General features: G+C 38.5%; 1 protein-coding gene across 1 annotated transcript; it reads right to left on the bottom strand.

The window, feature by feature from the left end:
• Positions 1 to 74,688: 74,688 nt before the first annotated feature.
• VRK1 (VRK serine/threonine kinase 1) lies at positions 74,689 to 112,426 on the bottom strand. Its single transcript, XM_049828548.1, is given in 15 exon segments — positions 74,689 to 76,028; positions 87,290 to 87,383; positions 92,140 to 92,318; positions 93,499 to 93,557; positions 94,609 to 94,729; positions 96,122 to 96,254; positions 97,251 to 97,343; positions 97,484 to 97,592; positions 99,020 to 99,107; positions 99,502 to 99,571; positions 103,961 to 104,016; positions 105,486 to 105,647; positions 112,306 to 112,330; positions 112,332 to 112,388; positions 112,391 to 112,426. Coding segments are annotated over 15 exon segments (1,365 nt in total). The 3' UTR covers positions 74,689 to 75,945.
• Positions 112,427 to 122,803: the final 10,377 nt, after the last annotated feature.

Raw genomic sequence — 122,803 nt, 5'->3', positions numbered from 1 at the left:
TATTAACTTCTACTTAATCTTTATTACTGATGTGAATTTAACATATGTATGGCTTCGTCTCGCTCCTGTTGTTTTCTCTCTAAAGTAACGTCTAGGCAATATACAAGTGGCGGACATTAATTTTCACTTTGATATTCTGTCATACCAAAGCTCATACTTTCATATGAAAACTTAAAGATGTGCTGTCTTAATACCATGGCACAATTAGACTGCATTAAAAAAAAACAAAACAAAACAAACACGCACTAGCTCTCTCCAGCCCCCAGCAAAGAAAAGAGCAAAACCCTGCTGAACAGACTTCAAAGTATTATAACTTTTCACTGTTATCTCCAGTTATATCCTCTCCATTATAGGAGCTGTTCCAAGGCCTGACAAGAACTGGTAAATTCTAGTTAATGTCAATAATGCAATTGTGAAGAAGTCAAGCAGGCAGTTAAAATTTCTAATCCATTTGGATTATTCCCAAATTTGTGAAACTAGTAATTGAATATGGCCATTGTTACCTGTGTCCTGATTTTCAAAAGATATTTGAATAAAAGATGTGATTTATTTTTCAAAGATGCTTACTCCCTCACTCCTTTTCTTCCCACATGTAACACAGGGAGAATTAACATCACCAGCTGCAATAGTGTTTACAAGAGTATTCACAAACATATTGAACATGAACCGTTACTAATAAAACAGACTGGGTTAGAAGCAATTCCATTGAAAATGTTGTTTTATTTCCTTCCCTCTCCCCCAGAGGAAAAAAAAATAATTTGTTGATTAGTTTTTTGCAAAACCTTTTTCACAATTTCTGTCCATGCTTACTAATTGTTATTGTAAAAAGAGAAGTAATAAATTAGTCTTCCTAAATCCAGACTTGGTGACTTCCTAATTTGCCTGTCTAACTGCTGCTCCCATCAGCAGGAGAGCATTTGGATTTAATACAAACTTGTGTGGGAGGGATATCCCCTACAGTCATTTAACATATATACCTGTTCCAAGGAGTTGTAGAACTACCTTAAGTCTCTCAAATCCCATGCTCTCTCTACAATGGATGATAGCTGATATCTAGAACTAATCACTGGAAGAGGTTTCTCAGAATCTTTTTCCACATTTCATACACCATTTTGCTCAAATAAATATTTGCAGTACTGTTCAGAATTTGTTTTTTCCAATCAAGGAAAATAATCTGTATCTCTGTATTGAAACCTCTCATCAGCTCCCCAGGCCCAAAATTATACCCACCTTCAAAGTATTTAAGACAGTTCTACCATATCTGTATATGGGAATACACACATAATTTTTCCAGCTTTTCTGTGTCTAGCACTGTAGTGAGGTTCAAGAACCTCAGGTTAGGAGAACAGCAGCACCATAAAGAGCTTCCATGCCCTGCAACAACTTTCAAGATTTCCAGATTATTCCCACTGCAGTTGCAGAAGTGCAAAAATTGTCTGAAGTCACATCACAACTGTGATGATAATACTAATGAACACTGAAAAAAAAGAATCTCACTGACCTATCCCAGAGAAATCCCTACTTCAACAAATTTCACCATAGTTTTTATAGGACCGATACATAAAGGATCACGTCACAGGAAGCAAAAGAAATATACAACAGATCTGCCAGTCTCATCCTCAAGGAGAACAGTCCTCCCTGACTCCAAGTCTCACAATTTGTTTGACCCTTAGTATGACCATACAGCCTAGTCGACCCCTGAAGCCTTCCCAGTACCATTAGTAGTACTGGTGTAACATATCGAGCACGTCATGGTCAGCTTTGCTACCCTCCAGTGACTCGGGGAAAGGTGGATAAAAACTTCAAAAGGTGATAGAGAGCTCTGCTTCTCCTTTGCAAACAAACAGTAGAAGAGCTTCTGCACCCCCAAAGAGCAGGCCAAAAAGCCAGAGTTTCTTGTTAGATGTACAGGAAAGGAAAATGTACACGTGTAACATTCTCCAAGGACAGTGTTTTCTGGGAGCTCTCTGGAGAATACAGCCTAGAAGCTGAGCAACACAACTGTATTGCAAGGGCAGGCTTTGCAGGACAGCTTTACCAGACAGTAGCTTTGCTTTGTTTACTGTTACATTACTTTGCTTATCCTTTTTCTTTTGCCAGTTTTTTTAACAATTGCAAAACCCCATCAGTTTTACTAGCTGGCTGTCTCTCAGTTTTCAGTAAATCACTGCTGGGAAGATAATGTACCAGCTGTGCAGGGAGAGGAACACAGGGATCTCTCCCATATCCCATAAGCAGAGGGACACTCGGCACACTTAACAGCACCAACAAATACTCCAGCTTGCTTTGACTCACTCTTTCCAAGAAAATGCATCCCTGGCCTCCCATCTTAGCCTTCTCCACAGCATGCACAAGTTTTCTACCGCACAAAAGTCAGCATAGCATTTCCTCTGTTGCCATGGGACCAAAGTGTCTAGAACCAAACTTATCTCCTAGGTTTGGACAAGTGTGGTTGTACCAGGGCAGGGTGATAAACTCAGCAAGCCAGTTTCTGACACTGTCTCAGGAATTCAGACATGGGAGAAAAAAAGACCTATTGTCACTAAGGGAAGGGAACTCTCACCACACATGGCCCTCGTGGTGCCCCAGGCTCTGCCTCAGGACTCCCAACTGAAAAATCCCTCCAGTAACAAAATTAAGTCCCTTGTAGGGTTTCAGCCTAGTTTTTCACAGTCAATGGCTATGTCCTTAAGTTAAATCTACATGCAATATAAAAATTACTAAGTGGGGAGGGAGAGATGGACACTAACGCTACACCAAACTGCATTTCTCTGATGGTAGTAAATTTCCATGGAAGGTGGACACTTTGTGGTTAGCTGCCCACACTCCTTGATATCAAACTGGAAGCTACTTCCAAACACACCAGTCTACTCAATGCCAAATACATGTCCCACACCTCCTGAGACATTTCTCTAGGGAGCTGTGGCCAGAGGATCACAAGATCTGGTTCTTCCCCCATCCCTGTCTTCCCTCCATCTCTAAAAACAGAAGCGTGATTTTACCTTGCTGTAGCCTTTGGAGTTTTATTCCTTATGTCCAAGCCCAGGGAATATTACAGGACTTGTGGAATTACAGCAACAGAAACCTGGATAAATGCTCAGTCGTGCTGAGCCTTGCGGTAACCAGCAACCACATTAACACATTGCTTGCTCCAACATGTCCAAGCTCCCCACAAGGTTTCTACACTGGACAACTAGTGGTGAGAGGAGAAATAGTCAAAAAGCTAATGGGAATATAGATAGATAGAGACAGATAAATAATTAAGGGATAGCATTGTGAAGAAATTAAGGCCTAAGTAAGGAGGCAGAGCCCCTTCTTATACGGTCCTCAGAAACAGAGTGGAAGCTGAATATATCCCGGTTTTAAAGTTTCCATATAAGTATTTCTAAATAACCATGCCAGGACTTTTGAAAACTCTTTTTCACCACTGTATACACAGAAAAACTGCACTCGTTTTCCAAACTGGAGGGGAACATCACCTCTCTTTTTCCATACCTAGAGGTTACATGCCCCTACAGGAAGGCTCTCAGGTGTTAACTCAGATACAGAGTTTACTTGGAACAAGAAAATAAAAAACAAACAAACAGCCTCCCCCTCCCCACACATATCTCTAGATGTCCATTCCCAGTGAGAGGCAGGGCCTTTGTCAGGAGTTTCTGTCTGTTTTAAGCATAATTCTACGCAGTCATTACTTTTTTAAATATAACTGGGACTTTTCAATTTATTACTCTGGTACCCAAAGAACTGAATTCACCTGGAGGAAAGAGAATGGGAGACCCCACAATCACTTCAAGCCCTAAAACAAATCTGATGGCTGCTTAAGAATTCAACCATCGTTTGAATAAAACCAGCCTGCTTTCTGTTCAGCATATGCCAAATGGTTTATTGTCATTTCCAGTAGGATTTTTTTCTTTTTTTTTTTGCTAGTTCACAACTGCCTTCTATTGTCAATGCTGTGAATAGCCTACAACGATTTAAAGTAGTGGGCTCCTATCAGCATTGTTCTCCTGTTCAGAGGCACAGAGAACAAGAATACATCTATGTTTTCCATACAGTGTAGAAAAATGTAATTCTCTGTTTAGTGTCATATCAACAACTCCTGTCCCAATTCACTGCCATGGGCAATGAATGACAGACTGAGCTGTCCATCCTGACAATGTGACCAAGATATCTGTGGTTGAGACTGCTATATCATTTTTCCCCTCCCCAAAAAATGTTGCCAGAGAAATCTCCTATTTTTATTCCTTTATTTGTTTCTTTATCTACATACAAAGTACAGATAAAAATGAAATTGAGTTCATTAAACAAGCTGCAAATAATGTCTTGATAGCACAGGAAATGTTACATTCCCTCACATTGCAGCATGTGCTCTCAATGGAGTATGGATTTCTTTATAATACTAATAAAAAATAGCTGTAGTCCCCTTCTTTCAACAAAGACTTCCCCCCACCCCAGCAATTCGGTAAAATATATCTTATTTTCTAGTATAAAAAGAAGCCTTTTCCTCCTTTATAGGTAGCAGGCACATCACAGTTAACAATATGTAGCTGAAGGGCGATTAACTCCAGGTACCATAGGCCTGGAACTGGCAATAAAGAGGTAGCTTGGAGCTGTGCACTAAAACCAGCATTTATTCAAGGGAAGGGGAAAAATGAAACAGAACTTTGACAATGTTAGAAAAGAGAAAGAAGAAATAGGTTGAGGCTGCTATAGCACAGCAATGATTTACATGCCGTTAAGGTACAGTGGCTGTGTTCAGGACAATATTTAAATAAAAGCAGCGTTAGCCTTGGCAGCCTGTGTATTAACACACTGAATTTATGTTGCCTCCAAGGTAAAGAGCATTCTCTTATTGTAACGCATACAGGAATTATAATGTGTCGAGAGTATTTTTGGTGGTATATTCTACATTAAGCATAGCTTACTGGATTTGTTTCAGTTTATTTTTATTTTGCCATCATTTTTTGAGTGTTTTCATTTGTTTGTAAGTTGAAGATGACGATGATAATTTTTTCTTTCTATTGCTTCAGACTTAAAACCTCTCCAGCGGAAGAAAAAAGTAACTTTACACATGTGACAAAGGAAAGTGGAGGTTTTGGCTTAACAGACAATTGGAGTTGATGGAATAGGGGTATTCAGGCTACAGACTTGTGGTACAAGAGCTTCCCTACCATGCAATGGTTAACTTTATATGAGCTGTGGCCTTGTGCTGTGGAGAACAGAGACAACGGTGATGTCTCTGAACAGGCCTTTTGACACTCTGCCAGCATCAGTGTCATCTCCGTCTTGATCCTCCTTTGCTTCTTACATGGCCCTCAAAAAACTATGTGAGCTGCCAGGTAATGTTGGTCATAGGGGGATCTTCGCAGCTGGCTGTTTTGTGACAAATGACACAGAATCAACAATAGTACATGACCTTTATGGATTCTGGCTGTCTCTTAGAAGTATGTGAAATATTCAGAATGAAATACAAAACCTACTTGAAATTCAAGTTGCTCCTCAGACAATTACTATGGAACCAAAAGACCTAACTGCCCTGTATTGGTAAGATATTTATATTTCTACTACCCCCATAAAGTTCTCTGCCTTGTGCATCATTATAGAAAATAACAAGAAGTCAGAGCTTTTTTAAGTACAAGGCCTGTCCTGGATGACTGTCTGAAGTACAGATGAATGACAGTGAAAAAAGTAATCCCACTGGTAGCAATATGATCTGGAGGCATAGCCTTGGAGCTGAGGTGTGAAACCCTTCAGACTCAGCCAAAATAAACCACTGCTACGGGGCGGGGGGGACGACAGGGGAAGCACATAGAATTCAGGCATTAGTTTAGAAAAGCAACTGCAGCATTTGCTACAAACTTCTGAACAAAGCACACTGAATCAACAATATAAGTAAATCATAACATCTTCTCCTGACTCCCAGAGCAAAAACGCTAATCATGTTAGGTCCCTCTGAACATCTGTCATCCTCTACAGTGTATGGAAAAGGGTGAGTTTTAGATCAACAGACTCAAATTCTGTCAGATCAAGTATAAGGAAGTCAGTGTCATACTTCAAGGGCCTCTTCTTTAATGTGTCATGTCCCTTTCCAATTTAATTGAGGGTAGGTTTCCCTGCCCAAATTCCTTATACTATCATTTAGCATCACACTCTAAGGATAAAGTTCTGGGCATTAAAAGGCTGTTGTAGAGAAATTAACAATCCTGCTGGGTTTAAGGCTTCTCCATGCACTTTAATACATCTGGTAGGATAACAGAGAAGATAATGATAGGACTGAAGTTCCATATTTGGCAATTATAATGCAACAAGACTGTACCCTCTCTTATATAACTTGATAATATGCCACTACAGAAAGTGGAAATTATGGGCCTGGGGCAGATGGATTTTTTTATTTAAAGTCATAATCAGCAGCATGAAAAAGAAAAATTAAAAACTGCAATGGATAGCTGCCTCTGCAAGAGCAGAACAAATGCCATCTGCATCTCTGATGGCTGGGAAGTAACATGGACTGCAGTCCAGCAGTTCCATGCATTCCCTCACCTCCCTTTCTTCCAGCAATTAAGAAGATATCAAAGACTATACCCTTGCCTTCATTGCCAAGAAAATGTGATTTTATCACAAGACAATTAACTTCAGCAAAACTCCATGGAGGCATGGGACAAGTTTCTTATTTAATACACTATGCAGGCAAGATCAACACCATAGCCAGCATCTGTGGTTCCTCTTTCAATAAAAACTTTATTGCTTTGCTTCCAAAAGGATTTTGCAGAAGGAATAATAAATGCATAGGTATTATTTTTTCTAAAATACCTTGCTCTCTTTGGCTTTAAAAACATAACCTATGTTTATATTGGCCTGTAAGCTCCAGTACAGGCCTGAGAGCACTTTGGATGCTGTTGTCTCCTCATCACAGCACTGAAATACCAGCAGCTCCTGCAATCATTTAAACATTTACTCCCTCACAATAAGGGCTTTCATCCCAAATCAGGTTCAGGCCATCTCATAGAGGCTCCTAGGTGCTTGGAGAAGGTGTAAAACCTTACAGTAGAACGGCAATCTTTTACAACTATGAAACCCACTGACCTCTGAGGTAAAAACTGACATTGTTTAATTCCTCTCTAAGTGTATTTTCTTTCTCTGCAAAAGATGGATTTTTGTTGCCGTATGCAGAATGCTGAAAACTTGCCATACCTTATCATGTGCTACCCACTGGCCTGTTTTTCTTTTTCTAGAAAGGAAATCGGTCCTCCACAACTACTTAGACATTTTTCCTCCACCAATTCCACAAGGTTAAAAAAAACCAAAACAACAAAACACACAAACAAAAAACCCCACTGGTAAATCTCTTTAAGAGTTCCTCACACCATCAGAAAGAGTACTTTTAAAAAAGAACAGAGTACAGATTGAAAGTATACAAGATATAGTTCTGGTCTTGGTGGACAGATTTTTAAAAAGTTGGTAATTTAAAAGGCTCCAGAAAAGAAGCCCCAAAGCATGGAAAGCCTGTGTTACCGCCAGAGCTGAAAGATGAGGGCATGAATTTAGCAAGGAGAAGGATAATAGAGAGCTTCAGTCAGATTATAGGCATGCATATAGGGAAGAGACCTCTGATTTAGGGTGCTTCCACTGTCAGAAGACAAAAAAGGTATCAGATCCCAGGCAGAATGTGTAGCGACATTGGTAAATGCAAAGCAGAAATAACATACAAATTTTGAAAGCAATTAAATATTTAAGTGTCTTTCCTTGGGGCAGGTTTTCTCAGCACCTATAATCCTTAAATCGAGATTAACCAGGCAGTTTTGCTAAAAGATATTCTTTGGCTCAGGAATCACCCAAGAAAGTTCTTCAACAAGTGCTATGTGCGACCAGTGCTAATGTAGGATGTTAGACTAAGTTGTCATAACAGTCCCTCTTAGACTTACATTCTTTAAAAATTTGGAATTATCACAGCAACCATCCTCCTCCCTCCACCCAATAGCTATGAAACAATTTCTGCGGGAGAACAACATAACATACAGTTCTGAGAGTTACCAAAAACTATTGCCAGGTCACAAAAAATGATGAAAAGGTGTGAGGTCTGGAAGAATTTGTGTAGATAAAGCGACCTCTAGAGTGAAACACAAGAGTTAAGAAAAGTATTTTCAGACAAACTGATGCAAAAGCATATGAAGTTAGTACACAAACACAAAGTCCATGCTGATTATAATATGATCTGATTTAAAATATTCCTTTAGGCAAAGTTTTAATAATACTTAAAAAGGCCTGACAGCTCCCTGTCATGGTATGTCCATGTTATTAAGTTCTAAAGCAACTGTCTTGCTCATAAAACAATCCAAACTGGAAAACACATGGTGGACAAAGCCAAGGACAACAGCAGAAATCAGTGCTGAGCCTTGGCTTGGTTATGCGTTCAGATGTGCCTCCTAAGAACCTGCATTAGCTTTGATGAGTCACATCTTCATCCAATTTATCTTCATCCTGCTGAAACATGAAGAAATAAATACCAGGCAAATGGAAGCTAGGCAAGGAGGAGGTAACACTGACAAGAGCATCACTAGGACAAATTTCTTGAGTCACTCCCAGAGCTGAACACCAGAGCTGCAGTAAGTGAGAGACAAGATGACGATCTGTGAAAACCTTCTGTCGCTATGTCAAGTGAATGCCGTGGGATCACTTCATGCCTGCATTCCAGCCAGTGTTCAGGGTTTTCTCCACCCTTCTGGGAGGCAAATTCTGGGTTCTGTGATTAAGTTGCCATCCTCCCCACCCATACATTATTTACATCCCCTCATCTGATCTTAGCCTGCTACTGTTCCTGTATTATTTCTTTTCCAGGAACCTCATTGGACTCATGGATTGATGTTTTTGCAGTCTACAATTCAGTTCTCCATTCTTCTGTTGATTCTGTTGTTTCACACGCTTCCCATCTCATTACTATACTTCCCATTCTTCTGTTTTTTCTCCTTGCACTTGAGCTCTGTATTGTACATACAACTGATTTTGCTTTCATCATTTTTTCTTAGGATCATTATGATATTTGCTAAATATTTTTACTTTTCCAGTTTGCTGTTTTCAAAAATCTTACATTATGCAGTCTTGTATTTTCGCCGGCACACAGGCCAAGCTTCTTCAGATTTTACTAAATTTGGCCCAGCCACTTAGAACAAAAACCTGACCTTGCTCCTGTTATCTGGGCTAGTTGCTGGTTCACCTGCATGTCAGAGCTTACATAATTCATTTCATTAGTAGACCATCAATCTGGTTCTTTTCTAAAGTTTCTGTCACATCTGTTCCGATGGGTTGGTGTAATGCTTGAGACCCTGCAATATGCTTAGCCTTATAATTTTCCTTGAAAGTACATCCTGCTCACAAATACTTAGTATTTGCACCTGCTTTTGGTCACAAAGTGTTTTATAAAAAACAAATCCTAAAAACATCCATGAACCTTAAGCATTATCCCATTTTGAAATGCATCACATATTGCAGAAGCACACTGAAAGACCTCAAGACAATTTGAATTAGTCTGCTCAGCCCTCCATGCTGCTATGTCCAGATTACATAGGACATGTTTAAACTCAATCTGTTGTACAGCCTGATATAGCACCAGGGAATCCCCTAACCTGCCCCCAAAAAGGTGAAAAATCATTTCAGGCTTCAGAGTGAATGGAGCATGTAATTTTCCCCTCATTTTCCCACTAAAGTTTTGTCTTCTGTCTTGAAAATTCAAGCAAGTTTCAAGCCCCATTGTACTGGCTGCTCCATAGAGATATGGCATGTGATTCCCTCATGTGATTCAAGGACAACTGGAAGGCAGTAGAAGTCCAGGCCTTTTTGAAACCCTATATTAAATGAACAAGACAACTTCTGGGTGCTTTGCTGACTGCAGAGCATAACCCCTCACTGCAGTACAACATCTCAAGCTCTGGGATGCTTTCTCACACTTCTTTATTCTCTCCTTCCCAGTTCCCAGGGCAGTACAGAGCAAGATGTTGGGTGCTGTTGAGAACTAAGGGGGAAAGGGGGAGTCCAGGGCTGTACAGTATTTATACTGCCAATGACTGCCAGTAGTAATGAGAGAGAAGAGAGCTGAGATGATAAGAGCTTAGCCAAAATTTCTGCACATAGAATAGGTAAACACATAGAATAGGTAAACTACTTACTTTTAAAGGTCAACAACAACAAAAAAAATGACATGCACAGGGTAAAACTAGGAAGATGGATATAAGTCTTCAATAACAAGTGGACTGGCATGACCCTGGCAACGTCAAGCTCCCTACAGTAGCTCTTTCTCTAACATCTTGGATATCACTTATTTTAACAACACAGTTGCTGATGAGAGTAAAGCTAATGTAGCATGAAGAGAAGGATGGAATAGAAGGCATCTTATTTGTCAATACATCGTCACTGTCACCCAGCTTTGGTAATGAGGTGCAATATGAGCGGCAGCCTGATTTTCAAAAACACCATGCACCAGCATGCCTCTTTGCTTTCATCTGGAAGTGTGGGAGATCAGAACTATTAGAAAAAAGTTGTTGTTTGTTGCTTTTTTTCTCCCCTAACTTGTACGTTTGTGATCAATAACTTTATCCATTTGAGATGAGCTTTAGAATCTATTAGAATAAAAGATTTATGTAGTAATGTATCCAATTTTCATGATTCTACCTTCATATTTATATTGTTGGGTGCTTTTCTTATAGTGCAGATCTTCCCAATACCTCTGCTTTCTTTTTTTCAGAAAGTATAAACTCTCCAATTGTAAAAAAGAGTTTGAAAATAGAGCCTTCCCATAAAGCTTAAACAAGAGAAGACAAACAGTACAATATTTTGCTTCCTGTCTTGAGAGAAAAGGGATTTGATTCATGATTTTTGAAAATCTGAGGTCAGGAACAATTTGCAGATTGTTTTACTAAACCATAAAGTAATAATAATAATCAAAATCTTAGACAAAAGTTATTCTGTTGCTGCTACTGAAGAGAGATTTACCTCCATTTCCCAGGGATTACCAATTTAATAGTCTTTAATAACCTGCAATTGTCAGACAAACATGTTTTATTCCTTCACTTCAACAACAGCCCAAAAGTGCCAAAAATATTTGCATTTATCTTCAATCAGTGAAGTAGATGGCAAGACCAGAAGGAGCTTTATCTAACAATAGCTCTGGTGCCTTACAATTGTCTTAAATATTTCAACAAAGAGATACATCAGTGTTTTTCCCTGGCTAGCAATGAGTTGCCAAAGGTCAATAACTTCAGCTTTAAAACCAGACTGATCTCTAAAGCTTTTCTTGCAGTTGAGAGATTAAGGCAGACTCTTATAAACATATTTATGAAATAAGAGCAATGGACTTCAGCCTGGCAGTTCGGAATGTAACACCATTCTGTATCTATATTATTTTGGGGATTAGAAACCATTAATTTCTAAAATTGTGCTGTGGAGCATAAGTGGCAACAGCTGCAGCTATCTGTTTGCTGTCTTTCCACATGGGCTATTTTCTGTGCAAGATATGCATGAAGAACACAAATAAATGGGGTGCTACCTCTTTAGACAGGGCCTGGCAAATTTAAAATAAAAAACTAAAAGCATAAACCATGTTTGCCTTAAAATGATGAACTTTGGTGTTAATAAAAATGGCATCTTAAGGCAAGTCCTTACATTACACACTTCCTGTTTCTGTAATCCATTCTTCTTGCATGCACAAACTAATAAAATGCCTCTTCTTATTATGTCACTACTGTATATGAAACATTTCATGCATAAAATATTAATCCCAGACACAGGTCTTTGAGAGAATGATTGTACTGGCTAAAGGAAGACAGAGAGGTTTCTGAATATAGATCCCGTAATGCTTTCCAATCCCAAAGCAAAACTGCAACTATATTCAAGCTCATGGCTTTTCAGTGGCAGTAAAAAGCAAATCTTTGGACAGTTTAATGATGTGGACAAGCTGACTGAATCAGAATAAGACACACCATGTGTCCCATTCATATTTGGCCTATAAAGAAAAAAACCGAAACCTCCAGAACTCTGTTACTTGGGTTTTCTTTGTCCTTTACTTTTCACAAAACTTAGCTTTGTACAGAGCTTATTTCAAAGTGAATCTGGGAAAAGTAAAAGTTTTGATTCCTGTCCACAAGGTGGGGGTGGGGGGTGGGGGATAAGAGAGAGAAGAAAAGAGAGGGAAAAGAAAAAAATCAACCTGAATGAACTTAGCCTTTAAGCCTTCATAAGATTTTTAGTGTTGCGAATTGTCACTGCTTATTTCACAACTTCAGAATACCACACTGTTAGTAAACCACTCACTCAAATATGTTAAAAAAAAATTAAATACAGGTATTTTAATTAGGAGAATCAGGCCTATATGCTCTTCCATTCCTTCTTGATAGTATTACGGACTGTATGGGAACTGTGCTCCATGCCACGGCCCTGCTGCCCCTTGCGTACAGATCAGGAACTTGGCTGGAGCATGCTACTTTTCTCCCATGGTCCACATTTCTTTGACAACTGAAGCCACAATGCGGGGGAGGGAAAGGTACAGTTTTTTCTTGCCATCATACTGAGTCAGAACATGGCTGAGGTTTTACAGTAGTAGGACAATTCCAGCTCCTTCAATTTAGTCCTAACCTCAGATCTACTGTTTGAGAAAGAGACTCATGAAAGTCTTCTGCCCTCCACAGTAAGGCCATCCTCAAGAGTTAATTACATAGGGCTTCGTCCAGACCACTTCTAAATGTCTTCCTTACTGGAATCTCATTTTCTTTTCTCACAGGAGTATTTTACAGTTTAAGAGGCCTGAAAACTCATATAAAGAAAGCTTTTCAAAGAAGTCCATCTGCTGCCAGTAGGAGAGCTCACCTGAGTAAAGGGTTATAGCACTAAGCATAATAGAGTTCAGCACCAGAAAATGTTTTTCAATAGGTATAACTTTGCGAGCCTGTAATCATTCCTGATAATCCCTCTGTGGTGTGTTGACCCTGGCTGGATGCCAGGTGCCCACCAAAGCCCCTCTGTCACTCCCCCTCTCAGCTGGACAGGGGAAAGAAAAATATAATGAAAGGCTCATGGGTCCAGATAAGGACAAGGAGAGATCAATCACCAATTAGCGTTACAGGCAAAACAGACTAGACTTGAGGAAATTGGTTTAATTTATTACCAATCAAATCAGAGTAGGGTAATGAGAAATAAAACCAAATCTTAAAACACCTTCCCCCCACGGTATTCACCATGGTCTGCAGGGGAATCTCTGCTCCGGTGCCAGGAGCACCTCCTCCCCTTCCTTCTTCACTGACCTGGGGGTCTGTGGAGTTGTTTCTCTCGCATTTTCTCACTCCTGTCTCCCAGCTGCAGCTTCTGTTGCACAGTTTTTCCCCTGTCTTAACTCTGTTCTCCCAGAGGTGCTACCACTGTCACTGACAGGTTCAGCCTTGGCCAGCGGTGGGTCCGTCTTAGAGCCGGCTGGTATTGGCTCTGTTGGACACAGGGGAAGCTTCCAGCAGCTTCTCACAGAAGCCACCCCTGTAACCCCCCGCTACCAAAACTTTACCACGTAAACCCTATACACCCTCTTTGGAGTATGCCAGGCAATTTTTCTCATTTCTCATTGCCTATAGTCTCCAAATACTTCTGGATATTTATTTTACTCTTTCTTCTTTATAAGTGATTCTCTCCATCTTCCCTTTTCCATCTCTATTATTCTCTACTTATTGACCTCAGAGGTGATACACTACCGTCCCAGGATGGTTTGTGGTGTAGTAGTTGTGGTCTCACCTCTGGACTGTGAAGTGGTGCTTTGCACACACAGGCCCCAAAAGACCACATAATAAATAGAAATTAAAGGCTGCTCTGCAATACAAATAAACTTACATTGAGAAGAGGCATATGCTGTTGGAACAAAAACGACCACTTGTGCATGTGATTTCTTTGGTATTGGGTGGGAACAATGTCCAATTATAGGCTTTTCTTACAAAATAAATTAGAACTTCAATGACGGTATCAACTAATTATCTCCTAGGAAAAGGGCTTTAATTTGATGTTAATAGGGCTAAAGGAATATTTAGCTCCACCATTTATGTATGAAATAGTGCTATAAGCCCTTCAGTATCAAAATGCTAAAAAGTGCTTAAATAGTAGTCATGGTCCCATACAGTAACCTTGCTACCTTTTCCCACTTGGAATGATGTACGGAAAATTGCCAAAGCTGCACCACAGGATTAATTACAGATTCATCATGGAATTCTAAAACCACAATACTTAGGCAGCTAAGCAAGAGCGGCTCTCTAATAGATTTAATCAACTGCTGGGTAAACCCTCAAACAAGCAGATGTGACGTAAAAAGAGAGATCAATGAATTTGAGTAGGTTACAATGCCATTCACCAGGCTTTTTACTTGAGGAAAAAAGAAGGGAGAAAAAAATATTTAAAAAAACACTGACCCATTACATGCATTCTTCAACAATATTCTGAATAAAGTGTTCAAATAGAATTTAAAAAAATAATAATCAAAAGTGAAGAACTCATGCTTACTTTATATTAAAGACTGAAAATAAGTAGTTTCTTAACCTACTAAAGGTGATCTTCCTTGCCAGAAGGACTCCTACCAGGAAATGTAAGGGTAGCTTATCTGAAGGTTTTCTAGCTGTTAGATGCTATAAATGTCATTCCCTACTGTTGACACCAGGCTGCCATTTAGCTCTCAGTACACAGAACAGGGAGTGCTCTTTCCTAAATTTGTTTAAATGTCTAAGGCTATTACCTTGGTCTCTCACATAGTACATTATTTTATAGCAAACACAAACAAGTGAACTAGCACAGCCAAACTCTCTTAAAACCAATTAAAAGTAAACAGCACCTGAACAAACTCACTATCAATTAGCAAGTTGTTGGTTGCTTTCATAATCACATCACAGAAGGGGTATCCACAGAAATTCAATCACTCCAAAAATCAGTAGTATCCCAAAGGCTAGACAGACATAGACAAAGCAGTTCTGGAGCAGCACAAGAAGGTTAATTTTCTCTCCCTCTCAACACCCTCTCCTCTCCCTCAAGAAAGGGAGATAGAACCAGGCCATTTTCCCCTCTAACATGCTAAAGCTTTCAAATAGCTCCCAGGCATTTTAGAAGCAGTTGTACAGTGTTTGCTTGCCACTTTTAATTAAACATGGTACAACAGTCTGATGTCACTAGGATCTAGTAACAGTAAGAGTTTAAGGGAGCGTTCAAACTCCAAATAAAGAACTATTCAAGGGGATCCACATTTTTCTGGATAAACACTGAGGCAGTTTATAAAGACAAGAACAGGGAGAACAACATAAAGCACTGCCTTCCCCGTCTTTACACTCTCCGAATATTTGGTGAATCCAGATAATTTACTGCATATGGCCAAAATGACTGACTTACGGGACTCTGTAAAATCACTGCTAGCTTTGTGCATCTCCTTAGAGACAGTAGGTATCTCAGAAGCAAAACTATTAGAAGTATTTGAGCCTCTAGTAGATTCAGGCACCATTGCATTTAACCAAGTTCTTTTCTCCATATGCTTTGGCTAAATAGAAGTTTTTTCTGGTTGGCCACTCTTCCATTTTAACATTTTGTTTTCAACTGCTTCCACACACAAAGGCCTGAGGAGAACAAAAGTTGAAAAAAACACCTTTTTCCTGGGCCTTTGAAAAGGAGGCAAAGTGAGCAGCTTCAAGGTGTCAATAGAGATCAGAGCAGAAGTGGCTAAGAGAGGGAAAGAAAGAAAGACATTCAAAGGCTGATTGGGAAACTAGAATGGAAGGAAAGATATAGTAGAAAGGGAATGGAAAGGCTTGATAACTAGAAAGAAGCAGTCAGGGAAAAGGGTTCTCAAAAGGCTGTGTTTTTTAAACCAAGGATGCAATTAATACCATCCATGAGAGATCTGAACTCCAGTTTCGTATAAACACTTTTTAAAACACGGTAAGGTACTCACTAAACTTAAATATGGTTACTTAACAGAGTTGTTACTTTAACTAGTTATTTATCAAGTCTATCCGTAATGTCATTGCTTTGACTCACAAGGTGTTTCAGGATTAACTGGATTGTAACATTATGAAGACCAAGCAGTATCTGGAAGATCTCTAGATCTTCTTGCTCAGCCCCAAATAGGAGTCCTTATCAGCTCCTTCCTCTTCCAAATAGTGGGTTCAATGATTTAAAGAAATCGGAGGCCAAAAATTATTTTGAATTTTGCAAATGCACAAGGAGTAGAAAATATTTACAAGAAAAATGATGATAAAATAAAGCCTAGAAATTTTATAAAAAAAAAAAAAAAAGAGAAAGAAATATTGCACTCAGGTTTACTCAGAAGGCATGGGATTATCACAACAAAGTCACGTCTCTCCATGTACACAGTTTGTTTACTTTTTGTATATGAGGGAAGGGGGAATCAATCTCACTTTTATTGATTGGGCCTGCTTCTAATCAGGTTCCCTGGCTGTTTTTCACACATGAAGATCCAATGATGTCTGAGTAACAAACAATGCGGAGAAATGCTGCTTCTTTAAAATTATGATTCCCCCAGACTTTTTTTTCAGTGTCGTGGAAGCTTTTCTATTGCTTCCAGGCTTTATACATCACTGATTTACAAAACCTTGGTTTTGATATTAGATTGACTTGACAGTGTCTCACATAATGAGTAAAATTTAAAAAGCAGCAATACTCTTAACATGCAGACCCAAGCTTGACTGTAAGTTGGAAAGAGAGAGGTGCCTCCCTTCCACATAACTGTGGCCTCTCTGGGTGTTTAACATGTGGTTCTATTCAGAAAAGCCAGTAAGTGCAAACTACTTACTGCATGTGGTTACTGCTATTTCTGCTTCACAGAGGTAATAATCCAGCATCTTCTGCATCAGTTTCTTGGTGACACAGCACTTGTACAGAGGCAACTAAAGCCTACAGAACTTTTAGACCTGCTAAGGACCAGAAAATAACTTAGCTTGGGTCTCAGATGCAGGGTGACAGGTCTGAAGTGCTCTGGGCACTTGACAAGTCATTTAATTTAGGAAAGTGAGTCTGTCTGATGAAAGCCTTTCAGAAGCAATAGAAAGCCAGAATCCAAGAACACATTTACGAAGTGTTTAATCAGACTCTTTGGGGGTTTTTTTAAAGACTTTTGGGGCTCAGCCCACAGCCTTTCTCAGATAAAAGTCTCATTTCCTAGAAAATTGCTTCCCATTTCACAGACATTCAAGAATTATGTCTCAGTTCTTTCACTAATACTTCCTAATCCTAAATTTTAAACTACTAATTATTATAATATTTCCTCAAATTCATATTTGCTTAAATACTAAGAAATTACAATAATAGATATGTTATGTAAACCCCGAGAAAGAGAAATCTGTGTATGATAGGTCTAAAGAGATTCAGTGCAGAAAGAAAGAAAGGAAGAAAAAAGAAAAATTAGGAAGTAGAAAGACATAACATTTTTCCAAAGGTATTCATGGGCAATAGAAATTAACATAGGTGTGGTGCAACTCAGCAAGAAACTATTTACTCCATTGCATAAAATACAGCTGCTCTAGGAGTGCAGACCCATCCTGTTCTGCCTCCATGAAAAAGACAACCTCCCTAAGGTCTTCGCTGCTTCTAAACACAACCAGGACAATCTCAAAAAGACAAGAGGAGCAGTAACACACTTTACAACTGACTGCATGGATAACACTATCAGAACTCTGACTGCAGCTGGTATATTCTGACAGTCCCTATAAACAAGTATGCAATTTTTGAATAACCCAAATGTTATCTGAAAATTATTACATTTTTTTACTAATGCGTAGATATTTTTCCAAGGCAGAACCAGAAAACTAAAATTCAGCTCCCTACCTTGATAAGATTTTTCTCCGGTGCTTTGCCCACATGCCTTTCCAATCAATCCATGCACCAATTCTGAATTAGGCGAGAAGCTGAAAAAAAAGTTAGAACTTTTTTTTATCCTTCTACAAAGCCCCTACAGCAAGTATGCACAGCCCTGAGCAATTGCATGACAGAAAATGAAGCTCAGCTGTGAACCCAATATATGGAGCTGACTGGGCTGTCACATACCCAAACTGGAATTCTAGTAGGAACCAGAGCAGATGTAGTTTAATGGTGAAATAATTGAAAAATATAAAAATGAAACACTTTACCAATTGTAAAAGTAATGTTTCTGAAAGTTTTATTTCCCCAAAGCTTTTATATTTTGGTTTTTATCCTGATGTGTCTTTCATGAGATCAAAAGTTAATTTTTGATCAGTTTTGATTTCTAGATACCTTCCTATGCTGAACTGCATTCAACAAAATTAAGCTCATATACAGAATAGTTTGTGTGAAAATGTCTTGTTTCCATCAGCTGCATCAAAATGTTTGCCCCAACTTTTACTTTGAGTTTGTATTACTTCTTTTTTGGATAACTCTGTAGCTTTCTTTTCCCCAAAGATAACACATCTCCTGTGAAATTATAGTATCCCAAAGGAGATAATTTAGTTACCTGCAATTCTGCTTTTTTTTGAGATTTTGTTAATGAGCTCCTCTTTTTCACTCACAGCTCCTCCAAACTACAATCAAAGTGTTTAAGTAGGTAGTCATGATGTTTAGATTCCAGAACTGATTTGGTGGGGGGGCGGGAGGGGGGGAGGTGTAGTGGTTCTGTTCAGCTGCCTTTCTTTTAGTATTAATTGTAGATAATCTACTGTGAAAAATTTATCAGTTTCACCCTGTGGCATTTCCCTGTAGTCCAAGGATAAATCTTTCTAACTCTGGCAAATGTCAGGAATGTTCCTGTGATACAGGTGATCCTACAATAATAAAAATCAACAGCTAAAAGCAGACTTTATTGTAGATATTCATTATGATACTTACAGCCTGTTATAAATTTTCATCTCATTCTTATTTAACAAAGGCTGTATATTACTATCCTCTCTATCACTGTGACCAAAACCAGAAGACCATCTTGAGTTATGATATGCTATATACATAATCATTTTTACAGTAAAGCTAAATGCAGAAGTTATCACATTGAAATCATATCTAAAACAGTGAAATGGGTGCTAATCTTTTTATATCATGACACGGATTTGTACCACAGCAAAGACAAAAGAAAGTTAAAGTCTTTAATCATACTTAGATCATTAAATATCAGAATACAACAATTAACTAAATGTTTCAAAAAATACGTCAGCAGTCTGCAACACACTTCACCTTTGCCAGAATCAGAGCCATCATCTTGACACCGTCCTGATAGCCACCAGTGGCACTGTCTCTTCAGTTTCCCAGGTTACTCACAATGATTCTGTTGAAGTCAAGCACAGCCAGTTTTCCAAAGCCTAAAGTTTGCCTCTTGTCTGGAACATGCTGAACAAAGCTTCAGCACACATGGACATTACGGGGTCACACAGCATACATAGTGCCAGGCTAAGGAATACAGAAAATGAACACTTCTCACCTTCCCAGTATCTTAGTGAATTTATATTTTTTTTTCTGGTACTCTTTTTGCTTGGCAGAGAGATCACTCATTTTTAGTTTCCTGAAAAATACATTAAAATAGCTGCACTAACATGTTTCTTTGGGTTTCCTGCCCCCCACAAACAAACAACAAAAGATCCAAAGCTTTCCTTTTGAAAGAGAGAGCGCCATTCCCAAACATGTTCCTCAGGACAGTCACCAATCATGTCAAGCATTGTCCTGAAATCCAAGCAGGAATTACTTGTTATTTTGTTTCCCATTTTACATTCCTTAGAAAACACTGCCTTCATCTCTGCATGAAGGAAACTCTTATTTACAATTGCGGCTCTGTTGATTTCTCTCATGACAATGTCAAGCAGTTTATATATGAGAGCAGTAGCTGAGCCCACTCCTTTGTCACCAACACGCACTTTTTTCAATAACACAGACTATAGAAACAAAGCTTTGCATGGAAAAGCTTTCTTTGATTTTTGTCATCTTTGAGTTTGTGCTTAACCATCATCACATTTTTAGATGTGTCACTGGATACTTCTGAAGTAAGGAAATCAACTGCGTTCTCCCAGTTGTTGTGTGTGCAATGTGTTGACTCCAGTCTGGAAAACCCCCCTGCCAGAACAACTCCAAAGGGAGTATGCAAATCCTTTTTAGTAACACTATTCACCATAAAATATCAAAACACTATCTGAATGCATCTGGGAGATGAACAATAATTTCGTTCTGGTCAGGCTAATCTCTACCCCTTAGTATGAAATCACAGCTACATGAGTGAGATGAGAAATAGAGTATGCAATGAGCAAAACACACTTGAACGAGAACTTTCAGAAGTGTCTATATTCTGCCATTAAAATCATCTTTAACAGATACACAGATTACAGGGAAATTTGTATTTTTTTCATAACATTATTTATCAGAAGGACGCAATTTATATCAATGCTAATTTTAGAAGCATAGGTTTTACACTTCTTATTTCACAGCAAAAAAAGGGCACAAGGACACTGACTTCAGAAATCCTGCCAGTTCCGGGATTCCATCAAAAAAATAGAGAAACTAATGATTGCTTAAAGGAGCTACTTTTTTTCATGGTGGTCAAATATTTCAGGAAGAGTTTCTTTAGAATCAGAGTATAATTAAAATTGCAAATATATTTGAGGATGTCAAATAACTTGCCAATTAAGACAAATGGATATTGCACAAACCACACTGGATCTTGTGAGAATTCAGTCACAAGATTTCCTTCACAGCACATAGAGCTTAAGCATGCTTCCAGGTTTGGTTTATCATTTTCCCAGAGCTTTGAGTTTGATGTCACCAGCACAGCATCCTGAAATGCTGTGTGATTTACCAGTCACTTCAACACTACAAATCCCCACCAAAGATATGCTTTCTTACCAGTTATACCTTTGTCCCACCCAAAAAAAAATATTAACCCTAAGAGCACTCGGAACCTCTTTGCTGTATTGTCATTGCACAACTTGCCTTCGTGGAAGCTGTAGGCACATCTCTTGCATAGTGACAACACATTAGAACTTCCCTCCTCCCACAACAGACTCGTTATGGATAAAGCAATTAGACCACCATTGGTCCGTTCTGAGCATTAAGCAGAAAGCCCCTCCTGTTGATTCTCTCGATATTCCAAGTACATATGGACACAAAGTACAGATTCACTCCCTTACCAGCGCATACGCTCTGCCGTCTTAGGAAACAGCGTCCTGTGGTTGGAAAAGGCCAGGTTCAGTTCCCAGGATGGCCACCCACTCCCTGCATGACCTTAAGGAAGCCACTTGTTCTAAAAGTGGCTAATGACTCTGAAGTGTCAAACCTGGCATTTCTTCGGTGTAGTTTTCAGAAACCATTCATTTCATTCAGAAATACAGGTAAGGTCTCTAGCATCTGGGCAGGAGAATGGGGGGCAGCTGCTACAGAAGAGGAAAGGTAGAAAGTCCAGGGTGCCTCAAGCCAGGCCCTCCAAAACCAGCAGCTGCTTTGAGGCCTTGAATCTCTTTGTCATTCTCCTCAATCTATAAAATGGAGACAAGAACATTTCCCTCCTGCCCAGGGACTGTGTGGATAAATACATTCCTGTTTGTGAGGTACTTAGATAAGATAGCTAAGGGAGCTATGTAAGTTGATAGATTCCTTGATCTTAAGGAACTGTACTCTTGAAAGAAGCAGCTTGACTGAGTTATGTATGTCCATATTATTCACACTATGAAACTGCGAAAAGATAAAAAACATTCTAATGATATTTGAGAGCAGGAACTCCCCTTCCCCCCCATACTTTGAGGACTCTGTCCCTTTGGACATGGTATGCCTTTCAGTGAGGAGGATTCCCTATTGTTTTCTTTCCTATTCTTTATAATGTAAATGTAACCTCATTTATTTATTTATTTTGTCTCCGAGGCCTCTTTTCATCTGGCAAGATGGCGGGGGACGGGGGTGGAGGGAAGAGGAGCTGAAGGAGGGGAGCTATTTAATAATGTCCTATTAATCGCAGTGCACTATCAGCAGGCTTTAACCCTGCTCCAATTCTTTGATTGCTTTTTAGGGATTAGAGCAAACTTCATTGTCATCCATTGCATTGCAAATGGGTAAATTTGAGTGATATGTACACAAAATATAGATAGGCAGATAGTGCATCAATATATGTGCAGAATATATACATGCATTTATATAGCTTGTACACACACACACACACACACATATAAAAATAAGCTACATCTCCCTGTATGCCATACGAGAAAAAATCAAATCAAGGCACGGAGAAACTGAAAAAAAACGTACATGTATCATTCACCTGATTTCAATTGTGACTCCCTTTGAACCTCGGCCAAATCATTTTGTACATTAAAAATTGGTCAGGGATGATAAGATTCCATTTTCATGGTTGGTAATGCAGAACCGGTGAAAGAATACAATTACAGACCCCTGAGTAAACTCTGCGAATGTCAACTTGATGTAAATGATCAAGTGTCGACAAAGGGCTGGCGGGAGGGGGGGCAGGCAGAGTTGGAGGGGAAAGAGAGAAGGAGAGGGAGAGACAGAAAAAGAGGCTTCAACTTCTTCAGCAGCCTCTCACACAGTGACATGCCAGCACTTTCCCAGTCCCGGCCCTTTGGGACCCGACCTTTCTGAGCCAACACGGTGCCCCGAGTCTCTCACGGCTGCCACCGCCATTGCCCTGGGCTGGGACCTCCGCGCCGTGCCGGGGTCTCGACGCAAGTGACCTGCCCCCGCCTCCAGCAGGGCCAACAAAAGCAAGCAGCCAGCACAAAGAATTCCTGCAAAACAATAGCGCGCCTCCACATAAATCCTGCAAGAGCCCAACACCCAGGGCTTGCACTGAGGGACTGTCAGACCCCGACCCCTGCACAGAGCGGCTGCGCGACTGCAGGTGCGAGAGCCCCCGGTCTCGCGGCCGAGCCCTCCTGGCTGCCTTCCCGCGACGGCCCCACCGACGTTGCCCGGGCCCCTTCTTGCTCCTCTCCGCCTTCCCTGGGAGCACCAAGTTGATGCCATAGCAACTTCGTCTCTTTTTATATCGAGCTGACATAGGAATCTGAGGACGGATGCTGTGACAAAGCGGATGCACAGAGGCTCGGGGAGCGAAAAGGAGGCAGAGGTGCTCATCCCTCACTAGGGAGATCAACGGTTTAAAAGTTCCCAGAGCGCGATCTGTATATTCCTTACTCCTCATGATTACCCAAGGAAGCGGATAAATACATTCTCTCACAGGCCGGTCAACCGAGGCACAGAGCGGTGAAGGGACTTTTCTGTGTTCCCAAAACGAGCCCTGAGCCGAGGACTGAGTGCTGGGCACCAGTCTCCTCCAGCTTCCTGCTGACCACTAGCCCACGCTTGCCTCTTGGTGATAAGGAGAGAGTTCATGTCCAGGTCATGGCCAAATCTCATCTAGTCCCACACTGCAGTGAGGAGAACAAGACTGCAGTGAACTTCTGAGAGGGGAACACATATCCAAAAGCCTTTTGCTACTTGTGAGCTGGAAACAGGAGTGATATTTCCATTTATTTTAGAATTATCACCTGAGCTGATTAAAGCAGTTACCAACTTCAGTTGTTCTTTACGCGTTGTTTTTGTTTCGCATTTCCAATGTTTTTTTCTGTGTGCACCACATAAATTATTGAAACATTATTTTATTTATCCATCCCCCTGTGACAGAAATAGGTTCTCCGAAAGCAAATCTTGCCCTAATCAGTTTTGTTTGTCTTGGTTTCTCTCCTCAATATTGCCACTGCTTTTGGGTTAGTGAACAAGTAACACTAGTTTGCTCTTGTGGAGAACAAAAAGCACTGCGGGCTGATAAAGACAGGGCGCTAAATTAAAGGTTATTCCAAAATACATCATTGGTGGCTAGGAAAAAATAGGCTTGTAAAACTTTTAGCAAGCTGGGTGGGAAAAGAAGATAACATGCTGAAGTTAGACAGGATGGGGATTGTCTAGACCCCAGCAGCCTTGCTTCCTATTGAGCCCTAACCTCAGCACGAAACTTGCTTGCTTCACAACTACCTCCAGAATTGGCCATCAAGAATATGAGACAGTGAAATAAGCAAGCCCCAGGGTGCCAATATATGGGCTTAGGTTTATATCTTATATAAAAATGGCATAATAGTATTGTCCGTTCCTAGCCTGTACTCAATTCTTTTTATACACTAATACATCAGTAAAACCTGATCACCCTACCAAAGCACTGTTACAGGAGCACACACTTAAAATGTTGCCTTTTTTTTCCCTCCTTTTGAGTACTGTGCATGCCATCCTAATTATAAGCAAAATAAAATAAAGCAGTGGTATGCACATGATATCCTACTAAAAGCAAATAGCATAATCAAGTTTGATGTAAACGTGACGCAACTTGCTTAGTTGGTAAGGGGTCTAAACTCTAGCTAACTACCTGTACTTCAAAATTAGCTTTGCTCAAAATATCTCGAGCAGTATTATTAAAGAGCCAAGTGACATTCAGAATGTTAGCAGGACTGTTCTGGTTTTGAAGCACAGTTTCAAATAAAATGAATTTTAAACAGTTCAAAACATTGCAATTTCTCACCTGCACATATGGCTTACGACAAATTTGAATACTGAGTGTTATCTGAATCTTAAACTCTGAACCAGTGTACACAAATACAGTTAGGGGGGTTGGGCACTGCAGTCAAATCTATTTGCTTCTCAGGCTAAAATTATTTGAACAGTTATTATTTTTCTCCCTTTCCCTCCCTTGATTCCACATTCATGGTTCCCCTAAATGACACAAAATTATATATTGAATTTTTCCTCCCATGTCACAAAAAGATAAACTGGACTGAACCCATTAACCAGGAAAGTTAAGTCAATACACATCATCCTTTTGACAAACTTTACTGCGTGTTGCCAGTCTTCGCAGATCATTACAGAAATTTAAATATAGTTTGTCTTTACAGAACATAAGAAAATGAAAGCATTTTTTCTGTGTCCTATTTGTATAATAAGAAAGATCTCAGTTTACATGGATTAAATCTACATGGCATTCTTATAAAATACAGCACAATCTCTTTCAGCAAATGCAGAAATGACCGTTTTTATCTAACGTTCTCGAAGCATTCTAGATTTGACATAAAAAAGCCGCAGCTCTAATATTAGATTTAAATAGTGCAAATTACAGCACATGTTAAATAACTATTCCCTTGTGTATTTATAGCTTTAGGTTCTGAACTTGCTGTCTTGCATATTTTTCACACAGTCATTTTAAAAAGTTTTCAGTCCCTTCACTGATATTTTATTATTAATAATGATTAACATATAGTTATTGTTGTCACACTGAAGATGATTTACAAATATTGTTTTGTTAATAGATGTGGTGGAAGGTTTTATTCTGTTAAAACACTCTTACGGCAAATATTTTGTCAACTAAATGGTTTCTTTTGGTAATTCAAATCCAGATTTTTCCTTTTTTTAGGTTTTTCAAAATATACATGCTTCATTTGGAAAGCAAAAAAATAAATTAAAAGTATTTGCACCAAAATGAGGAAAGATATCATCCCAGTCCGATTTGCCAATTACACCTTACCACACATATGTAAGTAGTTGAAATCCTTTTTATTTGAATAATTCTGAGACACGGTTTTTTAAGGAATATTAATATTTAGTGGAGATGAATGGTACACCTAGCAACATAAACACACAGCAGCAAAAAGTAGTAGTCAGCATTTCCAAAGCTAAGCCTGGGAAACTTATCCAAGTCCACTTAAAAAAGGGTAGCCTACCTTACACAAGTTATAATCTGTTGTTTGCAAGGTGGATGCAGCTCCAGACCCAACAGTTGGCCACCACTGATGTAGGCAGCAGAGGACAGCAGAGGGAAAGCCCACTGCAAGTGTTGTGTCCAAGCCCCGGCTGGCTGGGCTCAGCATTCTTCTCCAGTTGACCTTCAGATATCACTTTACAGACTTGGTAGTGATTTTTCAGAGATAGTTTTGTTTGTCCTTTACATATTCTAAACCACATAGATAAAAAGGCACTTTTTTAAAAAAAGAACCCTCAAGGTTTCACAGTTAAGGCTATTTCTGTGTTTTGAGCAAACCGATTGATCTAACTACTGAAGGCCTAGAGAATCATCTCCTAGGAGAGTCTGCATATCCATTTGCTGGCATATAGTATCTGATGGTCACGGCCAAAAAGGGAATAAGGAGTCCTGGAATCAACCTGAAGTGCTTGCACCATCTACCATGTGTATTTGGACACAAAATTTCACTGACCTTTGCCCATGTTTACCTATTACTACAGAAGGAGGGAAATTATGTGTGTACTTACCCTGCAGGGGAGCTGTGCCCCTACTATAGCTGGAAGAATAGCAAGTAAAACCAGTGAGCAATAGTTGCATACACAAGAGAAAGTAACATGCAGTTCCTCCAGCTTGAAGCTTTAAAGATATGGCAATACCTGGGGAATAACGTACAAAGTTTTTGTTTCTGTGGCCAAAGACTGTCTGAAATGTCACTTGCTTGTGGCTATTCTGACTTTAAGAAGGGTATAATAAATTTGAGATTTTTTCTACAGCAACGAAAAATCTTGGGTTTCCCCTCATCCACATTTGAGAAGGAGCTTTTAAAATCTAAATTAAGTAATTAATTAGTATGTGTAAAATAGTTTAAAAATTATCCTAAAGAAGTAGTATTGTTATAGTTATAGAAGTACATTTATGCATCAAGCTTTCAGTAGTTTATTTCCATATCCTACAGTACTAAACACATGATCTTCCACTTTTCATATTTTAGGGACAAGTTTCCCTAGCTGGTTGTAGTAGGGGAGCAATTTTTATATGCACACCTCTGCAGGTGAACACAGGAGCAATGTAATGAAGGCTGAACATATGGGTTACACATCCTGCTGATCTTTCTTATTAACAATTCTGGAGTCAGAGTCAGTTTTAAGGGGGAAATAATTTGAAATCTTTTTATATATGAATGGGCTACAGATATATTTTTTTTCCAGGCAAAATATTCACCACTACTAGTAAAACCTAGTAGATGAGTAGCAGATGAGCTGCGTGAAAGGATACACAGAGGCTCTTCCTTACTGCCCACAAGCCAGCAGCCCTCAAGCCCCAGGGTTTGTCTTCACTCTAGTAGGAACCCCTCAAAAGTAGTGCACTTTTGAAGTGCAATACAAAGTCTTGAAGGAGGAAACACTAGCAGAACAATCTCTGTCACCTCTCAAATAAAGGGAATATATAAAGGGAATATAACGTATTTAACTTCTTACAAAAAGGCTGGCTTATTTGGAACACCTACAGTGAGCCACACAGTGAAGCATTTGTAATAGTCAAACACAGAGGCTTAAGGTGTTGGGAAAGGAAATGGTCCATGAAAGAGTGGTCTACAAAGCTAAATCCCTAAACTAGGCTCACCTCACAGCCAATTTTGAAAACAGCTTTCAGGTCAGGAAATAATAGGGAATGAGTTCAAGTGAATGTCAAACCTGCTAACCCTTCTCCACAAGAGGAGGAGAAGTAATTCATGAAATCAGCAAAGGATTAAGGCAATTCGGGTACCTCTACACAGCTAAAGAAAAGCAGGTCAGGGTGTGCCCTTGGGCACCGGATCCCTGATAGTCCACACTGCCTGATGTTTATCTCACCTCCGGGTTTTGTTTTAGAACCCCAGCTCACTTTCCAGGAAGCAACCATGGCCAGACTCTGAGGATAATCCCCTACCCGGACCACTCCTAAAGGGTGGTATGTGTAAGACTATCCCAAGTTTGGCATTGCCAATCCTACAAGTCCTCCAGAACCATTCCAGCAAGCTTCACGCATCAAAAGCCTCTTCGTACTGTTTAGTCCTACCATTCTTGCTCCTCCACAAGCACACGGAGACCTCTTCTTGCTAGTTCACTGCTCTCTTCTGAAGAAACTCAAGTGAAAATAAATTATAACTCCTTCTCCAGACCAGAATGTCCCAGGCCTTTCCAAGTCTCCCTCAGCGGAAAGCCCTGGGTTAACCTCTACTGCAGCTGTTGAAACAACCAAGCACCCCAATTACCAGTGGAAGTTCATTACTTCTACCCTGCGAAACAGGACAGATACGCAGCCCCATCAGAAAGTTTCTACACTCCAGCTGAAGAAGGTGAACAAGGCTGGCTTTAAATTGCTCTCTTATCTTAAATGGCCATTGCTTCTGAGGCTACGTCTTCCCTCAAGAATTAAATTTTTTACAGTTTTAATTATTTTTCTTGAGTGATCCGTGCTTATCCAGTAGCATTGCCATACTGCAGTGTTACACCCACATGGATATATGCACTAGTTCTATAAACATGTGCTATGGCTACTGTTTCCCTAGGAAATCTGTACAAGTATTAAAAGGGAAAGCGCATTTCCCAAATAGGATCTGCACCTTCAAGTATGCTTGATTTTTGGTTCAAAGCAGCCTTCAGGTGTCAGTGCAAAACCAGTCTTTTCTGTATAGCTCATTGGCAAAAGATGAGCAAAGATATGGTTAGAAGGAACTCTGGTGGTGATTTGTTAGTGATTTTGATTAAATATAGTGTAGTCACATGGTTGCTGTTGCATTTTTATCCGTGGATAATTATGGAGTCTGCTCATTTTATGAGATGTATTTTTAAGAGTTTATCAGTGGCTTGGGATGAGTGCTCTTTTGTTTAGTGATGTATAAATTTGAATAATAATAAATAACAAAGTGAGGGAGAACGAGGGAAGGGAAGAGACTGAAGGCTGGGAAGATGCCTCGCTATGTATCTCTGCTGCATTTGATCACAGCATAGATGATACAGCAGTGGGCATTATAGAAAGCCCTAATATAATTCAGACTAGATAAATATTAATTGCCATGTACTAACTGTGCACTTTATTGGGATATATTGATGTTTTCAGTCAAAGGCTCATGTTATTAGCGTACACGTAATGATCAGTCGCTTCCCTTTACACAGTTCTGTTTTGTCGAGCAGACGCCAGAAAACAAGACTGTGACAGTGGACTGTGATGCTGCATTACAGCAACGTAAGGGTTCACTTCAGCTCTCCCCAGCGCTGCACCATGTTCGCCTCACACTGTGGGGCACCACCGTGCCCTTCCATGGGGCAGCCCAAGCTGCAGACACCCTCCAGACTGACACTTCCCAGCCAAAGAGCATGGGGGGACTCGTCATTGCGGATGTACCGTATCATCCCAGCAACATCACAGCAGCTAAACGTTAGGCAGCCTGTCCTTGCTGCACTAATTGTGGTGCTGAGGAACTTTATGACTTTTTTGGATTACTGGTAGCATGACCTAGGCACTCACAGGGTTTTGCACTCGCCTTCGCAAAAAGGCAGTCCTTCCTCTCCTGCATATTAAAAAAAAGTATTCATAAAAAATTTGTTCCTATTCAGAATCAAACAAACAACTGCATTCACCACAAAGGTAAATTAGGGGGGAAATTTGAGGTTAACCATCATTGTTAAAGTAACATTGACTTGACCGTGTAAGTAACATTGACTTGGACAATTTTGATGTATTAAAAAACTTCTTAATCATACACAAATTCAAAGCAAAGAAGGTAAGCAAAAATGAAAAAAGTCTAAGTGGATTAGTTAACATTTAAGAAACCACAAAGAACCTCCCCCCTTCTGTCAAAATGTCATTAAACCAAGACATTCCTGTGGAAAGCCTGATATTGACAAAGCTGCATTTTCCACTAGTAAAATATCATGTAGGGAGATTTTCTCGTAATTAATAAAAAAGCAGTAACAAGTTGTTCTCTTTTAGGTTACCGTGGTACATTTGAGATAAGTTTTATTCCTTTTATGCCAGTATGAGGCAAAGCGTTTTGCGACTGTGCTGTAGTGTCACTCAGCACAATTAAATTGTGCAGTAATGAGTGCATATGTCAGTCATTTCTTTGGGTTTCTATTATGGACTTGTGCTGTGGGTCCCTGTTTTGCACCAGAGGACTGCAAGCTGTGTGTCAGTGCCGTTGCCTGCGTTTCACTGTGGCTGTTTGGCTGTAGGTGCTCGTGTCTGGTTTGGGGTGGGCGTACAGCTGTGGCGAGCGGCGCCAGCACCGCACCGTCTGTGCCGCTGAGTACAGCCTGCTCCTACTTTTATGTATAAACATGCAACATGCCACCACGCTTTGTGGCTGTGCTGAACGGCTTTAATATATGTTATGACAATGCTGTATTGTGCTCAGTATTATTGCTGCTTGCTCCGTACTGTAGGCATGAATTTAGCTGCGTGATTATGCTATAATATCACTGCGCTCCACGTTGCCCAGTTGTGCCAGGCTTACGCTGTGTGCTGTGTATTATAATAATGTTGACAGCGCTGAATGGCAGTGTTCGGCACTTTGCAGTTCTGCTGTATTCGTGTAAGGTGGTGTCGGGGCTTTGTGTGGTGCGTTGCCAGGCTGGGTGAGGGTAGCTTGGAGGGCTCCTCGCTCGCCTTATGGGGATGTGCAGAATTAATGTTATGTAATCTGCACTTTGCGGTTCGTTTGTATTAGCGCTGTGTGCTCTCTGCTGCTTGATTGTGGGGTATTAATGTCAAAATCCTCCATGATCTACTGCCATGTGGTTGTGGTGTAGCCTCCGATAAAATCATGCCTTGGTTTCTTAATAATGCAGAATTTTAAGAGACAACAAAATGTATAGGAATTGTTCTATATTAAAAATGCAGCATAATTGTATAATTACAGTATTTGCATCATGCTAAACAGATTGGCTGGGTTATTTCAGATTCTTTGAAGTCGGGATGGCATCAGGCCTACGGTATTTCTAAACTGTTTTGCCCGTCTGCAGTTGTATAATGAAACACCACAAATTTTACCCAGCAATACTTGTGCTTTCTAAGTGCTGCATTATGAGCATAAAATTACCAAATGTACTGAACACACTTACCAACACTGAACTAAAATCCCTTAACTCTCACCCACAAATTAAGTCTCCACAGATCCTTTTTTACAATGCTGAAGTAATAAATACGTATATATTTATTTCTACAACCATTTTAAGAAATTAGAAGGAAACCCACACAGTAGTTTAGCAGTTAATTTACAACAGTACAGCCTCTCGAGTAAGTATGTAAAACAAACACACATCATTTATTTCCCTCATTTGAAATCCCTGCTTCCCGACACACAGACAGACAGACTCATACACACAGATCACTACAGCCCAAATTGGACATCAGAGAAGAAACTAGGACTTCTTTGCTATCATCCGTGATTGCCCTGAGGGTTGAGGAGTGGCCAATTTACAGCATGAATATAGTCTGGGGATACATGAATCATGAATCATGTTTGATGTATGGAAAGGCACAGTCATTCTGAAAGGCTGCAAATGCAGTCATCTGCTTTTTAAGTGAAAAAAAAAATGCTTGCAAAACAACAACAACAACAAAAATGGAGAGATGAAATACCTGGGAAATATTATTTAAAAGACACCGTCTTTGCCTTTTTTTTTTTTTTTAATTGGGTTGGAAGGGGTTACTTCATTATGCAGCAAATTAGAAAATTCATAATTTATCATTGCACCCAGTCGAAATGCCACCCAACTGAGTCGCACCCCTGTGAAAACCATCACATAGTAACAAACTGTCAAAGCCTGCTGCAGCCGACGGGCAAAATTAATATGCAAATGTATGCAAGAAATTAAAAAGCAGAATTACCCAGGCAAATGAGGTAGCTATACTTGAATTGTTAGAATTATGAATAATTACTGCGAATTTTCTGCTCCTAATATAACTTGTTTTTTGATAAACAAAGACTTAATTATCGAGATGCGCTGGAGAATTTCCGTGGCGCTCATTAATCTTGCAAAAAAAACAAGTCCCTGGTGCCCAAACCGTAATGAAGAGCGCGTGCCCTGAATCTTCAGAAAGATCAGAGGCACCAGGGTGCCAGGGCTGGAGAAAAAAAATGACAGTGCCAATGTCCCCTCCTGTACCCTGGAGTGTCATAACGTCTTCCACTAACTATCAAAGGGACTTATTTATGCCAGCAGCTGAGCTATAAGTCCAATTTACGATGCCTTAAGCAGTGGTGAAATGATCTGTTGATGTGCTATGGAAATGCCATCTTGCAGTAGCTCGATTTGGTCCCAGTGATACCAACACGATGAGGACCCTCCGCTCCTCTGCTAATGGATGCAGCATGACAGACCATAATACACAAGAGGGACAATCTTTTAGGACCAGTCTCAATGGTCCTCCATTAATCTTGGTTCTGCAGCGCTGTGGTGTCCATGGGAACAAGGGCATTATCATAAGCACTGGTTTTAAATGTTCCCATTAGGGATTGCAATACAGAGGAGAGATGCATGGGGTGAGAGGGTTAGGGGAGACAGTCCACTATTAGTTTACATTTTTTTTATGACCTGGATTCGAACCATAATGGGTGGCTCAGAGAATTTTCTCTTCCTAAATAACATAAAGAAAACAACAAAGGAGGAAGCAGCTAAGTGTACAGCGCGGCGCGGTGCTGCATGTTCGTCTTCTCTGTTTTTACAGCTAGAAAATCAGCTTGGCCCTGGTGGGCTGAGATAATTTACCATGAGAAAGCAAAGGGAAAATAACCCCAGGTACTCTCAGCACAGACCAAATCGAACCCGCTGTGAGCTTATTATTACTTAAAAACTGGCATCTAAGTGGAAATGACTGACTCTCTGTCATTATCCCTATTACCACCATGATAAACCCAAGCAGATGATAAGGCAAAATTACAAAACATCAGTTCTGGAGCTCGGAGGCTACTTCAGAAGCTCAAGGCAGACTGCATTTTCAAATGTTTCCTTCTCTGCATTCAAGTCCCCAAATTTCCTGATGCCTTGACAGAACCATTTCACTGCATAGGCAAATTGTCACCTTTTAAACCAGGGCATCTGACATTTTTATAGAAGGGTCTACCACTCAGTCACTCTCACTCTTAATCCTCCAATTTCTCTACACACCCAGAGCGGCTACAGTACCATAACGTTTGAAATTTCACTCTCACAGCCTGCATTACACTCAGAAAGGGGAAGGATGGGTGACAACTGCCTCAAAACTGACAGAAAGGACACCCCTCCTGACTACTGGGCTTTATTTTTTTTCATCAGTGGGAGGAGGACCTTGCCTGGGGAGGAATGGTACTTCAGAGTGAGAAGAGGGGAGCGAATGGAGAGTACAAAAAAGGCGCTTCCAAGGTCTTCCACCCTCCTCTCACCCCTCACATTACCGTGGCCAAAAGAAGTGCATTTTCCCCATATATCCCTTCTGTCTCCTTCCCCAACCTCTCCCTGCAGAGGTGACGGGTACATCGGCATGGAGTGCTGCGGACACTTTTCCAGCAGCTTCTCCCTGGTGCAACAGAGCTGTAGGGGACCCAGAAAGCAAAGCATTGCCTACATCTGAGCACGTTACATGTGGCTTAGCAGGCTGATAATTCACTTCACTGGCTGTCTGGAAAAAAAGGGGTTATTATAAAAGGAGCAGTAATAGTGTCTGACACGCTTGCCTACCTCCATGCTGCTCAGTGAGCAGGACGGCTGCTAAAGTTCTTACCGATATAAACTTTCCTTTTCCTCCTAGGGATGGGGGAGTTTAATTTTCCAGTCCTGCTATTGCCAAGGCAAGTTTCATACAAAACGTTCACCAGTTACATGCAGTGGTGTCACAGCCCTCTTTAGTGACTGTTACCACCCCAGGCTGAGTCATGCACCTACTGGGGCAGCTCCACAGATCCCACAACCCGATGGTATGGTGCTACCAAAGCAGCTGCCATCTCCCTCTATTTCAGAGTGTGGGATAGGCAGGATCATGTACTTGTTGCCACTAAAACCTGTTTCTCAGCTAATGGCCACAGTGTCAGTCTAAACATTTTATAGCGACGAAACCTCAGGAGGGATGATCCTGTATGGAATGAGCTTGTGAAAAAGCCTCCAAGAAAAACAATTTCCTTCAAGACAGGTTTCTTGTTTTACAAGAACACTTCAGTACAAATCACTGAGTCTTTCCTCCGCCTCCTTCATGTGCATGCATTTAATCATTGATAACAGAATAAAAAGATGAGGTTTGAAATTAAATTTCTTTTTTATCTTAGCAAAGAGTTGGGAAAACCCACACAAAAAATGCTGAGCTTGTTGGGAGAACCAATATACCTCTCCAAGAATTTAGGAAACAGCTTCAGGAAAGAAAAATAATTTGCACATAGTGAAGCACTTGTGACAATGTGAAAATCTCCCTTACTGCACAGGTTCATTCAGCAGCTGCATGAGAATGGAGCTGGAGCGTGGAGAATGGGTTGGCCAACAGCTACTATGACAAGCAACACAACAAACCCCAGTTCAGACTCCACCTAGGTCTAATAATACTTTGCATTTGCCATTGTTTATTACTTTTAGCCAAATTTTGCACAACAGAAAATGACATGAGGAAAGACTTCAGTAATTCACTCAAAGTCACTGTCACAACAACTTTTTGGCCCTTTAATTAGAGGCTCAAGCCTCAGGCTGACTCTGTCCCAGGCATCAGTCCAAAAAAGGGGAAGAGATCCGAGTGTGCAAGATGGAAATAATTATTATCTGTGGCCAAAGACTGCGTGGTTTAGATTTTTCACAACCGGTCTTTGCTCTTATTAAACTGGAATCAGGATATAAGCATACCCTCTGCAAAGGCCTGGGACACCAGTTGCAAGAGAACTCCCCTCCTCTTTCCCGTAATTATCACATCTAGGCAACACACCCAGAAAAAGATCTACATATATATGTATATGTGTGTGTATTCATAGAAACGTATGTCGTGGTTTAACCCCAGCCAGCAACTAAGCACCACGTAGCCACTCACTCACTTTCTCCCCCACCCAGTGGCGTGGGGGAGAGAATCAGAAGGAAAAAAGGTAAAACTTGTGGTTTGAGATAAGAACAGTTTAATAGAACAGAAAGGAAGAAACTAATAATGATAATAACAATAATAAAATGACAATACTAGTAAAAGGGTTCGAATATACAAAACAAGTGATGCACAATGCAATTGCTCACCACTCACCGACCGATGCCCAGTTAGTTCCCGAGCAGCGATCCTGTCAGGCCAACTCCCCCCAGTTTATACACTAGACATGACATCCCATGGTATGGAATACCCCTTTGGCCAGTTTGGGTCAGCTGCCCTGGCTGTGTCCCCTCCCAACTTCTTGTGCCCCTCCAGCCTTCTTGCTGGCTGGGCATGAGAAGCTGAAAAATCCTTGACTTAGAGTAAACACCACTTAGCAACAACTGAAAACATCAGTGTGTTATCAACATTCTTCTCATACTGAACCCTAAACATAACACTATACCAGCTACCAGAAAGAAAATTAACTCTATCCCAGCCAAACCAGGACAACATATATAAAAGTATGTATGTATGTTCCTGACAGAAATGGGTGCATAAGGGAGGGTGGACATGGAAGATAGAAGAGGGCTTCTCAAAATGCTTGTGTCACATTTGCAAGCTGTTGCAACAGCACCTGGCTGACAAATCAGACAAATTACTTTCCAGTAGAAAAGACTTGGATCATGAGAAGGTAAGCAAAGACTTCAGGTCCATATGAACTTGTTACCATACAACTCCAAGCCTGTCTCAAAGAAACATAAGTGTTTTCAATCCAGGTCAGTGTGCTACCATGGCAGAGCAGCACACACACCATGTGCACCTTTCTAACACAACAGTTGTTCAGCTTGCTACAGAAATCCCAAAGGAGACTAACAATTTACTGTATTTAAATAACAAATAGTTTGGGGGTAGAAGAGCTGGGCTTCTAGTTGTCAGCTTGAGGGTCTTTACAGTGTTGAAAAGGGGGAGAAAAAAAAAAAGACTTAGATTATTCCTAGTGACCCACATACCGCAAAACATCTGCTGACAACATGGTTGGCTTACTGCCCAAGTTCAACTATGAGCTGTCTCCAGCTGATCATCTTTGCCCTCACCATAATCCGGAGAGTCCACAGCAAGCAAAAGCGATAGTCAGGGATGCAGAAAGCAATTTGACCAGTTGAATAAGCACAAACTTGCATAAACATGCACACACATAACTCTAACATAAACCTGACCTTAAAAAAACAGGTGCTACCATCAAATATAAACCTTCAGATTAAGATTCTTCGGGTTAGAACTAAGAACTCACTTGTGTTTAGCATGATCCTTTGTGTTTGCAAAACTTGGGTTGTTTAAAATTTTAGGTCTTAGAGATATGCATGTACAATATGATTAGACAAAGCACTAGAAACAAATAAAAAGCCCCAAGAAATACCTTTTGTACTGTCAAGTTCCACCATTGTATTAAGTACAGTATTATTCTGTTTGTAGAGACAGAAACAATATTTCTAGAAGCACTTGTGTTCTGTCCTTCTTTTTACATCTGAAATGGTGTTACCCTGTCATGCAAACACATTGATGTAACTTGACTGCCAACCTCCCCTTTCTTTGTTTGTGCTTATTACTTTTTTGTTATTATTTTTATTCAAATCAGTAATTACTCCCAACTTCCAAGTTTCTTGTGCTTTCTTTGTTCCTGCATTTAGGTACTCATTCTCCTTTTTAAATGCATCTGACTGCTTAGAACAGAGCCATAATCATACCTGATATTGTTTAAATTAATAGTCACTCATTTGTGATCGTAAGGTTTTTTTGCACCTTGTATTACAGATGTAAGAAACCTTGCCATGCAATTCAAAAAGCCATACAGCAGTCTCTCATTTTAGTGTTACCAACAGAGAGTACTTGTTATTCTGTTGTACTTTTTATTAGTATCAGTATGATTATTGTTTCTGCTCAGTAAAGGCCAAAGGATACTGTGATTCAAGGGGAGGAGAGGGTGCTCAGCCGCCTCTCATTAGAGTCTCTTCTGGCCCAGCAGAAAGCCTTGAAGATTCCCCTGAAATTCCTGAACAGACAGTGCCTGTACTTGGGTGAGGGCTTGTTACACACAAACTGTTTGGATGATTTAAAATACAACTATACAGAAATGTAACAGAAAAATGTAACAGCAAGCGACAGAAAACATGATCCCTTAGGTGCCATAGCTGGAGGCTTAGTGACAGATGATGTTGCAAAATGGCTTCAAGATGGGATATTTACAAAATTGCTTTATGAGAATTTTACACTGCTAATCACAAGGCTCTAATAATAAGTCTTCCTTTATTAATTGAAATCTAAGTACTAGTTCGCATTTTCAGACACTGTCTTTGTTAAAGCATGTTAGAAACTTCTAATATTCCTTTTCCAATTCCAACCCTGACTTCATATCTGACAGTTTCAAGATTGCTTTAGCCCTTCTGAATATACTAGACACAGCACTCCTCATTTGATTAATTCTACTAATTTTTAGTCATTATTACTTTTTAACATATATTGGTATTGCAGATTAAATATTATTTATAGCTTTAATTTGTGTCCTGTTTGGATTCTACAATCACAGGGCTAACTTGGCTATCATTATTATCGTATAGTTTTATACAGATCCTAACATTAAAATCCATTCTTGTCTTTAAATGTTTTATTGTACTTGTCTTTCTTGTTTTGTGTTGCACAGTCCATGATTAATTCTGTTAGCCAAGTGCATATGGCCTGCTTGGCTATCATCCATTATCTTCATCATTGTTGCCTCAAAATGAGCACTTTATTATTACCTTTTTCATCTTTCCAATTACCAGATGTGCTTTTGCATTCCCATACTTTCCCTACTAGACTGCGATCTACATTTAGAGTATAAGTCCCAGCTCATTACTGATTGAAGATTAAGTGAATTTTCCCTAGCTAAATACAGAAAATCTGAGGGTCAGATCCAGTGTTATTTAAGTAGGTTACTTTTGAAAAACAAAATCAAGAATGGCTTTTTCTTCCCCTAGAAAGAAAGTTTCATATATTGTAAAAAAATTGGTAGTTTGGTAGAGGAACAGATTTAGATAAAAGGAAAATTCCCCCTGCAAATCCTGTAACTTCATTTGATTCAAGTATTTTTCTGAAGTGTCAGAAGTCTTATCAAAGCTGAGGTTTGCCCTTACCTGCCTATCCTACAACTGTGATTTCCTGGAATAGTACACACACACACACACCCACACACACCCCCCAAAAAAAACCCAAAACCAAAAGAAACAAAAACTTAAAAGGTTGTCAAAAAAGTTGTGTTAAATGTCTACAAAGGGCTGGCAGCATCATCCCTCACTGTGAAAAGCCTTTTGCATGGTTTCCATCCTAATTTTTCAGGTTCAGGCAACATAGTCTGGTTCAGTGTGCAAGCACCTGAACACTTCTCTGACTGCATTCAAACTCCTAACCATGCAATGTTCAGTTAGCCACAAGGTTAGCTGAGCTAAATGTGGCATACAGTAAAAAACCTTGACAAAGTAAGGAAAATATCTTTTTTTTTTTCTTCATTTCATTCATATAATTTAAAGAAAAATACCTACCTATCCACCTAACACCTCAGTCCACTGTAGTATTATTTTTCTAACTGTCTTCAATACAGATAGGCTACTAATTTTTTTGTTGATATTTTTATAGTCCCATTATTGAACATTAAAAAAAAATCACTGGAGAAACATTTCATATAATGCCACAAACCCCTCTTATGACATAGATATTTATAAATGCCCATCAATTCTTTCCATATAAGGTTCTTTGATTAAAAAAAAGAAGTAAAATAAAGGAATCTCTCTCTCTCTCTCAAACATTTGTACTGTAAATCTGTTTCTGGTCAAGAACCTACTCATTGCCCCACAAAGCAATGATGGAACCAGACCTGTGCATAACCTGGGGATACATAAGGGAAATGTTGTATGATAAGTAAGGGAGGAAGCTGGCAGACAAAAACACGCTAGCTTCTGTTTTCTGACCTAAGTATGCTGCTGTGGGCATTTTATAAAAATCTGTTAATAAACTCTGTGAAGGAGGAAGAAAACATTACAACAGGAAAAATTCCCATGAAGAGGTGGGAGAATGTAGGCTGAAATGTTCAAAGTGACTAGGGTGACAGGTTTCAAACCTCCCCCAATACTCTTATTTTCAAGAGACAGGCATCTATTTCCTGAAGCTTAGGTGCCTCAATGATGGTAAGCAGAGAACCAAAAACAGAGTCCTCCAGAGTTCACCTTTGAAAGTTGTATAGTCCAGGAGAGGTCAGAGGAACTGCTGAAGTGCTGCCACTTACAAGAAAACTCAGAAGGCTTTTTAGTGTCCTGGCACTTAGCCCAAGCTTTTAAAAGTATTTTGGGGGACTTAATTGTTCAAGTAACACTTTATAATTAGCCCTTCTTATGCTGACCACAGCCTCTGAAAACCAGATTCTTTAAATTGTCCCTTTTCGAATATCTTAGAATTGAGGCTCCCTTCTTCCCCTAAAGAAAAAGGTTTGCTCCTCAGGCAAATTCTTGTCCTTGATCTCTCTACATCTGATGTTTATACCTTTATGCCTCTCTATAGCCTCTTACTCCAGGCGTAGTGACATTTACTTCAACAGAGCTCTGCCCAAGCATTGCGCCATAGTGACATATCCAGACTCGGTTCTTCTGTGCCTGCAGAAGTAAAAGATGTCCCATATGTATCAAGATGACAGGGCAATGTGTTGAGAACTTTTACATATGAAGAGTCTTAAGATACCAGATCAAAAGAGATTGCAGAAGTGATAAATGTCATTTATACACTGGCAGATTAATATCATGGCAATGTCTGGATTTTCATCTAAACATCACCGGGAGAAGTTTGACAAGTCTGGGATAGCATGGCATGGCTATTTCTCTCATTTGGGCTGATATTTGCTTGATCTGCTCATATCTTAATAAGTTTGCTCTGAGCAGAAGAGCAACTCTGCATCTTCCCTCCTGGCAAAAGATACACAAAATACCTTTTTATCTCAATGAACAGTTTGCATTCTTCTGCAGGAATTCAGAAACTTGCTATTGCTTAAATATCCTCTCTATCTTTTGGTAATGTGGTTGTATTAGCAATGGCAGATTGCCTTTGGTACTCCTTTGTTCTGAAGTTTTAGTAACAAAGTGTCTGGATGCAAAACTTTGTCATATTATATATTGAAGGTTTTGTAGCAGCAAAAAGCGGTGTGTGTCTATGAGCATTTATAATGGAGAAAAGCTAAGTGATAAAGTGCACCTTTAACAAAATGACAGTAATTCAGTCTCAGACAGTGAATGCTATTATACCCTCTTTTAAAGACTAAAATCAGTCAATTGAAATGACAATTATGATAATCCTCATGTAATGAAGATTATTTTGAAACAAAAATCATTTTTGGTGTGTGTGCTGGTGAATGTGTGTGTATTTACTGTACCTAAGTACAAACTCGATGTTCTGCTCGGCTGGAAATTCTATGCAAATATACCAGTATTTTCTAACCATTTTGCTGGATTCAGTTGATATTTAGTGTAAACTAGTTTCTTTAACAAAAACAAAACAAAACAAAACAAAAACTCCCTAAAAACAAGCTTTATATATGTTGTGGTGAGATAGTCTGAGTGTACAGCTTGGAGAAATGGGCAGCCTTATAAAAGTGGTTAGCTTGATTAGTCTTAGCATATGACATGATAATTCCTCCCCAAAGCACCCAGTGCATTTACCCTGTGTTTTATCTTAAATTTCTAAAGGAAGCTCCCGTGAGCTTCCAACAAACCACATGGGTAGTTAATAGTGAGCAATAGTTCCAGCAAATGTTATCCTAACTAGGAGTCAGTCTATGACAGGTGGCCTGTCACAGTTATCTGAGTTGAAAGAGAATGTACTGATTGTCTGAATTTAGTTCTTATGTCGGCTAAGATTTTCAAAGAAGTCTAAGAGAGCTAGGCACGTAATCCTACAAAACTACAACCACAGTTATAATTTTTCTTGGGTTCCTTTGAAAAACTCATTCTGTTTTAACAAATCAAGGTACTCACAAACATTGTAAAGCAGAAGTAAAATGTCACAAAAGCCACAACAAAGACATGCACATACAGGGAGCTCAAATGAAGATAAGGAGAAGATTTGCTGGGGCAAAGGCAGTGATAAAGCAGGTAATAAGTACAAGAAGACCGTAGGCAACTTGCCTCTATGGTCTGACATGAATGTTACATAGAGCTCCTGTCCTATGAAACAGTTCTGATCGAAAATACAGTAAATATTAGTATTAAGATTACAAAACACATTGGAGAGCTATAGGGACACTTTAGTCAAACAAGGAAGATGCTTGTTAGCAAAATGTAGCTACGCATTTTGTTTATTATTGGCTGCCTCAGTTGTTCTGAGTTTCATAATAATACTCCTTACCCACCTCTGCAAAATTCTCTTTAGGAAAATTGATATGTAAATATTGCTAAATGTTTTTTGTTCAAGATTTTGCAGCTTCCATTGCTCAGTTGATTTCAAAGTAGAGAACTAATAATGAACCTCGCAGAAAATCCCCAAGACATTCCCTTAGGCCAGGTGGAAGTTTACCTGTAGTGTTTAGCAGTCATATAGGATGCATTCCTTCTTTGTTGAGGGATGGTAATTAGGATCAGGTGAATTTGTATTTTGCTTGCAGAGCTTTATTAATGTGAACTACCCTAAAAGTGGTAGTTCACATTAATAGAGCTGGTTATTTCTGGTTAATAAGGATGGTTATTTCTTCTTAGACCTGACCTAGTTCTAATCATTTGCCATTCAAAAGATGCAGAACTTAGATCTTTGCAGGAAGTTGTTACAATTCACTGTGAACAGTGGCCTAAAAGGGTTGCCGTATGCAGTGAAATACATTGGCACAGTAGGGAAATGTGATCTTTTCTAAGGCTATTATTCTAATCATTTCATCTAGTCCCTTGTCCAAATATAATATGCACTGGCACAAAGTTAATTTAATTTTTTGTAATCCCTGCAACAGTACAAAAACCCATGACAAAGCAGGGTGTCGAACATGTGCTTTTAGGAAGTCCTTCATTGCCTGTTAATTGTACAATGCAATTGTGTCAAAGTGGTCTAGATGACATTGCTCTGCTGACTGTTTTGTGGTGATGTTTAATAGCTGGAAGGCCAAATGCAGTAGCTGGCATTCACTTTCAATATGCCTTAGTTACTGAGTATGGTTTCACACGTACACATTTCAGTCATGAATAGCTGATTGTACCCTTCCGCACACTCTTGTTTCTTGGGTTTTTAAACTGTCTTGGCCCTGATCCTGTCAGCAAAATTCACCCTGGCTCTGCATGAGTGCATAATGCAGTAGTGAGGGCTTCAGCTGAAAAGCTTGCCAGGGTGCCTTCTCAGGCTTGTATCCACTGCAGCACAATGGCTCCAGGACTAGCTAATGAAATTGTTGGGCAGATTTTATAAGTGGTGCCTGAATCTTACAGGCCAAACTCTGCCCTGGTCTTGCATCAGCAATCACACAAGAGAATCCAGCTGGCTGTCCTTCTCCTCCTCCTCCCTCTACTGTTCGGGAAGAAAAAGAACAAAGCGTTAGTCTTTTTGCCACTCCAGAAAGCAGCACCGTTCCTGAAGGTCTGACATAAGACATCCACAGGAGCAGACTGAATCACTTCTTCTTTTTTTTTTTTTTTTTTGCATCCTTAGCTGGTGAGTAATACTAATGCTGAGAGCCCCAGAGACATACACGTGCTCAGCACTTGCTTCAGTGGGAGTCGGGCACTAAAAGTCAGCAGCAATCCAGGCCCATGCACTCACCCAGCACTCTGTCTTCAAGGCTTCTTGCAAACGTTAATTAATCCTCACAACTTTCCTGAGAGGTCTCCCTACCCCTGTTGTCCTGAAGGGAAAACTAAGGGAGATAATTAGAGCCTTGTTATGAAGTAACATCTGATGACCTGGAGCCCAATCTCCTATCTGGGTCAATAGGTAGATTATGTCCTTGGACTGACTAATCGTAGGCACCTAACTGTATTAACACACAAAAGCAGCAATTCATGCCGTGGCAAAGAAATGACCACCCCCAGCAGTCCTTCCCTGTTGGAAAATTACATCACCTCAGGGCTCTGATTCATGATCCCTGTCAAGTTAACAGTGGCAACTAAAGAAACTTCTGCCTCTACTCCTGTCAGCTAAATCTGAACACCCCTACTCAGGAATGAGACAGTAAATATTCTCCCTCATTAAGGATAAAATATAGCATTGTGCATTATCTTGGAAAAACCCTGTAAGCCCAGGACTGAAAGTGGATATCTTACCTTCAGCATGTGCAAGAAGATGGAACAAGTCACTGCCCATTTCTGCCTCAGTTTCTCGCTTTATATTTGCTGTCAATAAAGTACAAATTTCCCCTAATTCATATGCTTTGTCTTCTTCAATATTATGAAGAAATTGTTAGGACAGGACTCTAATGTGCAACTAGCTGCTCAACTCCACCTTGAAGTGGTGGACTGAATGTTAGCTGATCACACAGAGCAGCTTTGAAATTCCAGCCTTGAAGTCAGTAAATTTTGGGGGGAAAAAAGAAAGCACCACTGTCATGCTTAAGACCTACTACTGCTAGAGCTGGTCTAAATTATTTCAACTGAGATAAGTGGATTGTAATTTAGGGATTCTGTCAGAGTTTATTTCTTTGCTGATATTTTTGACTAAAAAAATCTATTTTTTCAATGGAAAAGCTGTAATGTTTCCATGACAAATATAGGCAAATTTAAATCTTGAGCAAAAGAGAATGCTCTGAAATTGAATTCCACAGAAATGTATATTTTGATTTTTTTTTTAATCATTGTGTTGTGTGTAGAAAGATTGCAATTGCCTGAAGGACTAAAATTCACCAAATGGTTCTTATCAATAACTAAATGCATTCTCCTATAGGGAATATTTGTTCCATTATTATACATTTAATGTTGGAAAAAATCTTTCAGCCTCAAGTGTTTAGGATTTGGGGTTTTTAATTATTACTGCTGTCTCAGAGGTTCATGTGTGTTTTACTGACTTTAAAACAATGTTTAGGGACACTCCAAAGGAAAAAAAAAACAAACAAAAAACCCCAAACCTCAGATATTACTACCTGTCTTACATGCTGAAATGCAAAGAAATTGCATTTCATCAGAAATACTTGCTTTCCCTCCCTCTATTACAGGCAGTCCTCAGTATAAAAATTCTATTTGAAAATTTAGACAAGCACTACATTCTGTAGTCCTGAGATTTAACAGAGTAACATGATGAATTTCAGAAGCATCAGCATAAACATGAGTGCAGATTGCCCGGGTTTGTACGCAGATACATCCATCCTTCAAACTTTTTTTTTAACCTACCTTGTGGCTAATGACCTCAGGTGGGAATATGAGAGTATTGCATTTAAAAAGCAGGAAACTTACAGGCAGAAGCCAAATGTAGGTTTTCTGCTGTTCTATATGCTCTGAAGAGACAGACCAAAATCAGAAACTTAATCAGAACACCTTCAATTTATTTTTGCTAAAGTTGGACTCAGCAAAACAACAATTGCTTTTTGATTTTCCATCACAGAAGTCTGACAAAAGCAAAATACAGGGTTGGACACTGACTTCTAAAACACTGTAGAGACAGAGCATTCTGTGATTGATCTGTGCTCTTTAAGAGAGGTCTTTACTTCGTTGTTCTGCTTGACACCACAGACTTGAAGGAGACAACTAGAAAGGGATCCACACTCGCTGGTCTAGCAGCATCTCTCATTCCAGGGGCCAGCAATCACACCAACCTCAGGGGGCTCCAGAGCCTCTAAAGAATACCAGGTCCTGCCAGCACGCTCAAAGTCAAGGTCTGCTAATGGCCAGCTTCACCTGCTTTTCTTCTGCTAAACTTTGCCAACCCAAGAAACTGTGGTTTTCAGGTTGCTCCTGAGACCAGATGGCTTTTAGGCGTTGGGAATAACTCCCTGATTGAGCATCACCATTAAAGACGGTAAATTGATATTGTATTAAAAATAGTAATAAAAGCCACTTACATAATTTTGCATTTTCATACACTTAAAGAATGTCAATTTATTGAAAAAAATAACAGTCCACTTACATCCAGCACACTGAGCCAATAATAATGATGTATTTTACAATGTATGAACTTTGCCATGTGCTGTAGATGTATCAAAAAATCAATACAACTAAATCGACAAGTTTGTCAATGATTGAAATTAATTTCCTTTTTTCTGGTACTTCACTAAACTGAATTCCATAGTGTCATATGAATTAACGTCCCACTCGGATGGTTTGTGTAGCTGGAAAACAGCTAGGTTATCTCTGAGCACATTCAGGGAAAGGATTGTATTATAAGCAGATTAAGACAGCGGAAGGTATTCATATGTAGCCACAAATTATTTACTTACTAATTTAACCGCAAAGACTCTTTGAAGTTATCAAATTTCCAAAAAGACACTAGTCATGCTGGATTCTTGGCTGGACTATTAGGACCCAGTGTTCTCGGAAAATGTGTATCTACAGCATTCCAGAAAATCTGGGTCTATCTGATGCAGAATTGCAGTATTTGACCAGAAGCAGGCCATAAGACCCAGTAACTCATTTAGAAAGCAACTACCACACTGACTATACTGGGTAGTTGTGTCTCATGGAACTCAGAGAATCCAAAAAAACAGGAACAAAGCTTAAACAGGGGTCACAGAGGAAAGGCCTTTGTAGTTTCTGAATATAAACTTGTGGTGATGCTCAATTTAACATTAAAGAGACGTAAGATGAAGTTTAGAGGGCTGGACTGCAAGTGTTATGAAATCCTTCCTCTTACAAAGCTGAAAGGGATCAGGACTTGCAGCTATGATATGCAGCTATCTTTTCTTTCTAGTCTTGTTTTGGGGGAGTTGGTGAGTTTAATTTGAAAGACCCCTTGGTTTTGGTTTGTTTTCCTATTTACATTCCAGTCAACAAGGAGTATGTTTTTTTCAGAGTAAATATTTTGTTATTTGCAATTATGTTTCTGCAGCTGAAATCAAGCAGCTGGATCAGAGAGATCCTCTGGGACGGGTGCTAAGGACCATGTTTTTCACCTTGGTCTTTTGGGCCATGCCTTTAATTGGAACTTAGTGTCCCATTAACGATTGTGCCTTCTGGGATTTATATGACCATTTCAGAATTGCAGTTTCTGCCTAATGGACTGCTGAACAACAAAGAGTCCTTGTAGTCATATCCCAGAGGCCACCCTATTAAATATACAGCAGTTCTCAATTAACCTGATGTTTAAAAACCACAATAGCTCTAAAGGCTATCTGCTTAGGAAAGTCCCTGGTCTAAACTGATACCATTTAATTGTCCCCTAATGCAATTCTGTCCATATGCAAAGACCAGCTTGCATGTGACACTAATAGTTGACTTCATGCTCTGCTGTGACCAGGCTAACAGATTTCTGTACCCATAAGTATCAGTTTCAAGGCATTAGGATACTGAAATTAACGTTGATTGTATCTCAGAGTTCACGGTATCTGCAATTTTAAAGAGTAAGCATGAGTTCTTATGAAGTTTAAGCCACTGCAGGAAGAATATGTCACAGCTCTTTCCGTGAGATCAGAAGTGTGGATATAAAAAAAGAAGATGATAAATTCACTAATCTCAGCAGCAGTGTGGAAAGATGGTGCTGACATGTTTCCGTGCTCAGGAATTCCACCACCTTCCTGAAACACCTGTGACAAGCCAAATCTTAAAAAAGAAGACCAATTATTTAACCACAAAGGTACACAGACAACTACACTATGAAGTTAACTTGTCAAGGTAAAATTAGGTTTTAAATAAGGAAACTTATGCAAGCTGTTATTATTTTTACACACTCAAAAAAGAGATTTCCTGACCTTCCTAATACATTTGCTTCAGCCTTAGTTTCAAAAAGGTTTAGTGACATAGCTACAAAGAAGTGTATTTAGCTGCTGATTCTCTGGATTTACTCAAGTGAGTAGGGAGAAAATACGTAAGGTCTGCACAGAACCAATGAAAATGGCTCAGTTACAGATATATATTAGCATGTGTCTAGCAGAGCAAATTAAAAGCTTTCCCTTGTTGCTTACCTGAACTTCTGAGTTTTAGGCTCCTAGTATGCTGCTAGAATGCCTTCCTTGCTGGCTGATTCTCCAGGCTGTCCCATTTCAATTGGAAAAACGTATCAGTGGGAAGGAAAGTCTGGTTCCCTGCAAAAAGCAGTACAGAGCAATGTTTGCAAAGTTATGGGAGGGGAAAAAAACCACACACCCCCTCCAAAGACATGAAAGCAAACAACACGGTGTCCATGCTTCACCCACAACACCATCATTTCTCTTTCTACCCACTGCTGAAACACTTCCTCTGAGCTTTCAAAGATCTAAGCAAAATTTTAAAAACTGTGAAAGTTTTAGTAAAAATGAAAAAAACAAACAAACAAGAACAAAAAAAAAACAACCACGACCCTGAAAATTATCCTGCAGGAACACAATTCGTTTTCAGAGAGGAGGTTTTTAGCAAAAGAGAAACAACAACTACCAAGTACTCTGTCAAGGGAGAGACAGGCCTTGTGGCCAGTACACTGTAATAAGTCTCTGGAGAACCCAGTTTAGAGCCGTAGATTTCTTGTGTGAGCCCAATGCCAGAAACACCAGCTGCTAGAAATACAGGAGGATGAGAATTTTTAATTTCCTTAAAAATATAAATTTAGCTTTTGTTAGTAAAGTATAAGTTTGAAGATTTATGCTAAGGGAAGCAGATACTGGGGGGTGAGAGGGAGCAGAAACGACATAAATTCTAAGCTGTGATCTGGTACATTTCTATGAATAGATTAACTCTGAAATCCACTCCCCTAAGTAATTCTTTCCAGCCAATGGCTTTGGAGCTCTGATTCATCATCCCAAAGTTTTTACAAATTATAAGGCTAATGTGAGGTCCTTTCCCATAAATAAGGTCCAGCTGAGCACAGAGAGGTATAATTTGTTCTAGAGAAGAAAAGGCCTAGGCTGGCCATAAAGGCTGGGAAGTTACTCACCATGGCTGGAAAGTGCCTCTTAATTAGAAGGGGAGTCCAGGTAGAGCTCATCAGACAAATTTCCTAGGATATCTCCAGGATCTCAAGAATGCTTTGATCCTGGTCCTAAATTGTTCTTTGAGTCCCTCTCCAAAAAAACTGGGATCACTAATATTCAGAAGTTAAGAAAGAGGGGAGGGCATACGAGTTCACTGGTGTGGTCTCCCCAGGGGACATCAGGGAACTGGGGGAGAGCGTTTCTGCTCTGCTTTCAGCCCATTTCCTTCCATTGTCTTCTTTTCCTCTTTTGCTCCTTCAACTCATCTAACATTTTTTTTATCTGTTTACAGCTTTCTGATCCAATTTATCAACCTGGCAAGGAGATATCTACCTTATCTTGCTGAAAAGTTTTTATTTTTCTGATGTTTTACTTATTCATATATTTACTTATTGGATACTCCTTCCCATATAATCAGGTGAACAGCAGAGGCATATAGCCAGGAGCCAGGGGAAGGGATCTCCAAGGATCAGCTATGGTAAACTGTTAGTCTAGCCCACGATGACACACAAAACTATGCCTAACAGCTCACTCCTATTGAAAGGAGATGGGCTTGCTCCCTCTCTTGGGCCAGTGGCTCTGGTGTCAGTAGGAGTCAATTATAATTCAGCAGAGAAATATCTACTTCCCCCCCTGCCTCCCCCTCCACCCCCAAGTCTTGTTTCTGTAGGTAAGTGAATTAAATTGACTGACTGAAGCACCCAACAGGAGCCAGACCCAGCACAAGGTAAACAACAGATGTGCAGAGCTGGGTCTGGCTAGGAGTTAGGGTATAGGAGAGTTAAGCTCCACTCCTTGACAGTGATGATCTGGTACATTAGCTCAGACAGTCCTGGAAAAATGCCTTGGGACACAGAAAACTGAAAAGACTCAAAGTTAATTCCAGAAAAAATTCTGATGAAGTTATAGCTCACCATTACCAAAAGAAGGAGGTCCCGCTAAGCCAACTAACTTGCTGAATCAACAGGAAACAAACCACAGGAAAAAAAAAAAGTTTTTAACTGGCTTAAAGAGATGACTTAGCCCAACAAAGCTTTCAATTATTGCTAAGCTAGTCCACAGGACAGGACCAGAGAACGCAGCTCAGCATGAAAAGAACAGGGGAGAAAAAAAGGCAAAAGTTGTTGGCCATGGTTTACAACTTCACCTGGTGCTTTGCATGTTCACTCACCTCTTATCTAAACGCCTGCAGCCATTTCAGTGCATTTCCATTAACTTCTCTGTGAGGTGAGGTTACTCATGTCTTGCAGATGGGGAATCGAAACAAAGAGTGCTCAAATAATTGACATTAAGTCCCAGAAAAAATAGGGGTCTGCCTGAAATCTGAACCCAAGATTTACCAAATTCTCCAGTGTTAACAAAGAAAGACAAGTTGCTCCTCGTTCTGAAGACCCCAATGAAGGCAATGAATGAAGGAGACAAATGATAAAACTTACTTCAAAAATCCACCCTTACCACACTCCTCACAGAAGCCTTGATTGTTCAATGTGTACTGTCTTCCCTCATAATGTTTGTATTATTAAACAAAATTTGTATTGTTAAAGATCTTAAATAAGAAACATCAGTAGGAACATTGAGAAAGCAGCAAATGCACTTAAAGCAGAAAACTACCTTTATCATTATAATAATAGCATGGAAGAGCTTTAAAAAAAAAAACACAAAAAAACCCACCCAAGTGTACAAATTATCCGACATTCATTACATGACATCCTGACAGCTATGTTAGTCCTGTTAAAAATATCCAGGAGGACGGCACATTGCAGATGGTACTTCATAATGCGTTCACTTAAAAGCAGTCATTCTCTACCTCAGAGGGAGCGCAGCTTGATGAAGGCCATAGGACACTTGGTTCAGCCAGTAAAAGCTGCTTGATGAGGGCGTCTTTAGTTAGTTAGTTAGCAACTTATTCATTCATTCATTTTATGCAGGAAAATTTGATGAAACTTGAAGGAAAAATCATAGCCTTGCACCTTCTTTGTGCAATCCAGAATCTAGTTCAAATAATGTCTGCTTCTCTGAGAATTACAAGTGTGAAAAATGGGTTAAAATGCCCTAGACTTTCACCTCTGGAAACATGAGCTCAAAACTGACTTCCTATAGGTTACCAGTGAAATGATTGACTATTTCTCAGTGCCACAAAAGCCAATAAATTATTGGGCAACCTGATAGGATTGATTGTCAAAAGATGCCCAGGAGTGGAATACCCTGCCCGGGATGAGGTGTCTAAGCAGAACCCTACAAGTGACCTTCAGGAACAGTCCATCTTGCAGCCCACACTGCTGTTATCCCCATTCAGCTTTGCAACAGAAAAAAACACGTTTGCCTAGAATATCATAGAGAGGAATATTTTAATAAATACCAAGTAGAGAAATATAATTTTCTTAGCAAACAAGATGTCAACTCGACAGTACAAGTGTCATATTTACATTCATCTTATTAAGATTTATACCACTGAATGTTGGGCTTTAAGAATTACACTATAAACAGAATATAATTTTCATGTAAAAGGGATGGTATATTTTTAAATCAAGCTTGTAGAAACTCACTCATCAGTGGTTTATGAAACTTGAGTACACTGATGCTTCAGTACTCAATTAATGTCAGGCAATATGGATTTCAATCTGGCTTGAAATATATTTAAACAAATGAAGTAGATACAAATGTTGGCTCTTTGGCCAGCCAGAGCTAAAAATCCATTTTCTACCCCATTTATAATAAGAAGTAATCTGAATGTAATTTATCTAAAGCACAATATGTTTCCCTAATTTTTACATGTAACCATTACTTATAGTTTAAGTAATAGTTATATCCATGGATCTTAGTGCACTTAATTGAAAATGCATGGTATTAAAATGTAAGATTCCATCCTTCAAAAATAAAAGCACTATCCCAAGGAATAATTGGAGTAGGGGAGTGGGGGCTGGGAAAAGGCATAGGAAGGGAACCTTAACAAAAATTCTTAAATGCAAACATTTCTTCCCATTTATGTTATATTAGGATTGTGTTTGAATGAAATTAGTCTCTCTCAGCCCCATATTTCAGTTCAGATTACAAAATTCTCTCATCTGATTGTCACATTTTGCCGTGAAGTCAAATCCTTCTGCAGCAGAGTGACATGTCAAGGGTGACAGTGACAAATTGTCACTAAGTAAGGAATAACACATGACAGGGCGTTCGGCCATAATGAGATATATGCATGCCTCGAGAGCGTTTGCAGGCACGAGGCTGAAGGGCGATTGCTCCCAGCACTCATAATGTTGCTAGGTCTCATTAAGACTTTACATGCACTGGAATAGATTCCTAGTGATTAAAAGAAAAAAAAAAAAAAAAAAAGATTTATGAATGAGTAAATCATGGCAGCAATTTTTATTTTTATTCGTGCTTACCTAGAAGTTTGTATGGCTTATAAGGCTGGGGCAAAAAAGAAGAAAGGGTCTTTTATCCCTCTTTTAAATTTTTTATGCTACTGTCCATCACGGCAACATACAAGTTCCATCCCCTCTGAATGAATAGCATCAGTGAAATCTTTGGCCTAATGGACTTGATGGTGTTCCCTGACATGTATTCATTTGTAGCCATAAACTTTACATGGGCAAGGTGTTACCCCTCAAATATATAATGATTTTATTAATGTCTCTTCTTGTTGATGTGGGTTTAGAGGTAATACAGGGGCACGTCAAAGTTCACAGAAAGGTTTTTAACTTATCCTTTGTGATTTGATTTCTAATGACTTTTTAAACTTAGTACCTCTTAATTAATTATAAGCATAACCGCTAAATCCTGACAAGACTATCATAACATAGGGACTTTTATGAAGAAGGTCAGGCCTGTGGTTAAAGGGACATAGGAAGTCATATATTCAGCTCAGCCAGTGTCTTTCACCACCAGGGAAGAAAGATGAGAAGATGTTGTTACAGAGTTTATTGCAGTCCTCACACTATAGATCCAATTGACTCAAGATTCAGGGCAAGATATAGGACAACTGTTTGTGCAGAAAAAAACTTGAAGTCAGGTAAAAAGAAGTGGGTAGAACTTATGGTCCCCCCACTAGCAGAGCAGGTTGACTGACCTTTCCATGCCTCAGTCTCCTAGATTAGGAAAGGCTGCCGTTAAATTTAGTTTCTCCACCATCTGTAGAGCACACAGAGCTTTTGGGGCTAAGAATAGTCCCAATTCAGACTGCAAGGCTTCTTAGTATTAATTTCAATGTAAGAGAAATTTGCCACCATAAGCAATAGCAAGCAGCCAGTGACGTTCTCTCATTTAAGAGAAAAAAACTTAATTTATGTCTAAAAGTGAAAGCCAAAGTCTCATCCCATTCTCCCCTACAAAGCATGTACTGTCTTATTCTGCTTTAAAAAATGAAGAGGTACCAGCAATATTGTGGTTGCTCATCAGGTGTCCCAATATTTAAGAAACTGCAGGGATATTCCCAGGAGATTTTACCATTGAAGAAACCTAGTTGGTGATAGTATGTTATATCTTTTGTCCAACCCATGGAGCATTAGGAGTATCTTCTCCTAAACAGAACTCCCTCACCTCTCTGAAAGAGGGAAAGAACTATCATGACATACAGTAAAATGGAAGAAAGGATGGTTGCTTTGGAAGACAGAGGAAAAGAAAGACAGCCCCAAAGTCCAGAAGCTGAGACCGTGTCCCTGCTTGGATGACTGACATGAGAGCAACCGCTTGTTAAAACAAACCTTAGCGGAAAATCATTTTATTAGTCCCAGTAATACTTAGTATTTCTATAGCATCTATCATTTAAGAGCTTCACAGAGCCATCACAGAAAAAAATCTTTCCAAATTGCTACCAGGTATGTGTCTTCATAAACTACAGGGAAGTTATGGACTCAGTTCAATCCGTGACAGAGCAGAAATAGGGAAAACAGATCTCCCAGGTATAAGGAACTCTTCTAGCATGATATTCTTCTAGATACCCTGACCTTATTTCCGAAATCTCAATCACAGTGATGCATAAAACGAGCACTGATCTTGAAAGCCTTTCCGTTTGGATTTGAAATAAAAAAGAATCAGTGGGTGCCACCACATTGCTAGGAATGGGGCAAATCAGGGACACTTTCCATTATAGAAAATAGAGCCTATCAGATTGGCCTGAGGCTTTGGATTCAAACCCTTACTCATGTAAATGACTCCCGCTGAGGTATTTTTCTTCCTGCCAAGGAGAGCAGTTTGTGCCCTTACCTCTGATCCAGCATGTCCCCAGCCATACATCCCAGCTTCTAAACAGCAGTGCCAATCACCAGCCTCAGCTTTCCCATTCAAACAATAAAGTCACAGGCCTCTTGGATCAGGGAACAACCCCTATGGCTGGAGCTGACAACCTTGGATTCGCAGCTCTCCCAGCAATAAATGAGTTATGCAAGTACATAAATTTCAATTACTCACTGCTTTGGAAAGGGATTTCTGGATTGTATTATCTGCAGTTATATCCTTGGCAGTGGGGCCGCCCAGGCATTTTTCAAACAAGAGCGACACCTGGGTTGTGGCATTCACTCGAATGGGCTGGTTTACGCTTGCAACCCTTAACTGTCCCACAGAAATATGTTTCACAGATGGGATGGTCATTGAAACAAACTGGGAAGTGAACACAATGATGGCAGTTTTATGCATTGGCAACTTGTCTGTTTCAATTTTAGACTTTCTTGATAGCTGTGTTGGCCCTTGACAGCCATGGCCCCCGGATATCACAGAACAGGATTTTTTTATTTTTTAGATAGTAGCATTTATAATCACTATATCATAGCCTTCTACAAAGCAATGCGGTTGCTGCTGCTGTTTATGGAGAAAAATTATGACAACAAGCCTAATTGTCAATTCACACCCATGAGCTCTAATCTGCTTTAGTATATTGTCGTTGTTTGCATTAAGCCTGTCCTGGTGCAAACATACAAGGGGCAGTCTATGTTGAGTGAAATAGAGTATGGAGACATCCCCCAAAGACACATAGAGACTCCTAAGCTTTAGGGTGTCCTACCTTCCTGACCTGACCATCTCGCACCCTGAGGAGACAATCCCTTCCTGTGGGTCATGGGGAGCATATCAGCCTCTACGAATTGTCCAGGTCTCTTCAGAAGTCACATGAACAGTCAAGAGAAACCCTGTAAGCAGAACTGGATATAGGGAGCATGCCCAAATTTGTTTATATGCAGATCTGGGGTCAGGTCAGCTTGGGCTCAAAAATGAAGGCAAGTTCAGGATCTCCCCAGAACTTTCCAGCTTCAAGAGTGTAGGACCTGGTGGATCCCCAAAGAGAAACATTAACACTGGGTGTGGGAGTCCAAGTGCTTGTGGGGATTCAGTCTGCTCACTGTCTATCTCAAAAACCAATACTAATTAAAGCCTCAGGGAGTTAATTGGACTCAAATAAATGAAGCTACAGTAGCCAGAGAATTTTGAAACTGAGGAGGCTGTGGATCCTTTCATAAAGGAATGAGCAGAGAGGAAAGTGTGAGGAAAAAAGGAAAGTGTGCGGAAAAAAGCAAACTGAAAGGACCACAGGAATGTGCATGGAGGACCTCAAAGTGTGTATAGATTAGCATATTTTGAATACATTTGGATACCAAAATATACTGAACAAATGTGGTTTGGTTTTGATTACTGAACATTCCTTTATGTTGCCAAGTATAATGGAAGCTTTCTTCCTGTTCAAGTAGGGAATACAGAAATGGGTCTTAGTTAAGGTAAGCATTATAAACAATTAAACAAAAAGAAGGTGGAAAAGACCAACATTCTGAAATGACAATATTTTGCTTTTGCTGAGTGACTTTAAAATATGGCTTGGAAAGTAGATCCTAGCGTCCTTCCAACTGATGTCATAGTTTTCCATGTTTACAGTCTATGGTAATTGTATAAAGCTTATACTGAGGTGAGAAAAAGCTCACAGAAATGCTCAACAGTTCCTAAAGCCTTCTCTCCACGGAATATTTCTTCAAGTGATACTGCTGCATTCACTCTATCCCCACTCTCAGACATGGATACAGCTATCTGGGAGGGGTGGGTAAGGAAAAGGCCAGTCTGCATAGCTGACATTTCCAGGAGACTTACCAGTCTTGAAACTGAAGGCTGAAGTTAAAAAATCTGTGTTGTACAAGGGAGGAGATTGGTCAAATACAATGCAGTGCATTGTGGATCTCTAAAGAAGAAGCAGGCATGCAGGGCCATGTTACACCTTGTCCATCACCTGTGCAGTACCTGTCTGCCTGCCAGATCTCACCCGTCACTCTGCCTAGTGGTTGCTAGCTCAGCACTGTGAAGCAGGCAGCAAGGGGAGAAAGGAGCATAGCGAAGGACACAGCAGACTAGACAGTGCCGCATTTGAGCCACGAAGTTCAGCAATACTCATGGAGCTATGGCATTCCTTGTGAAAAGAGGAAGCTCGAAGCCTTTTTACAACAGTGGTTTCAGGCAGACCAAGTCTAGGGGACAGGAAAAATGGTACAAAGTGACGTTCCCACCACCTCTAGCCAAGCTTAAAAATCTGTTCAAATGGGAAATGAGTCCTGAGCCTTTAGACAGAAACCTCTTTGAGCTGAGAGTAAACCAGAAACAGTTCTAGGGTTGTCTCTTTTTTTAGTTTGGATGTGTTACTAACACGGTATAACGCTACAGTCAGCTACACATCATCCCAACTGTAAAAATTAAAAAGAGCTGTTGAATGTCAAGTGATGAACCACTAAGTGTCACAACTTCAAAAGTCCTGTTTTTCTGGCAATATTTACTTATTCACATGACACATTAACATATGTAATAAGTACTTAAAAGAACAAATGTCATATGGAGAAAAGAAGTCAATGTGTACCCATAATACAGTGAACAGTATTAGGAAAACCTGAGATTGTTTTAATTTCTTGACTCATATACCTGAAACATAATCCCTACGCTGCAATAGCACTTTTTTCTTCTGTGACTGTACAGCACCTCACACTGTCAGGGTTCATGACTACTGCTCTTCTTTTCTGCCTCAAAACACCTAATAGAGATAGGTTTTCTTTTCACTGAATTTCTTCTAAAGGAGTTTATGGAGAAAAAAAAAAAAGATAGAGCTATAAAGAAGAGCTGTTCTCTAGGAAGTTATTTTGAGCATCTTTAGCTCTAACTTTGCCAGCAAAGGCTCATCCCACCAGTCCTTAACTCATATAAGCAGTGCACATTATTAAGCCATGAGGCTGCCACAGGACTGTTGTGTAAGATTATGAATAGATCTTGAAAGTTCATTTTGTCTCAGCTTTTCAACTGGCATACACTTAACTGCTTTGCTTGCTTCCAAATTATGTCTAATGTCCATTGCATGTGTCATATGGCAAACATCAGCCAGTTCTGCAAAAGCTGTTTCTAAACATGTTTGGTTAGATTTTTTTAAGGCAAGTTCATTTCCTCTGCCAAATTTAAAGAATAGACAGCCTGACATGTATGCAGCATTTCAGCTTCACGGTCAATGGTCTTCATTCATTATTTGGGTGTGAAAATAAAGTGTAAGAAATGAAATGCTGCTACAGCCTTCCCTACATCTGATACTAGTAATCGGTTCCTCCAATGAGAGTATTATGGGTTTGGTATATATGCAAAGAAAATAGAAACACAAAGGTGAATGATGAAAATGTATGAGCCAGTTACAAAAAAAAAAAAAAATTATATTTTAGGCCAGTACATCTTAGACCTAAACTCTTTTCTTCTCCAAAGGAATAAAGATTGTATTGATATTCAGCTACTAAGTTAGAACACATACATGTTGCCATTTTAAACTTCTAAAGAGTGTGGAGATCTGTAGCTAAATAAATCTCCCAATTTTTAAACTAGCAGAACAGTAGCAAAGATGCTGACTATGTGCTATTCATTATATAAACTAATACATTTGACAACTGAACTGAGACTCTCACTGTTACCTTCAAACTTGAACTTCGACTTGACCTAATCCCTTATCAAATGATAACAGTTTACCATCTGTCCTTGGTCAGCCCAATGGAAGACTTCAAAGGATAGATTTAATAGCATATAATTTGGCCTTGACATACAGACTGTATCTGTTCTTACTTAAAGAACAATAAAACCCTGTATTTCATGTCTTTTTTTTTTTTTTTTTCTTTTTTTAACAGATGGAGGGCTGGTGTCTTATTCCATTCTGTCACCCCATCTGGACGCCTTAAATGTGATACTAAGGGAAGCATGGGGTGAGCCCACCAAAAGCTCAGTTCAAGTTGAGATACAATGAGAAAGGAAATAAAATACACTGATACCTATCTTGTGTCATGGCAAATTAAAGGCATTTAAGGCTGCCATAGGGGAATGTGGAGAAGAAATCAGCACTGACTTCTGAAATAATGATGGCAGAACATAACAATGCAGCATTGGAGTGCACTGCAAGCTCTCAAAGAAGTACAGATGCTTCATCAGTGACACCTAATTGAAAATAAACATTTTTGTCAGTCAGTTTACTTGGCACTTTGCAAAGCAGCAATCCACAAGTCTAAACATCACAGGAATCACTTTCTGCTTACTGTTCCTCCTGAGATGTCACCTGGCTGAGTTTACCACAGGAAAACCTCCTTTGGGGAATTCAGAGTATGTGTTTTACTCTCACTGCAAAATTAACTATTTTGCTCTTTTCTGAATGAGCTCTTCATTATAATCAGGAGTTCAAAAGTTTTTTTTGTGAAACACCCCAATGCTTTAATACAGTGATGGCATTTTTTAAACTCAGAGTAGTAGATGCAGTTAACATTTTTTAAGGGATTAAGGACTACTAAAATAATTTAGTCTGAGCTACTATCTGTTTAACATAAGGCAAAGGACTGAACCCAGTAATTCCTAAAGGAGAGTATGTTTTCCTTACTCTGAACATGTAGTAGAGTAGTAGTATGATTATAAAAAATATAGTACCAGTTCATGCTGACTCCTTTGTCTGCAAATGCTCTGCAGAGACAGCTAAAGATGAGGTCTTCTCTTTTCACATTTCTGAAGTAACCAGCATATTCAGCTGTGCTATAAAATAATAAATAGAAAATGGGTTTATTTTTAGTGGTCCTTCAGATTTTACTCTGGTTCATTTACATATGTGAACTTCAAAGTTCTCTTGAATTGCAGAACAGTGAAGAAACCTTATCAATAGTGGGGTGCTTTCATGTTAAGGTGATGCCCCTGATGCTATAAGCAAGAGCTTCAGTCCCCAGTCTTTTAACCTAATACTTTCAACCTAGTGAGTCCTGACGTTAAGAAACTTGAGGGAAGAAATGAAGGATGGCAGGATAATGCAAAGGCAAATGATTAACGAATATTAGGAACTTATCCCTATGCCTTCCTGGTGTCTGTATCCCTCTGTAGATATGAAAAAAAAGCAATGTAATTCCCTTCCCTCCTAGAAAAGGATGTTGGATCAGTCACCATGCACAAAAATGCATCATAACGTTGTCATATCAATCAAAGCTTTGACAGACAATGCCAAGTTCAGTGACCAAAGTTTTGTAAAAGTATGAACAGGTTTCTGCTCAATGAATCTCTCCATAGAGCCCTCTAATCATATCTGAGAATATTATTTACCAGATGAACCAAAATAAAAGAAGAAAAGGAAAAAAATCAAATTGATTCAGACCAAATATATCTTTGCATTTTCTGTGACAAAGATAAACCCCCTGCATTTTATTTGGATTGAAACAAATAATTTTGGTAACTTCCTTTTTTTTTAAAAAAAAAAAAAAAAAAGGCAGAGAAAATGCAAGTCTAAACTGTTACAAAACTGCTGATACCAGCTTTCCCCGTTTTCACCTCTGACTTTTATTCACAAATTGCAGTGCTTAGGTAGATCAGTTGGAATGGAACAACCCTGTTTTCAGTCTCTCAGGACAGCACCCCAGCCCTGAAGCAATAAAGCTATTTGAGGTATGAATCTCTCCTATTGACACTGTTCCACTTTGGGAAATAAGCATTTCCTAGATCAAAGACTGAAACTTGAGTGGATATCTTAAACTCAAGAATGCATAATTACTTTATATAAAATATAGCTAGCTTGAAAGCTCCAATGTAATCTCAGCTTCAAGATGCACTCTGGCTGGGGAGTTATGTACTCTTCTGACACATGGGAAGGGCTCTGTTTAAATCCCTGTCATCGGTTCCTCTGTGAGAGACCGCAGGACAGTACTTCCATGGAGAGCAGCTCCAAGGAGCCAATTTTTCAGGAAATAATAAATGAACATGCATCTGTGTATGTGCTGCAACTTCTGTGCAGTCAAGAACTGGGAAAGGAGCACTGGAACATGAAAACATCTGTCCTGTACCCGTACCTTGGGTACTCGGCATGAGGCAGGCCAGGTAGCACCTAAATGCCCAAATCCCCAATCCCTGCCTGAACCATGAGGGAACGGCACCTGCCAGCATTACAAAGTGGAAATCCTCAGAATGTGTTTGTTCATTGGTAAGTGGTGTTTCTATGTCATTTCCTGTAATGCACATTTCTCCCATTCACTAGTATGCTTTTACTGGTGTTCTTATGGAGGTAACCAAAGGAGCCTGTCTGCTTTAAGCTAAAACCTGCAATGATGCTGGGATCAGCACCAAACTGAGGAGAAAGGAAGCATTTTAAAGCCCTTTACCAAAGGTCTCAGTAGGTTTCAAAGACCCAGTCTGCAGCTCTTCCAAAGGAGTCAGGCTGGGGAATCTGTTTGAAGGCTCCAATAAGGTAGCGAACCTGTTTTCTTAACGATCTGTCCTTTCTCATCTGCAGAGGGAAAGCAAGTCAAGTGTGTCCTACTTTTACTTTAGTAAAATGGATGTGCAGTACACACTTCATTACAACCACCACGGGGATTAAAAGTAACTTGAGCAAATGGCCCCAACTCCTTGCAATTATCTTTTGAAGACACTTGAAGACAAAAGGGAAAATAAAAACCAAACTAGTTCAAGAACAGCAGTTTGCCAAAGGACCAGTGAGCAGCTACCACAGGCCATGGGCTCAGCGGTTCCCCTCACGAGCCTGGCCCTCCCACAGAGCATTCCGAGCCGATGGCAGGGGTGGTGGGCCCCATGAGACAGGGAGTGTGCAGAGGTCCTCAGAGAAGAAGGACCCCTTCGAAGGGTGTGTGCAGGACAATGCTGAAGGGTGTCTGGCTTTGTGTCTGAGCGATGCTGCCCTCCTATGGCATATCACTCAGCCCACTCACTTCTGCACTGACACCCCGCTGTCTCAAATGCTTCAACAGGCCCCTAAACCCACCAAAAAGGCAAAAGGACGGGGTACATGACGATCAATCGGTTACTCTTTCTGGCTCAGGGCCCGTGAAACGTATTCTCAGACAACTGATCCAGCTGGCAGGGCCCAATATTCTGTCCAGGCCCTTGTACTGGGCCACAACCCTTCCCAGCCTGCTGGTCCTGTTTTTCCCTCTGAAGTCTCTGGGCTGTGTAGCTCGTTCCCCTGTTAACTGTTTCAGAGGTAATGCAACAGAGAAGCAAGAAGCTGGGAAGTTTAACTGAGAGCACAAATATTCTTTTAAAAACAAACCTTCAAATCATAACAAGTACAGGTCTGTAAGAAGCTCCTGACTACAGTTGTGTGCTCCCTTACTGCACGGTCCAGGGGGGCTACGACCCAGCCTGAGTCCTCAGGCCAACCCAGTACTGAGTCTTCTTTCTTCTGACAGAAGAGCAAGACCTCTCTTGCTTAAAGATTATTTTTCTTTTGAAAACAGTTTCTAGCTCCTTTCTTACCTACTTACTAGCAAAGATCCTCCTCTTTGTTGCCATGAAGTGGCTGCAAGCGGCTGTGTAGTTGTCTTTGCAGACCCTGCTCATGGCACGTCTCTACAGCTTTATGTGGACTCCATTCAGTACAACCACTCAGCCCTGATGGCCCCCTTTGGGGTCTTCTCAGCTTACTCAAACATCTTTCCACTACACCTCAAGTCTCTACTCTGGTCGGTTAAAGCCTGTTGTTTATTGGTGGGACCTGGCTTTAAGTCTTGAATATGTGTGAAGCTTTATTAAATAAACACACCACTTGTCTGAAAAGCGGCACGGAAGACTGAAAGGACAGCAAGTAGTTCAACAACAACAGAGGCACCCACATCTGAAATGACTTTATGTGGACAAAGGCCCACAACTACAATTCTGTGAATGCTCTTTGTGGAGAAGGAGGCTTGAACTGGGTACACCTCATGGGTTTACAAGCAGCTGCAGAATGTAATTGTATAAGGGAAAAGAAATTATCAGTTGAAGAGATTTAGCATAGCAGGAGAAAATGGCAATCCATAGATTGTTCAGATCCAGTTGGTGCCATGGATGATAATTGCATATTTTATGCACTTAGTGAAGTGGGTTCCATAATGCGCTCAGATACATGGAGCCACTTCTAGCTAACAGGGAATACTCTTCTACCTCTCCCTCAGATCCCCCAAATACCTGTGAAATCACTTCTCCAGCACAGAAATAGGTCTGCCCTAAGCCACGCCAGCCTGCTTTCCAAATTCACTGTGCTCAGAGCTCTGCAGTTGTGAGGCAAACACATAGCTTTTATGTAATAAAAAAGTAACTGACTTGGTGTTTACCATGTGCCTTTTCAGATGCTTCTTGCATCTGGATTATTTCCAGTGTACATATATAGTTTATATATGTTTATAACTTTATAAAGTTTTAAAAGCTTTGGCAGCCTCTCAGCCAGAGCTGTGATGTAGGTCTAGTGTGTGTTTATGGGGCCTGAGCTGAGTATCAAAATACTGGGAAGTTTCAAGCACCTTTATGGACTTGCATGTGGAGCTAAGTAGAAGCTGTAACCCAAGTGAAGAGGATTTCTTCTGTGTGTAAAAACCAAAGTTTTCCTACAACAACAAATTCATGACTGAGCCTCACTGTAATCACTTAAATCGCCAGATCCCAGGCAGTACACTCCCCCCAGGGACCTGCAGAGCCCCACAGCTCTCCGAATGGACACACAGGTTGTCATCTCCCAGTACCACCCCAGGCCTCACAACCCCCTGGCCCCTCTGCAGCCCACACTGCTTTGCAGACGGCGACAAGCCTGCGCTACAGGCCTGGCCCACCCTCCAGCCTCCAGCATGCCTCATGTTCCATGGCCACAGCCTTTCTTTTCCAGGCGAGAGGGCCCTTTGCATGACTTAACCCTGGCCTTGCTGTGCCTGAATCACGGCAGACCCCGCTGGGGAGTGGGAGAAGGGAGCATCAGCAAGTGCCCATCTAGTCTTGGATGCAGAATTTATCTTTAGTCTCAGGCTTTGGTCCCACATCACACCTCCAAACTTCCCTGGGTTCCTCCTCAGTGAGTTCTCCTGCCCCCACCCTTGCTCTGTCCTGGAGCAAAGCCCTGCACAGTGATACACGCCACTCTGTGAGTACCTGGCAATTGGATCTTTGAAGTCCATTTCTGAAAAAACCCTACCTTGCATGATTGTACACTAGCCCCTGTATGGGCTACCACATACAGTAATATTATGGCTCTTCTGGTTTTACCACCCCACTATGACATGCTCTTGAAACCTAATAAATAGCTTTTGACGGCAGGCCGTAGCTGCCTTCAAGCAGGCAATCCAACAAGCAGTGGAGATTTTGCATATAAAGCTATTAAAACACACGGTAACATGAAAGGTCAACTTCTTTCCGTGCTGCTATAGCAAGCACTGAGGAGATAAAGACAGAACACATTTCTGTAATGAGCTAATTACACTTAATAAAAAAGAGCATGGGATGTCTACTCAGAGAGGCTGTATTCAGCACTGATGGATCTAGGAATGATGGACACTGTAGTTTGCATTCCTTACAATACCTGCGTATCTGTTTCAAACCATTTCCTGACAATCTAATTTCCCCCTTGAAATTTCAGAAGATGTAGACACCAGTTTTGTCTCCCCTCACTATCCTCAGAAAGCGAAGCACAGCTGTTCTTACTAGCACTACAAAACACCTTCAATTTAAACCAAACTTGTATAAAAAATGGAAGACTTTTACTGCTTTTATACATTATACTGAGCTTTGTTCCTTCCCTTTTTGAAAAAACACCCTCTATGGATATATATTTAGAAATCTTCCCACAAACTGATGAACTAATTGCCATCAATTACTAGAAAAACTGACAAATTGTAAATAATTATTTCAAAAGGTAAATGTACCAGGTCTTTTACTAATGATGTGCTAGCAGCTTCCTATAAAATAATAGCTATCACTTTGAAAAGACCAGATCCTCAAAATGCAAAGAAAGTACATACCAGGTTACGTCCCTACTTGTACGACGTGGAAGGTTTCAGGAACATAATGGGAGAGATTGCACTAATTGTTGCAAATAATTAAGCAATTGGAATTTGCTTTTCAATCGGGTTCTTTGTCTATAAAGTGCAAAGAACTTCTCGGAAGCAGGCTATGAATTTTCCCCATTTCTTAAAGAGAGGTAAGAAAGGCTCCAAAAAGAATCCAGTTTCAGCAACAGAGACAGACATTGAACCCAGCGGCATGCTGACTCCTAGCACCCTGCTGTAACCATTAGGAAGTTTCCCTCAAATAAAGAGGCAGAAATGTGCTAACTTCTGCCCTCCATAACATCAGCGGAGTCCTAGCATTATAATTAAGGTGATGACACAATCTAGTCAGTCAATCATCTCACGTCTGCCCAGGTAATTATATTTTAACTGTTGAAGGGCTTTGGGAAATGGGCAATCACATGAATGCTTGGTTGGTGCAGCACATACATTTGCCATCTTAAAGTGATTAATGTAATTCCCAGCCCAGGAGAGGCCAGATGATGAGTTCAGTGCAACCCCTGGTATTGAAAAGCAACTGACCAAGAGAAATAATCCAGGTCATACCCACTCTACTCTTCACTTGTGGCAGATAAAGGACTTTAGAGAAGAACCTGTATAACTTCTGCTATAGATAGCTCCTTAGATTTGACTGAATTGACTGAGGCTGATTTGCTCCACAAGGCCTCCATAGGACAGCATCGTACCTAAATAATTTAGCTGGACAGCGAATCAAGAACAAATGCTTTTCAGGACTTTTATGTAGGACCAGGAGATGAAGTGACATGTGCTGGCTGGGGATTTTATATGCAATTTAGCACCTGACTTAGCATGTGATGCTGAGCAAGATGAACAATGTTTCTGGTTCCCTGTTTCCCTGCCTTTAAAAGGAAGAGGGTACCTAGTTCCTAGATATGAGCTCCTCCTACTGAGGCTGTAAGGCTCAATGTTTGTGGAACAGCTTGGGACCTTTGGAAGAAAGATGTACGAAATCATTATTGATCCCAAATGTTTTGTATACTCTGTTGCTGCACTCAATAAAACAATCAAATATAGAACATGTTTCTGCAAAGCCAGCATGTAGAAAATTCTCTATTGTCTCTTTCTACTTTATCAAGCAGCCCATGGAAATCTTTAGAGTCCCTAGTCAATACTATTTAAAACTTCAAGACTGATTTTACACTCCACATTCTCTGTAATTTCTCTTTTTCTCAAACAGGTAGTATACTTGTGGGAAGAATGCCTTCCCGTCACAATACACAAAGCTTCAGACTTGCACATTTCAGGTGAAGGCCTAAAATTTTTAAGGTTCTCATTATCCTTCCAACACAAAAAGACTTTCCTGGGGATCACTGCTTTTGCATGAAAGGATGTGTATTTTGTTTCCTTTCATCATCACAGTAAAAGATAATGTCATGAGCACGTCATAGACTTACTGGTAATCAAATTAATGAAAAATCAAATCCACCTATTGTATAAGCTTAGCTGTATTATAATACAAGAACCCATACAGGTTGGCCTAGGAGAAAACTGGTTCCAACTTGTCCCTTCCAATCATTCAGCTTCCACTGCATGTCTTTTGGGGTCATAGGGCTAGCAAGTGCCCTGGAAATTATTCTAAATCAGTTCTTCGTATTCCAACCCAACACTTCTTCTGATTACAAAGTTAATAGCTTGACCTGGACATTCTAGATTTAACCCTATAACCTGCCTAATTGGTGACAAGAAAAGCAGCAAAATGTGGCACAAGTGCCAGGATGAGAGTGAAAACGCTTGAGGATGCTAAGGCTCCACTAATAGAAGCAATGCCAGAAAATGGAGGTAATTGTAGGTTCTTCATTTCTTCTTTTGGCCTGCATGAAGTTTTCTTTCTGTAATTGACTTTCACCTGCAACTTATATGTATTTCCCAATAGGAAAGCATCAGTGATGAGGCACAATGATGCAGCTTGATCAGATACTTAGCTAATTCTCCACTGTTTGAAGGAAGAAGGGAATTTCTGAGAAAGGAGTGTAGGACTCTTAGGACAGGATAGGTATTCAGACCTGCCCAACAACTACTTCTGGCCAGTGCCTGAACAATTGACATCCAGCCCAGTAACAGATGACATTAAAATATGATGGGCCAGGGAAAAAGAATTATTTCTTAGATAAAAAGGGGCTTTAATATTTCCTTCTGAAAACAAACAAAAAACCCCAACCCCTGTTTTAGCAAAAGGGTTGTACACTCAGCAGGTTTAGCTAGCTCACCACAGGCTTGAATGAGCAACAATACTGGCACAGCAAAGGGGGCAGCAAAAGGAAACAGGACTGTGCTACTGACCGCATGTACCGATTAGCTGTAATGTGAATCTACTCTCTGACTGATATCCAGCCTATCTTTAGAAACGTGCAAGACAGGAATCAACCGACTGAGTCTCATTCTCCAAGTATAAGACTTGACAGGTCTGAATGTGTGTTTTAAATGCCTGAACAAGGAAGGAAAGAGATTCTGGTGATGAAAACTTTTTGCAGAACAAAAAAAATTGCAACCTGAATCCACACTGTGTAAAGCATTAAGGACATCTTTTTATCTTTGGAAATTATTTTACAGTTAACTGAATAACAACTCTGAAAATAAAGCCTCTTTTCATTCTCTCTCCTTGGATTTGCACTGGGAAGGATTTAAAGAACTATATTTGATCCATTAGGTTGAGGAACTCACAGTACTGTACATTGTTTTAGTGTACTAAATTTAGTTGACTTCTGTCTCTTTCAATTACCCTTCTAAAAAGGACGGGTGAAAAATAATGTCTCTCTTTATATCATTTGGTTTGCTGTTGATTAACTCTTCTCTTCTAGTGCTTGCTTATGTTTTGTAGGGTAGGGAGGACAGAACAGCTTAAGGGTGGAGGGGGGGGAAGCCTTAATAAAAAGCTCTTTTTCTGAGTTTGAGCTTGTAGAGTCTTCCCTTTCATATTTATATCTCAACAATAAAATGTCAGGATTGTTGATAAGGACACAAAGTCAGATGGACTTAATCTTAACTTTGGTAAAACAGGCCAACCATAAGAAATCCTGAATGTAAAAATAAATTTCTACGCATGCTATCCTCATCATTAATGTGAAGCAAAACTAAATACAAGTTTTACATAATTAATCCACTGACTTGTCCCTTTTTGCCACAGCAAAGAACTGTAGAGGAATAGCGTGCCCTAATTCTTAAAAGAACTGTGCTCCGCATCAGAAGTACTCTTAGACATTTCAGAAATAGTTCAATTCCATTTGGTATCACTTATGCGTATGCCCTCTGTAAGCTATGTACAACTCTTAACACCCCTCAACCTCTCAAAAGGAGGTAGAAAGTAGGCATGAATTCTGGGGCAGGTCTTGAACTCAGCTTCTTTTTTGCAAAGGATACAACAGCAAGAGGTAAAGGGTTTCTGACTGTGATGTCCTCCAACCATCAAATGGTCATCAAATACTTTGAGGAGGAGGAAGCAAAAAGTTGAATGTATTTTAGTGATCTGTTTAAATTTCCAAAATAGTAATTGCTGAACTTGACTGATCTCAAAAACTTTGTTCTGAAAACAGAAAGAAGCGGCAATGATTTGCCCAGAGTTTCTGCAGAGTCTGAATGATCAAAGATATATTGAAATTTTATTCCCCCACCTTGTTTCAGTGCTTAGACTGGGCTGATACTCCCCAAAGAAAAAAAAAAGAAAAAAAAAAAAAAACAAAAAAACAACAGACTTCTGGAGAGGAGGGAAGTGTTCCACTCAGAAATTCACTAATTCTTTCCAACCTTCCTGTTGGAAAGGTTAGAAAAGTCTCCCTTACTACATTTGATAGTGCTTCATTAATTATCAGGATTAATCTACCACTAAAACCTAATGCAGAAAATTTGGCAGTGATCATGTATGTCTCATTAGTTACTCCAGAGAAACAAGAAGCAAGAAATCCAGATCCTGTAATAAGACCTGGAAGAACTTATGACAAGATTGAAAAACTTTCTGGTGCATGCTATGACAGTGCTTGTGACAGTAAATTCGGTAGTAGACTAGTATCAAAGGCAGAGGTGATGATTAGCAAGTGTACATGGAATTGTTGGGAGTTGTACTTCCAGGAGACAAGTGTCTATAGAGCAGATATCCTGAAAACCCTCTTTGCCATCCACCCACCAGATGTTCCCTACCCTTTCTCTTGATCAATGTCTTCTTCAGACACTGGGATGTCACCAGGAACTGGGGAAGAACAGATCACATCTGCACCATAGCTGGTACAAACATAAGTATCTGGCAATGACCGTAAATTCTGCTATAAGGTATGTAGGTACACAAGTCTGATAGTCTTTTGTGGGCTGATGGCTTAAATAACTTGCCAGCAGATCATATAGTAGAAACATGTCATCACTTGTGATACAACAGCAGGTGTGTTCTTGCCCATAACTGGAATGCACCTATTAGGGCAGAGTTTGAAATTTACCAGTTCAGACAAAGATATCTTCTTCAGGTTGTGACAAAGGCAACAATAGAATGGAAATATCTTTGTAGACATTCATTTTCTTCTTTATGAACCATCTATTTAATGAATGTTGTTTCTCAGTTAAAGCTCCACTTTATGAACAGGCAGTCATTCTGAAGACAGAAAATGATGCAAGTCCCTTTGCTGTGAGAAATTCAGATCCCTGTTTGGCTGATGCTCCCACTAGACTGATCAACTGTTGGGCACATAACATCCCCTGGCACTTCTCTAAAGAAGTCTTGCAGCTAGAAATAAATCTTGCAGTTTCAAGAAGTTGGACACTATCCATTGCTTGCTGCTGACCTACATGGGCTATCCATGCATTCAGGCAGGTTTCCACAGTAAAAACAAGCTCCAAATGGAATGTGATATGATATACAAAAATCTTATCTCATAAAATAATTAGGGGCTTATAATCTATGCTGTCTCTCCCTTAGGGACCATTAATACATTAAGAAACTCAAACACTCCTGAAAAACCATACCAAGACAATACCTATACACAGAAAACTATCATGGCTACAAAGTAAAGGAATATGCTGATGGTTGAACACCATACATCTGGATAAAACTGTTTTCCAGAAAAAAAAAAAAAAAAAAAAAAAAAAAAATCACTTCTTCGGTACAATTTTTCATTCCCAGTTTGATGTTCCTTCAGAAAAACTGATAGGATTGTCGAAGGCAAAACCATAATGTGGAAACACAGTGAACTGTAGGCTTCTCTGATGAGTAGTCAGATGTGTCTGTAGCAGAGAAGTAGAGGGAAAATGGATGGAAGGGGAAGAACAATGTCTGTAGATCCTGTAAAGATCTGAGGACAGGCTACAGTGGAAAAGAGGAATCAAAGGAGAGAATTTAGGGGAGAGTGGAGAGCAAACCCTTCTCCACCATTTGTGTCCATTTGAAGGCTCTCTGTAATATCACAGCCCCTGGCAAGCTGTGAAACCCTGCTGACCCACAGTGACCTAGTGAGTGTCCCAGTACCCATGCAGGACTCATACTTCTGGTCCCAGCGCTTTGAACACTTCAAGCACGGCTCCAAATAGAACAGTGCATCAAATAGCAATTAATGTTGTCTGCACTTAAACGGGGAAGAAATCAGATTGAATAGGACTGAAAGAGACAGATGAAGGAAAGACCCAAGGTGGATGGCTCTGTCTTGCTTTTGCCAGGCAGAGATGATGAAAAGGAAGCAGCAAGGCAACCACTGTTGTAGGAAAGGCCCACACCTTGAATCTTCAACCCTAGGCAAGAAGCAGAGGGCCTGTCGAGAACAGCAATCCCATTTCCTCAGCTATAAGCACAACGGTTTGTTGTGTCCTGGCCTGCTCCAATGCTTGCCAATGCCTCAGGCCTGCTATGGCTCCCCTCATTTTCAGTGCTCTTCAGGGCAACATAAATTTCAATAAGGCTAATATTTAGCCTAATGAGGGTAAATAATTAGTCTAATAAAGCTAAACTACTTGTTGGAATAACCCAAAAATTCCCTTGGAAGGCAGAAGGAAGAAGCAGATTGACATGAAGTAAGCAGAATAACTAATACAAGAAAATTAATTTTACCATAGGCACTCAGCATCTCACATTCTACTATACCAGGTGCTATGCAGATGGGTAAGAAGACAACCACCTCTTTCAAGAGCTTAAAACAAAGCCAACATGCAAAAACTGTGAAGAACAGCAAAAGCACACATTCAATACATTTGTTTCTCACTCCTGCAGTTCCTCATTACCTCAGTCACAGTACCCTTAGTTAATCAAGGAATGTCAAGTTCAAGCATAAATTCTGTGGGTTAGCTTAACAGTTACTGTGTTGCAGTGTGCAATTTCACTTATGAATTACTCATTCCTTGTTAGGGCCTCTCTTGCGATTCTGCTTCTATCACTACTCTTAACGGATAATTCAGCAGTGTGCTAAACAGCCAAAAATATCATTATCTTTCTTGACTTTCAGACACTGGATACCTGCAGGTCTTACAGGCTTCAAATGATATTTCAGGCACTATGACCTTAGAAAAGTCAGGCTTTCCATATAAACAACTGGAATTCACCCCCAAAACAGAACAGTTTCCATGCAGAGAAAAAAGTATTTCGGTCAGATTTAGAGAAAACCTTGTGCTGCACTGATACCAGAAATGGGTGACAAATTTCAAAACTGTTTTTAGGAGGACTTTGACTTGTGGAAGGGAAACAAGCAATCAGTGAGGTAACTCACTGCCACACATGGAACCAGCTAACATATGACAATAACAGAGGCAAAAAATGTTGCGAGTTTCTAAAGTGGTATATCAGGTGACACCTGGTCTGGATAAGAGATGAGTTTTAAATTCTACCTCCTTCCAGGTTTGACAACACTGATTAAAAAAAACCCAAAGCCTATAAATTACCGATGATCAGCTCTGTCAGTGACAGAAGGAACTACTTGTTAGACAATGTCCAGGTATTTTCAGCACCATATTGTCTTCTAAATACGGTACTGTTTACAGTATACCTTCCGCTACGGCTATTGCCAAGCATTATTAGAAGTGAGTCAGGGATTGCACATTTGCTAGTGCAGATCCACCCTCACCATTCTAAAGGAAACATGTCCATAATGACAGATTAGTGAGAATGTAAGAATAAAGGCTTCTTTTTTTTTTTAATAGATATATCTGTTTTCAGAAAGTAATTCAGTTTATTAGTAAAATTATTTTTGTTTAGGTTTAGCAGCAGATAGACAAAATTAGCTGGAGGGTTACTTACTTTCAAGTAGATCCAGCGTTCCACTCCTCTCCTGGCAGAAAGGAAAAGGAAAGTACCTTCAGGTTTTCAAGGCACAGATCATGTATTTCTTGTGGTACGAAGTAATTTCTTTTAACATTCAGCTGTGCGATTCACCAATTCCCAGAACTGCATGTTATAGTTTGCATTCTGAACAAAGCTAAGTACCTTCCCTTCCAGGGCTCTTTTGTCTTCTAAATGCATCCTCCTTGGTTGTATTTCATGTTATTGTGTTCTCACTGCTTCTGTATAAATGAACATATTAATCCTTAATTTTCTAGGTTTCTTGCTCCATTTGCCAAGGAAGCATTTTTCTTCTCTCAGAAGCTGCAGATGCAGATTACCACTGTGCCAGCTTCTTCCTTTCTGGAGTGGTCTGGCAAAAGGAATTAGTTCAGGAAAGTTCATAAAAACGTGTATTTTCTTTTCACTTCTACTGTACTTCATAGCTGTCTCATTGTGTTCTCATCACTTTTCTTCTGAGTATACTTATGAAAACCCATCACAGCAGCTAAGGTTTGCAGGGTTGGAAAGCTGACCTTCCAAGACAAGAAGTAGAAATACAGGAGGCAATCTTTCTCCCATCAAATGACAATTACTCCACAACTCTTTCATCCTTTGGGGTATCCCTGGGAAAATGCAAAACCTCAGTTGTGGCTTGTAACAGCATTCACAATGGTGAAGAAAAAGCTGTCAGGATTCACTTGTCAGCAGCTTAGGCAGTTGTGGAACTTGAGGTGCATTTGAAAATACTTCGGGTATTTGTATGCAGTAGACCTAAATGCAAGGGCATTCAAATCTGACATGGAAGCCTACATGGGCAGGATATGCTCTAGTCTGAAAGAAGACAGCTTTTGGTTGGGGTAAGATGAAACACAGACAACTAGAAAGAAGTACAAGTGCAATACGGCTGGTGACTTCATGTTTAAAAACATGGCAAGTCAGTGTAGAGAAAACTAGTCTGTAGCATCCCATTAGAGCTGCTGCATTTTTCTAAGCTGTCTGGATTACTTAGCACCCAGGCAAAACTCAGTTCACAGAAACAGTATATTTCCCTTTCTGTATATCCCTTCAGGAGAAAAGGAGAAAAAAAAAAAAAAACAACACAAAAACACAAACTGTTGCTATAGAGTTATCATCCAGAGAGATAAAGAAGGCCTAAAATGAAGCAAATAATTCATGGAATCACCTTTCTAAATCTTCAGCTGCTGAACCTTGAAAATATCAGGGGAGAAAACCAAAATGCACGTGAGTTAGCGTGCAGTTGCATAAAGCTATGCATGAGATCCTAAGACTAGGAATTTCCAAAGTTGATCCCACCACACCTGCTTTCTCCCTGCCTATGAGAATGGACATCGTGAAAATCAATCCTCACACAGATAAAACCGATTCCTTCTCCCGTTGAGTATTGCATCACTGCAAAGAGCCCAGCACCCCAAAACAGTATGAGAGGTGAAGGAATGGCACTTACTGCCACAGAGCTTTTCCAATCAGTTTGATGTTGCAGTGCAGCTACAAGCAATGGGATCTGACTCATGTTCAATGGGCACCAGCTCTACGTCTGGTTTAACAATGGAACTGGTGCACTATGGAAACTCTAATTTAGATATCCCATTATATATGCTGGTAAAGGCATATATATATACTAGTTATCCAGACATAATCTGGGGTTTGCCTCACACCTCCTACAATGAAGCTACTGATACTTACCTATCACCACCCATACAGGGCACTGCAAACCATCCTTGAAACAACTCATCAGCAACTGGTAGACTCTCTATTAAAACTGTAGCAGTATTATATCTGATGTCTTCACAACAGTAAAGATTTCTTTTTTTTAAAGCAGAAAAGCCTGAGAAAGCCATTATTTGTCACAGGATGATCCAAAGGCTGTTAATCTCCTGTCTACACCTTAAGAAAGAAAAGAGGAGAAAAATCTAATTTAAACAAGTGCTACTAGGGATAAAAAATTCAGACTGATGCTACGTTAAATTACTCGGGAGGCTGAGGTATCCAGCCATGGTCTTCAGTAAAAAAGAAAATTATAGGGTCTATCAATTAGAGAAGCGGTGCTCTGAGCCTATGTGCTGGCATGCTTACAGTTTTTTTAATGTCTGGCAGGATGTTTTACAAACTAAACTCAGCAAGATGACAATTCCACCAGAAGGTGCTTCAGATGGTTTTGCTAATAATTTTGATCAGCTGAAATGGAGAAAAACATCACTTCGTTTATTTGGCTTTTCCAGAACCTGTCAAATCAGAGCAGAACCATTAATTGCCCCTTTCTGCATCTCCCCCCATCTCTCCCACCTTCTTCCAGAAAAAGACACACTCCAATTTCTTTTTTTTTCTACAAGTATTCTGCAAAATCAGCCTTTGTTCCCAAAACAAACTTTGGTCATTCTTTGTGCACTTCCTTTGCTAGAAGGAAGTTCCATTTCTTGAGAATATTCATTGGAGGCTGGTACTGCTACTGCTGCAAACATGTAAGTGCTAACCACCATATATTGGCTTTTGTTTTAATAGCCTTTTAACCAACTTTGTTAATGGACTGAATGCAATTTAGATATGGAACTTGGCTAAAATGTAGCTTCAATTGGCTATTAAAATTTAAGAGCCAAGTAAGATAGCTAATTACAAAAAAGCTCCAGTGATAATGCTAAGCAGAATTAGTAATAGCAAATGACAGTCTGTCTAGTCTTATTCCCAAAGGGAAAGAAACTCTTAACTGAGAAGTCAACCAGACAACGTGCAGAAAACCTAATTGCATTACTGGTATTATGGCATCCCAAATCTGGCAGCTCACTGGGACAAAACAGTGAGTAAAGTCTGTCAAACTACTCAGGAAAGCGACTGACCCCCTTCTTAATGCTAGCTGCAACACGCATCGGGAATTATGTTATTACTTTAAATTAACTTATTGGGAAATATTCCTGTAAAAATTATCAAATCAGCACCATCTAAAAAATATCTTATACCCATCCTGAATTTGATTCTCTCTCCAGATATTTTAGATTAGGGGAAAAAATATAAACAATCTGTCTGCAAAATGTTCAAGCACTAAAAGAAGCATTCTGTGCTTCATTATCAATATCCTCATTACACCATCAGCTGAAGTGCCGACTAGTTCTCCTGTGAAGATTTATCATGTATGGTGGCCACTTTGAAACATAGGTAGCGGAGTCTTTAACATTCCCTACTCAAGTGTCTCCCTGCTGTGCCTGTAAATGTCAGTCCAGTTTTTTCACGGCTGTGCGCACAGATTAGAAACAGCAGGAGAGCTTGGGAGTATGACTACAATACCAGTAAGGACACTTGTCTTCATGGCACTGCTCAAGTGATTCTTGGAATGCAGGACCCTGCTGTTTTCTAATATTTACACACAACTGGAGTCATCAAGAGCAGTAAATGCAGTCTAAAGGCAGCTTGCTTCTTTTGTGTTAGAGGCTTTACTTTCAAATGGGGATGTCAACAAAAACCTACTACACCCTCTGCCTCTTATAAAGTGGTGTATTTCCCCATCACTGTTTTGCACAACAGCGAAAACACATGTGTGCAAGCACATACTGTATGCAATGCATACAGTAGTACTGCAGGTATTATCACAGCCTTCCACTTGGCTCATCCTGACTACCCTACACTTTAAGCATCATTGAAGTTTACAGTGAGCCAGAGACATTCTTCCCTGCGAAGACAGTAGTTTTGCAGTCTCTTGTGAGCAGAGACAAGCCCTGAAACAACATTCACCTAGAATGGAAAGTGCCTTTTTCTTTTTTTGCCCAGAACATTTGCCACCAGTACAAACTTCTGCCAGGACATTTTGGGGGTGGGAAGAGGTAGGGGTGGCTTATGAAATCTGCACCTCAAACCATTCTTTTCAAATATATGGAAACGACTGGTTTTGTTGCATTTGGCTTTGGAAGCATCAAAAGAAAACACACTCCTTGAAAACTTGGAAAGTAAAGAAAGGAAGTTTACCAGTAAATAAGTTACTAAAAAAAGAAAAATGTCAAACAACTGAAGTACAAAAGAATGACTTTGAGTATGCAAGACAAGCAGGAGAATACAATATGCTTTCCCAACAACAGTTCTTCAGAATAGGGTAACATACTTTTTGAACAAAACAATTAAATGAAGTCATTAAAATGATAGTTGGATTTGAGGAGTTTTAAATATGAGAGAGACTTCAGCAGTCCTATTTTTACATCTGAAACAAAGAAAATGCTATGCTTAAAGTCATCAGCCACACTTTGCTAATAACCAGGAAAATGAGTCTGTATAGCAGTCAGAACAGAAATGAGAAGGCACTAGACCTTTTAAATATGTTATTCCAGTTTTATTTCAAAACAATGGATTCCCTTGTTTTCAAAACATAACCTCATCATTCATTCAACGTTTTATGCTACAACTTATTTCAGTGAGTAGCTACTCAGACATTACACAATCAAGCAAGCAGAGCACTGGACATCCACAAAAATACACCACCCATTGGCTCATAACAATACCTTTTGGTTTGCCAAACTTCATAAAGCAGTCTCCTTGATAAGAATAATGTTCATGTCCAAATTAGATGTAATTTTGCAGTATCCAAGTGAAAAGTAGTGGTAAATTAAACACTGCATTTTTTGACTTGCAACTCTGACAAGATGACTCAAAGCCAAGCAAGGAAGTACTTTTAAGAAAGGTTACATGCTTCTCAACTACTAAAAAAAGGTAAACCATTATTTTGTTATGAGAAACACATGAGTCAAGCTTTCACTGGAACTAGATACTTCACAAAGTTATTCTTCAAAACTATAACTTTTGTACTCTTTTCACTAACATAAAAAGAAATACTGAAGGGGGGTGTGAGAATTGGCATTGGGGTTTGGTTGGTTCTTTTCTTTGCCCTGGGCCCTATGTCTGAAATTCTGGTCTCCTTGTTTTGAGAGAATCTCTGAATAATCGGAAAAACAATAGAAACACAAATACTATGCAAAAGAAAACCAAACCAGCCCAACCCAAAATTTGCTACCTGTCCTCCAAAGAATTGTTTAAACACATTATATAACAAACAAGAATGGAAGGATGTGATTTTTGTCTTATGTTCTCTTTTTTTAATTCAAACACTTGAGAAATATTTAAAAGATGTCTCTACCATTTTGGACTTCATCTCAGTGTACATCTAAGTGACCTCCAATAAGGCTTTAGTCAAAATTAGAAGTCAGATGCAACACTGCTGTTCCTTATAAAATACCCGTAACAAAACTAAATAAGGCTTTATTTCTACATTTTAATGCAGAAAAAAGCACTTTCTTTCAGTTCACCTTAAAGATATGAATTTGTGTACATAAAGAATAAAAATGCATCCTCACTTCAAAATTGGCAAAATTTTGCATTAGTATTTAAGTATACATAAATTACGCAAATATTTTAATAAAACATTTATTCTTCAAAAACAGGTACAAACAGCAGTCTGTGTTTTTACAGGATTCATCATTTAAGAAAGGAAAGAAAAAGATTCCAGTGCTACAGTAACTGAAAAAAACCCAGAGATAAGGCAAAGAGCAACTTAGTTTGCTCCATCTACTATTTACTTCTGGACTCTCTTTCTGGTTGCTGTGACTTTCTTGGGTTTTGGTGAGGTCATCTTCCGGGTTCTGGTAGCTACCACATCTGCAATTAAAACAAACAAAAAAGACAAGACTTTCTATTAAAAAAAAATAAAATAACATAAATGGATCACAAGAAAATACTTGTAGTCTTAAGAGGATAGATTTAGTCTTGACTGGGGTGACAGGGGGACACATGACAGTCAGAAGAATTACCACAATTTCTGGGCACCAATTTTCTCCTGAAAAACACGTACAATTCAACTTCTCGAACAGTAGCATTACATAGAGTTGAGCCAATTTAATAGCTCAGCTCCACCAAAAGATGAAGAATCAGATCCTGTTTAGAAGCTAAACCCCTCCTTCCTTCCCATGCACCAATTTTCAGTTCTATGATCCTGCCCAGTATTAAGCCATGTTTGGTGCTCTTTGGACCTTATAGCTAAGCTGATGCAGCTCCATGACCTGGCAAAGAACTTTTTTGGGGTCTAGTATTCTCATAGTTCAGTGAGTTACAGCATCTTAGAGTGTTCTGAATGGAGCTTATACATGGGGAGGTGGAAGGCACACAGGTAGAAAAGAGGAAAATTTTTTTTTAGCGATGTCAAGCTGTTAAATCAGCTCAGCTATCAGTGCAACTTTACCTACAGATTTCAAGCTATTATTTGACAATATTTTATTAACAAAGGTAACGAACAGTGCCATCTAAATAAGATTCCTAACAAATGTGGCAGGCAGGTTGTTCAAAGAGACCATACTTAAATACAATAATAAACTCCCTGCACTTTCATTCTTTCCTGCTCACTAGCAGGGAGAAGGGAAAAAAACCCCATACCACAGCTCACTTCCGTGAATCACATTCAACTACAGTCACATTGAGAAAAAATATTACATATAACAAAAATTGCTACCATTTTCACAAATGCAGTAACAATTAAATGTTTTTCATCTCCTAGTCATGGTTTGAGGTTTTCTTTTAATTTTTTTTTTTTAAATCCTGACTTCCTCCTTGAAGTCAGTTTGCCTAACTCTAAGTTCTTGCTTGTAAAACTATATATAACTACCGTTCCTGTCAACTTCTTAATCTGCGTTACTGACAAAGAAAAAAAAAAAAAGGTAAAATTGAGTTTCATGGAAGACCTTAAGAAAGAAGCTGCTTGCATAAGACAACAGCCTTTGAGGAGTATGAGTCAGATCGTTCAAGCTCAATGAGTAAATCTCACCACCATCTCCCAACTGCTATGTAAAAACCAAATCCATTCTGGTACCCTTACAAGTACTGCTCACTAAAAGCTATACAAGCAGGTATCAAACTAAAGTAGTAACTATGTAAATCATTCCTATTCCCAGCTAAATTCTGGTTTATCTTCAAGAATTAGTTTATAATTTTCAAAGTCACACAATATTTCAGTTGCTATAATTGTGAATACTAGCAACAGACATGTCTTCTGACTTTTCAAATTGAGTAGTCTTACTGGCATGTAGGCCAAGTTATCCTACCAACTGCACGAACCGTACCGATTTTCCTCTCTCTATCCTTCCTGAGACTCTGTATTGCAACAGAAAGCAGAGAATGACCAAAGTTTTCTCTTCAAGAAAAAAAAAACAATAACCTGATCTTTCTCCCTTTCATTAATCTTCACCAGTTTTGACTGAGGTAACTGATTTTTCTTCTCATCCAATCATAGACTGTATAATCAAATGCTGCAAAGATAGGTCAAATTCATGTTCTATTATCAGAAAGACTGTCAATATGAAAATGATGACCTTCGGTAGGAAAATACTACAGGTGTTTGTTTACAGAGAAAAAAGAAATAAGTTATCGGATTTTCATGGCTGTATTTCAGGAGTGTAGTATTTCATGGTAGTCATAGACAATACAAGCAATTAAAGCTTACTAATTCCTAGTTCAGTAAGAGCTTACCCATTTCCAGTTGCTCATGCTGGAACACCAAAAAGGAGAAGAGCGCTACCCTGTCTCTGATTTTTCCTTTATATTTATTACATTAATGAGTTCTTTTCAAGGCTTTTCTAAACAAACCATGATCATGGAGAATCTCTAAGTGAATCATAACAAAAAGGAAAAAAAATCCTTGTCGTGGTTCTTTTATTCATAATTTCAAACTTAAGCAGCAGAAATATTCTCTTAAACTATCTGATTAATTATGTTAAACTCAGAAAGACTGCTTTCAACTCATGTTTAGCTTCAAAGTTTGCAGCTATTTCAGAACTGAAGGTCTTCTATACCGAAAAACTTGTCTGCATTTTAAAAATTAGTGAGCCTGATAACGTATATTGTCCCCTCCCCACAAACTTTTCTTGTGGGAGAAATGTCAGTTCTGTTTCTGAAAACAGTCCTGTGTGGGCAGCACCAAATGAGGACACAAACAAAGCTATTACAAGAAAAGGAGAGGGTTTTTATAAAGCAGATTAAACTGAATTAGGTTGAAACAGCAATTTAAATGAGGAAGAATTATATAGGCAAAAATAAACCAGATGGTGTCACTGCACAGCTTGTTTTGAGACTGGAACAAAGTTCAGCAGAGGCATAAAGAGTCCCACAGGCTCCAGAGGCATTATTAGACAAGTTGACTGTGATATCTGATCCTCTCTGTGTAAACAGTATTATAAAGCAACTTTGCAAAAGAAACCCAGCAGTACTCTTTTTTGAAAGTTCTGAGAAAAATGGAGGGAAAAAAAAGAAAATCAGGAGTGGTGATCATGGTTTCTAGCACTTTAACACACACACACACAAAAAAAGGAATTAGATTTAACTAATTTATCTGAAAAAGGAAAAAAAAATAGGAGAGAGATGTGGTGGAGCCTTTTGTACTCATCAAATGTGCAAAAGACTGCTGCATAAAATGAGAGCAATTTTCATGTCCACAGTGGATAGGACAACTAATAAGCTTAAGGGAAATTCATGTTAGGTACTAAAAATATCAAAAGAAAATACTCTGCCTTATCAAACCCTTTTCAGTAGTAAGGATAGTTAAGTATTACAAGTGGTGTTGACCAGGGATATTTTAGAATCTTAATCATAGAGGTTTTAAGAGAAAATATTGGTATGTATCAAGTTTAACAAAGACGTAGATAGATAAGCCTGTCCTTCAGCTGGTGTATAACGCAGATCACCTCTTGATGTCCCTTCTCATCTTGTTTTCCGATTCTACATACACCATTTTAGAAACACACATAAGTCTTATGAGTAAGAGAAATAAAACTGTACTCAAGTCAAAAAATGAAAGTTTCTATAAAATGGCAGAGGTTCCTTTAGTAAAAATAAGCAGACACCAGAGGCTTAGGTTTCCCACTTAATCGCCTGCTTTGATGGAAATGAGGACAGCGGGAGATTCTGAGCATGAAAACACAGCTACCGAGCAGATGAAATCAGGTATGATTTAGGTGTGAATGGTGACTTCTAGGTTACATCATAGGCTAGAATATTTGAAAACAGAAGCACATACAGATTTTAGACTCCAGGCAAACATCAGGTAAGTGAAAAACATCTAGCAGCAGGCACGCAGGTTAGTAACTGCATCACTTGCATATGCTGAATTTACACCTGACAAAGACTGAGTACATGCCAGTCTCTGTATAATGGCCGAAGAGTTCCAGCGATTCTAGTCTATGCAAGCTCTTAAACTAAACTTGTAGTAATCATCATCAAATACAGCTAACATCTTTCACCCTCAAAAGAAGCACATGCCATCAAGTATGTTGATCAGACACTGCAAGGTTTCCTTTCTTAAATAAAAAAAAAATCCAATGGGTGTGCACACGTGCATAATCTCAAACACACACTTTGCTATGTTTCTTTTTAAGAAACAAAGGTCAATAAATCTGGAATGTTGGACCACGTGGTGAAGAGTTCTCAAGTGGTTTCTGAAAGAGATGTTCTCAGACTAGTCTTCATGTAGATGAAGCTTAATTATCATTTCTCTATAGATACCCAGTGTGCCACAGCAGGACAGTTTTATGACAGAACTGATATTTCTTTAATAGTGGCAACTTCATGCCACATAGATTGAATTGCCACAGTTAACCCGAGAAGTGATGAAGTAGGAACAAGAGGACCACTAACCTAACACAAGTCTCCCTAGTCAACTAGATGCAACCTTGCATATGCCACTATATCAGAACTCAGTCCAATAAATTAATCCAAGACTGTGTTTTGTTACTAATTTAAGTAACTAATTGTGGACCTGTAATTTCCAAAGGAGACAAATTTAGCACTGTCAGTTCTTCAAAATTCTTCCACTGACCCCAGTATCACTTTTGTCTTGCAAAATGTGCTTCAGTCATATTTCAGTGGTCTTTGATCATATCAAATAACCAAGTCATTTTGCTGGATTGCTCCCTAGGAGACCTTTTTCCATCAACTGCCCCTTAAAAGGGTTCTACAATCAGCAAACTGAAAAGGGAAAACAAGAGAATGGAACCCATACAATTGCTATTTACATATGGAAGGAATAAAAAAAAAAAATACAAATAGAATTGGAAGCTGAAAGACTACACTCAGCATTCAGCTGCAAACATTGAATGGGAAGTGAAGCCAGGTTGTGCAGCACCTAATAAGGTTTAAGCATTTCATTAGTTCACCGTTCTCAAATCAGTTTGGGCAGTTTGAATATGGTGCCAAGGAAGAGCTACTTTTCTTTTAAGAAGATGAAGTAAAGAAGAGTATGTAGTTTCCCAACTCAGCCAGGGAACCCTGCATGGCTGATAAAACCTGGTAGCGTAACACTTCTCAAACACGAATTTTTCAGTACTTTGAAGGCTGTTGAAGCAACTGCAAGGGCAGCAAATAGTAGTTTTGGTCAGTTGGCTTGTTCTCTTTTCTCAGCAGTTCTTTTCTCTACAAAAATTCAGAAATATGATTCCAAAAAAAAAGAACAGAGAGACCAGAAGAATGCAAATATGGACTTGAATTCCAGGAAATACATGATTGCAGGGTGGGGATGAGAGAGAAGAAAGTAAGTTTGTATAGTTATGGGATGGGATTTGGCTTTAGGTACTTCTTCCAAGTCCTCTGTTTCCTGCAACAAACGAAGCTGATACCTTCCCATATGATAATATGGAAAAACATCAGGACACAAGAATGTATTATTTGATGAGTTTATGCCTATGTATTTCCTAAAGATAACATACCTTCCCATATAATAATATGGAAAAACATCAGGACACAAGAATGTATTATTTGATGAGTTTATGCCTATGTATTTCCTAAAGATAACATACCTTCCCATATAATAATATGGAAAAACATCAGGACACAAGAATGTATTATTTGATGACTTTATGCCTGTGTATTTCCTAAAGATAACAACAAATCTATGAGTGTCCTCTTAAAAAATTTAATAAAAAATTGTTCCAGATAAAACTGAAACTGATTTACTTCATTAAAGTAAATTTCTTTACTGAAGACTTTCCTAAACAGAATTGTACAAACACATATAAATCAGTAGTCACATGCAGCATGTGTTTAAAAATAGCCCTCCTCTCCACCACACAGTGATTTGCAGGAGGAACAAAGTTTCATTCAAATATATTACTTGCAATCTTGAAAAAGATTAGTTCCCTGTAAAAATCTGAGTCACTGCTGTACAATTTTTCTTTCTTTCCTGTAGAAAAATTTCACTTGCAAATTTTATATCAAAGTTTGAATTCCAACACTTGTTCAGCATACTGCAATACATCTTCAGGTCACAGAAAAACAACAAAAAAGCAGACATCACTTGTTATTCTTAAATGATTTAGTTCTACATGTAAAGTCATTATACAAAACCTTACCCCATGGAAAATTTTCCTCTGAGTGGTTTTTTGTTTTGTTTTAATTTAATCCTTTTTATTAGCAGCAAACACAAGAAAGTCCCATGAAGTGTAGCGAGGAACTTAAATGTATTTACATTTTAAATGTGCTTTAAGCGCTAGAAGTGGTCAGAAGAGATTGTAGAGAAATAAACTTAAAATATAAAGGAAGACTAAGTAGAAAACTGTGTTCCAAGCAGACACAGGAGTAAATAGGAACACTCCCATGCTTTACATCTCAGACATTAATTTTGCGTCTTTAAGTGGCACATGTTCAAGGTGCTTCTCAGTGAATTTCTCACTTGCAAATTGTCAAGGAAAAACATTATTCAGGAAGAACCACAAAGATATATTCAGTTTAGATCTAATTTATTTTAGCCTTCCTACCCATCATATTTAAGGATCTTTATACTTAAAAATCACCTCCTACCACACCTCTTCTAATTTAAATAGCTTTATAAGATCCGCAAACAATTTCAGGACATGCCATAAAAAGACAGATCATTTCATATCGCTTTTTGAGTATACTTAATGCAAAATACAGAAGCAAGTTTGTCTATCTCTGACAAATGAGAGCAGTATTTCTCTGCTCTAAAACCTGAATATTCCTGTTAATTTCTAGGTACAACATAGCAGCACATGCTTTTAACTTCTAAAACTAACTCACATAAAACTCTCATACTAGAGCATTTAACTTGCAACATTCCTAAGACAGGTACGGGAAGGCTAAGAATGGCACAGAAAGGGACACATCTTTTGGTGACTACTCACAGAGACAGATACACTGTTTTGAGACTAACACCCACTTACTCCTGGAGCCTGTTACAGATACTAGTCAATACCAAATCCTTTACAAGAAGGAACAGATGAGTAACAGACAATTGGAACTATCGTAAAATACAGGTTTTGCTGAAAACGTTTATGTTAGGGTATAAAATTAAGAGGTAAAAATCTACCTACAATGTGGGCATTGGTGTGGAGTAGAAAGACAAGTAACAAGTGGTGCCATAAACAAGCTCAAAAAAGCTCATATGATTTGCTTTCTCCCATAGCTTGATGACAAGGCCAATAATTCTCTAAATATGAAAATGAGCCTACATGTAGATTTACTCCAACATTAAGTAATAAATCTTGAATAAAGGAAAAAAGATTTCTAAGACAATAACCCAGATAATTATTTATGCAAAGCCATGCAATGTAAATAAACATAAAGCTAAGTACCTATTAATTGAGAAATACTGTTAAACCTCCATTTTGGAATGCCTTCTAACCAATGCATCAGTATGACTGTTTTCATATTGGAGCTGTTCACATAATTTGTTATTTATACTGCAAGAGTAACCAAAGACCCCAGTTAAGGCCTTACCATGTTAGATGTTATCCAGCAATACAGATATACACAATTCCTACCCCAAGCAGTATTGGCTATTAAAAAACTACTTTAAAAAAATACAGTACTACCATTGTCATGTCTACTGTAGTATTTTTCCTCTATACTGTTCCAATTAATAAACCCCAAAATTGTTTAAAAAAAATTCACAACAGAAAATTAAAAAGGCTGGTGTAAAAAAATTCTGTTCTAAAAAAAATCTGTATTTCTATAACCCAAACTTCATCAACCCCCAAATTAGAAAAACCTGCTAGTGGTAGAGGTTTTACCTCTATTGGTAGCTTTGAACCTAGGATTATTTATAAATTCTCATGAAACTCTTATTTTTCCAGATTTTATGTCATTTTCACTGAAGTTCCTTATACTAGCTGCCTATTCCATATAAACTGATTAAAAATAAGCATATTAGTCCTATTAATATTATGCAGTACACCCCTGCAGAATTGTGGGTGGATACACACAGTGTATGCCAAAATTCGGTATTCTGCTTTAACAGTATGATCACTTATAAGCCTGTATATTTTACTATCATACATAAAGGCAGGTAATACTGAAAATGGAGCTGAAAGTGTGAAAAATATTTTCGTTTAAATAGAAATCATCTCTTCTGACAGCATTTTTCCTGGTGGAGAGACATTGACCAATATAATACTTCAACATCATCCATATTACCTTAAAAGGGATACCTCTTAAAGTTCCAGCTTTCAGGAAAGCGTATGGGGTTCCAGTTACCACAGGAAAAAAAAGAGGAAACTGATAACATGCTAATTTAAACAGAATTTAAGAGTTCCACAAAGTTTTGTGCATCTTATTTCGGAAGTATAGCAAACCTTGTTTCTTGAGGGCTTTCTGAAATTCTGTTTCTAAAAAGAAGAGTCTAACACTCTTGCTTGACAGCTCCAGAAACACTGATGGCTGACATAATTGAAAGAGATGGCCTTTAATGAACTCATCTGAAGTGCCCGCTCTTACGCTGAGAACAACCAGAGGGAGTAGACAGAAAAAGCAAGAATTTCAAGATGCCTGTCCTTTCTCAGTGCCATTCTTCCTTCCCCCTCCACCAAGCCTGGGGGCTCCCCAGCCTCAGCAGTAGCAGATTTCATTACTGGCACAGTCCCTGTAGCCACTGAGCACCCTGGTGTACTCAAACTGCTGCACAGCTGATCAGGATCTTTTTGGGCCGACTAATCTTTTGGAGTGGATTAGACAAACTGCATAGTCAGATGTGATTAATGCTGATTAGCTGAACAGCAAGAGGCTGCATAGGTCTTCTTGCCACTGTTTTAAGTCCAAATACTCATCAGATGTTGTTTGAACACCTGAAGAGTAACCCCTGTCTGGCCATATTTATCCCCTTTTAGAAACCAATAAAATAGCATTTCAAAAACTTTTTAAATGTTCCTGTATGACTAAACTTCAATTTCTACAATTAAGATGTATCAAGAAGTTATCAATTTTGTTGGGCAGTGAACTTTAGGGTATTTTTTTAGCCACAGGACTAATCCTGTAACAGAGAAACAATTCCATGGTAACATAAAACTAGTCAGATTTTGAAACAGTTTTAAGTATTTCTATAATAACCAGCTATTTTCAATTTATCAAAAGCATCAAAATCATAAGATTATGAAACAGTTGCCCTTTCCTTCAACACAGATTTATGAATCACGTAATAAGTGGTAAAGTTTTTAATTCCAAATTTGGAGAGAACAAAATGAGTAAGTACATGTATCACTTTTCACCTGAAATCATTTGATATATTCCCCCCACTTGGTATTCATTAAATTGGGTTGTATAAAAAGGTGAAATTAGAACCATTTCACCTGTAACTCCATTGAATTGGCAAGAGGAGGTTTAAATTGAAGCTCCACCACTCATTTTAACCACTAGATGCTGAAAATATATATATAGCCCCCTAAATAGCTTTACTTAGTCTGAAAAAACTTAGCATTTACAAAAAGGTGATGCTACCACTTGGATTGCAATTCCTCAAGTTCTTTTTCATGTCTGTCTATGAGAATTTCAATCTACAATCCCAGGAAAAAAGAAATATAATATAGAATATAAAATGAAAGTATATTATGCTCATGTGTATCAAATCACAACCAGAAAACAGTCAGCTGTATTAAATATTTTGTTATAAGGTCTTAAATAAAATCTAAAATGCTAAACCTATGAATAAACGTCAGCATCATATCAAGTAATTATACTTACTTTGAAGGAAAAACCAATCTAATTAACACTTTTTCAGCCACTGACAAACTAGAAAATTCATAATAAATTGAAGTCAAGAATTCAAAAGGCATTCAAGTAAGAGAAATAATCACTGATTTTAATGATCAGAATTCTGTAATGTGAACAGCTGAAAATGAACAGAGCAGTGTCACCTTATGGAACAACATTAGCTTAATTACTTGTACTTTGTACCATACTGTTTGAGTAAATATACTAGGGTAAATCCATAACTTACCAATAATATTACTGTCTTGGAAATGTTAGATTTACCATCCTGCCACACTCCATCAAACCTTTTTTAAACAAGCGGATTTGTTTTGGGGTAAACTCCAGTGCTAGTGCTTTATTATTTTTAGACTACTTGACCACAGACAACTTTTGCTCTTTTACTTAAAAGTCTGAATCAAAAATTCTTTAGGAAAAACATCTTTGTAATTACTTGAATTCAGTTCTCATCTACATGAAGGTGTTAGAAGGTTAGATCCAGAAAACAGTCTGACTGGATCCTCACCATAAGCTTACCCTATACAGATCTACTGAAGATTCCTGATCTTGGACTTAGAATAATCCTACTTTATCTGTCCATGACTTTTTCCAGACAACACTGAAACTATGCCAAACTACCTGAAAAGTAGCTTTAGCATTTTATATCCTTATAGCTGATCCTTTCTTCAACTTTATTTAAACTTGCTTTTAGACGCTCCTGCTGCGAGCCCCTGGCTTTAACACACTGATGAAGTAGTCCTGGGGAGTCAGCATATTCTGACAATGAGTTGGACAATATGGGAGGGCAAAAATGAGAATGGAGGAGAGAATGAATGACAGCAAAAGAATGGAGTGCAACCACCACTTTTTATCACCTAGCATTTCTACCAGCTTTAGGCAGCATGTAATTGGAGAGTATACCTTTCTTACACAGACAGTTTAAATATTTCAATTTTATTAATCTAAAAAGAAATTATTTACAATCAAAAGCACTTGAATTGCTAGAGGTAAACAGTTGTATTGGGTATATGTGGCCATGTGGCAGGGTTTTGGTAAGCTGGGGTCAGCTACAGGGGTGTCCTCTGTGGGAAGAGGCCAGGCACTGTCCTGTGCCTGACACAGTCCTTTCCAGCTGGCTCCAAAACAAACCCACTGTAGGTCAAAATTGAGCCCAACTTGTTTGTGGCACGTCTGTGAAAACATTTAGTAAAGGGCAAAAAACACTGGACAGGCAGGCGGGGGGTGGCAGTGCAGGGAGGAGACTGAAAAACAGCAGAAGGAATACCAGGGTCAGAGAAGGAGATGGTGCTCCACAGCATCAGAGCAGATATTCCCTGTAGCTCGTGCAGGACCCAGGATGGAACAGATATCCCCTGCAATTCATGGAAAAGCCCACACTGGAGCAGAAGGACCTGAAGGAACTGGGCCACAGTTTTTCCCTGAAGGACTGCAGACCAAAAGAGAGAGCCCACACTGGAGCAGGAGAAAAATGTGAGGAGGAAGGAGCAGCAGAGAGAATATGTTACGTACTGACCATAACACACTTCCTCTCCATGCCCCCTGCACTGCTCAGGGCATGGGGTAGAGTCTAGAGTGAAGAAGTTAAGTTGAGCTTGGGAGAAGCGGAAAGAAAGGTGGTGTTTTAGTGTTTGTCTTTGTCACTACCCAAATTTATTTTAATTGGCAATAAATTAAATTTATTTTCCCCAAGTTGAGTCTGTTTTGCCCAAAACAGTAAATGGTAAACAGTCTCCCCATCTTTGTATCAACCCATGCATTTTCTCATCCTATTTTCTCCTTTTGTCCAACTGAGGAGGGGAATGAGTGGCTGGGTGGGAGTTTGGCCTTTACCAGGGTTAACCTACCACACCAGTACCCGTGACTGTGAGAACATTCTTTTGACTTACTAGAAGAAGTAGGTTTCTTTTTTTCTGGACTTCCTGTATCTTCCATTTCTGCTTCGGTGCTCTCATTGGCTGTAGCTGCTGCCTTTCTTTTTTTCTTTAAAAGGAAAAAAAAAAGGCAACTGAACTCAAGAGCAGAAAAGACTACACAAAGTAGCAAGTACCTTATCCTCACAGGTATCCCCCAATTTCAAGTATTATTTCTTCACGTATTATAAAACATCTCCATGTGCAGAGAAAATTTATTCATATATTAATGCAAGAATACTAATACTAGGCAATAGACAATTTAAAAGTTCAGTTCCCCTATCTGCAGTTCTCATTAGGAGTTGAAATTTTAATGTATGAAAACACAAGTTTTTATGATCAAAACCATTTTTTTATTTATATTGAATAACTGTTACAAAAGGAGCAATCTGAAAAATCTTAAAAGAACACAGAAAAACATTTTAGCCAAAGTTGACGTTAACTGCTTTTAAAAAAAGCAATTACACCTCATTAAATTCAAGTTTATCTGGATCCTTGCTTCTTAAGGCTTTCTTTGCACAGCTTAAAAGTAGCTAATACCCACTGACAGTACATTATTATTTTTTTCTAACAGCAACTATGGGTTCTGTTCCAAAGAGAGGTACTTGGGAAACATGAAGTCTACTCAAGGTACATTATCTTAAAACCTCTTAATGGATAGAACTGTTATTATCTGTGTATTACAATTAATCTTACTGTTGCAAAATATTCTTAAGGTGGTTATGGAAAGATTATTTTTTTTAAAGCCATGTGATTTTTTGCAAAGGATGAGTTGACTTGTACCTGTACCAGACCTAGAGGGTAACTTTGATGAACACTGGAAGAGTTTATCTTTTCCTTTTTTACTTTTTTTTTTTTTTTAATTGTGTGAGACTAGAGCTTTACTAATACAGCTTTAAAAGTGGCTACAACTTCACATAGCTCATGAGAGAAAGGGAGAGTGCATTACATCTTTCCTTTCCAAAGTGTTGCTTCATGATTACCATCTAAACCCTGCTGGGCTGAACAGATTGGTTCGATAATTACATACAATAACTGCAGTGGGCAGGTAACCCTCAGCTGGCACAGGGCAGCTCCCCTGTGAGAACTTCCATATGCAAACTGCACTGATGGAGTACATTAGGTACATCTTTCCTGCCGGTGCACAGGCCTGATTACCGCCAGCCAAGACTCCAAGGTTAGCATGTCAGCAGATTTGTGATGCATTAGGCAGGAATAAACACAGACACTTTTGTTCATTCTGACCAAAATTAAGGAGGACTATTTCAGCGCTGTACTGCTTTTATATGAGAGATAATGCATTCCTCCCAATTGTACTAGAAAACATTTTAAACGCTCATCAGAAAAACAGATATCCAATACACCCTACACAAAAGCAAAATGCATTTATCTTGTTTCCAAGCTTATTTAATAAAAAGTGGTTTCTTAATCTTGATGCAGGTGAATTACATAGCAGCAGAAATCAGGCAGCATTCATCTGACAAAAGCAACACCTGCACAACTGAAGCTGAACATTAAAAGGAACCACAAATCACTAAGATCCCTATTTTTCCAGTTTAGTTTACTTCCAATATTTCCCAGCAACTCTTCAGCACTAAACAAAAGTATGATGTGGTCCTTGCCCTAAATAATTTAGTCAAGAGCTCCAGATACTTCCTTCAACACATGGTACTGTTAGTGTCTTGGTTTCCTATAACTGTTATAAAATACCACACACACAAACTAACATGCATTTACTGTACAGGAAAAACAAAACAAAACCAAACCAATCTCCAGCAGAACTGTGGACTGTGTTTCATTTATTTATACATCTGGGGAAACCTCAGTCATGATATAGAAAATAAAATGTTAACTTCTAATATAGCAGACATCTGTGAGTTTTAGCCAGACACCAATACTGGAGAACGATTTAGATTCCAGAACAACCATGCTTATATGCAACATATAATGCACATCATGGCTCAACTAGCTATACAAGCTGAAAGCACAGGAGAATCCTGCATTTCAAGAATTTATTTACACAGAAGTTAGAAATATTTTCTCCTAGCTATGAAATAGCTTAACTTCAGAACACCAAACAACACTGTTTTAAGAAAGTATTATGGTAGATTGCTTCAAAGGAATTGAAGAGTAGGTGTCTTAAGACCTGTTGTGATTAAAAGATCAGTACAGCCAAAATGCCATAAATACTTTATATTAGAGGTCACCATTTTCTCAAGGGTGGATGTCAGACTGCATTTTTCTTTTCCAAATTAGACATTAAGCATGCCAAAAGAAATTCAGCACATGCTAGAAGATACTGGCTTTCAGAGGCAAGATGCTACTGATCAGTGGTAAATTAACTTTATGGAAAGCAGTTTCTAACAGACTTTGGAATTTGGAGCTTATCTTTAAAACACTCAGTCATCAAGTTGAGCTTCCTGTCACAACTGAAAATACATATATTTTTAATTGGCATTCTGTGTTCTTCCTTTCTTCCTCTGTGTATCTAAGTGTCCAGCTACTCTCAACTAGCACAAATTGTCTTCCTGTTCTTCTAGCCTCTCATAATGATGATAATGATAATAATGTCTGATACCCCCAGAAAAAAAACCTAGTAGCATGAGTTCCCCAACATATATTCTGGGATGGAGGATATCCTGCTGAAGACCCTCCTTCTATTCATTCTTGAACAGAAGTGCAAAATATGCCCTTGAAAGGTAGACTGACACAATCTGTTCTTCTACCCTAGCCTACACCACAGCTGTTACAAGGCCTAGAAAATCCAACATAGAAGGAAGAGTCAACTGTCCTGGTATTTGGTCAAAAGCAAGCAGGCTATGACAACCTGATTTCAAGCAATCAATCTTATTCTGTGTGGACAGTCTAGCAGTAGCTGGCATGAAGTAGCTAGCATGAAGTCCACTGCAATATGAAGTGGTCAGCTGAAAACCCTCAAATGGGCCAGTACACATTATTTTATGTAAGTGCCTGAACATATTTGTGACAACTGAGCAAGGTGACCATGCATATGCTTCCTCAAACTACAAAAAAAAAAAAACAAAAACAAAAAAACCAACAAAAAACAAACAAAAAAAAACAAACAAAAAAAACCCAAAAAAACCCAAAAAAAACCCACAAAAAACCCACACACAACAAAACAAACAAACAAAAAAAGCCCCACATAACACCCAAATCCCCACTAAAACCCAATGTAAAAGCTAATTCCTAATTGATGCTAGTAGGTAAGAACCTATGGAAAAACTATTATCCCACCCTTTTGGAATGGTCTTAACTGATATTGGCTAAAGAAATAAGATTTTTTAATTTTTATTCCATTGGAAATGTGCACCAGCCATCTTTGCTGGACAAGGACATTAAAGGTCACAGATGTTGGCTCTGCAGCAGGCCAACTTACTCAGCAAAGAAACCAGCCAACCATTAAACACATTATTTTTTCCCCCCAAAACACACATCTCAAACCATGTTGATCCACAGGGGGAACAGAAGAATTTATGCCAATGAACTCTTCATTTGGACAGTTCTTTACACTCAGTTCAACAGAAAATATTAGTATAAAGATCATGGCCGTACGATTTTAGCCAAAGTATTTTTTGCTGGGCAAAAAGAAGAAAAGCTGGACATATATCATCAGAAGACTTTAAAATCCTACAGCTTTTTTTCTTTTGTGCTTTTTGTCCATCTTTAACACACTGCTGATCATGTCACTAAACAGGCAGAATTCTTGTGCTATTATTCTGTATTGTAATTCTCAGTTGCCTGGTTCATAAATTGCCCACTTGTTATTAACAAATGCAAACAAACAAGTAATAAATGCAGTTTGAAGTGTGGGATAATAATAATAATTGTAATAATAATAATAGTAATAATAATAATAATAGGCCTGTTGTGATAGGAACAAGGGGTAATGGTTTTAAACTAAAAGAAGGTAGATTTAGACAGACATAAGGAAGAAATTTTTTACGATGAGGGTGGTGAAACACTGGCACAGGTTGCCCAGAGAGGTGGTAGATGCCCTGACCATGGAAACATTCAAGGTCAGGTTGGACGGGGCTCTAAGCAACCTGAAGATGTCCCTGCTCATTGCAGGGGGGGTGGACTAGATGAACTTTAGAGGTCCCTTCCAACACAAACCATTCTGTGATTCTATGATTTATTGTTCCATTATTTGTCCTTTTTAAATTGTTATTATAAACCATTTTAACATGCAATTTCCCTAAGGCTTAAAAAATTCTTACTCTGTATTCAAATGGGAGCCCAAATCTAGAGTTTAAGGCTTCTTAAATACAAGGAATAAAATACCCCTACACTACCACTATAATTAAGACTCATAAATAACATACTAGATCACAGTGAATTCAATATGTGAATTCCAGAATCAAATACTTAGTTTTAAGTATACATCTTTATGCCAAGCTTTGAACTAGTCACAGAAAGGGAACTAATATGAAACAAAAACTAGACTTATTTTACCTTACATGTATTTTGACCCATCTGGAGTTTTACCAGTTTAAAAAAAAAAATAAGTAAATTAACTGAATGTTCATCTGTTCAAATGTCATTACAACTATATACACACATTCTGTTATCCAAGATATTATCTACTATGAAAGCACACCTATAAATATCATTCTGTATTAAGTTTCAGTAACAATTAGTGAAGTTAAATTAGAGAAATAATGCGTAAGAATAGAACTTAATCAAACAAACATTTCAATAGTTGCTTATTTCCTATGGATACAGTTATGACACCTACTTCCAATACCACTTTAACTCTTAACTAAAAAAAAATGCCATAAAAGCTGACAAATTTTTAGAATAAAAACCTTTTGCATGGGATTTGTTTTCAAGTCTCCATTTTCTGACAAGCCGAAGTCAAGTACTCCATCATCTTTTTGCCCAATGGCCTTAAGACCTTTCAGAAGTATTTCTCGGAAATGCTGATAAACAGGTTTCTCTTCATAGCTCAGTAGCTTTACCTTTTCCATATATTTGGCTATTTCATCTAAAGAAATGGTACCTCCAATTAATTTCTATTTGAAAACATTTCAATCATTCACTTTTACCATAAAAGAGTCAGAAATTATGCATGCACTACTTAAGCTATTTTTTTAAATGGTTATTTATAAACTCATAATTATGACTTTACTACAACACATTTTAGAAAAAAATTATACCAAGGTTCATTACACAGTGATGACAGCATCACTGTTTTTTTACACATTCATCGCAATGAAGAAAACAGTCAGTCGTAAAAAATTTAATAGGCCAATCTTCACCAATAAATGCTTGTTTACATATTTCTTATGTCTATATTTTAAAATGTTGTAAAGGAAACTCAATGTTATCCCAGAACTTCGTCAGTTCAAGACTGAAACATATTAAAAAAATACGTGAAACATTTGACCACTGAAAAATGAGACAAGTCACACTTGACAGAGAAAACACTCTTCTGATCACCAGAAGTAGCTGGAAATAACTAAATATTTAAGTTTTAGATCCCAAGAAAGTGTATTTCTAATAGAGTCGGGTTAAAAAAAAAACAATCTGCTCAATTCGCCAACACCAAATAGAAACAATCTAGACTTCAAGTTCGCATTACTTTATATTTTGAATCTCTAGAATTCAGTTGTGAAAAATCAACTTACACGTTTCATGTTTGCAAATACTTAGTACTGCCTTTAGAAGCAACAGTGTCTGCAGTTCATATAACTGCAGCCAAAAGGAAGAGTCTAAACTTCTCCTAATGAACAATCTAATTCATGCCAATTTGTTGTTGCTGATAAAAGTAAGAAGAAAAATAGATACAAACTTAAGTAAACAAGGAGGACTTCAAGAAGCAACAGATTAGAGTACAATGCCCGAGACACACCTCTCAGGAAAAAAGCTGCTGACAGTCTGACAGTTCCTCACCTTTTGCAGCAACTGAATTGATCTGTTTTTATTTGAATACAGAGTAGCACAGCGTTCCCTTGTACACACTCAGTGTACCCCGTGTAAATATAAAATTCAGAGCTTCTACCCAATTTCTAAAGTTGTCTACAATCTGGTGGTGGCACCCAGACAGACTGATGGATATCTCCCCCCCCTCCCCCCAAAGAAAAAGGACATTAAAACAAATTATTAGAGAATGCTTACCACATGGTACAAACCAAAGTATTTTAATTTAAAATAGTTCCTCCTACCTGGCTTATTTTTCCCAGGAAAGCATTTGTCCATTAAAACTGAAACATCATCTCTACATCTGAAAAACAAAATTATTCAAAACTATTGTTTCCTTCAAAGTCTGAATCATGCCCGTTTTGATAGACTTCCTATGTACCTAGCTTGGGCCACTGTCAGAGACAGGAAACGCTACTAGATAAACCTTTGGTATGACTTAATACGGCCATTGTTAGGAGTGCAGTACATATGAGAACCTGACAAATGCCAGACAAGCTATCTGCAATATACTAAGTTTTTGTTCATCAGTTTTTGATTCCTATAAAAGCAAGCAAGTAGAAGACTGAAGGAAAAGAACAAATCCATTTTAAACCCTCACATACCAGTGGTCTCACCTCTTCCTGCCAGAAGACTCTTTCTCTAGCTGATAATATTCAGAGCAGATCCCCTGACAAAATAAAAACTGGGGGGATGTGGGGTGGGAGCTTCGCTCACATTTATGGAGGCCAGAGTGTTAAAAGTAGAAATAAGGAAGCCAGATAACAAATACTTATTAATGAGACAGAAACTGCTGTGCTGGGAGAGCTTTCTTCACATTAAATATCTGACAAGAGAAGGTTGAGTGGGGGTGGGGGGAAGACAAAGGCATGTAACAGTGAGGGAGAGGGACAAAAAAAAAATTAAAAATGCCATATTCCTCTACCTGGAATGATGCTCAAAGACATTTAAGATCCACCTTTAGATCTCATCTCTGCCACTGACTTCAGAGCATGGTGTTATAAAGGCTACTCGTACTCCATGCTTCAGTTCTCTTTCTGTAAAGCAGGACTAATGATTACCTGTATACTGATAAGAGTGCTTTTTGGCTTAACTATGGCAGTACTCTAAAGCAACAGTACTGCGGTGGATAAACAACCATCTCACATATGCAAAAGAAGACAGAGTAGAACAGTACAAGTAAAGTTTAATTACAAGCCAAGGATACATGAGACAATGAAAGGAAACAGGGGTACACAAAACAATAGCCCACTCACCAAAAGGGAACATACTGAAAGGACAAAGCATTTCTACATTAAGACTTTTTCATTCCTGTTTTCGATTTCAAAAGAGAAAGAAAACAAGTGGTTTCTCACCTGATTTTTGAGTCTCTGACAAAATTTGGATCTTTCAAATTATCCTCCCATGGTAGATGGCCACTAAGCCAATGAATCATACAGTAACCCAAGATCTCCAGATCACCACGTCTTGATGGTGCTAGATATATACGCACACATAAAAAAAGAACCGTAAGAGCAGCTAATAAAGCACACATAGTTTAACAACAGTTAAAATTTGTAAATATGTTAAGACAATAGAAAGCCAAAGCTCACAATGCAACACTGCTGTATCTGTTACTTATTTCTTTATTTTAGCCTGAAAGCAAGGAAGGAAAAAATATTCTTCCTACATCTTAAAGGGTAACTTCATTTTCAAGTCCTTTATCAATCTCTTTCTTCTACTCAAGGATACGACATGCTGCAGTTATCCCAATCTGGGAAGCTTTTTAAGTACTCCAATTGTGGAAAATACAAAGCAAGTTAGTGAAGTGATTGACTTTGTTCAAAACAGTTTTTACTTTCCTTCTTCTATAAAAAGGTAAGAGTGCTAAAACCCCAGCTCCTGAAAAAAAAATATTCCAGGATGCCGAAATATTTTATGTAGCCTGAAAACTGAATGGAGGAAAATAATAGATCAGATCCCCAAGCCTTGGGGAAAAAAACCCAAACAAACAAACAAAAAAAAAACCCCAACAAAAAACAAAACCAAAACAACCAAAAAAATCCCAAACCAAAACAACACAAAACCACACCAAAACACCCACCCACGTGTATATTGACCACAGGCTACACTAGAAGTTTAACTGGGCAAATCAAGCCATCTTTGTTCATGTTCAGTTCTAAGCATAGGTGCAACAGTTCGTCCTGAATTAAATAGTAATTTTCAACAATTTATATTTTTGCAGGACACTTTTATGGATAACAAAACAAAATTTAAGAATGAAGAAAATAAAATTGGTGTTCACTACACATCCTCAATGTTTAATCAGACATAGACCTGTCTTTTTCATGTTCAACCTTTTCTCACTTCTTGCCTTTTGATATTCAGTGACTAAAGGCAGAATTATGAAATATTATTTCATGATTAAATGAAGTTTCTTTAACGAAATCTTCTAAATATTAAGCCATAAACAAGATAAAGAATATTGTGCATCTTTGCCAAATACGAAGGAGCAACGTTCACACTGATAACAGAAAGTATTTATCCCCTGAAAACAGGGCCTGTTTTTCTATCAAGATCTCATAAGCGGTATTCCATTTCTACTCAGTTAAAATAAGCTATACACTAAACATCTTAACAGTCTTCATAAATTGGAGAAATCTATTTAACAAAGTTACATTAAAAATACAGTAAATTAATATCAAAGTAAAAGATATAAAACTGAAAAAAACCAAAAATGCTAGCATAGTCCATAGAGTAGAATAAGATTTTTTTATAGATTAAGAAACCTGGTTGTTTAAAAAACTCAGTGCAGCAAATGAAGTCTTTTGTGTTCATAAAAAGGATGCACAAATGCCTATTGCCAAAACCAAAGTTTAACATCCTTACCCACACCGTTGTGTGCATCAATACTGGTATATTCAATAGTTCCATCATGACACCTTTTAGGATCTTCTTTATATACTTTGTGAACTCCTTCAGGACAGTATCGGAATGCAAGTCCATAATCCACCAAGTACACCTAGTAATTAAAAAAAATAATTCTAAGATTAAAGAACTATAAATACAAAAAATGCACAAATAATAAGTGTAACTACCAACCACTCTTAAAAAGTATTAAAAAGGTGAGGTTTTTGACTTTAAATAATCCCTTCCCAGTGCTTTATTAAGATTACTACATATGATTTGAGAACAATGTGTCAAATAAATTTTGTTGTTTTCTGTACAGCAGTCTGATCTGGAAGTAGTTTCTTGCTGATGCTGAGGCCAAGTACAGTAAAATCGTCAGTTATTACCAGTAAGATGAAATAAAATAAAAAAAATAAAAAGAAAAAAAAAAGAAAACTCCATAGTGTTCATAGAGTTAAATACACTTACTACCCTACCCTCTTTTAAAGTCAGCTATCCCGTTTGAACACTGCTACATAGCATTATTTCTCACTAACACCACAGCTACTTTAAGAGAACTGAGATTATTTTACTACTTTCATGAGCTAAAACATTTGGGCCAGACTACATACATAATTCTGAAACTCTAATATGCATTTTTTGAACAGTAAAGAGAGTTAAAATAGCAGAAAAATGAAAGACTTCCGTAAATCAAGTGGAACAATCAACACTTTAAAGACCGATTTTTCCAACTAACAGAACACTTATCTGATGGATTTCTTGAACAAAGGAATGAGGTAACAATGCAGACAGGCAAACATAATTTACCAGTGTGCTATATAATTTTAAGCTTCCACCTCCAAATACCTATTTGAGAGTCAATTTTTTTTTAATCTCGAGAATTTCTCTAGAATATTATTTAGGGCAAATAGTCAATTTGATAACTGTCCAGCAAAATGCATAAAAAAATTCGTAGAATATTAACTAGATATAAATGTCAAGCAGAAATAATATTACCATATACATTCTTAAAAAATGAGCTTCTGCTAGATTTCACAGGTTCAAAGCACTTCCATGTGTTGTCAAATAGAAGGTTTAAAATATGAGGAATAAAATGCATCAGAAATACCTGATTAGGGTTCTTGTAACTCAGAAGAAGGTTTGAGGCCTTGATGTCTCCATGCACATATTCATGCTCATGGATGTATTCCAGAATATCAAGCTAACAAAATAAAATAGTCATATAAATGCAGTACCCAGCTCTGCCCAGCAGAGGACCTGTACTCAGCCCAAAAGTGTGATTTAACCGAAAGACTTACACGGGGAAGCCAAATAGTAAAATTTATTTTTTTTTTAACTTACGATTCTCAGGCCTAATTGTAGTACAGTTTTATGGGAAAATCGCTTTGCATTCTCTTCATACATCTTCTGAAGATCTCTGCCAAATCTGTCCATTATCATAAATCGATAACTAAATTCAAGGAAAAAAACAACAGCAAAGTCACTGAATTGTACTTAGCAAAGTATTTTACGTATGTGTTAATGATACAAATTACTGATTGAAAATATCTCTCTCAAAAGATAAACTGCAGATACATAGAACAGAAACATGTAGGAAACACTTAACTTATTTTTAATGTTGTACATTAATTCTTAACTTTTTTACATCAGCTAGTCAAAAGTTGGTCCATCAGAAGAACTGTTCTTTATTCCTGGCTAGTTATGCAATACAATAACCAGTACCCACAGAGGAAGATATTTGTTTTGTAATTCACCATAGGTAAAACCAAGCACCAATCACTTACAGAAATACATTCTTTAATTTATAAATGACTGAGTTAACATGGTTACTTTAAAAAAGTTAGTTTCTTGAAATCAGTTACAACCTTTTTTTTTAACCTAGCATTAGAACCAAAAATCTCTCACTTGCCAAAGTTGTTCTGATATTCATTGCTATAGCCAAACTGGTTCTGTTACTATAAGAGCCCATAGTAGCTATATTAAAGAATCTCATGCATTAAACACTGAATGGAAAGAAAAGAGGGTTTTGGAAAAAAAATATAATTTTATTATATTTACTTTTGCCTCTCAAAATTAGTGGCTTTTTTACATTAGATTAGTTTTGAAGTTGAGGACCTATTGAAACAATGGTATTTCTGACATACTAGGGCATACATACCAACTGCCCTAGGTAGTGGTCCACACAAAGAAGCCTGACCTACTATAAGCTGCCAGAGAACTACTAAAACTCCTCTGCAGCATAGCTGTATAGAGAACGCCCACTAGGAAACAAGGACTGTTTATCTAAAGACAGGCATAACATTCAAGAGCAAGTAACAAAAACAATTCATGACATGGAAAAATATTAAAAACTATCCCTAGACTTAAGAAAAATTTAACATGAGACTAGCAATTATTCTATCTCACAGATTAAGTAAAAAAACCCTAACCCTAGGGATAATAAAATAGAGCACCAAGTCCTTTATATGTGTGAGTGAAAATATTCTTTAAGTGCACACCACACCACAGGAAAAACTTTGAAGGTAGTCGTATTATTCAAAGACTTATACATTAAAATTCTACTTTATTTTAATTCAACTATGAAAAGCTTCTAAACCACATATATATAGCATCACTGTATTACAGCAATGTTCGAGACAAATGGAAACCAAACCACTAAGAACATAAGACACAAATACAAATAACACACAGAGTACAAATAAAATGTATCTATACATCTATTCCTTAAAAACACCCTGTTATGAACATGAAATTTTGTAGCAGAAATTAACAACATGAAGATAGGTGGAAAATACATCTTAAAAGAAATTAGGTTAAACGGGATAGTGGTTGTGGATGAAATAAATCCCAGTATAAGCCAATGAAAGATATATTCACCTGTTTCCATTTTTTTCATGCAAGCCAGAACCCCAATATCTTGGTACACCTAAATATTTCAGTTTATGGGACTTAGTCCACTTCTGAACTGAAAACACAAATAAAGGTAAGTTCATGAATTCGCATCAGTAGAGACTTATATAAAAAGGGAGTACTCGCATCACTTACAGATTCTGCATACATGTGAGCTGCTTATTTCATAGAAACTTGTATGCAAAGTATACTGGAAATTAATGATGCATCCATTGTAGGGACAGAGATGCAACTAAAGTTTCAATTTAGACAATACCATCAATACAACTGTAAAGAACATCTTGCCAAAAAAACCCTAATTTTACTATATGTCTGAATTAGATTTAAATAATTTTAAAATAACTTGGAAAATTACTAAAAATATTCTCTTAAAGTTAAACCTTACTCCTGTAGGGTCTATTTTCCTAAGTGCTTGTAGTTCATTAAAAACATTTTAATAGACTGCTTACTTTCGTCTGGCTTAGCAGCTCGCATGTAGAACTTTAACTCAGTAAAAAGAGGTCCATTCTGGCTGGGTTCCTTTAAGACAATTTAAAATTAGTTAAAAACTGCTGTGTTAGTGCCTAATAATTATTAAAACCTCACAAAATGTTAACATCCATCCTATAAAAGCGTGTTCTCCCTCAAATGCTCTACCCAGTGCTGATAAATTCAATAGAATATGGTCTTTTTATAAAAGAAGGTTGGCTCTATATAAATTGCTTAACATGAAAGGTATCAAAGAATCCTTTCCCATAACAAGAGATTGAAGAATAACAAATTACCTGAAACGTATGGAAATATTACAAATAATTGGCAGCAAAAGTTTAGCACAGAACATTGAACAACATTCATTATCTCAGATTTTCCAGATTAAAGCTAGATTGCATCAGTTGCAATTGCCATTAATGAGCCTAAAATAACACCTGAAATGATTTGATGGAAAAATCTTAAAATTTAAATTCTTGCAGAACATAAGGTATTTTGTTCCCTTCATACATTAGTTGATCAAGGTAAAAATTACAGAGGATTTTACAATTTCTCTTAAACTAAATTATAAGAACTACACCTATTTTGACTTCAGAGTCTACCTTGTATTTAAGCTAACATAAGGTATTTCAGTTTCATTTTCTAGGGACAAGTCTATGGTAACCACATATTATAAGTAAAGTGCAAAAGAGAAACTGGTTTGAAAACGCCATAGCTTTGAAATACTGTACCTTGACTCTACATTTCCAGAACTTAGCGCAGAAAAGTAAAAAAAGTTATTTCAACCTTGCAATTTTTAAGGGATTGATTTTGAGATAAACTTAAGCAATTTATTTTAGTCTAGTTATTCATATATGTCCAAATTCATCCTATCTCAGTGAAAATACCTGTTTTGGAATATCCTACACCCTTAGAAAAAAAATCTAACAAAACAAAGTATGCGATTACTGGCAAAGAAACCCAGAAAGAATACAATCACATGATATCAGCAAAAGTTCCAAGATACACAGTGTCAATCTTAAATGGTTTTAATTGTAACTTTTAAATGCCAATATAGTGAACCAGAAAATTGCTAATGGCCAGACTGTACCACTCCGCTAATACAGGTTTACTGGGGTCCGACATTAACAAAGCTATATAAAGAGATCAAACACACTGAGGAACATGGCCTTTAGTGTGTATCTGATGTATTGGCTTAGAGGCAGAGTAGGAAGACTGGTCAGAATGAGAGCAGATATCAGCTTAGGCACCACTCCTAGGCCTGGACTCTCGATTACAGAGCTACTGCCTATCTCCATCCACCTCACTTTCTCCAGAGCATTGCCCTGATAAACAATGGAGCCAAGACAAGTTTTCCAGCCCCTCCTTCTGGGACCAACATTCAGACTTAAGCCATGAACCTGAAAAAAAACCCCACACAACTAGACCAACTGATAAATGCACATACACCTTGGTACATGCATATCTACTTTCAGTTAAGTTTGTTTATCCACTATGGACAACAAATTAGCGATATAGAGATTATATAGATGGAGGACAAGGATTAAATAGCTGAGTTTTTACACTGTAGTCATCTCAGACAAACGTTACTTGACTTACTCACTTGTTTCTGTGTAGCATAATCCAATAAAATGCTCTAACTTAATCAGAATATAAATTATACATATTATTTTGATTCAATTTACATGGATTTGAAGAATGTTATTTTCTTACTAAAATATAGCAAAAAAAGTAGGTATTAAAAATTCTGAAAATATTTATCTTTAAATAAATCATTCCACAAAAAGTATGTCTCAATGCTGGGGGGGGGGGGGGGGGGGGGGCGGGAGGAGAGGGGCAAGATGTGTCTTTCTCTAGTCAGAGTAAATGCTGAAAATCCACTATCTTTTCATATTTGAGGGGATCGATAAATGATTTAACCACAAAAGAGATCCTCATGTTGACTGTGAAGCTGTTTCCCCACAATACCATTAATTTTACATGCAGATAAATAAATGCATACACTATGTTAAAAAAGCTCATGTAATGATGTCCAATATTTGCCATACTAGTCACCTTATGCTAAAATCAGAAAGACGTCAAACACAAATTTCTGTAGCTTTATGCTCAGGGTCATCCTAAACACATGATTTGCAAAACTGAAATTAAAGTCTAATTAGAAAAGATATCATGATGAAAGAGATCTTGGAGTATGTGTTGAAACCCAACAAATTCCTTCAAGTAATATTTTAGGAATTCTGATCTTTTTCAGTCAGCAGTTTAATGAAGTGTTGTTAAACTCTGTATCCACTCCTGAACAATGATATCTGAAAGGTCCACATGTTAAAAAGCATTTCTTTTTTTAATAAAAACTGTGATTCATTTCGTACTGCTCAAACATCAATACTATGAGGATATGTCAAAGACTAAGCCAATTTCCATTCTGCTTTAATAGCTCAATTTGAAGAACATTACTATAGAAGCACATATTTTGTTAAACACTAATAATTGTTCAAAGCTGTTAACCACTTTGCTTCAGCTGATGGATCAACTAGGAATCACCCAGGCATCAGAAAATAGGCCCTTACTCATAGTTGCATTATACTAGACTGTAGAGGCATAATATGTTATGGGTCATTTGTGAGGGCAGCACAAAGACTGGGGCTAGTCTTTATTGCCATAAAGGCAAAATTATAAAAGACAAATTAAAAGTGAGTAGTCATCTGGGAGACTAGCAATGGGGTATTTACGAATTGCTGCAACAAAGTGAATCTAGCATAAAAGCAAGGCAAAAGTTATGACAACTCTTCCTATATTGAGAGCCCAAAGTGGAAAAGAAGAGAAGCAGATGGATAGGTTTCAAACTCAGAGAAAGAGAAGGATAGCAATTATGCACAGCATAAAATAATGCATATCTAATGATTTTCCAAGCAAGTCAACCTGGATTCTTCCATGAAAGTTAAATGGCACTCTGCTTCCTGATTATTCCAAACTCAGCAAGAGCCAGTAATTAGGAGCCAATGTCTCTCACAGGCAAGCCACTGCTGATAACTTGAATGTCTGCTGTCTGCCTCTAGAACAGGCCACAGCTCCTGCATAATGGACACCACCTGCCCTCGATGGCACAGGCTGGACATACAAAAGCAAGCTGCCACCATGCAAGAGCTGCAAGCTGGGGCTCCTGGTCTGTGGAATTCCTGCCCACAAACACCTAAGGCAGCAGCAGTAAGCAGATGTTGAAAGTGCAGTAGTTTGACATTTGCATCATAAGCAGTGCTTTTTTCAGCAAGTGACAACATTTCAGAAAGAGGGTCATCACCAACAGTACCTTGGGATGTCTGATCAGTATCAAAACCAGTACTCTAGAATCTCCCTGTAGTCAGCAGATGTAAATATCAAGATTAAAAGCACAGACTAACTAAACTGAATTTTAGTCTAAATTAACCTGACTTTTTAGTTTCAGGCACAGATGTTAAAAGTATTAACATACTTACATAAATGGCCAGCTATTGCACTAAAGCATTTCAGTATCACCATATAGTTTAATAAGTAAAAGATTAAAACATTGCAGTTCTGAACTGTGCTGAAGAACTGATTTTTTTAGACTGTGAAGTTCTTGTAGGGTTTTCTGGTATTTGCTTTTGTCACAGGACCACAAGTATCACCAAGAAAATTAATGGTCTGGATCTACTATGGCTATTCCTGTATTCCCAGGTTTTTTACTAAGACTTCACCAAGGAATCACATATAATAGTAGGTTCTATAAAAAATAATCTAGCAGAAGAAAAAATACTTTATATCTTAGGAAGAGAACATTACAGCCAAATCAAGTTAAATAAATATTTTTTATTTTATGATTAAAAACATAAGAAAATTTCAACTAATAAAAACAATTTGCTGATTTGCTACAACGGGCTAAAAATGAGCTATCAACAATGCTTTTTCTTCTCTCTAATCATTAGGTTAAAGAAATTATGTCTCAATGCCATTTTAATTCAATAGAAATTAGAATACGTATGTGTTTTATGATAAAACATTTAAAGGACTTTATATCTGTGGGGACCTTGGGAATCAAAGTTTTGTTGTTTCTACTCCCAAGCCATCTGTCAGCTTACCAACATCCAGTGGCAAGAAACAGTTCACACAGACTCACTGCTGAATCACAGAAATTCTCCCAAAAGCTAGCCAGATTTCATTAGTTATATTTGGGCTGTTTACAGGATGCAGCAAATGAAACAGATCTGATCCATTTCACGAACCTTTTTCAACTCTGCTGATGTTCCATTATCCACCCTTATACATAGTAGTCCCAATTCTTAGCAGCGTTCCTCTATATCACCACATTTACTTTCATTTTAAACAGCACTTGTATTATTTCCAGTCAGAAGATGTTTTAAATTACACGTTAGTCTAGTAAAAACATTTTCAAGTTGTGAAGTAAAGATTCAAATGCTCTCTTACCACTTTTGCAACATAAGGTGCATCACTGCCAACCGACTTTGAAGAATTAACATCAGCTGTTAAAAAGGAAGCATTTATTAGTAGTAGGAGAGGAAACTGTCACAAAACACACACTTATTTGCTACGCAGCACGGACAAACAAACAACAAAGCAACTAAGTACTGATGTGAACATATATCAGTACCTTAGACTTTGGTAAGAGAACTGCTCTATATGGCAAGACTACTATGATGTGGTCTTGCATTCTCCCTTCTGCTTGAGAACAGGCAGTTCACTAAATAAAGTTCTTTTTTATTATTCAATAACTTTTTCCTAGTCAATAGCATTTCTTTAATTTTCTAGGACTATGATGAACATACATAGTTGTGGACATAAATATGGAAAACACATTTTCTCTACTATTTTGCCATGTCACATATCCAGAAATGACTTTTTGTTGCTACTAAGCTGTTGGTATTTGTGACAGAAGGAGATACAGGTATGAAGGACAACAAGTTAGGCGAGCACAAAGTACAGGAAGAGTCAGGGACACAGCCTTGTGCAAACGAGAGGGAAACAAACAGAGAGCAAGCTTTGGCTTGAAGAATGTAGGAATTCTTATCACGAAGAACTACACAATTTGAGTGAGCTCAAACTCCAGTCTCAGTACATTTAGTAGCTCATTGAGCAAGGCTGAGTAAGTAGTAGAGAGCTTCTTTGGCAAGAAGCCACCCACTGGTCCTGTTTTTCTTCTTAATCCACTTATGCTGCAGTCTGTTCATTTTGAAAGCAGGACAGATTATTAATATTTTTTCAACTCAGTATGAATTCAGCGCAACTTTTTCACCAAGAGGAGGAAGACCACAAATGCATAGCAAAAGAAAACCTTATTATCATGATCACATTAACTTTCATTCCTTCAAAATTGTTTGGAAAAAGACCTCTCTTACCTGTTCAGATAACAGAAATGCTAAGTATGGAACAATATCCACTAAAAGAAGTTTTCCTTGAATTCAACAAACAGCATTGCAAAACAAGATCTGTTCTAATGCTTTAAACTGTAAAGTCCAAGATTTCAATGTTTTAAGCATTGGTTACAAAAAAAAAAGCATAGGACTTACGTCAGAAGTTCGCAAGGCAATGAAAAAGTCAAAAGCAGCACCAAATTCAAAGCCAGACAAAATACAAGCCTCCATAGAATATGCTTAGACAGTTTCAGTTCAGAATTTGTGATATAAGGACACTCATGCAAAAATCCCTTCTTTCAGCCAGACCAAAATTCACATTTAAATAAATACTAAACTATCTTTTCACTGTTAAAAAGTAGTAAAGATTTTGGTTTAAAAAAAAATATGAATGAACTACCACTGGAATCTCATACAAACACAGTGCTTAAAATGACCATTTGTCCACTCTTGTCAGTTTTTTCCAATACCATGAACCAAGCTAAGGTTCTAATAAAAAAAGATCACTCGAAGACACTCTGTGTTTCTAACTTTGTGTCAATTTTTCACTTTAAAGCGTTATCAGAGATAACTACACTTACCAAGGTATAGGCGTCCAAAGCCTCCTTGCCCTATAGGGACACCTAATTTCCATTCTTTTCTTGATGTATCTGCTAGAACCTCACCCAGAGCAAACACTTCAGCAAGTTTCCTTTTTGCAGGGGCTCTTTTTCCAGCAGTTGTCTTCTTATATGGCATCGTCCCTGGAGGGAGAAGAGGGAAGGAAAAATAAATAAAAAGCACAGGTTACATGCTGATCAGACTTATTTTATGTACATATCTGTTCAAAGCATGAAAAAGTATGGATTGTTTAAGTTTTAATTTGATACTACAAACATACTTTGAAAGATATACAGTAAGTAGTTTCATTGGCATAAATTCTAAGTGAAAAACAACTAATTTTTCCAGGCATCACAAAAAAATTTGACAGCAAAAATCTTCACAAGAGAAACCTATTAGAAGACCTTGTATAATACATGCTAGAAAAATCTCAGAATCTATCGTACTTAATCAATCACAACCAATCGTAGGTCTAAACTTAGAAAAAGTAAACTAATGAAATTAAGCTCATCAGTTTTCCTGGAATGAAACTTGCGTATTGAAGAAGTGTCACACAGTCCAAGTCTTCAGTAATAATATGAGGCAGTAAAACATAACAAAAAAAATTAAGCCATTCAAACAGTTAATTATTTTTCTCCTATATAACTGCAAGCAACAAAAACAAAAGCCTGCTTATTGTTCAGAGGGCAGCATTTAGCAGATCATCAACAAACTAGAATGTAACTACCTATTTTGAGATCATAAATGTAGAAATATTACTGTTGCCTTTTTCCAACCTCAGGTCTCAGATTAGCAGTATTTCCAGAAATAACATAATGGCCCACTGAAACCAAACACATGCATCTTTCTGCAGAATAGGCCTCATTTTGAGCAAACAAATGTTTTAAGTTTTTAGCAGAGCCAGATTTTGATTCAGTAAAACAACTTACTGAATATGCAGCCATAATATGGCAAAGAGTGCACTAGATCTCTTTACATGAAAGGCCTTCATGATTTGTTTTACAAAGAACTGATCTTTCCCTCTAACTTAAGAAGATAAAAATCGTACAAAGAGAGCCACAGTTATTTTCTAAAAGATACTGTTCTGAGTGTTGGGATTTTATTATTATTATTTTATTTTGCTTTGGGATGCAGGAAGGAATATTAATACACGATTCAGGAAGTTTCTGGATAGCAAAATATCTTTTTCCTATTAGTCTAGCTACTCAATACAATAAACCTAAGCCAAATGTAGTTACGTAACATCAGTTTTCCTCTTAATTCTAATGTTCCTCGAGGAATTCTTTTAATTTCCCAAATAGAAAACCGCATAATTGTGACAGCTGTTCCAACAACACTCCCCCTCTACAAGACTCTTTTCTGACTGGGTAGTATCTTCAGGAAATTTTCCTCCCCAAATAATGTCTTGTCACCCAACTAACATCTGAAGAGAGCAGCCCATACCCATTTCTCTACTTACTAAAAGCAAGAGTAAGCGTCAAGTTTCCCAAAAATGTTATTCTGATCACTAATACTCAAATCTACAGCTCTGACTGACCAAACCCCTAGAGGTGGAACATGACTGAGTAAAGCTCGACAATGGATGGAAGACTCCACGTAGGTGGGCAATGGTGAAGTGCCCAAAGAGCTCTGGCGATAATGCAAAGGACCTAACTTTAGCTCAACACAAAGGGGACCGTGGGTGGCCTTTGTTTTAGATAAACAGCTAAACAACAGTTGTCTGGAGCTCAAAATCCATTGAGCAGATCAAATGATGGTGTACATGTCTCCCCAAGTTAGCCAGGCCAGTGTGGGGGGAGTAAATAGGAGGCTCAGCCCACCATAAGAGTATATAAACTAAACAACTAGCAAAAGCATTTTGAAGAGAGCAATAGCAATGGGCTTGAGCTGGTTTCAATCCAGGTGTTCCTTCCTGGTGGCTGGGGATGCCAGCATTGTGACAGAGAGTATATTAGAGAGATTGGTAATGGGAATCACATCAGTATTGTGACTGACCTGTATCTTGCAATTGCTGTATTTGGCCAAGTGTAACTTACATTTGTATTGTTTTCAGTATATTTTGTACCACTCTCCTAAATCAGAAATCCCATATAGCATCAACTACCTTCAAATAAGTAAATTTGATGTTAAATATTATGCCCTCCATATGTGGAAGTTCTAAAAGAACCTGGACTCTGGCAGCAAGCAGTCTGCAGACACTACAGTCATTCAATATAGGAATAAACGCAGAAGAAAAGGTGTCTGATTCCATGCCAAAGAAAAGTTCTGCTTTTTTTCAGGGTCCCTATTAAACTGAGAAGTATCTGTGTCATAGAACCACATCTGAATACCTACTGTGGTTAAACAAATAACTTCAACAAAACTGTATTGTGAAATACCCATATCACAGGAAGAGATTGGTATTTATCAATACCTACATTGCACAAGCTTCCTCATTATCACGAAACAGGATGTTTTAATTCTGCATTATTTTCCCATATTTCCACTTCTATACAGTAACATTCTTCCTTGTAATCAAGATGCAGCTTTGACATTTTACACTTAAATTGTAAGACTAACTTTACCTCCAGCGTTATCCATACCCTGTCTTCAAGAAACTCCTCACTCTACACCTCTTCATTATTTTTTTTTTTTTTTAATCTTCAAGGTGATACATACTGTACTGTCTTAGAGGAAAGTTATTCCTGCAGATTTTCTACAGGAGAAAAATGAGACTTCCAACCACCAAATGCAATTCCAGCTAGCTCAGCTGAGACCATACCAGTGGGAACGTAATCATGTCAAAGCGCCAGAAGGAACAGAGAGTCGTAGGAATGGCTACATGTTGATATCGCTTACAAGAGCAGGCCAAAAAGATCACAGCAGACCTTTAAGCAGCTTCTCATGGCACCCGTATCAGGAAAAGGATTAAAGCAAAGGACAGACTGAAACCATTAGAAGTGGTAACGGGAAAATAAACCAGAAGTCTGGATCCCCAAGACTAACTCAGATAAGGAGAAAAAGAAAGCACAAAATTCAGCACCGTTGCCTAATGACTCACATGTGGGAGATCACGCTCACTGTCATCTAAAGGGTACAAAAATGTATACAAAATGAGCATACTGTCCTCAAGCTAAAAGCAATATAAGAGACATCAAGAGGGCTTGAAGGACTGCATCCCTTGACCTCTGAGTTACTACAAGTAATTCCAGCAAGACTTGAACAGATGGACTTAGGTGCTTGAATGCTGGACAGACTGCTGTCCAGCAAAGGAAAAATTTGCAGCCTGTTTTTCAATAAAGCTAGCGAGCCAGTGAAATAAAACTATTGATACACTTCACATGTTTGACATTTGCAGTGAGTCTCTTGATAGTAACCTTACTTAAAAGGGAATTAAGTTTACTTAAAATAGCTCCTCAAGAGGATTAAAGGAGCTGATGTTTCTTTTTTTTTTCCTTTTTTTGTTTAACATGGTCAATAATTGTATGCCTGAAGGTAGTTAGTTAAAAAAAATAATTAATGACAACTTCCTTTTATCCATAAAAGCAAAAATTCAAAATGGACATAAGTTTGAACATCCCCAGCTGGGAACCCTGCCCTTAACAAATACACTAGATACACATACATGGTTTCTTGGCTGTCTATATTCATATCCATCTGTTAAGATGGCACTGTGCCTACTTACAAGTTGGTCAAACTATCAGTAGGCCATAGGTGCCAAACACTGATCGCTTTCAATGGGCAGCAAGCACAATACTAAGCACTCACTCTTTTGCAAAAAAGCTGTTATCCATGGAAATATTTAAGCAATGGCTGCACATGCTTCCACATTTATTTGGATAAATCCATTCACGGATCATCTATTGATTGAAACCAAAAACACCTGGAGACTGCAAAATTTTCTACATGAAAATATAGAACCGGGGGTGGGGCGGGGGGGGGGGGGGGGGGGGGAGTAATGACATTTTAGTGCAAATTCTATCATTCTATGTGGTTTTCAACTCATGATACAGCAAATACGAGGAGTTTGGCAGGAAACTTATGAACCAGCAAACATGATGTAGAGCTGCCTAGTGTACATTGCACAACTGGAATAAAGTCATCTACTTCTCCCTAAAATCACCTTTAAAAAGTCACACAGACACACACACAAAAAAAACCCCACACCTTTAACTTGCCTGCATCTCAATTACCTCTCCCCATCAGTAAATGGAAATATTTTCTATCCCACAGGTATTGTGAAGCTTAATTCATTAGTGCCTGCAACCATGCTGAAGTCCTTGGAAACAGAGTGCCAGAGATGTCAAGTACTGTACTATCATTCAAGTATCAAACAGACCTGACCCTACTTAGATAAGGTATCTGACAAGAACAATTTTCAAGGTGCATGATTGTAAACAGCAGCATTTTATGTGGCTACAATATGCTCAAAACAAAGATTTTGCTACTAACAAGTATGAATAACAGAAGTCTATTTGTCTAAACTCTCTCCAAAAGCCTCTTAGTGCTACAAAGGCTATTTCTCCTGCTTCTCCCTAATAAAACATCTTGGAAGAAACTGAATACACTGTACTTGAGATATGCAGACAATTTTGCATCAATAGTGCTATTAGTGGTGTTATCTTTAGAAATGTTGTCTGCCATGGTTGCTACTCTAGCGATACTTGAACTCTTAGAATAAATATGAATAGCCACTTCTCAATTTTTGTTGGCATCCATTCTCAATAAATCTCCAAAATTAATATAAATCACATTTATTTTGAAGGAAGTATTTCTGCTGTGTGGCAAGTCAGACGGGTTTCTTCCTGATCCTCCTCTTTTATTCCCTGGAAATTATTATTTTTATGGTTGTTTATCTCAGTAGGACCTATTTTCATTCTCAGCACAGAGAAGGCTTGCTGGTGACCTGTGCTCCTCTTCATGAATACGTAGTCCCAGCAAGACCTGAAATCTATGCATCATTAATACAGTTTATCAGTCCTAGCAAGACATCTAAGTCTGCCCGCAAAAAAGGAAATAAAGACAAACAAAAAACAAAACCAAGTTTTTGCTCAAGGAGTGGGAGGGAAAGAACATGACACTTCAGACTTCTGAATACTATAGAACCGTTTTCATAGGAGGGACCATAAAAAAAAAAAAAAGTACCTGAAGTATCAGTAACTTATAATACCAAGCAAGGTAGATAGGGAACAAAGACTTTCTTGCATAAGTTGGACATTCTGGTTTATCTGGTCTAGCATTGTGTTACATTTTTCAGTACCACTATAGTCTCATTTCCTGGTGATTAAGACATCTGACAAATAATGGTACTTATGGAAGAAGAGGCACTAGGGTTCTTTCCCCAAGAAATAAGAAAACATCTTTTTAGACAAAATGAATAAATGTACACTGGTGGACCACAATTAATGAGAAGCATTTCATCACAATAGCACAATACCCAGCAAACTGAACACTTTTTTTTTTTTAAACGCACACCAAGATCACTTTTTAAAATTTCAGAATGCATCTTGTTCAAAACCAGGAAACAGTCATTCACAAGAGGAATTACTGTGTTGCTAACTAATTTTAAATTGCCTTCTCAAGAATACATTTTCTTTTTATGAGCAGTATTTAAGGTTCTTCGGAAAATCCTAAGCATCATTCGGATAGTTATTGCAATAAAGAATACAGTAAACTTTATAAGGTACCAAATCATCTGTCACTCAAATCATCTGTCACTTAAATCATCTCACCACCAAAACAACAGCAAGTACCTATGCATGTGAGCGAGACACTCAACTTAAAGGCTTTCTGATAGTGTGGCACACTGTATAAAACTCAAAAGCTCTGAAATTCATTAGGAATCCTACCTCATTTGGGGATTATCCCCAAGAATTAAGTGGACAGCTTATTCCTACAGAGGAAGGCACAAGTCTTTTGATACAGTAATAGCTACAGAAAGCTTCACAACAGCTTTTATATTTTTGCTAATGATTAAAAGGGCCCATGGATTCCCTATGAATTAATAAAAGCCTTAAGCACAAACTGAAAACCAAAGAAAAGAGGGTTCACCCTGCCTGCAACTCAATTCTTAAACAAGGAAGGCAAATGGCGAGAAACAGGAAGTGAAGAAAAACCACAGCCTGACAGAAAGAAACCAGCTTTGCCCAGTTCTTACACAACAGGCCTGTTCTGATCCTAAAATTGCAGATTTTTATTTGCGATTTGTAGGTTTGTATTAAAAAAAAAAAAAATGCATTTACTTTAAAGCAAAACTCAGGAACGCCTCCCAGCCTAGATAGTATTTTGTTTGTCAGCCACACTGGGACGTTCCTAAAGGTGACAAACCTCAAGTGGCACCGACTATAGCTTTTCCTCCAAATCCACCGCCTTAGCGCTAAAAAAAAAAAAAAAAACCAACACGAAGGAAAGCAACTTAGGCTGCTGCCACAAAAGGCAGCTTTAGAGCCAACAGCCCACGAAGGCGGGAGAAGGGGGGGGGGGGGGGGGTGCAGCAGACCCCAGGGGTGACACTGAAGGAGCTCTTACCCACCTGCCCCCATTCTCTCCATCCCTGCCGGCCCAGGAAGATCCCTCCGGCACCGCGAGCTAGGACGGACTGGGGGGGCAGAGGGAAGGTGCCCTCCCTAGCCCCGGTAGCAGACAAGAGGGGGGAACAGGGCCCGAGCGGGCCCCGGCGGTACCACCAACCTCCTTAGCAAGGGAAGCGGGAAAACCCGGTCGCAACCCGTCAGAAGGGGAAGGGAAACAGCGCCACAAAACTCGCCTCCTAAAAAAAACCAAAAAACCTACACCCTAGAAGCAGACGCTGGCTTCAAATACCTCCTCCGTGCCCAGGCCCGACCGCGGCTCCTTCCGCCCCGTCCGAAATTCCCGCACTGAGAAGGGCCCTGAGGCGGCCCGCCCGCCCCGGCGCCCACCTCCCACTATCGCCCGCGCCCATTGGACCGCCGCCCCACGGCCGCCCGCCCTCACCCCTCCTCGGGGCGCGGTGCCTGCCGGGAAGTGTAGTCCGTGACCGCCGCGGGCGACCGCCCGCGGCGGTCACGGACTACACTTCCCGGCAGGCACCGCGCCCGCGTTGGGCGAAGGGCTGAAGTATGTGACAGGGCAGCTGTACGAAATCTCGGCGTTTTAAGCCAAAGTAAGTTTGGAAAGGTCTTTATCAGGCTGATGCTGTGTGGCAATAACCCCTGTCTGGGAAACAGGGCGAGACACAGGCCACCAGGTGTCCGGGGGACAAGGTAATGCAGCAGTTCTCCGCCATGTATGACTGATGCGCAGGCCAAAACTGACCCCTCCAGCCACCCCAGCGCCAGGGCCTGCACTTGCACATTACCTCATTACGTACCATTACATACCTCATGATTTTACCTACTTTCCTACTTACCTGCCAGACCCTTTCTGATTTTACCTGCTACAGTCTCGCATAGCTGCGCGATGGACCTTCTTCCTACTCTGAAGAAGCTTTTTATCTACGCTTTGACAAAGCCTGTGTTTATTTAGTCCTGAAGGATTTTTTTTAACAGGTTCTGTGATACTTAAATTGTTTTGAGTGCACAAGAATGTTTTGCAAAATTAATAAATTGCAAAGTTTTATGAAAGAGAACCCGTGCCTTTGAAGGGCCAGCATAGATTCTGACTCTTTCCTCTTCTGATTGTCTTTCCTCCCCATCCCAATCTCCTTTTCTTCAGGTCCGAATCAAATTATACAGTGTTGGTTCACCTAGCATGTCTGATCCATTTGTCATCCGGTATCACTACATCTTTTTGTCATCAGGTACAAATGCAGGCACACCCACACTTATTTCTGTAGAGCTGTGAAGTGGGAGACAGGCATGGAAGATTAAAGACATGCCAGAACAGGAGATTTAGGGGGATGAGGCAGGGGAAAAAAAAAAAAAAAAAGGAACAATGGTTTTGTGTTGTTAATTTTCTGGAGGTTTCAAACCTTTAAAAAAAGAATTTTGTTGTCATGGCCACCATCTTCACATGCTGCAATTTTAGAGGCACTAAATAGCCTAAAACACAGACCTATCATTCCATAGTATGGTCATCATGACAGTACTTATTTAGAAGGTTTGCTTGGAAACTTGGGCTTCTTTAGGAACAATAGATATGTATACTAGAAATCCTAGGTACTCCTACAGATGTTCAAGAATCTGAACTGTCCTGAATGTTCTAGGGTATTATTGCTCATAGGAAAGACCAAAGGATTATTTGAAAGAAGTGGAGCACACTACCACACATGATAGCATTTCACCTGAAGTACCATCATCTTTAATATCAGATTACTGGGATCATGGAAACATTTTAAGATGCTGATACGGAAAATCAAATGAAAAATTTAATAGATATTCCATTTGTTCCCTTAGTGAAAAGCTGATCTTCAGCCTGTCAGTCTGAAACCAGTCTTAACAATGAGACCATAGAGATCTAAAGTAAATTATTCTATCCCATCTAAAACTTTGGCCAAAAAATATTATCTTTCTTGCATGATGAGAGAAACCCAGACCTCATTCTGCCTCTGATTTTTCTCTGTTGAGCCAGAATAATCAGTTGCGTTTTAAGCAAAAGGTACAGTTTCAATATACCTGTCCTAGTTCTTATTAACAAAAATATAAGGTTCTGCCTATAAAGTATCAGAGCAGAGATTTTCATATATTATGTTCCCATACAGTAAGGGGCTGGGTTTTTGTTTAGCCTCTCTGGATGCATTTGCTTTAGTACTGCTGTGGCTGGAGATTCTTCAAGTATTAACCAAATCCAAAGTGGCCACAACTTTTCTCAGATGTTCTCTATATACTGTCAATTGTTTGACTAGATCTCAGAAAAGCAAGTATTGACGAAACAATCAAAAGCATAGGATGGGTTTTCGCATTATCATCCTTCACTGTAAGAGCATTCCTGGAATGTGCTGACTACAACTTTCAAATATGCTTGAAGAATTATTTTAGATTTGATAATTGAGTTTGATTCGTCTCCAGAGAAAGGACTTTATATTTTTTCCTTTAAAGATTTCTAATCTTAAATGAAATGGGCAATCCAATCTCTGTGTGTGCTACAGATACAGCTGTTAAGAAGAGTTCAAATGCTACTTTTAAATAGTAGTAAATATGCAATATATACTGTACTGTAGTATATAAACAGTTACATACTTTCAATTTAGCAATGGGGATAAGAAGTATGACATTTTGAATGTGGCTTGACAAGTACGCCTGAAGAGATAGTGATCAAACTACAGTATGAATTCTTCTAAACCAGCATCTCATAAAATAACCTAGATTAACCTTGAAAACTTTCAGAAGACTGGTGAATCTCCAGAGTAAATGGAGAATAGCCATTTCACAAATGGCTGTTCTTTTGGGAGAGCTATGTGTACTCATCAGCTCCAGAAGGCATGCAAGTTACATCCTCATTACTAGGAGAATATTAAGAATGTTCCTCAAAAGACTCAAAATAGCATAAAGAACATTTGAATCCTCCTACCTCACCAAAAAAAAAAAAAAAAAGAAAGAAAGAAAGAAAAAAGTGAAATGTTCCAAATGATTTAGCCTCACAGTTTCATTCTACAGTAAGAAAACTGAGGCATAGATTCATTAAAATATTTGCTTAAGGTCTTCAGGGAGTATTAGGCAAGGTCAGAAATGTAGCCCAAATCTCTTAAGTGGGTTCAGTGCTTTCTCACAAGGCTGGGTAGAATGCAACACAGGAATGCATGAATGTGAGAGTTCCAGTAAAAATACCAAATAAGAAAATGCCAGATGTCTTCAGGTGGTGAGATAGTGTGTTATACTTCAGTTAGGCTCATTTCTGCTTTAGCATAGTGTTTTTCAGGCTTTGATTCATGGACTAAAGGTGTGCAAGATATCAGAAGGGAATATTGGAGCAAAAGATGTACACATGCTTTTCCACATACAGATGCAGGTAAGCAAGCAACAATCTAGAAATATAAATGTAATACAACATTTCCCTTAAGTTTTGTTCATGAAAATTATAGCCATAAAACCTCACAAGATTGTTGTTTATATCTTTATAAAAAAAAATTAAGTGACCTTTAGATTTTAAAAGTTTGCATTTAAATGACGCAGTGGTATTTTTGAAGAACGTGATATTCTTCACATTTCTACATTTCCAAAAATTATAGAATGAAATGGCTTAGAACTCTAGTATGTATTCCTTTCCTGCAGTCTTTTTTATTTTTCTACTTTGCAAAATGAGAAAAGTCCTTATACATTTCACAAACACCTTGCCATACTACATACTTTAAAAAAGCAAAAATTAAAAAAAAAAAGTGTAAAAAAAAATCATCAGACAATTCCAAATGGAATAGGGCGACAGTGTCACCACAAATGCTTGATAAGAGTACATATGCACTGCACTTGGCTGTCCTGACTGGGGTTTGGGGACCACAGATGGGAGTAGAGATTAGAGATTACTGGCCCTAAAAATCACCATGGCATTTGCTTCAAATTACACTCCTCTTGAGATGCTAGACCAAAAAAGTTTTGCTAAAAACTTTGTGGTCAGAGGCCAAAAACAGTTTGAGAAGGAACGATGGTATGATCATGTTCCAATAAGGCGTTTTTGGCTCAGTAGCTTTGTGCTAACAACTGCCCTCAGTGTACCTACTGTAGTGTACAAAAAACTATGCTTCCCATCATACCTATGTATTATCCTGCAGTGTGAGTATATTGACACTAGGAAAAAAATGTGGTTATCACAAACTTTCTTTTTTTCCTCTCATTCACATTTCACACTATTTTCCTCAGTGGAAAGATGTGTATAAATTAAATGAAGGGTGTGGGTTTTTTCCTCTAATGCACTTTTATTAAACTTTAAAAGGGTAATCACTATTCTCTAATAATAGCAGTATGGCGCTCCGGAGTTGTTGTTGTTCATCCATTAATTTACATTCTAAGACTATTTAAGATGATCTGCCTAGTAACCTCAGAGTTTATGTGTATTTCAGGAGACCAGTACAACATCATGTTGTGTCTGAGTGCTGCTGAAGGGTAGCTAGGAACAAAATTGGTTTTGCCACATGTTTAAGATCTTTCCAGGTGTCTTTAAAAGTTAGACTAATTTTTGTATTTGATTAGATAGGAATTTGAATTTTTGTTTATTAATTCCTTCAGAATGCAGTGAATAAGAAACCAGAGAGAATCAACTGTTATTTTGAATATTCAATCCATTTGATGAGACAATTTTTTTGCTCAATAAGGTTATTACATCTCTATCTAGAACATTACACAAGATAAAGCTGTCACCTAAGTTCTCTTCACCAAAGGAAGGTGCAATATTGTTTCATAATAGGATCAAGTTCTTAAAGTACTTAATAAAAAAATCACTTCAGCAAATAAATATTTTCCCCTTTTTACAAATGAAGAATCAGACACAGAGATGATGAGTGAAGTTTGTTTAGCTTGGTATGGTGAAGGATATTTGTAATAAATGTCAAAGTAAGACCTGGATTTCTTGACTCCTTTTTCTATATTATAGATTACAAACCCATTATTAATTGTACTGTTCAAAACATTAAATGCTAAAATAAGATGCTGAGGCAGGAAAGGTCTTTGTAGATCTTGCAGCTCTTTGAAAATATCCTCTGTATTCATTCCCCAAGTTAAGCAGTTAAATAGATGAAGGAACGGAATATGGGGAAGAAGAGGTCCAAACTCTACAGAGTACCCAATAATTTAATGGAAAGGGGATGGAGTGTTAGGAGAATTAATGAAAATGCTGTGGAAGAAAAGCTAGAGTCAGATCCATTGGAAGTTTCACTTTTTATGGAAGTTTTGTGATGCTAACAGACATGTGATTTGAAGCTGTTAAAGGGAATCATTTTAAATAGCTTGAAGCTTCTAAGACTAGAGTTTGTTTGAAGTGCATTAAATTAATCCAAATTAAAGGACTTTCATGAGTTTCTAAAGGGTTTGTATGTTTTCTTTGGTCAAGGTCCAAACTCATATGCATAGGCAGTTTTTTCTACCTAAAATAAATGACTGGACTGTCTTGGATGTGAAGTGTCTTCACCCATCCTAGTTAGAAGCTATATTTATAGGTATGCATACATTTTATCTGGGAAGCACTGTATAGCCTACACTGTAGATACATTCACATGCACACAAACAACAGTACATGGAATCTGACTATAACGATACAAAGAACTTCTGTTTATCATCAAACATTTCATATATCCCATTACATGTGAAAGAATTATTATCTGTCCTGTTGCAGTACAATGCTTTTTCCTATAATGGAATTTTACTCTGCAAATTTATTTTGGTATTAAAAGGTTCCACTTTATAATGTCTATGGTTCAATCAGTGATCTAAAAGGCACTTAAATGCTTTGAACAAGATACATAAAATGCTTTTATTGCAAAAGCTTTGCTGTATCTACCAATTTTACCATTGATCTCTTTCCATGTAAGGCAGTTCTGGAAGCTGCCCATGCTGTATAAAATCACATGGTGGCTTTTGATCTCCAGCTGGTGATTAAAGCACATTATGGAGGTTTGAAATTTTCTTGTGGTCATTAGCATACCTCCAAATACTTCTCTGGTAAATAGTAGTGGTGTTCTCACTACACGCTATTTAAATAAGAAACCAGGAATCTATAAATTTATTTACTATCCTTTGTAGCTCAGAGGATGCAGATCTCTTGAATGAGATGACCTTACCCTTAGCAATAGACCTACTGATCAAATAGTGGTTTCTCAAGGTGATTAGGCTCTATCAAAATGCAAGAAAGAATGAGGTCATATTTTTTTACTCCCCCCTCCCCCCCTTTTTGATACAAACAGGCAGAGGTCCATGCTTTGCAAGACTTTATATAGTTACTCCCTATCTACAGTTCCGTATTTCCCACTGGTAAAACATGTCGCCATCGCTTCCAAGGTCACCAGGCTGTTGTAGGTTTTGCAGAGTGGATTTTTAAACAATGCAGCATTAACTCTGTGGCTTGTAAATAGCAAAAAAAGCATCTTTTCTCCCACTTTTTGAAACTGTATTTATGTGGTGGGAAAAATAAAGAATCACCATGTATTTGTTACTTTCTCTAGCAATCTCTTTGAGGTTTCCTTTCAAATAAAATAAATGAGGATGTTGGCTTTATATATTTAAATTTCATTTTATTATATTACGTTGCATTTTATTTATGTATTGTTACCATCTCTATCTTGCTAGCAAGCAAAGTTTACTGAGTATTACCTAGATACAGAGAAAAACATAATATTTGTTGAAAGATATTACAGTCAGGAAATACCAAATAAATTCCAAAGCTTTCTGTTAGTTGTTCTACCCTGTCCCCTCACTCCCAAAAATAGAACAAATACAGGTAACCTGGTTTTTGACAAGTCAGCAGTTACAGGTTTTTAAAAGGGAATAAAATCTGGGTCAGGGGAAGAGTATTGGCCTGGAATGGTTGTTCCAGTTATAAGGGAGACATCTGAGAGGACAGTAAAACGTCTGGAAGAGATGGGCAGGCAGAATATCAAGGTTAGCAGATATTGGCAAACCAGTGAAGGAACACGGTTTTGAGTCTATTATATTACGTGGCAAAGCACGTTGAATTATTTGAATCTAGGAAATAACAGATTCCCATCTCTGATTTTATCCAGCAGTTTGACTAACACTTGGAGGAGAAGGAGCAGAACTACAGAGAGAAAGAGCGCTAAAAATTTATCATATAAGTAACATTTTTCTTTTATTTCCAAGCAACACCCTGAAATACCTAAGATCCTTTATAAGATTGGACACGGCAGTTTTTATCCAAGGAGCTTATTGTTCAGAGGGAAAAAAACCCTAATGAAAAGCAACACACATTGCATCCTTTTTCATAACAAAGGTTAATCCATGTTCATATAAATAAGTATTTGGTGGATTAATTGCCTCATACAAACTTTCTTTGAGGAAGTAGAAGGGGCAGAAGTCATTGACTGTTTCCTTGGGAGAAGTTATCATGCAATGAAAATTAAAAATAAACCACTGCATTTCATTATAATCCACACTTTTCTGTCTTCTGGTAAGCTTTATTATCCAGAACTAGCGGTCTGGAGAAGAAAAAATACTTACTGCTGCTCTTCTGTACTCAAGCATAGCATGGAATCCTTCCCGTCATGCTGCTCTACTGCATAGTTTTGGTGTTACCATGCTAATCTACATAAAATTTACATGACATGTAACAAAATATATGATTTGCATAAGAACTGTTTTTCTCCAAGTCCCAAATGATACTAAAAAACTCTAAAAAAATGCTACCACTAGGTGTCTCATTGGTTTCAATATACTCCAACCTAAGAGCAAGAACTGTTCAACAAAATTTAAGAAAAATACAGTTAATTACCACTGACATTCCCTCCTTCGTTACACCAGCACACCCTGAATTTAATCACATGCATTATTGTAATCAAGCTGTCAATCAGATTTTGAAATATTTCATTTTTTGACATAATTACAGCAGAATCCCTACAGCCCGTCTAGAACATGGATATGGCAAGATTGATATTGTGTTACAAAATGTGATCTGACAAAAAAAAATTGATGCTTCTGTGCAAAAATTAAAGAAACACTGAACTGCTAATGCATTCACCCTGCAAATATGCTACATCAGGTAGAATGTCAAGAGTTAATATAACTGCCTGCCCATTCACTGAATAATATACTTATTCTTGTCGTGCTTTAAATGCTTAAATGTTGTCCATGTCCATTTTTAATTTTGTTTAAAAATCTATAGCTTTAATTTGCTTAATTGGAACCAACTGTATGGAGAACATTTTTACTTTTAGGCTTACAGCAAAAGATTCAGAGAAACAATCAGCAGAGAAATGGGATGCCAAGGAGAGAGTTGGGCTCATGTTGAAACTCCTCTGAGACAATCCCATCTATGGAAAGCCACAAAACTAGTAGGCTGTTTGATTAGTGTTTGCAAACAGCTCATGATGAGACATCCATAGCACATATTGGTGTCTTTTTCAAAAATTTCGTGTTCCTGCTTTTTGGTGTATGGTGGGGAGCATATTTTTTATATTAACACTTCCAAACAGTCAAGATGCATGTCGAAGTGGAAGGCTCTTCAGATGTAGACCCATCTGTCAGCAACTACAGGGGTTCCTCAGAACACATAATACAAACTTCAGCCTGGGTCAGGTAAGTGTTAGTCAGATATGGGCTCTCATTTTTGGGACCCTTGTTTGTCTTTTAACTGGGAAGGTAATTTTTACCAACTGATGAGTATTTAATGGCCTCTGTGAATGAGTTTGCAGACCCCAGCCTGATTTTATGTAGACAGATGTTCCCCTTCACAAAAACAACTGTCACAGTTGGCAATAGTTGTCACATGTGGTGGCAGCAGCACGGGCTCAGGATGAATGGACGGAAGGCAGGAGAGTGTCCTCCTTGCTACGAGGAGGCAGGTGAAGATGGGGGATGTTTGCAATACCACCAGCAGTGCTGAATTTTCAGTGTGCAATGTTGTTAATTCAGGCATCTTTTATGTGACCAGTGCTCTTTGCTTTAAAAGCCACTTGTTTGGATATTTCTAGACAGGTATTCCACTATAGAATAACTTGATCTAAATGTGTTTGGATAACTTAAGACAATCTCTTGTCCAATAGCAAATTAATAATTCATTTCCTCCTATCCAATGGCAGGTGAGGAAAATTGCAAACACATTTTTCACTGGAGAGATATGCAAGGTTTTTAAGAAATTGCAGGAACACACATGTAGCTTCACACACAATCCCAGCACTTTTCCACCCCTGACCTGAGGAGACGCACTATAACTGTGCTCCTTCTCTCCAGCTTCATTCTGTCCTCAGGGTCTCATTTGCTTATTTTCCATATAGCTGGTAGTGGCCCTGTTATTCAGAGAAATACTGTTTTACTTGAGTATTATCTCAGCTCCTAAGACCTCTGTTTATAAGATCTGTTTTTTCTAGTTGAGTTGCTGTATTTTCATGCAGACATCTGTTGAAAGCATTGAATTAATTAACGTAGTAGTAGCAACTAAGAAAACATGATTAATCAGCTTTGTCCTCTGCCACAGTGAACTTACCAGGGCACTGAGAGGAGATGTATAGAATCTGATGGACTCTCTGTTTTATGATTTGTTCTTTGGGAGTAGGTTAAATTTCTTCCTTTTCCTTTCATGCCGCCATCTCCTACTTTCCTTCACAGACTTGAACCCGGCTCCATCCACACATATGAAAGATGACCTTGCATAACTCATGGTGGAGGCGAAGAGTTCTGCATTTCCTGCAGGCTGGCTGCTTTTTGATGGGAGATGCCAAGCTTTGTCCCTCCCCAGTTGCCTTTAGCTCATATTCAATTTAAACGTGCTAGCATTTACCATATATTGTTGAAACAGCTAATTTTTTTCAGTAAAGACATGGCTTTGAAGATATTTAAATGGTATTAATCCTACATCAATGATATAAATAAAGAAGCGAGTTCAGCAGTTTTTATGACACCATATACTGACAATATTCTAAACTGTCCACTAAACATTTTTCATTCTCCATGGAATATCAACATACTGACTGCAATATTTCTATCTGTGTTCTTTTACCTGCTAATAATCAAATTGCAGCCATCAACCTTTTCATTTAGAACTACTTGCTCCAAAAAGTAAGCACAGCCATTTGAAACAATTTTGTAGCTATCTCAGATGGAATGTAAGTTTTAAATTGTTGAATTGTAAGGCTGCCACCTTGTAAACATATTATAATGTATATTGGTCTATTTTGGTGAACAGCTGAATAATAATGTACTTTAAAAACAGTTTGAAATGCATCTTCTAAGTTATAAAGCAGGGAGGATGACTAATATGAGAATATGGCATTTCACAGCAAACCTAATGAAAGCTTGTGAAAACTACAGTATCTCATCACCACACTGGCTACATTGGCTGGAATACAGTCAATACTATATTGACTGCTAGAAAGGCTGTAAGTACAAAGCATTCCATCTCTCCTGATGAAAGTAACTGAGCTGGGCCGCTGGGCCAAAATTGATGGGTAAAAGTGTAAATCTTCCAGTTTCATGAATTTTGTATAACTTATTCTTGAATATTTGTTAGAATTGTGTCCCATCTCCTTGACCAATGTAAACTTTGCTTTTCCTTCATTTTCAACGAGTCTTTTGAGAATGATCATTAAAGTAATAGCATATTTTTAATACATAATTTATCTGCAGAGCCCCAAAATAGAGCCTGCTTTGCCTGCATTTCTAGTTCAGAAAACTCGAGAGGGTACAACTACTTTTAAAAAGGATTAGATTGCCTGATCAGGTGTTTTACACTTTTTATTAAGTTATTT

This window comes from Accipiter gentilis, chromosome 25, assembly GCF_929443795.1.
Source record: "Accipiter gentilis chromosome 25, bAccGen1.1, whole genome shotgun sequence".
Classification (NCBI taxonomy): Eukaryota; Metazoa; Chordata; class Aves; order Accipitriformes; family Accipitridae; genus Astur; species Astur gentilis.
The sequence above is the reverse complement of the archived record's forward strand: the minus strand, read 5'-3'. Positions and strand labels throughout refer to the sequence as shown.